This window comes from Zonotrichia leucophrys, chromosome 24, assembly GCF_028769735.1.
Source record: "Zonotrichia leucophrys gambelii isolate GWCS_2022_RI chromosome 24, RI_Zleu_2.0, whole genome shotgun sequence".
NCBI lineage: Eukaryota > Metazoa > Chordata > Aves > Passeriformes > Passerellidae > Zonotrichia > Zonotrichia leucophrys.
The window spans coordinates 1,621,369-1,763,927 of NC_088193.1; the positions used below are offsets into that span (position 1 = coordinate 1,621,369).

Sequence of the window (142,559 nt, forward strand, 5' to 3'; positions counted from 1 at the left end):
GCACAGGGACACTGCTGTGACACCGGGCACTGCCAGCCCTGTCCTGCACTGTGACACCGGGCACTGCCAGCCCTGTCCTGTACAGGGACACTGCTGTGCCACCGGGCACTGCCAGCCCTGTCCTGCACGGTGACACTGCTGTGACACCGGGCACTGCCAGCCCTGTCCTGCACGGTGACACCGGGCACTGCCAGCCCTGTCCTGCACAGTGACACCGCTGTGACACCGGGCACTGCCAGCCCCTGTCCTTCCTGGGCACTGCCAGCTCTGTCCTGCACGGTGACACCGCTGTGACACTGGCACAAGTGCCCTGAGGTGATTTTTTATTTTGACACTTTATCTGGTTTTACCTCAGGGCTCAGGGCAGGAGGTTGGGCACTGTTGGCACCTGCTCTGCACTCAGTGCCCTCACTGTGCCCCCTGAGCCTGGCAGGGCTGCTCCTCATCTGACTGATCCCAGGGCTGGCAGCGCCCTGGGGAGCAGAAGGGAGCTGAAAATAGCTGGGCAGTGCCCTGCTCTTGGCCTGGCAGGGGACAAAAATCAGCCTGATATCCGTGCTGCAGTCCCAGGGGATGTGGCCTGAGGGGGCATTCCTGTCCTGGGCATTGTTGCCCCAGGAATTCCTACCCTGAGCATTCCCACCCTGGCATTCATGCTCTGGGCATTCCTGCCCCTGGCAATTCTGCCCCTGGCATTCCTACCCTCACCATTCCTGCTCTGGGCATTGCTGCCCCAGGAATTCCTGCCCTGGAATTGCTGCCCCTGGCATTCCTGCCCCTGGCATTCCTACCCTGGCATTGCTGCCCCAGAGTGGGGTGGGCACAGCCACAGGGAGAGGGGAAATTCACATCTCCCAGGATTTTGGAGCCTCCCCTCCTCTCTGTTGGGAGAGCAGCAGCCAGGCATGCCAGGCACCCCCAAATTTAGGCTCTGACACAGCATTCTGTGTGCCTGGCTGGCCCTGATGACACAAGGGTGGCAAGTGCCACCTGCTGAGCCCCGGGGCAGCAGCTGCCAGCAGCTCACACACGATCCCTGTCCCCATCACGGGGACATTGCTCAGTGGCTGCCAAAGGGGCCCATGCAGCCCCTCCCTGCCTGCCCAGCCAGGAATCTGGGGGCTGAGCAGAGCCTCTCCCTTGGGTATTTTGGGTTCAGCCCCCCAAAAAGGGCTGGGTGTGAAGGATGCCCCATAACCAAAGGGCTGAGCTGGCACAGGCTGTGCTGGGCATTAATTTGTGCCCCTTTAATTGGGCTCATTCCAGCTGCAGCTCCGGAGGTGCTCAGGGACCTTCCAAGGGCTCATCACTCCTCCTCACCTTTGTGTCCTGGAGGTCACCTCACTCTGGGCTCGGGTGAGGCACAGGGGTGGCCACAGCCCCTCCATGTCCCCACTGGTGCCACTTCCACAGGTGGGTGCCACTGCCCACCCGTCCTGCTGCACAGCAGCAACACCAATCCAAGGCAAACAAGAGAAGAGCAGAGGCAGATTTATTCCTCTCTCCTCCTGGTTGCTGCAGGCACTTTGACAGAGCAACACCCACCGTGCACAGGCAGGAATCTCAGAATCCAGGCACTGGGATCCCCTTTTCTCCCTCCCCAGTGCCCTTCTGGGCTGGAGCTCAGTCCATTGAGTCACAGCCTCACAGCTAAGGGCAGGAGTGACCCTGGGGTGAGAGCAGAGCTCTGCACGCTCACCTGACCTAGAAAACAACTTACATCACACTCACACTCACACTCACACCTCAGCCCCACTCTTTTTCCAGTTCCGAGTCCCTTTTGTTCCCAGCCATCAGTGTGGCTGCCAAACACCGATGGTGACAAACAGGGCTCTGGCACAGCAGATTCCCCATCCCTATCCCCCCCACCTTCCCAGATCTGCAGCCTTTAGGACTTGTCCTTCTCCTTCCCTTCCTCAGCCCGTTCCTCCTTCCCCAGGGGCTGCTCCTGCCGGGTTATCTCCACCTCGTTGACCCTGGCCTTCACCTCCCTGCCCGTGCGGGGAGCCACGATGCTCAGGATGCCATCGTGGGACAGGCTGGCCCTGACCAGCAGCGGGTCCACGTCCAGGGGCAGGATGTAGGTCCTGGTGAACTCCCTGGTGACGAAGCCGTGGCGGTCGGCCCTCTGCGGGTGCTGCCCCGCCACCTCCAGCAGGTTGTCCACGGTGCGGACGCTCAGCTCGTCGGGCAGGAACTGGCAGACGTCCAGGAACACCTGGAACTTGTGCTGGTTCAGGCACACCTCCGAGGTGCCCCTCTCCAGCTGCTTGTTGATGCGGGGCCGGATGTAGTAGCCGTGGTACAGGGCAGGGGCCAAAATCTCCGATGGGGAAACACCTGCAGAGGAGAGCCCGCGAGGAGTGTGGGGCTGGAGCACAGTGGGACCTGGGGGACACCTTGGCTTCGTCCCATCCCCAAGCAGGGGTGGAGTCTGCTGCAGTTCCCACCTTTGTGCCCCTAAAACCCACCCAGAGCCGCGTCCCTGCCAGCTGCTGCGTGCCACGCGCTGCCCAGGCTGGGGCTGGCATCCAGCTTCTCATGTTGGGTGCGCTGGGAGGGCCTGCTGGGTGCTCTGGGAGCTCAGCAGAGCAGAGCCCACGGCCAGGGATGGGCATGGAAAGTGCTGATGGTGAAGGACTAAAGGCCTTTTGTGCGCCATTGTCCACAGGGCTTTCCTTGGAGCTTTTTGCCTTTTCACGCTGTTGTGCCGGTGCTGAATGGTTCTGCTGCTGCCCACATTCCTTCCCCCTGGCCAGCACTGCCCAGCTTTGTGCTGAACGCCCCAGCTCAGCTTTTCTCCACATCCCCCTGGCTGGAAAAGCTTCCCCCCCCTCCCCTGGGCGCTTTAGCTCCATGTTTTCACAGCATGTGCACGAATGCCAGAGCATGGCTGGCATCAGGGAGGGAGGGACGGGCAGCACTGGGCATGGATGGGGAAGTGGACATGAAGAGACAGACCCTGGCTATTCCCTGGTCATTCCCTGTTTTTTCCCCTGTTTTTGCCCTGTTTTTTCCCTGGCTATTCCCTGGTTATTCCCTCACTATTCCCTGGTTTTTCCCCGGATATTTTCTATCTATTCCCTAAATATTCCCTGCTTTTCCCCTGTTTTTTCCCTGGCTATTCCCTGGTTTTTCCTTGTCCATTCCCTGTTTTCCCCTGGTTATTCCCTGGCTATCCCCTGGTCATTCCCTGGATATTCCCTAGTTATTCCCTGCTTTTTCCCTGGTTATTCCCTGTTTTTTCCCTGGCTATTCCCTGGCTATTTCCAGATTTTCCCCTGGCTATTTCCAGGTTTTTCCCTGTTTTTCCCTGGCTATTCCCTGTTTTTTTCCCTGGCTGTTCCCCCTTGATCTGATCCAGATTCCTCCTCTCAAAATCCCTCAGCTCCAGCTTTCCCCCTCTGGAGCCAAAGGGAACCCCCCAGCCCTGCAGCAGCAGAGGGGAGAAGGGTGCAAAGAGGGAAGGGGGGATCCCACTCCCTTCCTTACCTTCTCCAAAGTTCTGGTCGTAGATCTTGCTGGGGTTGGCAAATTCATACTCAGAGCTCATGGGGTAGGCGTGGGGCACGGTGCGGGCGGCCATGGCGTGTCCAGGACAGATACCTTCCTTTTTTCTTCCTTTTTCCTTCCTTTTTCCTTCCTTTTTCCTTATTTTTTCCTTCCTTTTCCCTTCCTTTTCCTTCTTTTTTCCTTCCTTTTTCCTTCCTTCTTTCCTTCCTTCTTTCCTTCCTTCTTTCCTTTTTTCCCTCCTGCCTCCCCAGCCCTCGCTGCCTCTCCGAGCGAGGGCTGCAGGCTGCAAGGCTCCAGCTGGGTGGATTCCAAAGGGAGGAGGGAGGGAGTGAGTGAGTGATAAAAAAGATGGACCAAAATAGCCCCACACAGGCCCCAGGACGCCGGGCCAGGGCAGCTTCTCGCTGCATTCCAGCAGGGAGGGCAGGGGACACCTTGGGGACCCTCTGAGGGTCCCTCCTGGAGCAGGGGGTGGGTGGGCAGCCCAGATTCAGGGGCAGGACAGACCCCAGGTGCTGCTGCTCCAAAGCAAGGGCTCGTTGGGGCAGCTCAGGGTGTCCCTGACCTGGAATTGGTGGCCCTGAGGGTGGCTGAGACACACGGAGTGGTTTGTAAGGTGCTGCTCCCCAAAAAATTCCATCAGATCCAAAAGGAATCTGCTTATCTCTGGCAGCCACATGGTTGGACAGCACTCATTGGGAGAATGATGGGCTTTGCTAGTACCAGCCACAGCTGCAGAGCAGGAGGAATGAGCTCTTCATCTTCTGGAGGTCCTCCTGGCTCCTCAGGGATGAGGCTTTGAGGGAGAGGGGAGCCACAAAGTGTGGAAGCAAACGTGGGCCAAAGGCAGCGATTCTTTCCAAAAGCTGGATGAGATTGTTCAGCTCATGTGATGAAGCCACTGCCCACACCCAGTGCCCACTGTGAGCTTGGGGCTCAAACCCCTCCTGTTCCCTGCATGAGGAGCCTGATTGTCCCCGGAGCTGAGCTCAAACCTCCCGTTCCTTCAGCGGGAAGGGCTGCAGGAGGGCAGCAGGGTCCCACTGCTGTCCCCTCCCCATCCTGAGCCCTGCTGGCTGCCCAGCCTTCCCTTGGCCAGGCTTTGGCACAATCCACGGAGAAATGCTGGTGCCAGCCCTCAGCAGCTAAGCCAGGCCCTGAACCTGCCTAAGCCCAGCTTTGCTGGGCAGGGCTGGTGGGCTGCTGGTGCTGAGCTCTGCACAGCCGGAAAGCAGAGATTTCCTTCAGCCCTGCAGTGTGGGAGAGCAGGTGCAGGGCTGCTGATGTAATGGGGACTTGGAGAGGGTATTTATGGCCTGGGCTGCTGCACAGAGCAAATCCTGCTCCTATTCTTGCAGGCAAGCCGAGAGGAAGAGGCTCAGAGCCTTTGGCAAAGGGCTGGCAGAGCTGGCAGCACCTCTGAGCCAGAAATTGTGTTTAAATTGCGAGCTCTCACAGGCAGAGAAGCTCTTGCCCTTCAACAGTTGCTGGGCTGAGCCCATTCCTGAGATTTGGGTTCATGGGTGAGGCAGGAATTAAAGCAAGTGTGTGAATTATTGGGGGGAGTGCTGCAGGAAGGCAGGTGAGTGCAGGGGCAGGGGTGTTCTGCAGCACCCTGAGGCCCAGCCCATGCCCAGGTTCTGTCTGGGGTCACAGCCTGGGGCTCTTCCCTCCAGAACAAAGTGGGAAAAAGTCCAAGCAGAAGACCAGAGGTGTTGGTGGAGAGATCCATCCTTTATTCACACCACACCCTGCAACAGCCGCTACAACCAACCCCAACACCCTGTAATAAAGGAATGGGTTAGACGCCCACCCCTCCAGAACAAAACACAACCCTAAAAATAAAACAAATCCTATCACAAATTCCTACTCGGCCTCTCTCCGAGATCTATGGCCTGAAAAACCATTGTTACAAAATTTAACTCCAGGAATGCCTCACTCTGCAGCCGCAGTGCCAGGAGCCCGGCAGAGCCCTCCTGGCACCTTCCCTCGCCCTGGCTTTGGGGCTCCCTTTGCTGCTGAGCCCTGCTGGGGGATGCTGAGCTCCTGGGAACAAACAAGGGCCCCTTGTGCTGCTCCTGCCATCCAAAGATAGGAGCTGCATTGATCCCGCTGGCATCCCGGGCAGCTGGACCAGGGGCCAAGCCTGCCCAGCGCTGTGGATAAACAGCACGTGGGCAGCAGGGCGGGCACGGCCACTCCAGCTCCTTGCTGCCCCATTGGGCTCCTCTTCCTCCCGTCCCCTGCCCCCTCCTCCTCCTCCTCCTCAGCAGCGCGCTCAAATCCCTCAGCCAGCGGCTGGGCACCGCCGAAGGGCCCAGCCCAGGAGTGGGACAATAAAATCCCTGACACCACTGTTCAAGAGGCCTCGGGGGGGTGGAAGGCCAGGCCAGCTGCACGCCTATAAAGCTGTCCCCGCTCCCAGCACGGCAGCACAGTTGTTTGCCAGGCTCCTCCAGCGCTCTCCAATGGATATCACCATCCACAACCCCCTGATCCGCAGACCTTTCTTCTCCTGGTTGGCACCCAGCCGCATCTTTGACCAGATTTTCGGGGAGCACCTGCCCGAGTCGGAGCTGCTCCCCGTTTCCCCCAGCTTCAGCCCCTTCCTGATGAGATCCCCCATCCTTCGGATGCCCAGTTGGCTAGAGACAGGACTCTCCGAGGTAATCTTTGCTTCTTGGGGCTCCTTTTGGGCTCTGCTGCGGGCCCAGGAGAGCTGGGAGCGTGCAAGATGCTCCCAGGTGGGGTTTATTAGGAAAAAGGCTGGGGGGAAAGGTGCTGTGTCTGCGTTGTTTGGGATGGAGCAAGTGTGGCCATAGTGATGGGGACAGAGCTCAGCGGGCATGGCAGGTCACCCTAGGAGCAGGCAGAGGAAAGGAGGAAGCCCAATTTCCCTAATTTCTCTATTTTCCCTAATTTCCCTAATGTCTCTAATTTCCCTAATTTCTCTGATTTCCCTAATTTCTCTAATTTTATCTGATTTCCCAGTCTGCTGCACCAAACTTTCAATCCCACTCCCACCTGAGAAGTGAAGAGCACAGGGGCAGTGGGGTCCTCATGCCAAGCACTGCTGAGGGAAAAGGGGCCTATTTCAAACAACCACTGCCCAGAAAAACAGAGTTTTAATAAAATCCAGGACCAGAGGATCATGAAGCAGCCGCCTCCTCCCTCCAGGGGCTGAGCCAAGAGGCTTTTGCCTGTCCTGCAAGTCAACTCTGTTATTCACAAGGAGCTTGAGGAGCTATTCCAAGCAGAAGGAGTGAAAGTATTATTTTAATCCTTGCATAATGCCCCTCTTGATATTTAGTGCCCTGGGTCTGGCTGCCCAGTGGAGCAGCCATAATAAAGAGTTCAGCTTTAAATCCAGAGTCAGTTTTAACCAACTCAGGTGGAGAATCTCAGGTCCTGCAGGGATGGGCGTTAGCACAAGGCCAGCAAGGGACAGAGCCACTCAGATCAGACCCCAAAATAAAGGTCTGTGTGTGTGTGGAGACCAGCCTGAGTCTTGGCCTGCTGCACTGTTTTTTAAGCTGAAACCCTCAGCTGCTCTTTTCTGAAGTAATTTCCTTGTGTTTTCTCTTTTCTGAAGTCACCTTCTGCTTTCACTCTTTTCTGAAATCACCTCCTGCTTTTTGCAGATGCGACTGGATAAGGACAAATTCTATGTGAACCTGGATGTGAAGCATTTCTCCCCTGAGGAGCTGAAGGTGAAGGTGCTCGGGGACATGATCGAGATCCACGGCAAGCACGAGGAGCGCCAGGTACCCCCAGCTTTGATCCACCCCCGAGGGAACCCCCTCACCCTGGGGACTGCAGAACAACCCCCTGCTCATCTCAAATATTTGTCATTATTTTAAATCAAGATACTCCACGCAATCCTCCCAGGTACCCCCAGCTTTAATCCACCCCTGAGGGAACCCCTCACCCTGGGGACTGCAGAACAACTCCCTGCTCATCTCAAATATTTGTCATTATTTTAAATCAAGACGCTCCAAGCAATCCCCTCCAAGCTGATCCCAGACAGGGCAGCAAGAGGGTGGAGGTTTATTGCTGATGTTGCATGAGCTGTGAACTGAGCTGGAAAATCATCTGTGAAATGGGCATTTTTGGGCTTCCCCTCTTTCTGGGGAGAGGCCAGGAATGCAGGGAGGTATCCAATGAGCTAAAAAGTAACTAACAATCTAAAATTGATAACTATCTAAAATTAACTAACAATCTAAAATTAACTAACAAGCTAAAAATTAAGTAACAATTAAGCCACCTAAAAAAATCAGAGCATTGCCCTCTCCTAGGCCCAGCTATCAGTTTCTAACCCTTAAAACTTGTGTTCTGCTGTCATTCCTCCCTCTCCCTGCTGGCTCTGGGTACCTGTATAGTGACTAAGGAGGGGAAAATGATGAGGACTCCATCTTATCAGAAGGCTAATAAATTACATTATTATACTGTATTATATTACACTATATTACTATACTAGTAATCATATAATAATTACTACTATATTATAGTAATTATATATAATTACATAATACAATATAATTACATAATATAATACAATATAATACAATACAATATAACATAACATAACATAATTACTATACATTATATATTATATATTATATATTATATTATATTTATATATATTATTATATATTATATATTATATATTATATATTATATATTATATATTATATATTATATATTATATATTGTCGCTATAGGACACGAAAGAACACAAGCTCACTACTGTTCTCAAGGTGAAGGAAAAAAAGGGAAGTTTATTTTCTGACTCCAATATTTATAGTTTTACAAGAGTGACAGCGGATTGGAGGGTGACAGTGCCACCTCTCCAATGACACCGGTGAAACCAACAGTCCACCAGCTCTCTCCTCCTCCATGAAGGAATGCAGAACAATGAGTTATTTACAGAAAGCGTGTGAGAAAGTTCACTGCAAGAATGTCAACATCAGAAGGCTTAGAAAATCTTAAAAAACCAGGGTGACAATATATTATATAATAATATAATATATAATATAGTATATTACGCTATATTGTATTACACTGTATTACTATATTACATTACACTATATTAGTATATTACATTACAGTATATTAATGGCTCAGCAATTCTTTTCTTCTATATGAAGACTTGCTTTCCTTTCTGTATCAAGACTTGCTTTCCTTTCTATATCAAGACTCGCTTCCATCCCTATATCCAAACTCGCTTCCATCCCTATTCCTCCTTCAGATTCCCCATCCAAATATCTTCCTGCCCAGCCCCACACGTGTGTGACCCTTGTCCCAACTCCCATCCCTCCCGCACAGGACGAGCACGGGTTCATCGCGCGCGAGTTCAGCAGGAAGTACCGCATCCCGGACGACGTGGACCCGCTGACCATCACGTCCTCGCTGTCCCTGGACGGGGTGCTGACCGTGAGTGCTCCCCGCCGGCAGAGCGACGTCCCCGAGCGCAGCATCCCCATCACCCGCGAGGACAAGCCCGCCATCGCGGGCGCCCAGAGGAAGTGAGGCCTGCTCTGCTGCTGTCCCCAAAGCCACCCCTGCAGGGACATGCTCTTATTTATGCTGAGTAAGTTTACTAACGAATAAAACCATGGAGAAGCAGCTCGCATTGGTTTGTTTCGGGGTTTGGGTGGAGAAAGGTGGATAAAGGGTGCAGGGCGACATCGTTTTTTGGGTGGCAGGCTGTGGTGGTGTTTGAGGGTGCCAGGACGAGGGAAGAGATGAGAATCTTGACTCCCATGCTTCAGAAGGCTGATTTATTATTTTATGATATATATTATATTAAAAGAAAAAAAACTATAGATATATATACAAAATAGATATATATACAAATAGATATATATACAAATAGATAAATAGATATATATAGATATATATACAAAAATAGATATATATACAAAACATACAAAATAAATATATATACTAAATATACTATATAAATATATAGTATATTTAGTATATATATTTATCGTACATATACTACATAAATATATAGTTATTATATATTTATATATTATATATTTAGTGTATATATTTATTTATATAGCATACTAAATATACTATATAAATATATATACTAAATATATATATATACACTATATCTATATCTACTATATAGATATACTAAAACTATACTAAAAGAATAAAAGAAAGGATTTAATCAGAAGGCTTGAAAGGAATAGAAAGGAATGATAATAAAATCTTGTGACTGACCAGAGTCCAAGACAGCCAGACTGTGATTGGCCATTAATTAGAAACAACCACATGAGACCAATCACAGATGCACCAGCACTGTTGCATTCCACAGTAGAAAATAACCATTGTTTACATTTGGTTTCTGAGGAGAAGAAACCTAGCAAAAGGATTTTTCAGAAAATATGTCCGTGCCCAGGACAGATGATCTGGTTCTCAGAAGCGCTTTGCTCATCACCCTTGTGCTCTCTCTCCCTGCAACACTGCCAGAGGATTTCAGAGTGTTTCACAAGCAACAGGAGAGTTTCTCCCGTGCAGATTAAACTGGTCAAACAGCTCCACGCCAACTGAAACCCATCTGAAGAGTGGGGGTTTGATAACAGCTGTATCTCAAATCTCTCCAATGATTCATGCCATGGAGAAACATCCAGGGGCTGCAGCCAGCTCAGAGCAGCTCAGGTGAAAAGTGCAGGGCTGTAGTAAACACACATCTACCCAGAAAACATCTTTTTCTGATGATGCAAATCACCTCCCTTTGAAACTCTGCTGTCAGTGCCCTTCAAACACTGATGTCTACAGCAATAATCTGATTTATGCCAGCATTGCTGAGTGATACAAACCACTACTAAAGTCCTTTTCAGGCATCTTCATCTGCCTAGCACCTCTCTTCAAAGGGGTAGAAAGGGATGTCTGGATGGCTGGAAGTGAATTTCTAAAATCCCTCTTCAAAAAGGACAGATCTGAAGCACAGATCATCAGACTCAGTCATGGCCTGGCCTATTTTCTGTGTTCCTTGCACCTGCTGAGACCAAAGTTCTGTCAGCAGGATCACAGCTCCCCTCAGCTGGGCAGGGAGGACATCCTGTAGGTGAGAAAAAGCAAATGAGCACTCTGTGCTGCAGGGTCACTGTCAAACACCCCAAATCCCCCCTCATTTCCAAGGCCTTTCCCATTAGCTGGTTTTAATTAGCTCTCAGCTCAGGTGTTAATTGGGCTTGCCTGGCCAGGCACAACCTCTGCACACAAGAACAAACCCCAGACACACACGGAGGTTACAAAGAGCACAGGTTAAAAAGCAGGAACATTTCCCACACGGCTTTCATGTGTGGCAGCGCTTGGTGCTGAAGGAAATCACAGCACCTCTGGTTCCTGGGGATTTCTGCTGCTTTTTCTGCTTCCTTCTGGGTCCTTCTCCACCTGCAGCCCCAGAGCGCAGCAGCACTGGGCAGTGGGCTGCACAAAAGAGGTTCCAGCTGGAAATCAAGGAGGTTTTTGTTCAAATCCTAAAAGAATCAACATTGAAAGGAAGCAAATGTAAAACAGCAAGAATTTAGAGAAAGTGCAACTGAGGGAAGTGGGTTTTACAGCACAGGGGTTTTGTCAGGCTCAAATCAGCACCAGAAATGGGAATTCTGAGTGAAAGCTCTCTGGGGATAAACTGGATGAGGTCAGCCAGACAAGAATACTTGAAATGCAGAACCACTCCCTGAGTGACCTGAAATTCCTGTTCTGGGGTGGCACAGGAGCACAGCCCAGCACGGGGAGAGGGACACAAAACACCTCTGCCATCTCCAGGCACAGACACCATCCAGGAGCTCCTCACAGCCAGCAGATTGTCCCAGTTCTGCACAAGTGAAATTCCCTCTCTGATGTTTCCCTGTAATCTGGAGCAGGTTGTTTCCAAAGCAGTGAGGGCGCTGAAAAGGAAAATTCACATTTAGCATGGCTAAATACAAGTTTAAAGGGTTTTTTTTATAATTATTGGCATGGGAAGGTTGTGTGGTAACTATTTTCTCAGTACCCAACACCTCTCCAGGCCACAGCACATCATTTAAAATATTTAAAATGATTCTCTCAAGGCCACAGGGAGCCAGCACAGAGCTCACAAACTGCGGCAGTGGGTCTGGGTGCATTTCAAACCTCCCTCTGTCATTATCCGTGTGAAACACTGTCCCTGCCCTGTGGGGCAGCTGAGGGCACACAAACGGAGCAGGTGACACCCAGGCCTGGCTGTTGCAGATATTCTAGACCATCATTTCCTTCCTTCTCAAAGGCACCATATGTGAGGCAGGGTAATTAATTTACCTTGTGTCACCCTGTTGAGGAATTAGGGACCTTCTTATTACGCCTTGATTATGTCTGCAATTATCTGACACCTGATGATGCTTCCAGCACCTTTCCATGGCTCCTCTTCACTTTTTCTGTCTCTGCTTCTCCCCTTTGGGAATTCGAGCAGCGCAAAGATTGTCAGAGAATAAAAATTACAGGTACAGGTAAAAGTCAGTTCAGAGGAGGCTTTGAACTGATCTTTACCTGTACCTGTAATTTTTGGTAGAAAATTTGATTATAGGGCTGGAACTCCTCTGTTATGAGGAAAGGCTGAGAGAATTGGGATTGCTGAGCCAGGAAAGGAGAAGATTTCAGGGTGAATTAATTGTGGCCTTGCAGTACCTGATGGGAGCCCGCAGGAAAGGTGGAGAGAGGCTATTCCCAAAGGGCTGGAGTGACAGAGCAAGGGGGGATGCTCCAACCCGACAGAGAGCAGGGTTACATTGGATATTAACAAGAAATTCTACGCTGTGAGGGTGCTGAGGCTCGGACACACGCTGCCCAGAGAAATGCTGGGAGTGTTTGAGGAGCAACCTGCAAGAGGTGTCCCAGTATACACTCAGCTTTAAAGCCCCTTGGAACCCGAACCATTCCGTGACCCTGCGAGTCTACGATTCAGATTCATCCCGTTTTCCGGTGTTTAGAACAACTCCCATTTCCTGTTGCTCGGCGGCGGGCGGGGAGCGCTCCCCGATCGATCCCGGTGCCGCTCCCGGTGCCGCTCCCGGTGCCGCTCCCGGTGCCGCCTCCTTCACGGGGACCCTGCGCCCCAGCGGCTGCCGAGGGATGCCCGCGGGGCCGGGACGGCTCCGGCAGCGCCCGCCGAGCGGCCGCACGTCATGAGCGAGCGCCGGCGCCTGCGGGGCTGCGAGCGCCGCTGCCGGCCGGGCCATGGGGCCGCGGCCCCGCCGCCTGCTGCTGCTCGGGGAGGGAAACTTCTCCTTCGCCGCGGCGCTGAGCGGGGCCCCGGGCACGCACGTGGTGGCCACTTGCTACGAGAGCGAGGAGGAGGCGGCCGGGAGAGGGGGAGCGGCGCGGAGCATCCGCCGGCTGCGGGACAGCGGTGGGTGCGCGCCGGGGGCGGCTGGGGTGGGCGTGGGGATGCTGCTGGGAGCCCTGCTGGCACCCTGATGGTATCGCTGCCACCCCCCTGGCATTGCTGCCACCCTGGCGTCACCCAGAGTGGCATTGCTATCACTCTGGTGTCACCCTCCTGGCATTGCTGCCACCCTGGTGTCACCCTCCTGGCATCTCTGTCACCGTGGTGCCACCCAGAATGGCATCCCTGGGCCTGGTGTCACCCTCCTGCCACCCTGGTGTCACCTTCCTGGCATCGCTGCCACCCTGGTGCAACCCTCATGGCATCCCTGTCACCCTGCTGGCATCGCTGCCACCCTGGTGCCACCCAGAATGGCATCGCTGCCACCCCCCTGGCATCGCTGCCACCCTGGTGCCACCCAGAATGGCATCGCTGCCACCCTGGTGTCACCCTCCTGCCACCCTGGTGTCACCTTCCTGGCATCGCTGCCACCCTGGTGTCACCCCCCTGGCATCCCTGTCACCCTGCTGGCATCGCTGCCACCGTGGTGCCACCCAGAATGGCATCCCTGTCCCTGGTGCCACCCAGAATGGCATCGCTGCCACCGTGGTGCCACCCAGAATGGCATCCCTGTCCCTGGTGTCACCCTCCTGGCACCGCTGCCACCCTGGTGCCACCCAGAGTGGCATGACTCTCACTCCGGTGCCACCCTCCTGGCATCGCTGTCTCCCTGGTGTCACCCTCCTGGCATCGCTGTCCCCCGCTGCTCTGTCCCTTGGGAGCCCCCTGCCCCTCCAGGCGTCTCAGGGGAGGGACTGGAATAGCCCAGAAATGCTTTAAAATCTGATCAGGATGAAACAGTGCTGCCACTTCTGTTTTCAACTGTTACCAGAAGTTTCTGCTGCCTTAAAAGAGAGCAAAGAAAGCCCCAGAGGGCTCCCTGGCGTGCCCAGTTCTCCAGGCAGCTCTCACCCACTTCCAAACGCCCTGGAGGATTTGCATTCCCACCTTCCTTTACAGTTTTCCTCCCTGATAGCCAGCCGAGCGTTGTTCTGCTGTCGCAGGAGCCGAGGTTGTGTTTTCCGTGGACTGCACCAAGCTGAAGGAGCACTTTGTCCCGGGAAAACGGGAATTTGACCGTATTTATTTCAACTTCCCCCACTGTGGGAGAAAGGCTGGGGTGGTGAAGAACAGGCAGCTCCTCGCTGGCTTTTTCCAAAGGTGAGTAAACCCTAATTAATGCCGTGCTAATTACCGGCCGTGGCAGAGCTTTCCAGCTGTGCTCCAGGTGGTTTTGGGGCGCTGGGGGATTTGGGGATGCGCTAACAGGATTTTTTGGGGCTGTGCTAACAGGATTTTTTGGGGCTGGGCTAACAGGATTTTTTGGGGTTATGCTAACAGGATTTTTTGGGGCTGTGCTAACAGGATTTTTTGGAGCTGGGCTAACAGGATTTTTTGGGGTTATGCTAACAGGACTTTTTGGGGTTATGCTAACAGGATTTTTTGGGGCTGTGCTAACAGGATTTTTTGGGGATGCGCTAACAGGATTTTTTGGGGCTGGGCTAACAGGATTTTTTGGGGTTGTGCTAACAACTTTTTTGAGTTGTGCTAACAGGATTTTTTGGGGCTATGCTTAGAGGATTTTTTGGGGTTGTGCTAACAGAACTTTTTGGAGTTGTGCTAACAGGATTTTTTGGGTAAGTGCTGACTGGATTTTTGGGCTGTTCTGACAGGATTTTTTGGGGCTGCACTAACAGGATTTTTTGGGGCTGTGCTAACAGGATTTTTTGGGGATGCGCTAACTGGATTTTTTGGGGATGCGCTAACAGGATTTTTTGGGGCGGTGCTGACAGGATTTTTTGGGACTGTGCTGACAGGATTTTTTGGAGCTGGGCTAACAGGATTTTTTGGGGTTATACTAACAGGATTTTTTGGGGATGCGCTAACAGGATTTTTTGGGGCTGTGCTGACAGGATTTTTGGGGCCATGCTAACAGGATTTTCTGCTCTGGCTTCCCTTCCAGCTGTGCAGAGGTGCTGGCCCAGGAGGGAGAGGTCCACGTGGCCCTTTGCAATGGCCAGGGAGGGACTCCTGCGGATCAGCCCAGGAGGGAGTGGCACAACAGCTGGCAAATCGTGGCTGTGGCTGCAGGAGCTGGCTTTATCCTGAGCCACGTTCATCCCTTTAAAGCAGAGACTATTGAGGGATACAAATGCACAGGTTACAGGTAACCATCACAAACTGGAATTCTGATGTTTGTGCTCTTAAAATGCCCCAGTGCTAGAATATTCTTTTAGTGTCTTGTTGGCTGGAGAGGAACTCCTTTTAATTTTCCTTTTAATTTTCCTTTTGATTTTTTCCATTTAATTTTCCTTTTATTATTTTCCATTTAATTTTCCTTTTCATTCCCCTTTAATTTTCCTTTTTATATTTTCCTTGTAATTTTCCTTTTAATTTATTTTCCTTTTAATTTTCCTTGAAATTTTCCTTTTGATTTTCCCCAAAATAGCTGCAGTTCTTGTTCATCTCTAAGCAGAATAACCAAGATTAAAAGGCAAGCTTCCTGCCAAAGCACCCTCTAAAAATAAGACTATCTGAGGATTTTAAAGGTCAAAAGCATCCGTTTCAGAACAAATATCAATCTCAGCCTAAAGACAGGAGGGCTGGGGGTTGGTGCTGGCAGAGACCTCTGCTCCTCTCTACTTAAATATTATACACATTAAATATCAGAAATTAGCAGTGACTTTGCTCTGGTTTTGTGTATTTTCAGGAGTCAGGATAAATCCTTCTGTGTAGAGGGTGCTTTGAACCACATTTTCACACGGAGCTCAGCACCCCAGTGTTTCACACCCATGAGCTGCCACACACAACTGGGGAGCCAGAAAGTTTCTTTTCAAGTGCCACAAGTCCTCGTGGATAAAATTAACAGGTGAGTTTTATAATTGGTTTCTCTTTGGCAGTAGGAATGTGGGGATGGCCAGCAGTGGGGTCAGATAAATGGATATGGTGACTGGGAAATCCTTTTATTTGCCAGAAAATTGCAGTGAATTCTCGATTGTAACACCCGTGTCCTGAAAATGTGCAACACCTTTGGCGAAAGACTTGGCTTGGTGGTTGCTGGCTTAAGAATGTTTTGGGTGAATTGTTGCACTCAAATTATGGCCACAGGAAGGAAATCACAGATGGTGTCTGTAATTTGCACTTTTGTTTTTCACAGGGGTTTCCTCGAGGTGAATTCAAGTCATCCAGTAAGGACAATAAAGGAGAAGCTCAGTGCAGGGCTCGGCCAAGCTTTTCCTCTGCAGGACATCAGCTCCTGCCTTCCCCTGCTCCAGCAAGGTCACCTTGGTGGCATTTGCCACTCCAACATCTTCTGCATCACCCTGAGCCCCGGGGAGGCTCCAGGCACTGAGAAAACATCTCAGGGACTGGCAGATGCAGTTCTGTGTTCCCATTTTGGCCAGGACACAGATGGGAATGGGCAGGAGGGATGCCCAGCTCCCGAGCAGTTTTACCTTAGGCCTTCCCTCCTGCCTCATGCCCAGGCAATGATAAAAAATGGAGCCTTTTCCCCAGGGACACTTCAGGTTCTTTCTGGGCCCGTTTTTAGGAAATGTCGGATCACTCCCCACTCCATGCCTGCTTTCCATGAGATGCTGGTTGTGCTTGCAGTGAGCAGGGGCACAGAGGACAGCTGTGTGCAGATGTTGGTGGAGAACATTAAAACCACCACGAATTCCCTTCACCAGGGCACTTCTGGTGTCAAACCCAGCATCAGCCTGCAGGAACCAAGTTTTGGAACTGAGCTCAGTGACTTTGCTGCTTTTGAAAGGCAGCTTGGTGAAGTTCAGCATTTCCTCTGTGTGGGGACAGAGCCAGAGCCCCCAGGCTCCTGTGTGGGCGTTATCAGGGCAGCTCCTGCTGAATTAAAAAGCCAGGAGCTGGTTGTTGTCTCAGCCTCGCTGAACCTGGACCTCCTGGCCATGCAGCTGTGTGGAATATCCGACTGGAGAATGCTCTGGACGTGGGACAGGCGCTTCCTCAGGCAGTTCCCTGAGGGAGAGTTGAGGCTTTTCAGGAGTTTTTCCCTCTACCCACCTTCCTACGTGCACGATGTCAGCTTCTGGCTTCCTGGCGGGCAGGACTTTGATGAAGTGGCTTTCCACACCCTTGCCAGGAGGGTGTCAGGTGAAATGGTGGTTTCCATCCAGCTGAGGGACAGTTTCCAGCAGCCAGGGACGGGACGGAGGAGCCTCTGCTACAGGGTGACTTTCCAGGCCTGTGACAGGGCCTTGGGCAGCCGGGAGGCAGCGGAGATGCAGCTGCACCTTCGGGAGGAAATCCAGCAGCACCTGGGTGTGACCCTGAGGTAGAACATTGCAGGGGCTCCTGTGGCCCTTTCTGAGCTGGAAAATGTCACCTGCCCGTCGTTGGACCCGAGGCTGTGTTACTGCAATGCCCGTCACGAGGGCGGGGTGGACTTTGAGCGCCTGCCCACGTTTCCATGTGGGAGCTCCTGTTAATGGAGCTCCTGTTCTGTGTGTGTGTGATGAAACCTCGTTTTATAAAGTGGAGCTTTTCTTTCCTGGGCTCCTGTGAGAGTGGATTTGATCTCTTTTCTAATGCAAATTCCTGCTGGTGCCCCCCCTGAGCCTGCCCAGCCCAGCCTGAGGCCGTTCCCTCTCCTCCTGTCCCTGTTCCTGGAAGCAGATCCCAAATCCCCCTGGCTGTCCCCTCCTGCCAGGTGTTGTGCAGAGCCACAAGGGCCCCCCTGAGCCTCCTTTGTTCCAGTCTGAGCCCTTTTCCAGCTCCTTCAGCTGCTCCAGACCCTTCCCAGCTCCGTTCCCTGCCCTGGACACGCTCCAACCCCTCCATATCCCTGCCGTGCTGCTCTTTCCCCATCTCCTGATCACAGCGGGTACCAAATAAAGAACATTCTCCATCAGTGCGTTCCCCATTCCCTCACTTTTCCTGCCCAAAACGGCAGGCAGGGCAGGGCGGGGATGGACCCTGCCTCGGACCTGGGAGTGATGGACACAGATGGGTGATGGACCTGGGTTTGCGGGGCAGCGCTCTGTCGCGGTCCCTGTCCGTCTGTCGGTCCCGGTCCCTCTGTCAGTCCCTCTGTCGGTCCCTGTCCGTCTGTCGGTCCCTGTGTCGCTCCCGGTCCCTGTCCGTCTGTCGGTCCCGGTCCCTCTGTCAGTCCCTCTGTCGGTCCCTGTCCGTCTCTCGGTCCCGGTCCCTCTGTCGGTCCCTGTCCGTCTGTCGGTCCCGGTCCCTCTGTCAGTCCCTCTGTCGCTCCCTGTCCGTCTCTCGGTGCCGGTGTCGCTCGCGGTCCCCGTGGCGCTCCCGCCGCCCGCCGGGAGCGCGCTGCCCACACCCGTGATGGCGGCGGCGGCTTCGGCCGCGCTGCCGCAGCTGCTCGGGCCGGGCCGCGGCGGGCGGCGGGCGCTGCCTGCCCGTACCCGGCATGGCCGCCAAGGGGGCCCGGCAGCGGCCGCGGGCGGGCGGCGGGGACGCGGCGGGGCGGCGGCCCGAGCCCGGGGGCAGCGAGGAGGCGCGGAACGAGTGGGTGCTGCCGGGGACCGAGCGGGGCTACCGGGGATGCTGAGGGTACCGGGGCTGCTGAGGGTACCGGGGCCACGGAGGCTGCTGAGGCCGCCGGGGCTGCTGAGGCTGCGGGGCTGCCGGGGATGCTGAGACCACCGGGACCACCGAGGCTGCCGGGGCTACCGGGACCACCGAGGCTGCTGAGGCCGCCGGGGATGCTGAGGCTACCGGGGCTGCCGGTGCCGGGGTTTACACGGGCGGTCCGTGCTGTGGGGACGGTGCCGGAGCATCCCCGGCCCGGCTGCCTTGGGGGTGTTGAGGGGCTGCTGCTGCTTCCTTGTGAGGGCACCGGCATCCCCATCCTGCCCTAATGCCACCCTCAGCCCTTTGCTCGCTGTCACCTCGTGAGCCGTGATCTTGTAGCTGAGTTTTCCTGCTGCATATTTGTAATTTTTTTTTTTTTTTTACCTGCCCCGCTTTTGGATTAGATCATCCGGGAGCAAAGCAGGGCACGTCTGGGCCCCTGAAGGATCAACAGCTTTCAAGTGTCTGATCTCGGCCAGGTTCTGTGCAGCTCTGCTGAGCAACATCTCGGATTGTGATGAGACCTTTAACTACTGGGAGCCGGTGAGTCCCTTCCTGCCCTTGGGATTGGCAATTTGCAAATACCCCTTCATTTAGAACCTTGTGCTCTCTTGTTTCAGTTTCCAGTTAGCTTGTGCAAATGCAGATTTATTTATATAACCTTGTGCTGATCCCTCTGTTTCAATGAGAAATATTTTGCTCTGGAAACTCTGCTTTGTGGAAAACTCTCTGCTTTGTGTGCTGCAAGTTAATTTATTTATTTGATCTCTGTTGTAGACACACTACCTCATTTATGGGAAGGGGTTTCAGACCTGGGAGTACTCTCCTGCCTACGCCATCCGCTCCTATGCTTACCTGTGGCTCCACGCCTTGCCAGCCTGGTTCCACGCCAGGGTCCTGCAAACCAACAAGGTAAATTTGGTGTGTGGAAGCTGCTTTTGAGAGGAAGAAATGTACATTTAGTGTGGGAAACAGCCGGCCTGTTTGGTGTTGAAATTGACTTCATTGTTAAAAACCATGGTTGAAATTCACTTCATTTTTATAAAACATGGTTGAAATTCACTTCATGTTTGTAAAACTGGTTTGTTGACAAACATTGGCCTCCCTGGAAGGATTTCCAAGGGTTTGTGGGTTTCCCCTGATGTTTTACAAGCCCATTTTCTGTCCTGTGCCTCATTCAGACTCTGTCTGTGTCTGCCAGGTTCTCATCTTCTATTTCCTGCGATGCTTCCTGGCCTTCCTGAGCTGTGTTTGTGAACTCTACTTCTACAAGTGAGTGTCAGAGTGTCTGCAGGGGGTGTGTGGGAGCAGTGTGAGTGCCAGGGACAGCTCCTGCCACAGGAAATAGGCTTTGAGGCTCGTGTGTGGATGAGAAAATACAAGTTTTCATAATAACTCACTGAGATGCTGGTCAGAACGTCACAATTAGGACAAAATTGCACTCCCAGATCTCCCACCCACACTTCTACTCCAGCATTTTGTTGGCTCCGCTTGTTTCCTCACTGCTGGCAGCAGCAGGGTGGGAGTGTTGCAGACTGAGGAGAGTCTGGGGCTGTGTGTGCTTATCCCAGTGAATTTGACTGGAACACACTGATTGCTGCTGTCTGGAATCTCACTGCCAGTGCTGTTTACAGCCACTAAAATCAGTAGCCCTAACATGCAATTATCTTGTTTAAACTGCATTTTTATTTTTACCGGCTGCCTCTTGATTCCTGATTTTTAATCCACTGCCTTGCATGAGTTTTTTTGTTTGTCAGAAGCCACAGTTCATCTCCTTAAACCAGAGCACTGACACGTATTTTCTCATCCACATTCTGGTTTAAGGAGATGAACTGTGGCTTTTTTTGCGTGGTGGGGTTTTGTGAGGGGTGAGGGGATGGATGGGAGTGTGCAGCAGTGCAGCCACCACTCCTGAGATTTGCACAAGCACAGCTGGGAGAATCCAGGCCCCACCCAGAGTTTTGTACTGGTGAAACTCAGGGTCTGAAATCCCAGGGGAGGCAGCAGCTGAGTGTTGGGAGTGCCCCAGCTCAGAGCTCTCAGGCTGCTCCGTGGGTTGTTTGTGGTTCTGCATGCCTTGGTGCTGCTGATTTGGCCCCGGGGCTGTTTTGTGGTACCTGTTTCTCTGCTGCTTCCCCAGGGCTGTGTGCAAGAAGTTTGGGCTGCACGTGAGCAGGCTGATGTTGGCCTTCCTGGTGCTCAGCACGGGCATGTTCTGTGCTTCTGCAGGTGAGTTGGCTTGGCACTGGCACTGACAAAGGTTCAGAGAGAAGAAAATCACATCTCCGGGTGCTCTTTGTTGTATTCCCATGACAGAAAAAGCGTTGATTCCATTTTTGTTCTCTGTGTTACAATTCCCAGGCCTGTTTCTGTTGCTGCCTCCTGTTTTTCAGTATTGCAGTGCCTTTACACAGGCTCCTGGCCTGCCTGCCCTTGCTCTAAGGAAGGAGCTGGCACTTTGGCACTTTGTGTGCTGTCCCCTCATGTCCGGTTTTCGGCTGTTTGAAGGGCCTGGAAGGGCCCGGAGTGTCCTTGGGGCAGCCCACGAATCAAAGGACGAGAAGAGGCTTCAGTTCTTCTTTCGGTCTTTATGTTTATTAATTGTTTATCTAAAAGATTTTCTTTCGGCCCGACAGAGCTCTGCCAGCAGTCAGCCATGAGCACACTGACCCGCCCTCCGGACAGTCACCTATCTTTATACCCAATGTTACGTGTACAATATTTATCATTTTTCCCCAATCCTTTTTATTTTTATTGTCCGGTGCACTTTCAGTAATGACCAATCCAAAAGTGCCACCATCACCACAGAAGATGGAGGAGAAGAAGAAGAAGGACAGGACACGCCCCAATTCCTCCATCTTACTTCTCTAAACCCCCCTGTACAGAAATCCTAAACCCTGTGTTCACTCTCTAATTAACTAATCCCTTCACCATTCACCCCGGTGAAACCCTCCTGTCCTCATACAGGTGTCGTCTCCTGTGTAGGATCAAAGTCCAGCCACCAGACACTTCTGGAACATTCCAGGACTCCCGAGCCCCCCAAGGGTGCTCTCGGTGGCACCTCAGTCCTGAGCTGCTGAGATCCCACACCCTCAGGCTGGCTGTACCTGTTCTCCCAGCCACTGCAAGACTTGCAGCAGTGTTGTGTGAAGTGTGGGGGGCCTGTGCTGACCTTCCACCCCGTTGTGTTGCAGCTTTCCTGCCCAGCAGTTTCTGCATGTACACCACGGTGGTGGCCATGACGGGCTGGTACATGGACAGGACCTCGGTGGCAGTGCTGGGGGTGGCTGCTGGAGCCCTGCTGGGCTGGCCCTTCAGCGCAGCTCTGGGGTAAGGAGCACTTGCTGCCCTTTCTCAGCTGCTCTGCACCTGCCTGGGCAGAGCCAGCAGGCACTGAGCTGCCAGCTTAGCCCTGGATCGTTGCTACAGCCTTCCTGGCTTTTGGACAGCTCAGGTTGGGCAGATTTCCTGGCATTAATTTGGGTGAATCCTGAGGTGGATGATGAATCTGGAGTAAGAGCAGAGTGGTGGTTCTGTCTCTTGCTTGGAAGGGGCAGCAGAAGCTGCAGTGGGGCTCTCAAAGCCCCCAGCTGACAGCTGGTCTCTCTTCCAGGCTTCCTATTGCCTTTGACTTGTTGATCCTGAAGAAGAGGTGGAAAAGTTTCCTGAACTGGTGTGTGGTGTCCTTGATCCTGTTTTTGGTGAGTGCCTGCCCCTGTGACCGTGTTCACAGGGGTCTGAGGATGAGGGAAGAGACGAGGATCTGACTCCATGTTTCAGAAGGCTGATTTATTATTTTATGATATATATTACATTAAAACGATACTAAAAGAATAAAAGAAAGGATTTCATCAGAGGGCTGGCTAAGAATAGAAAAAGAAAGAATGATAACAAAAGCTTGTGACTGACTGAGACTGTGATTGGCCATTAATTAGAAACAACCCCATGAGACCAATCCCAGATGCACCTGCATTGCACAGCAGCAGATAACCATTGTTTGCATTCTGTTCCTGAGGCTTCTCAGCTTCTCAGGAGAAAAAAATCCTAAGGAAAGGATTTTTCATAAAAGATGTGTGTGACATACCACAACACAGAGGGAATGGATGGCAACACAAGGAATGAGTTCCTTTAGGAAAATCTGCTGGAGCTGCTGCACTTTAACCAAAATCTGCTTTCCCCCAGGTGCCCTTGGTGGTGGTGGACAGCTATTACTATGGCAAGCTGGTGGTGGCACCTCTCAACATCGTTTTGTACAATGTCTTCACCCCCCACGGGCCTGATCTCTACGGTGAGTTTGGGATAACGAGCCGGGGAGGCAGCCCGAGCTTTTCTGGCTGCCCTGGCCCTTATCTGCCCGTGCTTTTTGTGCCCTCCAGCCAAAGCAGCTGCCAGCTTCTGTTCCTGCCGGCTCCGAGGGCTGCAGCTGCAGCTTCTGGACACGGGATGTCTCTGTCGAGCTGGCAATGCGCTGCCGGTTCCTCCGGGCTGGGACTTGTGCTGCTTTTGTTCACTTTCCACTCCCGTGGAGCTGCCAGGAGGTGTCTCACTGCCTGGGCACAAGTGGCCCGGGTGTGTTTGGCAGCTTGGATCCGTTCCTGCCTGCTGCTCCTCGCAGTCAGGCTGCAGAACTTGGAGAAAGTGAGGAATGGTGCAGAATCCAGACTTCTTTCTGTCCAAATCCTGCACTTCCAGAGCTGGAAATTGATTTCTAGCAGGGCTTCAGGAGGGCTGGCAGAGCCCAGGGGATGCCTGCAGCATCTCTGTGCAGAATCCATACTGCTTTCTGTCCAGTCTTAAAGCTGGAAATTGATTTCTAGCAGGGCTTTAGAAGGGCTGGCAGAGCCCAGGGGATGCCTGCAGCATCTCTGTGCTCTGTGCAGAATCCATACTCCTTTCTGTCCAAATCCTGCACTTCCAGAGCTGGAAATTGATTTCTAGCAGGGCTTCAGGAGGGCTGGCAGAGCCCAGGGGATGCCTGCAGGATCTCTGTGCTCTGTGTGAGGCCAGAGGAGCTGTTGAGGAGGGCTCAGCCCTGGGAGCAGCAGCATCAGGGCTTTCTCTGGCAGCTGGCACTGCTGGTTGTTTTGAGGGGCTGTTCTGGGTGGTGCTGATTTGTCACTTGTGCCTGGCACAGCAGGGCAGCAGCTGCTCTGCCAGGGCTCTTGGCCTCTGCAGGAAGGCTCTGAAGTGTGGGGCTGGGAGTTTTGTGTAAGTGAGCTCCAGGCTCTGTCTCTGATAGGTTTTGGCAGGGCCTTGTGCCTGACCTTTTCCACGCTGGTGCATGAGTTGTTTGCAGAAGCCTCCAGGGACCCATCTGTCCTGCAGAGTTTTATTCACAGTGACATTCACACAACATCCTCGGGCTAGTAAAGGAGCCTGCCTGGAATTGCTCTTTAATGCAGTGTGGCCAGGACAACGCTGTGTGTTTAGAGAGCTTCAAAACACTGGGGAAAAATAACACAGCCAGGGGAGATGAAAGGCTGGCCAATCCCTCTTGGCTCTGCAAGCTGGGATTTCCCAACGTTCACATGATGGGGGCAGAGTCACCAGCCCAGACCATCTCCAGTGTAAGCCCTGCACTGTTTTTGAGACAAGGTTCAATTAATTTTTTTTCCCTCTGTCTTTAGCAATATGCTCCCTCTGTATAAATATTGTCTGTGCAATTAATATTTCCCTGGGGTGATTTGGTTTCTACAGCCAAGGGAAAACAGCTGCCAAGAGTATATCCCTGTTTCTGAGGCTTTGGGGTGTTTTTGTGTACTTAATTTGTGACCAGAGTTTTGTCCCACTTTGGGAGGCTTTATTCAGCTTGGGTGGAAGGTGCTGGAGCTGCTCATGTCCCTCCTTTCTCTGTGGAGCCCTGCTTCTTGAGCAGAGTGAGAATAAATGAATATATTGCAGGGAGCAGACTGTTCATTGTAGCAGCACTGAATCAGAGCGAGGGCTGTGACTCATGACCGAATTATTGCAGCTTAGTTTCTGCTTGCCAGCTGCAGTTCCTGCACTCAGGCTTCAGCCCAGGGTGGGGCTCCTTGTCCCAAACCTCCCTGCTCTGGCCTGAGCTGCCCCCACCATTCCTGTGCTCAGGGTGCAGCGTGGGTAAATTTGATTCACTCCTGAGTTCTGGAGTTGCTCCTGGGGCCGTTCCCAGGCCTCAGAGTTCAAAGCATTTTCTCTCTGGGGTCTGACAGAGCTTCCAGCTGCTTTTCCCCATGGAACCACCGTGCCAGGAGCTGCCTGGGTGCTCCTTTCCCACTGCTTTCCCCAGTCTGTGTCCTGGACCCCACAGCTGCCCAGCATCCTTGCAGGAAGATTCTCCAGCTCCTCTCCTGCTCTGCAAGCACATTCCCATTGCTGGAGAGTTCTCAGTGCCCCTCCCTGCTGCAGAGGTGATGTTCTGGGCCAGGACTTCTTGCCTGCAGTGGGGTTGCTCCTTTTTGAGGCCGCAGTTCACCTTGAGCCGTGTGGATAAGAGGAATAAAATCCCTTTTGCCCTGGGAGGCTTTGAGCCTGAGTGCCTCTGAATGGCTGCGTCACCAGTGAGCCAGCCTGGTGCTCTCTGCCTGCTGTGCACTGTTCTCTTCTCTTTTTTCCTCCCTTTTTATTTTTTTTTTTTAGCCTCTCACAGAGAAGAAAATCCCTCATTGGAGAAGCAGGGGAGGCTCCAGTGCTTGTTTTTTTCTGGGCAATTCAGTCACACTGCAAAAAAATGTGAGCGAGCAGCTATTTTTTGGTGAAAGCTGTGCCTCAGAGCAGCTGCTGTGTTTATTAGCAGCGTTATCTGGGCTGTGTTTGGGCTGGCGAGGAGTTGTGTTTCATGAGGTGTCCTTCACTCCTGACCCCCAAGGCTGCCAAATCTGAAACCAGAGCAGGGAGAGGTGAATTCAGTGTGAATTCCCTTTGCTTCCCATCTCAGCCACAGAGGTGACAGGATGGTCCCTGGGCTGACCCTTCAAAGATTCAGACCTTGTCGGATCTCAGGATCTCAGTCCTGAGGTGCTGAGCCACCGAGACCACCTTGGGGGGCTCGGGAGTCCTGGGATGTTCCAGAAGTGTCTGGTGGCTGGACTTTGATCCTACACAGGAGACGACACCTTTATGAAGATAAGAGGGCTTCACCGGGGTGAATGGTGAAGGGATTGGTTAATTAGAGGGTGAGACACAGGGTTTAGGATTTCTGTACAGGGGGGTTTAGAGAAGTAAGATGGAGGAATTGGGGTGTGTCCTGTCCTTCTTCTTCTTCTTCTTCTCCTCCATCTTCTGTGGTGATGGTGGCACTTTGGGATTGGTCATTACTGAAAGTGCACCGAGTTATAAGAATAAATGGTATTGGGGAAAAATGATAAATATTGTACACGTAACAATGGGTATAAAGATAGGTGACTGCCCCGGAGGGCAGCACAGTGTGCTCATGGCTGGCTGCTGAGCAGATCTCTGTTCGGCTGAAAGAAAATCTTTTAGATAAACAATTAATAAACATAAAGACCAAAAGAAGAACTGAAGCCTCTTCTCGTCCTTTGATACGCGGGCTGCCCCAAGGCCACTCCGGGCCTTTCCAGGCCCCTCAAACAGCCGAGATAAACCGGACAAGACCTTATTTCTATAATTGCTGTTGATAACTCAGGCTTTCCTGTACCAACCCAAGCTGCTTGGCCAGGCAGTGACTCCAGTGCCGTGTTTGTGACGCCCCCAGTGCAGCTTCTCCGCTTTTTTGAGCTGCAGGAGCCGCAGAGCCCTCGGGTTTTCCTTGCTGCTGTTGGGTTGTCTGATTAATTTCAACACGGACCCGATGTAAGTGGCTGTGATTGCAGGAAATTGCTGTGGCATGTGACACATGTCACAACAGTGCCGTGATTAAAGCCCCCGCGTGTCATTTACTGGCTGATTGAGCTAATCACACTGAGAGAGTGGGAAATGTGTGGAGAGGAACTGGCATTCCTCATTGTTAAGGGCTTTAAGCATCCTGAATTAAGAGTCTAAATAAATGACAGTTGGACTGGAGTTTCTTTCAGTTTACATCCTGCAGAGCTTGCAGCCAGCTCCCGAGTGTGGAGGCAGAGCTGCCTGGCTCCTCTTGCTGTCAGAACAGGCTGAATTTGGGACATTTAAATAGTGCTGAGTGAAAGGAGGGACCAAAACCAGCCTTTAGTGCCAGAGGTTTTGTTGGGGTGAAGTGAGAATAAAAACTCCTTCCCTTCTTAATCCTTCTTGGTACCTTTCTGTTGCTGCCAACCCAGAATGAGCATCCTCACTCCAGAATTAGATGGCATTGTGTGGTTTTGTGTGACTCCTCTGCAGTTAGAAAGAGAGAATGAATTTGGGGTCAAATTTCCCAATTTTAGAAGTTTCCACTTCTGCTTTCCTGCTGAATGGAGGGGTGAGCTCTGTGTCACAGAGTTCTGCTGGCTCTGGGGTTCATGGGCAGCAGGTGTAATACTGACTATTTTTCACCCTCAGATTAAAGGTAAGGAGAAAAATTAATTTCTGAGCAGGAAGGCAATGAAGTTTCTTGTGCAGGTGTGAGTGTGAGATACTCTGGTGGGCTGTGTCAGGCAGAGAAGGGCCAAAGCTGCTGCTCCATCCATTCATACTTGAGTTTCAAACCTCTTTTTTTTCCTTTTTTCTCCCCCTTTAGGTACAGAACCCTGGTACTTCTATTTCATCAATGGCTTTCTGAATTTCAATGTGGTTTTTGTGCTGGCCCTGCTGGTGCTGCCTCTGACCTGTCTGATGGAGTGTCTGCTGCAGAAATTCCGTGGTGAGTGCAGGGTTTGCCTGCCAAAGAGCAGCTTTTCCTTACTGGAAGTGAAACTGGGAGCAGGGAGAGCCTTTGGAGCACCAGGAAAGTTCCTGCAGCTCATTAGGGTTCAGGATTGTTCCTTGCCTCCGCCTCAAGAGGAAAAATGTGTTAAAAAAAGCGAGCCTGACAAGGTTCCTGAGCTTCACTGTGACATTTAATCCATCAGGAATGGCCCAGTCAGTAATCCTGAAGGGGGGAGAAGCTGAACCTGGTGTTGTTCCCATCTTGTCTGCAGCTGGAAATGAGTAGAAACCTTTTGGGGTTGAAGCTGGGCTGCTCTGGGCACTGTGGGTTTTTCAGCTGCCAGGACTGAGCCCTGCTCTGGGCAGTGTCCCCGTGGGTGTGGATAGATGAGAGTTTAAAAAAACAAACAAAAAGAGGAACCAGAATATTCCCTACTTCACACTGGGCTTTTTCTTGAATAAAATGACATCAGTTTGACCACATGACACTTGTGAGTGACTCCAGAGGGGAAGTGTAAATTCCTTTCTGCTGTTTTCCTGAGGAAAATTCATCAAGGCTCAGCAGCAGCCTCCAGATTCATCAGTCCAGTCTGTGCTGTGCTCTCTCTGTTTTTTATACTGACTACAACAAACAGTAACACAATCCTCGATGAAAATGTATGTTCAGGGGTGTTTGCCCATGTCTGTTCCTTGGCTGCGAGTGACAAACTCGCAGAAAGCAGTAAAAGCTCAGTAGGAGCTCCTGTAAATGCAAGATTTCCTGCTGTTCACTTGGTGTTCTTGTGCTGAGCAGCAGGAGCGACTCTGCCAAGCGCTTTGTTCTTATTGTCTGTGAAATGCCGCTGGCTTAATTGCTTAACTCTGCTGTTGGGAGTAGCAAGGGGTAGGAGAGGGACTGAAAATTGTCAGGCAGCGCAGAGCCCTCCTCAGTGTGACTGAAATTCAGGGTAATTGTTGTTATTTTTGAGTCAGTTATTTCCTCTGTTAAGCAGGAGGCGCCTGGGAGAGCTCTGCCGGTGCTGTTTTTGTAATGAGGCAATGAAGGGTGGGCAAACCTCAGGCTCCAAACAACCATTTGGGAGGGAAGGGCAGCTCCTGAGGAGGCCATTTCTGATCTTGGTGTGCTCGATGCCCAGCAGGAAACCCAGCACTCCTGTGTGCCTCCTCACACCTGGCAGTTCCCGATGGCTCTTGGGTCTCCTTGGATCCACCAACTCTTATTTTCTGCTTCTGCTCTTCCTAAGGCTGTTGGAATTGTCAATATTGTTGGAATCTGCAAAAGTCCTCTGAGGAAAACGCCCTGCTGGCTGTTGGGGTGTGTTACCTGGGTTTTAGGAACAGTGGTGCTCAGGACAGGGCCTTTTTGGGTCTCCAGAGTGGGCTTTGGGTCCATTAACTCTTATTTTCTGCTTTTGCTCTTCCTAAGGCTGTTGGAATTGTCAATATTGTTGGAATCTGCAAAAATCCTCTGAGGAAAACGCCCTGCTGGCTGTTGGGGTGTGTTACCTGGGTTTTAGAAACAGTGGTGCTCAGAGCAGGGCGTGTTTGGGTCTCCAGAGTGGGCTTTGGGTGTGGGAGGGGATTGTGCAAGAGAAGGAATTCCTGCATTTCTCCTTTGCTGAGGTTTTGTTTCTTGCAGTTCAGAACCTGGGCCGTCCCTACTGGCTGACCCTGGCTCCCATGTACATCTGGATCCTGATTTTCTTCAGCCAGCCCCACAAAGAAGAGAGATTTCTGTTCCCCATCTACCCCCTCATCTGTCTCTCTGGTGCTGTGGCGCTCTCTGCTCTTCAGGTAAATTCCAGTGGTGCTCAATAAACAGCTGAGAATATTTCCCAGCTGTTATTTCATCATGGCTTTGAGCTGTTCTCCAGTCCCAAATGGGAATTCTGGAGTTGTGGTGCTGTAGTGCCAACAGCACCCAAAATCCAAGGGATTCCTGAGGGTTCAGTGTCCTGCTGATGGACCTGTGGCTCCTTGGCTGCTCAGCTCTGAGGGCAGGAATGTGGGTGTGTAGGAAATGTCTCAGAAGGAATCCCTCCCTCACTGGGCTGAAAAAAAGCAAAAGGATTTCATTTAAATGTTGGGAATTGCACTGAACGTTTGGAAGAGCCAAAAACTGGATGTTTAGTAAACATCACTTGAAACACTTCACAGAGCAAAGCAGTAATAGAGACTGATATAAACCTTCCCAAAGCTCAGAATTATTCATCTCCTGCTGTTGGAAAGGCTCAGGAATGCAGCCAGGAGCCTGTTCCAGCTCTGTCCTGCAATTCCTGCCCACCCTCAGTCCCTCACCCCCTGCTCAGGTGCTGTTCCCACTCTGGATCTCCATCACTCCCAGATGAGTTCCAGTCCTTGCCTCCACACAGGATCCAGCTTGGAATGTCACCAATTTTCTGGCTCTGACTGAGAATTCCTCCGTGCTCTCAGAACATCACAGAGCAATGTTCATTTATTTTTATTGTAACTTGAGGAAACTTTCCCCCCTGTACGTTTCTTGCATATTTTGCCACTGTTTGATGACATTTTGCCCAGTCTGGAGCATCCAGCTGAGGATCTGGAGCTGATTGCCCACCAGCAGGACAAGCTTGTCACTCTCCCCCTCCAAACTATGTGGATGTTATGAGAAAAATGCAAACAGGACAGGAGAAACAGAAAGCAGCTGAGGGCAGGGAGTGAATAACCAACCACTCCTGCAGAGCAGCAGGGAGGGACCAAGGCAGGGACTGGATGGATTTCCACCTGGCTGTCCCAGAAAGGCTTTTTAATTGAAAAAACCAACCTAAAGGACTTTTCTTTTATCAATTTTTCTTTTTATCGATTTTTCTTTTATCAATTTTCTTTTATCAATTTTTCTTTTATCAGTTTTTCTTTTATCAGTTTTTCTTTTATGAGTTTCAGAGAGTGACCTGTGTTCAAAGCTGGACGCAGAATGTGCTCTGTGGTGTTTTGTTCACTTCAAAGCTGTGGTTTGTGCAGGCAGGGTAAACAAGCAGAGGTCACTCTGGAAATCTGGGTCATGGAGCTTGTGTTAGGCAGGAGTTCAGTCCAGCATGGAAAATCAGGTGAGTGTGCAGGGAAATGCTGGAAGGGACTCTTGCCCCTGGTTCATCTGGGAGCAACCAAACTGGAACCCTTGAGAGATCACTTTAGGCCCTTCCTTTCCTAGGAAGCATAAAAACACTGAAATACCCCAAATTATCACTTAAATATGACCAAACCCTATGAGTTTCTGTGCATTTTGATGGCTCTGAATTTAAAAATCTGGTGGGGGACACACTGTTGTAAGAGCTTAATGAAAAATGTGAATTTTGCTGGATGGATCAGAGTTGGAGTAACTTCGTATTGTCTCTCTCTCTTTTTTTTTTTAATCTCTTCCCTGAGAAATGTTACCACTTCATCTTCCAGCGCTACCGCCTGGAGCACTACACAGTGTCCTCCAACTGGCTGGCCCTGGGGACTGTCCTCCTCTTTGGCCTTTTGTCACTCTCACGCTCTGTCGCCTTATTCAAAGGTTGGTATTTCACATTTCCCCTCTGCCCTCCTGGCTCTTGGGCTCAGGGCTGCAGAAGTTGTGCTGTAGAAAAGGGAGTTGGCAGTAAAGTTTCGTGGGAGAGTGAGCTGAGATCCCTCAAGGAAGAGTTTGAAGGCAGGGTGAGACACAGGATTCCCAGCAGGAAGGGGGAGCTTTCATAGTGTGGTCTCCTGCTGGATTCCCCCACAAAGGTTTTGCTTGAAAACCTTCAAATTATGTGACCTGTGTCCTGCAGGTAACACAATTTGTTGAGAAGTTTGTCCTTGAGAAGTTTGGATGTTGTTGCTGCAGGGGAAGGAATAAATTCTGCTGGTCACCATTAATTAATTATTAATTATACATTCATTTATATATATATGTATGAATGGGTCACCAGAATTACATCACTTAAAAATCCTCTTCACCTTCCACCAGTAAACTCCACTGATCTAAAACCTGACTGGTTTTAAAGCAGATAGTTGAGATTTCTGATAATCCCACTTGGAAAAGCATTTTCCTGTGTAAAAGGTGAATTAGGTGCATGAGTCCTTCATGGAGATGGAATCAAAGCCTTCCCACCTCATCAGTATTTTTTTGGGGTTTTGGTGGCCATTGGCAGGCAGGGAAATGTGAATAAAATTGGTAAGAGGGGAAGCTTTGAATGCAGCCACTTCTTAGCATAAAGCAGTTCATTTATTCACTGAGTTACCAGTTCAAAAAATTATACATGAAACAACTTTTGTAGGCTTCAATTAAATACCCCTCTATGCTTAATGATGGTTTTCTGCCTCCCACAGGCTACCACGGGCCCCTGGACCTGTACCCTGAATTCCACAGGATTGCCACTGACCCCAGCATCCACACGGTGCCCGAGGGGAGGCCGGTCCATGTCTGTGTGGGGAAGGAGTGGCACAGGTTCCCCAGCAGCTTCCTGCTGCCAGACAAGTGAGTGCTGCCCTGGCACAGGGGCAATTAGGGCAGGTGGGTATCGAGGGGCACGCTCGTGGGTGCGGGGAGCCCTCAGGAACTTGGATCTCTGGTGTCATCAACACCGTTAAAGTACCCAGGTAAAGGATTCTGAAGGTTTTTCATCAGAAAAACTGGCCACAAGTTCCTGGGAGTCTCTGGTGTGCCTGGGGATGGTGTCCTTGGTTTTGGGGCTCAGAAGTACCCAAATAAAGGATTTTGAAGGTTTTTGATCAGCACATTGGCCACAAGTTCCTGGGAATCACCTGGGGATGGAGTCCTTGGGTCTGGTGCTCAGAAGTACCCAGATAAAGGATTCTGAAGGGTTCTGATGAGCACATTGGCCACAAGTTCCTGGGAATCCTTGGTGTTACTGGGGATGGTGTCCTTGGTTCTGGTTTTGGTGCTCAGAAGTACCCAGATAAAGGATTCTGAAGGGTTCTGATGAGCACATTGGCCACAAGTTCCTGGGAATCCTTGGTGTTACTGGGGATGGTGTCCTTGGTTCTGGTTTTGGTGCTCAGAAGTACCCAACTAAAGGATTCTGAAGGTTTTTCATGAGCACGTTGGCCACAAGTTCCTGGGAATCCTTGGTGTTACTGGGGATGGTGTCCTTGGTTCTGGTTTTGGTGCTCAGAAGTACCCAACTAAAGGATTCTGAAGGTTTTTCATCATCATGTTGGCCACAAGTTCTTGGGAATCCTTGGTGTTCCTGGGGCTGGTGTCCTTGCTTCTGGTTTTGGTCCTCAAAAGTACTCAGCTAAAGGATTCTGAAGGGTTCTGATGAGCACACTGGCCACAAGTTCATGGGAATCCTTGGTGTTCCTGGGGCTGGTGTCCTTGGTTCTGGTTTTGGTGCTCAACAGTACCCAAATAAAGGATTCTGAAGGGTTCTGATGAGCACATTGGCCACAAGTTCCTGGGGATCACCTGGGGATGGTGTCCTTGGGTCTGGTGCTCAACAGTACCCAACTAAAGGATTCTGAAGGTTTTTCATCATCATGTTGGCCACAAGTTCTTGGGAATCCTTGGTGTTCCTGGGGCTGGTGTCCTTGCTTCTGGTTTTGGTGCTCAGAAGTACCCAACTAAAGGATTCTGAAGGTTTTTCATCAGCACACTGGCCACAAGTTCCTGGGGGTCACCTGGGGATGGTGTCCTTGGTTTTGGGACTCAAAAGTACCCAAATAAAGGATTCTGAAGGTTTTTGATCACGTTGGCCACAAGTTCTTGGGAATCCTTGGTGTTCCTGGGGCTGGTGTCCTTGGTTCTGGTTTTGGTGCTCAAAAGTACCCAACTAAAGGATTCTGAAGGGTTCTCATGAGCACATTGGCCACAAGTTCCTGGGGATCACCTGGGGCTGGAGTCCTTGGTTCTGGTTCTGGGGCTCTCACACAATGCTCTCCCCGCTCTCCGCAGCTGGCAGCTCCAGTTCATCCTGTCGGAATTCCGGGGCCAGCTGCCCAAACCCTTTGCCAAGGGGCCCTTGGCCACCAGGATCATTCCTGCAGACATGAACGACCAGAACAAGGAGGAGCCCTCTCGATATGTAAGGATTTGTTCCTGCTTCCTTTCCCTTACCTCGCTGGATAATTTAAATTATTGCAGTGCCTCACAGTGGATCTCCCCATTTCTGCTGGATAATTTAAATTCTTGCCATCCCTCTCCCCATTTCTGTTTCCTGGGGAGTTCCAAAGCAAAACTGGTCCCTCTGCAGCACTTGGAAGTCTCCCCATTCTTGTGAGTGGCTTCTGTTTGCCTTTCATCTGCCAGTTTGAAGACATAATGATCATAGAAGAAGCAGCAGAAGTAAGAATTCCTAATTATTGCAGTTTTGGGTTTAGTGTAGTGTGTTAATGTGATCACAGGAATGAGTAATTTGAAGTCCCCCACAGAAAATATTTGTCACTGAGCAGGAATTGAAAATTTCCTCTTTTATTTCTTTTTAAATATAAAACAATTCATCATATTTTCAACTGAGGAGGAGGAACTTAATTTGGAACTTAATTGAATTAGTGGGAATCTGCTAAGATAATGTGTATTGGAATTACTGATTTATTTCCTGGTTGAACTAAACAAAACCCAGATAGGAATGTCTCAAAATTATTGCTGAACTGACAGGTTCAATCTTGGCAGTCTTGTGGGTTAAAATTCTTATTTTGAGGCTGATTATGCAGTTACTGGAAATGGGAAGGAGGCGTGTTCCCACCTGAGAGGAGCTGTCTGCTGCAGTGCATTTAATTTATGAAATCTTTAGCTGGGGCTTATTTTTAGCACAGACAGCTGGCTGCTCCAGCCTGTGACTAATAGAGCAAAACACATTTTTGTTTCATGCTTGCTCCTTAATGTCACCCTACAACTTTGTTCTTTCTCATGCAAGCTCAAGGGCCTGGGACTTGAGAAATCAGAAATTAAACAGGGGCTTAAAACTCTTACTTTTGACCTGCTAATTACACCAAAAGATCAAGATCTTTTCCTATATTTAGTGAGTATGAGCATGTTCAGATTTTTTTTTTAAAAAGTAGAAGAATAATTAGCAAGACCTGGGACAGGACTGTGAGAGGAGATAAATCTCAATAGCACGAGGCTGTTGGTCATTTAAAGGGGAGAAAACAAATTATTCAGGAGGATTACGTGAGCCATGGATAAAGGCATTAACGGCTGTGATCTCCCTGTTTCAGGTGTGAGTATCTGTTACTGCTCTGCTTGGAAATGGAAGAGGGAACCTCAGTGTTCCTGTTGCTATGAGACACTGGGGGAAGAGCGATTTGATCTTGCTTTGCAATCTCTCTTTCCTTAATCACATCGAGCTGCACTTACCTTGCACTTGCCCAGCTGGGGAGGTGCATTTGTCTCTGAAAGTGCCAAGAAACAGATAAGGAATATTATTTCTTCCCAAGATACATCCAAGCAGGACCAGCAGATTGGGCTGAAAGCTGCTAACAGCTGCTGCCTTCAGTGAAAAGGGTTTCTGAGCATTTTCTCTTCACTTCCAGCACCCTCCAGCCCCCGTGGCAGCAGCAGATGTGCCCTCAGCCCCAGCTCTGGGTGTTCCCACTGCTGTCAGCCAGGATGGGATCCAGCTCAGCTCTCCTCACTTGGCAGAGCAGTGGTATCAAATAAAGAAAGAGTGGGAGGAGGAAAAGGAAAGGGGAGCAGAAGAGGAGAGGATGTAATTTAGAAATCCCTCGCAGCTTTGTTCAGCAGAACTCGTTCCTTTCTTTCATTTCAAGGTCTGGGCGTCACCCAGCTCTTGTGTAAATCCCCAAATCGATGCAGAGGTGCTGCAGAGCAGGAGGAATATCATCCTTGGCTTCACTGCAATGTGAAAATACAGGAGAAATGTGGCTTGCACCTGGCATTTGGAGTCAGGGCAGCATTTAGGATGAGACAAGTGAGGTCCTTGAGGCAGCAACTTGTCTTTCTCTGAATGATTCTACATCACTTCCAGAAAAACCTGGTTAGTGGTTTGGGAGTCCTTGTGCTAATGAGCCAGAGCCTCTCCCAGGGCCTGGAATGTTCCTCTCACACCGAGCACAAAGTGAATTCAGCATCCTCAGCTGATTTCCTGTGGTGTAATTTCATTTGCCACTGTGCTGTGATGCCACAGAGCCATCTGCTATCCACCTAATTAAATTGTTTCCAGCCTAAATTGTTACATCAAGCCCCAAAGGTGCTTCGGAAAAGGGATCTCAAGCATGGCCAAGGAAGTTGGCAGTAAAATTTTGTGGGAGAGTGAGCTGAGATCCCTCAAGGAAGAGTTTTAGGGGGTAAGGCAGGGTGAGACACAGGATTCCCAGCAGGAAGGGGGAGCTTTCATAGTGTGGTCTCCTGCTGGATTCCCCCACAAAGGTTTTGCTTGAAAACCTTCAAATTATGTGACCTGTGTCGTGCAGGTAACACAATTTATTGAGAAGTTTGTCCTTGAGAAGTTTGGATGTTGTTGCTGCAAGGGAAGGAATAAGTTCTGCTGGTCACCATTAATTAATTATTAATTACACATTCATCCATATATATGTATGAGTGGGTCACCAGAATTGCATCACTTTAAAATCCTCTTTATCTTTCACCAGTAAACTCCACTGATCTAAAAATTGACTGGTATTAAAGCAGATAGTTGAGATTTCTGATAATCCCACTTGGAAAAGCATTTTCCTGTGTACAACTTGAATTGGGTGCATGAGATGGAGACGGAATCAAAGCCTTCCCACCTCATCCGTATTTTTGTGGTCTCCTGCTGGATTGCCCCCCAAAATGAGCTGTGTTACCTGTGCCCTGCACATTCCCCTGCTGCTGGGAGTGCAGCCCCTTCTGATTGCTGTGAGTGAGCCCAGAACCAACAGGGAATAGAGGCAGCTCTGTGTGTCCCTGCAGATGGACATCTCCAAATGCCACTACCTGGTGGACCTGGACACGGCAGCAGAGAGCCCCAGGGAGCCCAGGTACTCCTCCCACAGAGACGAGTGGGTCACCATTGCCTACAAGCCATTCCTGGATGCTTCCAGGTAGGATTTGCACTTTGGAGAGGGAGGGGTGGGGGCACTCTGGGATTTCTGGTTGCACAAGTGGGCAGGGAGGGGAGATCCATGGGCAAATGCCAGCTTGAAATGCAATTCCCAGCAAAATGGGGCCTTTGTCCAACTCCTGCTTGCAAAATTCATGGCCTAAGTTGCTTTAGAGGGTGAAACTCTGTGAGGAGGGTGGTGAGGAGTATTTTTATAAAGAAATAAACAGTTTCTTTATAAAGCTTCCCGCTGAAGCAATGTTTTTGGGGTTGCTTTCCAAAGAAATGAGGTGGATGTCACCTCCTCCTAGGACACTTTTCACTCTGTTCTGTCCCAGCTAAATTCAAAACAGGCATAAATCATCAGAGGGGATGAGCTCTGAGGAATGTTCTGGAAGCTGGCAGGGAGAGGAGCAGTCAGCAGGGCCACACCTTGATTAGGCAGCAGGAAATCCATGGGGGAGATCCCTGCTGGAGCCTGTTGTGCACGGAGCACCTTGCTGCAGTGTCTGTGAGAGGCAAGGCTGGGATTTGCTCTCCTCCAGGCTCTCAGGCAGCGGGATCAGCGCTGTCCAGCTGGGAATGATGCTCCCACATTCCTGCAAACACAGGAATGCGCTTGTATCAGCTGTGCAAGGATGTGATTTAGCCCCTCAGAGCTCCTGAAGGTGTCACCCCAGGACAGAGACTGGAAAAGCCTCTGTGAAAAACCAACCCAGAGTTCAGCGCCCTCCTGTTTTCCATGAGAGACCCGATTGCTTCCTGCAGGGAAGAGCAGGGCCGGGATGGGGGTGTTTGAGCAGCTCCCAGGAGGGCTCTGACACAAACAGCTTTCCTTGGCAAGGTCTGCATTTTCCAGGAGAGCCTGCTGCTGCACTGGGGCAAGAGGGAGGTGGCCAATGACTTTTATTAATGAGGCAATGGAGGCATCAAAGGCTCTCCTTGTGCAGAGGATTTGCCCTTAAATGTGCATTTCTGCTTTAAAGCCACGTTTGTGTGTTCTCACAGCTGCTTTATCTCGCCTGCTCCATCTCCGGAGCTGAGTTGAGGTTTCAGGTTTGCAGCTCTGTGGTCGCAGAGCAAGGGGCAAAAAAAACAAACCCCAAAGCCATCAGGCACCTCCCCAGCTCAGCCCAAAGTGCAGCTCTTGTGTGAAAATCAATGAAATCAGTGAAATCAGTGACCCCAGCGGCTCGGTTCAGTCCTGCTGCACTGGAGGCTCTGGGGCTCGCTGCGAGTCTCCCATTGACGTCAGCGAGTGCAAATGTAAATCTCAGCTGGCTCTGATAAATGGTGCTGCTAATTGAATTAGAGAGCACTCCAAGCCACCAGCTAATTATGCTCCTCAGGAAGCTGCTTTGCCAAGGTCCATTTAATTCTATATTGGCTGAATGCTCCGAATCTGGCACAGAAAAGGGGAAATATATCACAGCTCCCCTCTGAGGAGCACATATTTTCCAGCTCTTTAGGGCTGAGCTGTCTGCTTGCTCCACACACTTGGGTTTTCCATCAAAAAAAACTAAAATTCTCAGTGCAAAACTAATGATTGGGTCACCTTGCTGGAGCATAGCATTCCCCTGCTTTGATAAGAGGCTGTCTTGTTCCCTTTAATGGTGTTTTTCCTCGAGTTGTTTCCCGTAGTTTTGTTTTTAAAGTAGCTGAATAACTTCTGAAATGCGTGTGTTGGTACAAAACTTCACCTGCAGAGGAAGTGCAAACATTAAAGGGCTTGCAGAGAGCTTTGATCATGAGCTTCTTGTGGCTGGGAGGCACTGGGACCTGCCCAGGTGGCACTGGGACATTCCCAGGTGGCATTGAGACCTGTCCCTGTGACTGGGAGCTGCCCAGGTGGCACTGGGACCTGCCCAGGTGGCTCTGGGACCTGCCCAGGTGGCACTGGGACCTGCCCAGGTGGCATTGGGACCTGTCCCTGTGACTGGGACCTGCCCAGGTGGCACTGGGACCTGCCCAGGTGGCACTGGGACATTCCCAGGTGGCATTGGGACCTGTCCCTGTGACTGGGACCTGCCCAGGTGGCACTGGGACCTGCCCAGGTGGCATTGAGACCTGTCCCTGTGACTGGGACCTGTCCCTGTGACTGGGACCTGCCCAGGTGGCACTGGGACCTGCCCAGGTGGCACTGGGACCTGCCCAGGTGGCACTGGGACCTGTCCCTGTGACTGGGACCTGCCCAGGTGGCACTGGGACATTCCCAGGTGGCATTGGGACCTGTCCCTGTGACTGGGACCTGCCCAGGTGGCATTGGGACCTGCCCAGGTGGCATTGAGACCTGTCCCTGTGACTGGGACCTGCTCCTGTGGCACTGGGACCGCCCAGGTGGCACTGGGACCTGCCCAGGTGGCATTGAGACCTGTCCCTGTGACTGGGACCTGTCCCTGTGACTGGGACCTGCTCAGGTGGCTCTGGGATTTGTCCTGGTGTCTCCGTGGCAGAGTTCAGCCTCCTCCTGCCATTCCCTGCTCTGCTCTCACCAAACTCAGGTTACAAAATGCACTTTTGGGGGGGATCTCTCACCACTGCAGTTTTAGGAGGGATCTCTCTCTCACCACTGCAGGTGTCCAAGTGCTGCCAGTCCATGTTAGTCTGGCATTTTGGGAACATCTGCAACATCTTCACTTGGGATTTCCTTCCACCCCACAGCAGCTTCCTCCGGCACTGCTGGAGCAGTTTTTGGGTTGTTTCTCCTGAAATTCAGGCAGACACAGGCTCAGCTCCAAGGCTCAGTGTGCTTCCAGCTCTGGGAGCTGCCCAGTCGTGCAGCAGTGCCTTTTTCAGAGCCCAAAATCCCTGGGAAAGCATCCCCTGCTCAGCCCTGCTGCTGGGAGCCGAGTGCTGATCCAGGCTCCATCTCTGGGGGACAAATTTAGCAGCAAATGCAAATAGCACATTAAATATATTCCCTGTCATCTGTCAGCCAGCCCCTTGCATGTGCCATCTGCTGTCTGGGGTGCTGAGCTGCCACAGGGAGGTGACAGGAGGTGAAGGTCCCGTGTGTGTGAGCTGGGAGGGTGCAGGAGCTGCTGGTGCCAGCTGAGCCCAGGCAGCCCCTGGGGACACGCAGCTCCCAGGGGCACTTCCTGCCTTTGTTCTGCTGCTGCGTTTCTGAAAGATCTCCAGTGCAGGCAAACAAAACACAATTCGTCTTTCTGCTGGGAAAAAAAAACCCGCCAGGATTGGGTGTGCAGAGCAGCAGAGCTGGGGCGAAGGGAGCAGCAGGGCTGTGCCATCCCTGAGCTCTCAGCAATCCCAATCTGAGCGCTGCTGCTGCTGCTGCTGCTTTTCCAGGATTTCTGTGGCACTTGTGGCCGGCAAGGGTTGATGTTTTCCCATCCAGGTGATCTCAAAGACACAAAAAGAGAAGCTGTGGTGCTGAGGGAGCAAAGCTCTGCCTGGTTTCAGTGAGTGGCTCAGGTTTTTGAAGCTCACAAAGCTCAGAGCTGCTGCTGAAGGAGGTTTTATTTGTCCACTTCACACTGAAACCCGGACTGTACCATTAATGAGAGAATACATCCATTCACAACGCCCTCAGCCAGCACTGCTCCAGCAATTAGCAACCCAATCAAAGGTGCTAATTTCACCCAGACATCATTAAACCCTCCGTGCTCCACTGGTCCCGTGTTTGGAAGGCTGTGAAATGCCAGCTCCCAGCCCTGGCAGGGCATGGCTCAGCGTGGCTTTGAGAGCTGCCCAGCCCTCTGTAATTCAATATTTCCACAGAAGATCGGCTTAAACCCGTGCCAGCCAGCTCTGGTGGCACCCGGAGGAGAGGGTTGGGCACTGAGGGATGATTTCTTTTCCCTTTTCCCTTTTCCCTCCGCTCCCGCAGGTCCTCGCGGCTGCTGCGCGCGTTCTACGTGCCGCTGCTGTCGGAGCAGCACACGCGCTACGCCAACTACAGCATCCTGAAAGCCCGCAGGAGGCAGCCCAGGAGGAGACTGGGGGGCTAGCACGCCCCTGGCCCGGCCAAAATCCCACCCCGAGCATCGGCTGGCACTCCTGGACAGATTCCCCGAGCGGCTCCGGCAGCCTCGGCTCCTCTGCTCTGCCTCCCTGGGAAATCCTGCACCGCCTGTGGACGGGGTGTCCCTGCTGCTCCCCGGGTCCCCTCTCACGGCAGAGAGGGGAAACATGCACAATGAAATGGAAAATAAAATGGGTTATGCCTGATGCTCCCCAAACCCCCCTTACACGAGAGAAGAGAAAAATGGAAAATAAAATGGGGTGTCCCTGCTGCTCCCCGTGTCCCCTCTCACAGCACAGAAGAGAAACATGGACAATGAAATGGAAAATAAAATGGGTTATGCCTGATGCTCCCCAAACCCCCCTTACACGAGAGAAGAGAAAAATGGAAAATAAAATGGGGTGTCCCTGCTGCTCCCCAGGTCCCCTCTCACAGCAGAGAAGAGAAAAATGGACAATGAAATGGAAAATAAAATGGGGTATCCCTGCTGCTCCCCATGTCCCCTCTCATGGCAGAGAAGACAAAAATGGAAAATTAAATGGAAAATAAAATGGGTTATGCCTGATGCTCCCCGTGTCCCCTCTCACAGCACAGAAGAGAAAAATGGAAAATAAGATGGGTTATCCCTGCTGCTCCTGGTGTTCCCTCTTACACTAGAGAAGAATGGAAAATAAGATGGGGTATCCCTGCTGCTCCCCATGTCCCCTCTCACAGCAGAGAAGACAAAAATGGAAAATGAAATGGAAAAGGAGATGGGTTATGCCTGATGCTCCCCAAACCCCCCTTACACGAGAAAAGAGAAAAATGGAAAATAAAATGGATTATCCCTGCTGCTCCCTGTGTCCCCTCTTATACCAGAGAAGAGAAAAATGGAAAATAAGATGGGGTATCCCTGCTGCTGCCTGTGTTCCCTCTTACACCTGAGAAGAATGGAAAATAAAATGGAAAATAAGATGGGGTATCCATGCTGCTCCCCATATTCCCTCTTACAAGAGAAAAGAGAAAAATGGAAAATAAAATGGGTTATCCCTGCTGCTCCCCCTGTTCTCTCTTACACCAGAGAAGAGAAACATGGAAAATAAAATGGAAAATGAGATGGGTTATGCCTGATGCTCCACAAACCCCCCTTACATGAGAGAAGAGAAAAATGGAAAATAAAATGGAAAATAAGATGGGGTATCCATGCTGCTCCCCGTGTTCCCTCTTACACCAGAAAAAAGATAAATGGAAAATAAAATAGCCCTCTTATACCAGAGAAGAGAAAAATGGAAAATAAAATGGAAAAGGAGATGGGTTATGCCTGATGCTCCCCAAACCCCCCCTTACATGAGAGAAGAGAAAAATGGAAAACAAAACAGGGTGGCACCTTGAGGTTCTGCTCCAGGCTGCAAATGAGGGAGAATCCAGCCCAAATTCTCTCTGTGTCTCCCCCACCTGCTGTCTTTCACCCAGGGAATTTTTGTTTCAGGTGACAAAGTTCAGGAATTTTCCTTTTCCAAGGGGAAAGGAGGAAGAACACCTGACTGACAGGGAACTGGAATGCACTGAATGTCCAGGAGTGAACATGGTGCACCACAGAGGCACAGCCAGAGCTGCTCTGTCCAGGAGACATTTCCAGGGATAAACCTCTGCTTTTGGGAAGAAAAAACCAAACTGGGACAATTATGTGTTTAATGGGATCAATGTTTGTGTTATCTGTGAAGCCAAGTGTGTGTTTGCTATTTATAATGATTTTTTCAAGATCCTTTGACTTCTAGACTTCAGCATCTTAAAAATTCTGGAATCATCCAGAGAGGAGAAGGATGAATCTTTTTTTTTTTAAATTTTTTTTGCAGTTCTGTTTCCCAGAATAGCCAGGATGTGTTACGTGGGTCCAACATGCCTCAGAGCAGCGCTGTGCTTGTTAAATTTCCATTTTTAAATGTGCAGCATCACCAGCTGGATGGAGGGAGCTGTTTTCACTCGCAGCCCTGGAATTCTGTGGGGGTGGGATGGGATTGGGGTGGGATTGGGATGGGATTGATTTGATGGGATGGGATTGATTGGGATGGGATGGGATTGATGGAGTGGGATTGGGATGGGATGGATGGGATGGGATGGGATTGATTGGGATGGGATGGGATTGATGGAGTGGGATGAATGGGATGGGATGGATGGGATGGGATGGGATGGGATTGATAGATGGGATTGATGGGATGGGGTTGATGGGATGGATGGGATGGGATGGATGGGATGGGATGGGATGGAATTGAATTGATGTGATGGGATGGGATTGATGGGTTTGGGTGGGATGAGATGGGATGGAATGGGATGGGATGGGATTGGGATGGGATAGGATTGATGGAATGGAATGGGATGAGATTGGGATTGGGATGGGGTTGATTTGATGGGATGAGATGGGATGGGATTGGGATTGGGATTGGGATGGGATTGGGATTGGGATTGGGATGGGATGGGATTGATGGAGTGGGATGGATGGGATGGGATGGATGGGATGGGATGGGATGGAATTGAATTGATGGGATGGGATGGGATTGATGGGTTTGGGTGGGATGAGATGGAATGGAATGGGTTGAGATTGGGATTGGGATGGGATTGATTTGATGGGATGGGATGGGATTGGGATGGGATAGGATAGGATAGGATTGGGATGGGGTTGATTTGATGGGATGGGATTGGGACGGAGCAAAGGGGAGATTCTGCACCTCCTCCCTGCTGCGGCTGTGGTTGGGTTGCTCTGAGCAGGGGGATTGGGGAGCAGATTTGGATGTTTGGGATCCCAAAAAAGGAAAGCTGTGGGGATGCCTGTGCTGGCTCGGGTGTGGGTGCAGCTCTCAGCAGGGTGGGAGGGCTGTGGTCCAACCTGATCCTGCTCCAGGAGGAGCTGGATGAGCAGCAAGGCTGGGCTGAATCACAGCGTCAGCCTCAGGAACAGGAGGAGCTTCTGAATCCCATTAATGGTTTTTAATGCTGGTGCTACAACCTGGATGGAGCCTGGATGGTCACACCGTGGTTTCCTGCTCTGCTGGGGCTCCCTGTGCTCCCCTCTGCCTCCAGGGCTGTGGAGAATTCCCATTTCCCTGCCATGGGAATGCCCTGGGTGTTTTCAGCTCCTCTCTGGGATCAATCACCCAGCACCACCTTCCAGAAATATTTGCTGAGGGATTTCCTCGTGTTCTTGTGGCTGGGGAGGGCTCCTCCTGTGTGCCACCAGAAAGGAGCATGAGCTGCCTTTTCCTCCTTTACCAGTCAATATTTACTGTGCCAGGCAAGCTGTCAAAGTGCTGCTGCTGCTGCTGCTGCTGCTCTCTCGGTGTCGGTGTTTGCTCCTCCTGCCTCGCTGGAGCCCTGCCCCAGAGCCTCCCACTCTCCTGTTCATGGCACGGGGGAGTTGCTAAAGACAGGGCTGGGGGAGCCTTCCAGGACCTGCCAGGTCCTGATTGCCCCCTCTGCTCTGATGGGGGCAGCGAGGGGCCGAGCTCTGGGGCTCCTTTTGTGGGGTTCAGAGCAGGACATCCCCTCCCAGGGGCTGCTTTGTGACTCAGGCTTTGGGCAATTCCTGCTGGGCCGGAGCTGCTGGGTTTTCAGGGGGGTTTGTGTGTTTTCTGTGGTTTTCTGTTTTTGGGGTGGTTTTGTGGTGGATTTTTTCTGGGTGTTTTCGTGGGTTTTTTGTGGTGTTTTTAGGTGTATTTGTGGTGCTTTTGTGGTGTTTTCAGGGTGTTTTCGTGGTGGTTTTGGGGTGTTTTTGTGATGTTTTTTGTGGTGTTTTCTGGGTGGTTTTTTTTTGTGTTTTTGTGGTGTTTTTGTGGTGTTTTTTGGAGTGTTTTTGTGGTGTTTTGGTGGTGTTTTTTGGGGCGTTTTTGTGGTGTTTTTGGAGTGTTTTTGTGATGTCTTTGTGGTGTTTTGGTGGTGTTTTTTGTGGTGTTTTTGGAGTGTTTTTGGGGTGTCTTTGTGGTGTTTTGGTGGTGTTTTTTGTGGTGTTTTTGTGGTGTTTTTGTGATGTTTTTTGACCTTGCTGCATCCAGAGCTCGGCAGGGGAAATCGAGCTCCATTTTCCTTTTCCAGCAGCACCTGTGAGAGTTCTGTGCCCAAACCCAAGGGGAAGGGTTAAAACCCCTCAGAACCTGAATTACCCGGAATTTGGGATGGCCCAGACAGATGTGCTGCCGTGGCAACACATCTGCTCCAGCCCATCTGCCTCAGAAAGGGCTGGAGTTTGGGCAGGGGAAGGCACGGGATCATTTATTGAACCCCGAGGTGAAATCTTGACCACAGGATCATCTGTTCAACCCCAAGGTGAAATCCTGCTCCCACAAAAATCCACGAGGGAAGGTGACAAGGAGTGTTTCCAGCAGTTTTTTACAAACTTTGCCAGAGCCCTGTCCAAAAGGATTTTTGGTTTGTGCACCCCTTGTGTGCAGCACTACCTGGAGCTTTGTCACTGCAAGTCCTTCGTCTCTTTATTTTCAATTAGTGAAACACTTTATTTCCCCATTTCTGCAATTCCTGTGATCGCCATGGATGTTTTTCCAGAGAGGAATTGACATTTTCTGCCCTGCCTTTCCTCTCAGCGTTGCCTTTGTTGTCTCTGACGAGAGCCCTGAAGATCCTCCCTGGCAGAGACCTTGCCTGGCACGGTGCTGGATTTGTTAAAGTTGTTTGGCTGCAGCAGGAAACTTTTCTCCTCCTCTGCAGAGAAGGCAGCCTGCTCCTAATTGCTTTCTGCAGCTTGGCCAAGTGAAATCCATCCCTGTGCCCTCGGAGATGAAGCCAAAAAATAAATATCCCCAATGGGAAGGAAGAGCATTGCCCTGATACCCCTCAAACCTCCCCTGGCACAGCTCCAGATGTGGATTTCTCCCCAATATCCAACCTAAACTTCTCTTTCAGTTAGAAAGGTCCTCATCATGATGTTCAATGGCACTTCTAATTGGTTTTGGTTTTTTCTCCAAAAGAATTAATTGTAAACTGCCTAAAAATGAGAGGGGAAGGCAACCTCAGCTCCTGCATTCACTGAGGGATGAGGGAAACCTTTCCAGACCCAGAGACCTCCTGAAGAGGCTAAAAAGGAGAAAATAAAATAAAATAAAATAAAATAAAATAAAATAAAATAAAATAAAATAAAATAAAATAAAATGGAACCCCACACATTTGAGCTGATAAGCAAAAGGAGCTCCCCTCTGAAATCAAGGTTTAAAAACCCTCACAGGGAAGGATTTCTCCCCAATATCCAACCTAAACTTCTGCTCTCTCAGTTAGAAAGGTCCTCATCATGATGCTCAATGGCACTTCTAATTGTTTTTGGTTTTTTTCTCCAAAAGAATTAATTGTAAACTGCCTAAAAATAAGCAGGGAAAATAAGGGGAAAGCAACTTCAGCTCCTGCATTGTTCACTGGGGAATGGGGGAAAACTTTCCAGACCCAGAGACCTCCTGAAGAGGCTAAAAAGGAGAAAATAAAATAAAATAAAATAAAATAAAATAAAATAAATAAATAAAATGGAACCCCACACATTTGAGCTGATAAGCAAAAGGAGCTCCCCTCTGAAATCAAGGTTTAAAAACCCTCACAGGGAAGGATTTCTCCCCAATATCCAACCTAAACTGCTCCTCAGTGCCCCTCTCAGTGGCTGGTTTGTAATTCAGGCTTTGGGCAATTCCTGCTGGATTTTCAGGGGTTTTTGTGTGGTTTTGGGGTGTATTTGTGGTGGTTTCATGGTGTTTTTTTGTGGTGGTTTTTGTGGTGTTTTTTGTGGTGTTTTTCGTGGTGTTTTTGTGGTGTTTTTGTGGTGGATTTTTTCTGGGTGTTTTCGTGGGTTTTTTGTGGTGTTTTTAGGTGTATTTGTGGTGCTTTTGTGGTGTTTTTGTGGTGGTTTTGTGGTGTTTTCAGGGTGTTTTCGTGGTGGTTTTGGGGTGTTTTTTGGAGTGTTTTTGTGGTGTTTTGGTGGTGTTTTTTAGGGCGTTTTTGTGGTGTTTTTTGGAGTGTTTTTGGGGTGTCTTTGTGGTGTTTTGGTGGTGTTTTTTGGAGTGTTTTTGTGGTGTTTTTTGGAGTGTTTTGGTGGTGCTTTGGTAGTGTTTTTTGTGGTGTTTTTGTGGTATTTTTTGACCTTGCTGCATCCAGAGCTGGTGCATCCCCTGGCAGGTGAAATCAGGCACCTTTTTCCTTTTCCAGCAGCCCCTGTGAGAGTTCTGTGACCGAAGCCGAGGGGAGGGGGAAGGGTTAAACCCTTCAGAACCGGAATTCCCTGGAATTTGGGATGGCCCAGACAGATGTGCTGCCATGGCAACGCCTCCAAGGCAACGCTGCAGGGATGGGGATGGGGATGGGGATGGGGAACCTCAGCCCTGCCCTGCCCTGCCGGCAGCCCCTCATTAGTGGCAATAATTAATTATCCAGCAGGGCTAACGAGGCTGGGCTGGTAATTTGCTGCTTTATTGGTGATGTTCTCCCGATTTGGCTGGCAGAAAAGGGCGGTTAAAGCCACTTTTTCTGCGGGTTTTGTGCTTCTATTTCAGCCCATCCAGGGCTGGGAATCCTGGGGAAAGGGAACAGAGAGCAGCACACCCAGTTTGATGGGGAAACTGGGAATTGGTGCCTGGGGGATGCTGGGCTCATTTTCCAGCATCCAGGAATTATCTGAGGGGAGAACTGTACCTTTATAGGTGTTAAGAGTTCCTCACCTGCCTTTTCTTGGTGTTCTGCTTTGCTGAAGGCCAGGACTCAGCTCCTGCAGGCTCCTTTTGCCATGAAAAAGGAGATTTCTGGTGAAGTTGAAGCTCCTGATTCACCAAACCAGGATCTTCTCTGGGAGCAGCACGCCCAGTTTGATGGGGAAGCTGGGAATTGGTGCCTGAGGGATGCTGGGCTCATTTTCCAGCTCCAGGAGTTTTCTGAGAGGAGAACTGCACCTTTATAGATGTTTAAGAGTTCCTCACCTGCCTTTTCTTGGTGTTCTGCTTTGCTGAAGGACAGCACCCAGTTCCTGCAAGCTCCTTTGCCATGAAAAAGGAGATTTTTGGTGAAGAAGCTCCTGATTCCCCAAACCAAGAGCTTCTCCAAGTGACCTAGATGTGAATTGTTAATTTACAGAACAGCCTGCTCTGGAATAGGGGAAGGAACAGGAAAATGATGTTTTTCCCCCTTCTGAGAGGTTTTGCTCTGTGCAATGTGTGTGACAAGGCAGCCCCACACGGATCCTTATCAAATCCCTGTGGCCTTTATTTGCTGATAAACCACCCCAGCAGGGGCTGTTCCATAAAACCACATTTTGGCATTTTTCTGGCAGGGAATCACCACCTTTAGGGAGCTTTTTTGAGCAGAGGGATCTCTCCTGAAAGCCCCACATTGAAAGTGTGACAGCCCTGGGGAAATGGAGCTTTCCTGGGAGGGATGCTGGATTGGAAACCCTGGGAAAACGGGCAGAGCGAGCTTCAAAAATGAGATAAAAGGAGGATAAAACCTGCTGAGCCTTGTGCCCACATTGCTGAGCGTGCTGCCATGGGGTGTGTGCTCCTTTTGGGGTTTCCTGTGCTTGGGGCGTCCCTGCTGGTGTCCCCATGGTCACCCTGGGCTCAGGGTGGGTTTGGATGCTCCTTTGGGGCTCTCAGGCTTCAGTTTCTCAGTGTTTGCCCCCCACCCTTTATTTATTTCACCCCCAGGGTTAACTCTTGTCCTTTGTAAGATTTCTGACAGCAGGCACAGATTTTCTGTGGTTATTCGATTATCAGCACTGGATGGAATTCTCTGCTGCTGGAGCTGCAGGTATGATTTTTCATCAGGGGCCATCTCTATTAAATCAGAGGATGCTCCTTCCTTGGTTTCAGTTTCCACTCAATCTTGTGGTTTCACACTCAAATTAACCTCAAATTTCTTGGTTTGCCTGCATGTCCGGGCTTTTCCACAATTCAGTTTTTGTTCTGCTGATCTTTAACCACTGAGAATCAGGATAACCTGTCCAAAATCAGACGAATTTAGGTTTAGCCCACACATTGCCCATTCCTTTAGCCTTGCAAACCCCAGGCAGTGGCACTGAGTTATTCTCTGTATATTCTCATTATATATATTCTCATATATATAATGATAGTTATATAATAATATATAATAATTATAGTTATTCTCATATATATATATGTATTCTCCCTGCTCTGTAGGAGCAGGCAACAGAATCCTCAAAGCACTGGGGGCAGAAACATTTCCCTTATTGCTCCACTCATTTCCCAATTCTTATCCCTTTGAGGGTTTGCCTCAAATTCCCTATGGGAGTCACCCAATTAAAAGTTTCTTTTCATCACATTTCAGATGAGCTCTCTGCCCTCCAGTGCAACATTCCCATCAGAAAATCACCTGAATCAGCAAAACCCTCTGCTCTTTCCCCACCGTGACCTGCTTGGCCACGTTCCCATCAGGGGCAGGGTTGCAGAATTTCTGCCTCATTTTTCCACTCCTGCACTTTGTCCAGCAGTGGAGGGAGAAAGGGAGGAGAGGAGAATTAATTCCTGCTGTAATCTTACAGTCAGTCTGAGATATTCCTCAATTTCAGGATTTCCCAAGCCTGCTCAGCAGCAGAGCTGAGTACATTGAATTCAGGCACAATTTTAAGGCTCCTCCTGGATTTTCCAAACCCATTCAGCAGCAGGGCCATGTACACTGAATTCAGGCACAATTTTAAGGCTCTTTTTGGATTTCCCAAGCCTGCTCAGCAGCAGAGCTGTGTACATTGAATTCAGACATGATTTTAAGGCTTTCCTTGGATTTTCCAGACCAGCCAAACAGCAGAGCTGTGTACATTGAGCAGCAGAAGCAGCCTTAAAATTGTGCCTGAATTCAGTGAATTCAGACACATGAAGCTCTTTGGATTCCAGGCTGCTCAGCAGCAGAGCTGCTGCAGAATCGGGCACATTAGCTCGTTGATTCCCAACCAGTCAGCACAGAGCTGTGTACATTGAGTAGCAGATGCAGCCTTAAAATTTATACCTGAATTCAGACACAATTTTAAGGCTCTTTTTGGATTTCCCAAGCCTGCTCAGCAGCAGAGCTGCATGCACTGAGTTCAGTCCCAGCAATGTCACCAGTGATGACAAAAAAAGAGCTGCTGAGGATCTTTCCACTGGTTTTTGATCTTATTTTAATTAATTTTGAATGAACCTTCATTTTAATTAATTTTGAATGAGTTAATGAAAAGTGCCAACCCTGTGGCACTTTTGGTTGTCCAGTCTTTCCAAATTCATATTTGGCAAAAAGTCAGTGGTGCCAACAACCCCGAGTGTGTCAGAACCACGGGGAGCAAAGCTCATCTGGAAAATCCAGTGTTTGCAGCAGACATCCATTGTTTTGGTGCCTCAGAGAGAAAATAACTTGACCCTAATGAAGACAAGAGTGGCAGGCGCTGCTTTAGCTCACTAGAAATTTAAAAAATGAAATGCACATATTCTTTATTTTGTATTAATACACTGTAACTGCTTTACAGAGTCCAGCAGATCAGTTGCATGTAAATACTACAGATGAACTTGCCAAACTGGAGCTCACAAAACTAGTGCATTTATCCCAAAGCAGAGACTAAACCCTCTAAATCCTTAAAAAAATACATTAAAGAACATACCACACACACACATATTGCACTTTTCTCCGTATGAAATTTGTACCCCATATACATCACACCAAAGTCTCTTCAAAGGAGGCTGTAGTACAAGATAATAAAGCTAATAATTACTCTAACAGTAGTGTACACAGTTCTCTAATGTTAGAACAGAAGAGATTGGAACAAAAAAGCCACTTCAAAGGAGTGGGAAGCCGTGCCCAATGGATCCTCTCTGTATGAGAAGGCTTCAGAAGCCTTTTAGTCCTAATTGGCTTAAAGGAAATTACATGAAATGTTAAATACGCTTTTGGCTGAGGGGAAGGAGTCAGTCTAAAAACTACATTAAAAAATACTGCAGCTCCCCCTGCCCAGCCCTGCAGAGCTCCAAGGAGCTCCCACTGCTTGGCACATCCTGGTAAATGAATTGCAGAGCTCCAGAACGGAATTATTTTTATCTTGTGAGTGCTGAAAGGTGCGGGCTCCCGGAGCTGGATGGGGAAGGAAGTGGATGTTGATGTTGTTGTGGCAGTGCCCCAGCCCCTGGGGCAGCGCTGGGAGCAGCTCTCCCTGCCCAGGGGCCGATCCCACCCTGACTGCACAAGGGGAAGGGGCAGGGCAGGGCCAGGCCTCTGTTTGCTCCTTGCTCCTGCAGATTCTGTCAGGCTCCTTCCCTGCAGGTGCCACTGGGTCTGTGTCACTCAGATTTCCTTCTGAAGGGAAGGAAACAAACCCTTCTCTCTTTAAAGCAGCTTTCTGGCCATCTTTATCTCTGCACTCCTTTGTGCTGCCTTGAGGATCCCTGTGCTGGCAGAGGTGGAAGCTGAGCACTCTTGGACTGGGCCAATGTCAGAGAAGGTTCCAGAGTTGTCTCTACCTGCCCACACAGGGACCAGGCCCCTTCTGTCACCCTTAAACCCTCTTCCCTTCACACACTGCCTAAACCCCTCCTATTCCGTGTTTTAATGGGATCTTATTGCTGTAAACGCTGATTTTCACCTCCCTCTGCCCTGGGGATTTGCAGCACCAAAGGCCAAACCTTCCAGCAAACTCTGGTGTGCTCAGCACAGTTCCTCTCTCGCTCTCTTTGTGCTTTGATGAAGCTGCAATTGTGCTTGGTGTTTGCTCAGGAAAGGGCTGGCCTGGCCCACACCACCTCCTCAGGGCCAGAGCCAAGGCCCAAAGTGGAATCTCAGCTTCCTGCAGCTCCCTGAGCCTCCCCCTGCTGGGACCTGGATTCCATGAGTGGAAAGTTGTGGAGACACAGCTGCAGGTGGAGCTGGAGCATCCCTTGAAATGGCTGACACATCCAGAGGCTGATGCTGAAATATTGCTGTGATACTTTCAGTGACCTATATACACGAGCCACTCAAGCACTGAGGAAGTCACACCTGCCCCACACGGTGGGACGTGTGCTCTGAAGGGACTTTGGCCACAGCCGGGATATAAATGGGGTATTGTCTACTTTCTTCAGAAAAAAGCATATAGGCTGATAAAGAACTGAAAAAGGCACAGCACTATCACTTCACAGGGGTGGTTTTTTTTACTTTTTATAAGCTCATTGTTTGTTTGTTTTTTTTTTATCCTTAAAGTTCTAAAACCCTAAATAACTGTCCAAATATACAAAGCTCAAGAAACCACCAGCAACACATACTGCAAATTCAAAACACAGTTTTGTTTGCTTGTTTGTTTTTAAAATGCAACCCAGGGACAGGTGGATCCTTTCCAGCGAGCAGAATTCCTCCTGAATGAGGGGGTGATTTTAAAAGCCACCCAGGTGGATTTTATTTTTTTTTTTTAATGCCATTTCCTGCAGGTCTTGCTCTCTTTCATGGCTCTCTTACCTTCTGTCTCTGCTGGATCCTCCACAATTCCAATGCCCACCCAGAGGTCTCTCCACACAGTCCCAGGCTCCTTGTGACAAAGTCAGGCCCAGATTCCTTCAGCAGACAGTGGAGAGCTCCTTGGCAGGTTTGGGAAATCCTGTCTGGGTGCCAGCAGCAGGAAGGGGAGGCTGCCTGAGACGCTCAGGGCTGCCCACAGAGGAATTCCAGAGCAGGAGCTCAACCCAAGGGCAGCTTCCCCTGGATTCCACCTCGTGCTCCTGTTCTCCGGAGCATTTCAGCTGCCATCAGCGCAGACCCGAATCTACCCTGAATTTCAGTGAAAAACTATTGCTTTTATTGCCAAGAAGTACGAGAAGCGTGCACTCACTCTCCTCTCTGAGTGGATGGTGGATGGATGCTGCCAAACTCCCCGGATGTTTTCAGAAGGGGCTTTTTCCTTCCTCTGAAATTCTCCTTTTTTGCCTCCTTCCGCACAGACTTGGTGGGATGAAGCTGCTGTTGAACTCCCTGTTCTCCAGCCCCAGCCACTGGGGCCAAACACCTCCTGCTTTTTTATTTTCCTTCCAGCCAGGTGGATTTTCAGTTCCCCTGTCAATCTGAGAGTCGAAAAACTTCGACGTGGGTGGGGTAGGAACAGGGTGAAAAAAAAAAACAAAAAAAAAAAACAAAAACAACCAAAAACCAACCAAAAAATTCACATGCTTCTCCTTTTGTCCTTCCAGCGTGCCCTGGCTGCTAATTGACCAGGACATACCCACCGTGCTGGGGATCCACAGCCTCCATCATCTCACAATCAAAGAGTCCGGGCAGCTCTGGCAGGGAGTCGTAGCTGGGCTGGGGCTCTGCAGAGCTGCTCTGGCTCTCGGGCGCTGCCCCGGGGCTCTGGGGGGCGGAGGGGACGGCGGGCAGCTCACAAGTCTGGTAGGGGAACGGGAGGGGCTGTGCCGGCTGTGCCTGCCCCGGCGGGGACAGGCGCGACGGGCCGGGCTCCAGCTGCACCTTGGGGAACGGCCTGAGGAAGGGCTCGAAGGGCAGCTGGCCCGAGGAGGGCTCCAGCACGGGGCTCAGGGGCTGCTGCAGGCTGAACTGGGCTGGCTGCTGCTGCTGGGGCTGCTGCTGGGGCGGCTGCTGGGGCTGCAGCTCCTCCGGGCACGGCAGGGGCAGCGCGCTGGCCCGGGGGTACGAGCTCTCTGCTATCTGCATCTGGTTAAAGTAGGCCTGCAGCTGGGACTGCTTCTGCAGGAACAGCCTCTTCTGGTGCAGCCTGCAGCGGGACAGAAAAAATGGTTATTCTGGCCATTTGGGCCACAAACACAGCCCAAATCCCCGGGCAACCCTGCTCACTGACTGCTGCAGCACAGCAAAGCTGTCACCTGCCAGTGTTATCAAACATCTCCTCTGATAGCTCTATCACACATCTCCTCTGATAACTCCATCAATTTTTTAAGCTAACCCCCTGCATTGTTTAATTCACTTTGTTAAGAACGAGATGCATTTTTTGTGCTTGTATTTCAAAGCCTGAAGATCACGCAGAGAAATTTGTAAACATATGTTCTTGCTTGTAGAAGAAGTTTTGAAGTGAAACTTTCCTTTTTCAGATTATTTCTTAATGGACAAAGAGAGTTCCAGTTCTTTTGTTACTCTTGAGAGTAATTTTTGTGCCTAATTTGGGGGATTCTCACCTGTGCTCCTGCTGTATTTTAAAGCCTGCTGTTCGCTGCTCTGGGGAATCTGGGAGCTGAAGATCAGGCAGGGAAATTTGTAAACATATGGCAGAACTTGTTCTTGCTTTTAAAAGAAGTTTTGAAGTGAAACTTTGCTTTTTTTAGATTATTTCTTAATGGAGAAAGAGAGCTCCAGTTCTTTTGTTACTCTTGAGAGTAATTTTTGTGCAGAATTTGGGGGATTCTCACCTGTGCTCCTGGAGCTGCTGCTCCAGACTCCGGGGCAGCTCCTTGCAGTAGAGCTGGCAGGTGTTGGGAGCTTTGGAGAGCAGAGTGGGCTTCTGCAGGGAAAGCAGAGCTGCTTTAAATGGCTGTTGATTTCATGAATGAGTCCAGAAACATTTCCTACCCCTCTAACTGCCCAGCTGTCCACAGAGCCACTCTCTAAACCCATTGGCTTCTAACCCTTAGGCAATATTTTTGCAGGACAGATTATGCCATAAAAATCCATGGGAAGCTTCTTCCCAAGTGGAAGAAGCTGCAAGCTGGAAAACTGGGGAAAAAACCCCAGTTTTTATGAACTAAAGGTATATCAAAATGGGTTTGAAATAAAGGGGGTGTGGAAGAGGAAGGCCCAGGGGGTTAAGAAGTGGCTCCTTGGGTGCTGATGCAGAACCCTAAAAACTCCTCTGTGGGCCCCTTCTGCCAAGCTGCAGGGTCTGCTCTGACCCTTGGGCCTGTCTGCAAGCAGAGGGTGTTGTTCCATCAAAAGGGGATCACCTTCAGCAGCCACACCATTGTTTTCCAGTTGTTCAGTAACTGAGGGGTCCCAAAGCTTGCTTTCATTTCAATCTCACTTATAGCTTCTATATTCTCCAAATCTTTTGCCAGACAATCATATTGATAAGGCTTTCCTGTTTCATCTCCCCAACTGGGCAGAGCAGGTCGGGGCAGAGGAGGGTGGGGCAGGGCAGGGCAGGGCAGGGTGGCATCCACAGGGCAGGGTGGCATTCCCAGGGCAGGGTGGCATTCACAGGGCAGGGTGGCATTCCCAGGGCAGGGTGGCATCCACAGGGCAGGGTGGCATCCACAGGGCAGGGTGGCATCCACAGGGCAGGGTGGCATTCCCAGGGCAGTGTGGCATTCCCAGGGCAGGGTGGCATTCACAGGGCAGGGTGGCATTCCCAGGGCAGGGTGGCATCCACAGGGAGGGCAGTGTGGCATTCCCAGGGCAGGGTGGCATTCCCAGGGCAGGGTGGCATTCCCAGGACAGCACAGGGGTACCTGCAGCCGGTGTTTCAGGTACTGGGTCTCCAGGCTCTGCCTCCTTGACAGCACTGGGGGCTGTGCACCACTGGGGAAAGCAGCTGGAGCCTCCTGCTGCTGCTGCTGCTGCTGCTGCTGCTGGGAGCCTTCCTCCTGCAGGGGGAAGAGGAGCAAGCTGCATGGCCAGAAAAGGCTCCCTTAAGCCTGGCTTTGAGGGTTTTCCCTGCCAGAGGTTCTGTTGTGTTCCTGTTCCACTGAAAACGAGTCCCCATTCAACAACTCAACATTCACTCTGCACATCAGTCTGTGTGTAACTGCAATCTGCTCCCTGCAGTTGGGCCTCCACCAAGAAAAGGTGTCACTGGCCTTTCCTAAATCCCAAACACCCCTCAGACTGAAAGCAGTGATGCTGGGTTTGGGAAGCTGGCAGAGCCCCTCACTGACACCACAAGGGTGGGTAAGGGCTGCAAATTCTGCAGTCTGGGGAAGGCAGAAAGGAGAAAGGGACATTGAATCTGTCCATCAGCTCCTCCCAGATCTCCACACCACCTCATCCTCTGCTGATCTGTCCCACAGCACTGAGATGGAGCCCGAGCTCTGCTTTAATTACCTGTGCAGGGCTGTTAATGAGGTCCTGCAGCTGGGTGGCAGCTGATGTCAGGGAAGGCTCCTCCTCTGATCCCATCTGCTCGTACAGCAGCTGCACTTTGTTCAGCTCCAGGATTCCTTTGGTGCGTGCCAGGTTCTGGAGGTGCTGCCTAAATGCTACAATTCCTGTGGAGGAAAAGGGAAAGAGAAAAGGGAAAAGGGAAAAGGGAAAAGGGAAAAGGGAAAAGGGAAAAGGAAAAGGGACAAGGGAAGGGAAGGGAAGGGAAGGGAAGGGAAGGGAAGGGAAGGGAAGGGAAGGGAAGGGAAGGGAAGGGAAGGGAAGGAAGGGAAGGGAAGGGAAAGGGAAGGGAAGGGAAGGGAAGGAAGGGAAGGGAGGGAGGGAAGGGAGAGGGAAGGAGAGGAGGGAGAGGAGAGGAGAAGAGAAGAGAAGAGAGAGAGAAGAGGAGAGAGAAGAGAGAAGAGAAGAGAAGAGAAGAGAAGAGAAAGAGAAGAGAAGAGAAGAGAAGAGAAGAGAAGAGAAGAGAAGAGAAGAGAAGAGAAGAGAAGAGAAGAGAAGAGAAGAGAAGAGAAGAGAAGAGAAGAGAAGAGAAGAGAAGAGAAGAGAAGAGAGCAAAAACCCCTTGTCAGAACAATCTGATTTTCTGGTCAGCCCAGGAGATGAGCTGAGTGACAACCAAGCCACAGCTGAGCACGGAGGGCACTTCCTGCTGTGCCTGGGTGTCAGTGCCATTAAACCAGATTGTTACCCAGCTGCCTGGTGCTGCACAGAGCAGGTACCTTGCGTGAGCGAGGTGTCGGAGGCGCGGCGGCCCTCGCGGAAGCTGACCGGGGAGCGGTTGTGAGCCTCTCGTTTGTGGCAGCTCAGGGCCTGCATGGCTGGGTTGGCAGGCCGCAGCCCCAGGAACGGCGAGGTCACCGCTGCGGGCTGCTGGCTGCTCAGCACCATCTCCTTCAGCGAAGGGGTCTCGCCCAGGAATTTGAGGTCCCTCTGCACCGAGCCCATGTCGTACTCCGAGTCGATGCTGCCCAGGGAGGAGTTCTCATCCAAGGAATAGACTTTCCCTGGCACAAAAAAACCCAAAATCCAGGATAAGAGTGAGAATCAGCACCACTGACTCCAGCTACTCCTGCCAACAGTGGCTATCTTAGAGTGAACAGCCAAAGAAATCAATTTGGACAAAGGAATTGTCAAGTGAAACTTGCAGTACAATAATGGGGATTTGCTGCTGGGTTTTTGCAGTGTTTTGCAGCAGCCAGACACCCTGCAGATCTTCACTGGAAAGGGTTCAGGGCTTTTTAAATCCTGACAAAACTGCAGCCCGAAAGGCATGGTCACCTCACTGGTGCTGGAGTCCAGAGGGTTTTATTTCCCCACTGCTCTCTGCCAGCTCACCTTTAGGGATGAATGATTTGGGGACATTCAGTTGAGAAAGCAGCCAATCTTGCCACATTTCCCAGCAAATTTTGGGGTATTTTGTGGTTTTTTTTTCCTTTGTCTTTTCTAGTAAATAGAAACTGTCTTGTAGTCATCACTCATAACCCCTCACCGCAGAGGATGAGCTTTGAGCTGAGCTGTACCTGTGCCTGGCACCATCACCAGCTGGTTGGTGACCTCAGCCAGGGTGTGCCTCCTCTTGCCCCCTCGAGCCGCCTGCAGGGCAGCGAAGGCCTGGGCTGGGTCCTCCTCTGCCTCTCCTTCGGCCTCGATTCCTTCATCAATGGAGGTTTCCATCATGCTGGAGGGCAGGGACTGGCACCCCTTCCTCATCACCACGGGGGGCACGGGGTCCAGCAGGCAGCCATTCACCTGGGGGCACGGGGACAGCTTTGTTTGGGCACAGCTCTGTTTGTGCCCAGCTCTGTTTGTGCCCAGCTCTGTTTGTGCCCAGCTCTGTTTGAGCCCAGCTCTGTTTGTGCCCAGTTTTGTGCCCACCTTTCCTTGTGCCCAGCTCTGTTTTGTGCTCACCTTTCTTTGTGCCCAGCTTTGTTTGTGCCCACCTTTGTGCCCACCCTTCTTTGTGCCCACCTTTCTTTGTGCCCATCTCTGTGCCCACCTTTCTTTGTGCCCACTTTTGTTTTGTGCCCACTTTTGTTTTGTGCCCACCTTTCTTTGTGCCCATCTCTGTGCCCACCTTTCTTTGTGCCCACTTTTGTTTTGTGCCCAGCTTTGTTTCCTGCCCAAAGCATCACCCCCACAAGCAGCAACTCCCTGGCCTGAAGGAATTGGGATCTTTAACTCTTAAGTAAGATTTGCCATGTACAATTCTTCATTTCCTATCTACATTCCCTTAACACTCAATTCCCTAAAATGAAATATTCTTATTCCCACAGTTCTGTGCTCTCCAGGACTGGGTTTTTTTGTTTTTTTTTTTTTTTTTTTTTTTTTAATTATTAAAAACTTTGCCAGCTTAGCCACAAGTACAAAATATTTCTGGAATGTGCAATACTGCTGCTCCCCCCTTCCTATACCTACTGTGCTCATTTATCAGGCTCAGATAAACACCAGGAAAAAAACCCCAGCCTTGCATTTCATCCTTGCAGGGCTGTGCTCAGGAATAACTCCATAAATGCACCTTTTCCCAGCACAACTCCACTTGATTTATGTTGTTCCCCTGCAAACACAGGCTGCCTGGAGAAGCTGTGGAATCTCCCTGCTTGGATTTACCCAGCCTGATAAAGCCCTGAGCAGCCTCCCTCAGCTTTGACTCAGCTTTAGAGGCACCTCCCCAGCCTAAACTGCTCCTGGGGTTTTAATTCTGGTTTTATTCTCCAAGCCAGTTTGCCATGCACCTTAACTAATTCTTTGCCATATGAAATTATATGGGTTTTAAGGAAAAATATAATTCTATATATTAAATTATATTATTTATTATTTATTTTCAATATGCTAAATTATTATTTATATATTTAAAATATTTCATTAACATTCCATTTATTATATTACTATTATATATATATAATATATTAAAATATATATACACATGTACTATATATATACACTTATATTATATTATATTATATTATATTATATTATATTATATTATATTATATTATATTATATTATATTATATTATATTATATTATATTATCTTTAAAATTAATTAATTAGTTTATTTATAAATATTCCCATGTCCTGCAGCTTTCGGAGCCTCTGTCCTGTAATTACTGCTGCACAAATAGGATCACACTGGGTCAAATATGGATGGAAAATCCATGTTTTATCCAATCCTTTACCACAAAATCTGGCACTGCTGCAGCTGATTTTATGTAAAGCCATTTTTTGGGGAGCCATTCCTGAATTTTCCTCCAAGTTCTTGGGTCTTTTGAAAAGGAGTGTTTGGAAAAAGAGCTTTCACTGCATGGACAGCAACCCTTAACAAATGGTCTTGAGGCAGAACTATATGGCAGGAAAATACCAAGAAACAGCTATAAGTAATTTAAACAGCAGGAAAATGATGATTCCTGCACGGGAGAACTCTGGCTCTGCTCAGTTTTGACTGAATGGATTTTACCTCTAAATTTCATTTTTTTGAACACCTTCCTTCCCATTTGGGACTTCCCCACTGAAATGCCTGGCACTGATGTGGCAGAAAGGAGGAGCAGAACCCATCCCACGTTGGCTCCCTGCAGATTTTCCAGGGATCAGAGCCTGGAAATCTTTAGTGCTCAAGTCCTACAAAAATTAAGAATATTCCCAAGTGAGCCCTGACACCTCACTGCTGTCACCAGCTGCTGACCTACCCTGGCCAAAGTGCAGCTATAAAGCCAAATAAAGCTGGAAATGTTAATTTTGAAGAGCCTTTGAACTGGTTTGTGCTTTCCAGCTGCCACAGACCACACAAGGAGCCCGAGCTGAGAACCAGGGCCACACTCCTGGTGCTGGGAACAAACCAGGGAGCAATAAACCCTTCAAACTGGCAGGCAGGAAATCAAACCCCAGCTGGCACCAGGCAAGAGAAATACGCTGAAATTCAAGTTATAACGTGGTGCAACACCAGAGAAAACAACAGAGGTTTTATGAGAGTCACATAGTTCATAAATGTAATTATTTTAAGCTATTTCCCCTCTCTAATTGCTGGAGCTCCTTTTGGACACTTCAGCTGCATCCAGGACTCCTTTGTGTAAGAAGGAATCTTCAGAGCTCTTGAAAATACATTTTAGAAGAACAAGGGAAGGAAATCCACTTTTTTTTTTGTTTTTTCCCCCTTTCCAAAAGCAGTGTGGTGAGAATGGAATGAGAGCAAAGAACAGGAGGCAGAAGAATGATGAAAAAAGACACAGCCCTGGGGAGTCACAGGGAAGGAGAATTTGGAATACCTACAGCTCTTGATGCTTAAATACTTAAATTTCAGGAAGCACTGCTGTGCTTTTACAAGAAAACAATATTTTTTAGCTGGAATGATTTCTGGAAAAAAAAAAATAAACAAATAATAGGGTGATTTCAAGCTGTACCTTTGGTGTCTCAACCCTTTCCTCTTCCATGAAAGCTGCCTCTCCCTGGCAGCTGGAGGGAGGGAAGGAAAAGGTTTCTGCTCCTGAGGCTGAGGGGAGCCCTGGAGACTGCAGCAGCCTTGGGTTTGGGGAATGCAGGTTCACCGAGGGCACCACGGCCTGGGCCTGCAAAACACAACTGAAAAACTCAAAACTGGAACAGTCTGAGGTGGGGAGCCACGTCCAGAGTCACGGGTGGAACAATGTGCAGCCCAGTGCCAAAGCAGAAGTGCAAGATTTATTTCTTGGTTCAGGATGAAGCACATTCTTAGCCTTTAAAGCTGTTAAAAAAACAACATTACCACCCCCAAACCAGCCAGGCCAACCCCAAAAGGAATTAAGCTCAGTACTTGTTGAAGCTGACTTATTCCCAGCACCACAGACAGAGTTTGGGGCTTTCTGGTGCTCTAAAATTCCTTTATTATATTGAGTTCAAACCCCCTGACTGCTACCAGGAGGCTCAGGAATGGTTTCAATGACTTTTTTTGGGAAATTTCCTAAAGATTAGGAGAACAGGGATATTTTCCCCTGGTTTTGAGCCTTTATTTCCTGGAGTGCAGTATCCACAGCACTGCCCAAAGGAAACAATCACCCTCAGCCAGGAGCTGTGGTGCCACCATGTGTGAAAACAAATTATCCTTGGGACAACTGGGAGGCTGTAACTGAAGAAAAAAGTGGGAATGTGGCTCTAAAATGCAGGAATTCAGTACAAGAGCTGTTTTATTCCTGCTTTTAATACATCTTAAAACTGATCATTAATACATCTTAGAACTGATCATTTTCTCTGTGATCCCGTGACTTTCTATCACGAGAACCAAGCTTAAACCTGGGTTTAATCTTTGCCACGCTGTTCCTGGACCTGTGTTTTCATAACTGAAGCTGAGCTTCACCTCAGCAGAACCCAAACATCCCAAAGGGAATTTTGCTGCCTGTTCCAGGTCAGCCTTCCCAAGGCATCACCAGGAGAAGAGCAATGAGATCCTCGCTAAAGCCAAACCCAATATTTGCATTTTAGGCTTCGGGATGAAACTACGCCAAGCAGTGAGGGATTCTAGGTAGGAAGGGATGGATTTTGGAGGGGAATGAGGCAGAGGAAGCCAGGGGTGAGGAGGGAGCTGACCTTGGCTGTGGTTTGCTCAGTGATGGTGCTGGGCCGGCATTTTAAGCTTCAGGATGAAACCTCACCAAGCAGCAATATTTAAAATGCAATATTTGCATTTTAGGCTTCAGGATGAAACTACAGCAAACAGTGAGGGATTCTAGATGGGAATTCTAGATGGGAAGGGAGAGATTTTGGAGGGGAATGAGGCAGAGCGGCCCACGGGTGAGGAGGGAGCTGATCTAGGCCATGGCCTGCTCAGCGATGGCGCCGGGCTGACATTTAAAGCATTTTAAGCTCCAGGATGAAACCCCACCAAGCAGAAAGGGATTCTAGGTAGGAAAGGAGGGATTTTGGAGGGGAAAGAAGCAGAGGAGCCCAGGATTGAGAGCCAGAGGAGCCCAGGGTTGAGGAGGGAGCTGATCTAGGCCATGGTCTGCTCAGCGATGGCGTCGGGCCGCCATTTAAAGCATTTTAAGCTCCAGGATGAAAACCCCACCAAGCAGCAAGGGATTGCAGGTGGAAAGGGAGGGATTTTGGAGGGGAATGAGGCAGAGCAGCCCCAGGGTGAGGAGGGAGGAGCTGACCTTGGCCACGGTCTGCTCGGCGATGGTGCTGGGCCGGCGCTGGCGCGCGTCCACGCGCTGCTCCACGGGGAAGCTGCTCCGGTGCGACTTCAGCCTCTCCACCAGCAGGTAATAGATGGCAGCAAAGTGGTTGTAGCTCTTGTTCTGCAGGGACTGCAAAAAAATAAATAATAAAGCACAGTGTAGGAATGTGCCCCCCTGTTGATGGAGCGCCTGAAATATTCTTTGTCCGCTAAAAAGGCAAAAAGCCCGGGAGTTTCTCTCCTGAAGACACCTCATGGGACCTTTGGGGCTTCACCTCACATCTGAGGCTGAGGACAGGTGTGTACCCCCATTTGAGGTGTTTCATCCCTACTTCAGTGTGCTTTATCTCATTTGAGGTCTTTTACCCCCATTTCAGTATGTTTCACCCCTCATTTTCCCAGCGGTGTTTCACCCATCATTATCAGAGGTTACCCATTTCGTGTTTTACCCATTCATGTGCTGTACCCAATTTCAGTGTGTCTCACCATTTGAGACCCCCATGTTTTACCCCAGTTTCAGTGTGCTGTACCCCAATTTCAGTGTGTCTCACCTCCATTTGAGGTTTTACCCCCATTTGAGGTGTTTTACCCCCATTTCAGTGTCACCCTGGCTTTTAAAGATTTTCTAAGCCTTCTGATGTTGACATTCTTGCAGTGAACTTTCTCACACACTTTCTGTAAATAACTCATTGTTTTTCATTCCTTTCTGGAGGAGGAGAGAGTTGATGGACTGTTGGTTTGTGCAGTGTCATTGCAGAGGTGTCACTGTCACCTTCCAATCCGCTGTCACTTTTGTAAAACTCTAAATATTGGAGTCAGAGAATAAAACTTCCCTTTTTTCCTTCACCTTGAGAGCGGTGGTGTGCTTGTGTTCTTTCGTGTCCTTCAGCGACATTTCAGTGTGTTTCACCCCCATTTCAGTGTTTCACCCCCATTTCAGTGGGTTTCACCCCCATTTCAGCATGTTTCACCCCCATTTCAGCCTTTTTTACCCCCATCTGAGTTTTACCTCCACAGTTTTCTGCTGGTCGATGCCCAGGCTGTGCATCAGCCTCAGCACCTGCTCGTTGTACTCGCCCAGGGAGGGCTGGTTCTCCTCTCCTGCCGGGTACAGGATTGGCCTCTGGGCAGGAACCTCCACCAGCATCCACTTGTGCTCCTTGATCTGGGCGATGCTCAAACGTTTGGAGGGGTCCAGGACCAACATTCTCCTGATCAGGTGCTCACATTCTGTTGGAAAGGGGAAAAAAAAAAAAAAATTTTAAACTTAGTGGCCTACCACCCAAGAGATGCATCACTGCTGCTAAAAACCTCTCAATACAACACTAAAAATCACATTAAAGTGGAGAAAAAGCCAAATTCTTCATGGCCAGCAGCGCCATTCCCCCTGCCCACCTTGTGGTTACCCCAGAATTTATTCAAATCACACCAAAATGAGAAAAACCAGTCCACTGTTACCTTCTGACATGAAATAAGGGATCCTGAACCTCCCCTCCAGCACCCTCTGCCTCAGGATGGGCAGGGTGGGTCCATCGAAGGGCAGGGCTCCACACACCAGCACATAGAGCACCACCCCCATGCTCTGTGGGGAAAAAAAGGGAATTTTCTGCTCAGTTCCAAGCTCCCAGCAGTGTCTCTGAGGGTGCAACTTCAGCTGAGAATTTGGGATATTTTCATTATAATTTATTTTATTATTCATTCATTATTTTTGTTTATTATTATTATATTTCATTATGTATTATTTATATTATTTAATATCATGGCAATATTTAGTACCTATTTATTATTATATTATTTATATATTCATTACTAATACTATTATTAAATTCATTATTATTAATATTATTATATTACATTATGTATTATTTATGGTATTTAATATGATGGCATATTTAGTATCTATTTATTATTATATTGTCTATATATTCATAACTAATATTATCATATATTTATTTATTATTTATTATATTATTTGTAGGTTTATTATTTTCATTATTATATATTTATTATGTTATTTATATGTTTATTAGTATTATTATATTTTTATTTATTTATTATTTATTTAATTTACTTTTAATCTCAGCCTTGCCCAAACAAATCCACCCTCAGACAGCAGCCCCTCAAAGTGAAAAACTGTAATATTTTCCATTTCAAGCCTGTGAAGAGGAGTTTCTATGAACAGTGACTTTAGGGATTGTTCAATGTGAGCAAAAGGGGAAATTCTGGGCAAGAGCTCTGCTGCAATTGCTTATTCCTGGAAGGATCCAATGAATTGGCAGTGCCAGTGGGAATGTTCTTCCAAAAACGTCCCAGTGAGAGAACCACAGCAGCCTGACACAGCACTGGCTCTGTCGAGGGGCAAAACGCAGGTGCTGACCTCAAAACTTTGTAAAAACGCTGAGATTTTGCAATTAAACGCTGAGATTTTGCAATTAAATATAGATTTTTTTTTAAAGAAAACCCTGAACTGGGGATTACTGCAAGCTGAGCACCTTCACAGAATCCTTAACACAGATGTGAAGGTGATTTTATTTTAAATACCAACATCGTTTCAGGTTAAGAAAAATCAAATACTCCAGAACTGCAGCTTAAGAAAAATCTAATAATCCAGATCTGCAGCTTCAGAAAAATCAAATACTCCAGAACTGCAGGTAAGAAAAATCTATATAATCCAGATCTGCAGCTTCAGAAAACTTGAATATTCCAAATCTGCAGGTTAAGAAAAATCAAATACTCCAGATCTGCAGCTTAAGAAAAATCAAGGATTGCAGATCTGCAGCTTTGGAAAAAATCAAATATTCCAGATCTACAGGTAAGAAAAATCAAATATTCCAGAGCTGCAGGTAAAAAAAAAATCAAATACTCCAGATCTGCAGGTAAGAAAAATCAAATATTCCAGAGCTGCAGATTAAGAAAAATCAAGGATTGCAGATCTGCAGCTTTGGAAAAATCAAATATTCCAGAGCTGCAGCTTAAGAAAAATCAAATACTCCAGATCTGCAGCTTCTGAACAATCAAATATGGGTTGCAGCTTGCCGGAGGGGGACTGGAATGCACTAAAATTGAGGATGATGGTACCCAGATGTCCAGCTGGGGTCCCTCGTACTGCTGCCCTTCGAAGACCTCTGGGGCTGCGTACGGGGGGCTCCCACACCACGTGGTCAGAGGCTCCCCGCTCTTGTAGAAATTCCCAAAGCCAAAATCTGTGGGAAAAAAAAAAAAAAAAAAAAGAAGGGAAAAGGAAAAGTCACTCCAAGCTTCCATTGCAGCACAAAGAATAATTCCAGGCACACCCCACTGTGATTCCTTCTGTGGGGACAATCCCAATCCCACACTGGGATGCTGAATGTTCTCTGTTTCTGCTGGTTTTGTGTTGTGGAATTATTGAAATGCTGCAAAACCTTCACAACCTGTAGGAGTTTTGAGCACATTTGTAAACAACCATTGTTGAAATTCAACAAACTGACAGTCCCAGCAGATAAATGAGATTATTGACTTGCCAAGAGATAATGTGAGATTTCCTGGGCTTTCCTGAGGTGCTTTCTAGCCTGGAATACAAAACAAATTTTGGCAAGCTGTGGAGCTGGGAGGAAGGAGCTGTGCCAAGAGCAACAGGATGGGAAAGCACGGGGACTTTAGCTGGGAAGGACAGACAGACTCTAGCTGCTACTGGGGCTGTCTGCAGCCCACAAATAAAACATGCCTTTAAATGTTGCTTTTTATGGTTTTGTGCAGGATCTGTTGTGCTCTGATATTAATCAGAATTTTTATAATTCAGGGGTGAGAAGCAAAAGGAGCTCAGAGACAGAGGCTGGTGCTTCTCCCCTCGAGCTGGTGCTGCTGTGACAGGGGTGACAAACAGGGTGACATCAGGCTGGGGATGCTGCTCTGAGGTGACAAACGGGACTCTGGGAGGTGACAAACAGGATTCAGGCCGTTGGTGCAGCTCTGAGTGCTCCCAGAGATGCTCTGAGGTGACAAACAGGACACTGGGAGGTGACAAACAGGGTGACATCAGGCTGTTGGTGCAGCTCTGAATGCTCTGAGGTGACAAACTCAGGCTGTGGATGGAGCTCTAAATGTTCCCAGGGATGCTCTGAGGTGACAATCAGGGATGCTCTGAGGTGACAAACAGGGCACTGAAAGGTGACAAACAGGGCTCAGGATCATGGATACAGCTCTGAATGCTCCTGGGAGGTGACAAACAGGGTGACATCAGGCTGTGGACGGAGCTCTGAATGTTCCCAGGGATGCTCTGAGGTGACAATCAGGGATGCTGGGAGGTGACAAACAGGGCTCAGGATCATGGATGCAGCTCTGAATGCTCCTGTGAGGTGACAAACAGGGCTCAGGCTGTTGGTTCAGCTCTGAACGCTCCTGGGAGGTGACAAACAGGGTGACATCAGGCTGTTGATCCAGCTCTCAATGCTCCCAGGCCGCTGGAATGCTGACCAGCAGATCGCAGAGCTGATAAACGCTGTGGTTATCACAGGCCCTGCTGAACCATCCCATTCACCCTGTTTGTGCTGTCTGCGCTGCTCAGAGGAGCCAGAAAACCACGGGAGATCCCTCAGAAGCAGAGAAACAGGGAGAGATTTAACAAAAAATCAGAAAAAGCCACCTTGGAGGTGGTTTGGGGCAGCAGGGCAGAGCTGGGGCTGCTCACACAGAGCTCTGGGGGACAGGACTGGGGGCTGCTTTCCCAGCAGCCCCTAATGGATCTCTACCTGCAAGACCACTCAAAAACGAAGCATTTCGGGGACAGTTTTGGTGTTTGGAGCTGGGATTGAGCACCTTGCAGTGCCCTAAACCCCTGGTACGTGCAGACCGGACTGTCCCAGCCCTGCAGTGAACCAGGGTCAGCACCCCCGATAGCCTGCAGGGCGAACCCTGGCACCTGGGCACCACCAAAGGCCGCTGCCAGGCAGGCTCTGAAGGTCAGGGTGTCACTCAGATCCCAGGGTGTCACACAGGGCCCTGACGGGCAGCGACGGTGACGCCACCGCGGCCCAGGGACGTCACCGGGCCCGGCGGCCAAGGCCGGCTCAGATTGCAAAGCCCGGCAGGAGCCAGGGCTGGAACAGCACCAGGGCTGGAACAGCACAGCACAGCCCTGCTGCCCTCCCTCCTCATCCTCCCGCAGCTCTGCAAAGCCTTCAGCTGCCACAGCACAGGGGGGACAACAGAACCCAGCCCAAATCCCCCCATCTCGCTGGGTAATCCCCAGCATGGCTCCCCTCTTCCCTATTTTAGCTATTTCCCTTCTTTCCCCTTTTCCTCCCTTTTCCCTTTCTTCCCCTCTTCCCTTTTTTCCCCTTTCCCCTTTTCCCCCTCTTCCTTTTCCCCCTTTTCTTCACCTTTCCCCTTTTTTCCCCTTTTCACCTTCCCCTTTTTTCCCTCTTTTCCCCTTTTCCCTTTTTTCACCTCTACCCCTTTCCCCCTTTTCCCCTCTCCCCTTTTTTCATCTTTCTCCCCTTTTCCCCTTTATTCCCCTTTTCCCCTATTCCCTTTTCCCCCTCTCCTCTTTTTTACCTCTTTCCCCTTTCTTCCTCTTCCCCTTTTCCTTTTTCCCCCGTTTTCCCCCTTTTTCTCCATTTCCCCTCTTTCCCCTTTCCCATTTTTCCCCCTTTTCCCCTATCACAGCCAGACTGCTGCTGTGATTTTTTTTTTATCATTATTCCCCTTTTCTCCCCACAGGATTGCCTCGGCCACGGTGACAATGCCTCAGAAGCACGGAGCCATTCCTGCTCTCCCCAGGAGCATTTTGCCACCCCGTGTAGGTGTCCTTAAATCTGATTTCTGCCCTCACTTATCTCGGATTTGTCAGGTTTTCAACATCCTCGTAGTGCAGATAAACATCAGGTTCTTATCTCAGAGCTGCAGCTCTCCCTCGGGTGCCACCCTCATAAATCTTCCTATCAGATTCACAAGTACAAGAACATTTATTTGTAAGCACAGCTAAAGAAAGCGTGACCTGCTTGGGAGCACAAGGATTTCAAATCCTAAAAAAAGTGACATTCTCTGCCTGTCCAGATTGGGATTTAAAGCCACCTCTTTGGAGAAATCGCCAAAAAGAAACATGAAGAAATCCAATGTAAGAGAAGCCTCAGGTTTATATAATTATTATCATTAGATGATGAATTTTGTGACACATAATGGTTTTATTTCTGGTCACCAAAGAGAAACATGAAGAAATCTGAGCAGCAAAAAGCCAATGTAAGAGAAGCCTCAGGTTTATGCTATTATTATCATTAGATGATGAATTTTGTGACACATAAAGGTTTTATTTCTGGTCACCAAAGAGAAACACGAAGAAATCTGAGCAGCAAAACGCCAATGTAAAAGAATCCCCAGGTTTATGTCATTAATATTTTTTAAGAGGATGAATTTTATGACACATAATGGTTTTAACTCTGGTCACCAAAGAGAAACATGAAGAAATCTGAGCAGCAAAAAGAACAGAGCCAACGCAAGAGAAGTCCCAGGTTTATGTTATTAATATTTTTAGATGATGAATTTTGTGACACGGAAAGGTTTTATTTCCGGACCTCAGGAGCAAGGACACAGCCTGGAGGTGCTGCTGGCCCCTCAGAGCAGGAGAAGGGCAGAACTTGCAGTGCTGAACTGGCTGGAGAGCAGCTCTTGGCTGGCTCTGTGCGACAGCACAGACGACTGAGCTTCATTGGAAAATCCAGGAATTGCTACCAGGAGGAGCAGCCACAGCCAGAGGGAATTCCTGAGCCTGCAGTGCTCTCCTGTGCACCTGGACCGCGATTTCCCCACTCTGCCTCAGCCCTGCACTTCTAAAGCTCCAATTCCTTCCCTTTTCATGACCAATGGACCACCAGAATCCTTCAGGTCTGAATTTCAGCAGCACAAAGCACTGCCAGACACCTCCTGAGTGGCACTGGGCTTCTTCATGTGATACAGGAATTAAACCAGTGCTCTGTATGTCACCAACTGGCTCTCAGCTTTAAAAAACCCAACTCTGCTCTGCTGTTGGACAAAATAATTCCCTGGGTGGGGGAGATCAGCATTATTTGTTAGGGGACACAACTTCTTGTGCTCACCCCTTTTGTCTCCATTATTCTCCCCACACAAATGGCTGGGAAACAATTTGTAAGCACTCCAGCATGGATAACATCCATGAAAACCCTTTCAAAGAAAAAAAAAAAATCAGGATTTAGTCAGGATCCTGGATGCTTGCTCCATGGGGCTTCCTCAATTTTTAATTACTGCACTGTCAGTTGAGTTGCCCCATTTTTTGGAGTGGCCAGGATTCAGTTCAAAAATCATCAGTCTCTCATTCTCCCCCTTCCACCTTGTTCCTCTTTTGCCATTGCTGCTCTGTCACAGCCATTCTGGATCCAAAGTGGTCATTTTTAACCCCAAAAATGTCTCGCTCCAGAGGAAACATCACTGATATTCGAGGGAAAAAATGTGCCAGCCCTCAAAAAAAACCAAAATGAAACAAACATATGCCAGCCACAGAATTCTAAAAGGACTGAAATTGGGCTCATTACCAGAGGACTGAGATTATATAATGGAGTGATCTCCTTAACATTTCCCTGAATCTGCACGTTAAAATAAAAAAAAAACCAAACAACAAAAAGCCCAAAAAAAGGCCATCATTTGCAGCATTGTGTTCAGTTGAATAAACTCTGTGTTTGTGCAATCTGCAAATATTGGCTCTGCACAGTTGCGGTATTTGGTTTCTCAATCTCATTACCCCCTTCAGAATAATCCTCAATTTCGAAGGTATCATTTTTTCGAGCGCACATCACGCCAATGGAATCTGTTTTCCCCTTAAAAATGGGAAAACCAGCCCGAGATTCCAGCCCCATGTGCAACGTGAGGAACGGCAGAGGAACTGCAGCTCCTGCCGAGCCTCTCCCTGGTGCCTCCAGAAGCCTCCCAGAAGGAGCTCCAGAGCTATAATTAATCCATTCTCCTAAAACCAGGAGCAGAACTCAATCTGCCTTGCCTTGCAGAGAGCCACAGGGAGCTTTTGTCGGAGGAGAAATGTGAGCCTGGCAGATAATGGGCACAGAGGTGCTGATAAAGGCAAGGTATGAGCGGGCAAACCTGACCCACTTCAGGGGCTGAGTGCTGAGCAGCCTCTCCTGACGTCAATGCACATTTCCCTGTCCAGCAGCAGCTCCAGCCTCCTTCAAAATAACAGTCCCTGCCTACCTGGGCTGCTGCAAGCTGCAGGGCGTCACAATTCCCTGCAGCACCTCAATCTGGGGCTGGAAACAAAAACGGGAGCTGGGTCCCCGTTCCGAGCTGGGTTTGGGTTTCACGGGTGGATTTCTGGCTGGTGGAGCTCAGAGAGAGCTGAAATGCCTCAGATGATGCCCTCAAAAAGCAGCAAAACCAAAGGACATGGCAATAATGCAGCTGCTGAACTTTGGGAATAACCAGGCAGAATTGCCCTGCCAGTGCTGAGCACAAATTCCACATTAAACCTGGCAGGGAATTTCTCCCCTGCCAATGGACCTTCCTCCTTCTAATGGACATTTTAGCTCAGTTTTGCTACTTCCACTGAAATTTGAGGGCTTTAATCCCAACTACCTCATATCTTTCACAAAATAAACCTATCAAAGCTCTCACCTCAAATTCTTTACTCGTCCCCTGCCTGTTGTCCAGTTAGAGAGAAAAGATCCTTAAAATTCTGCTTGTCCCTGTCCTTGTAGAGCAATATTAACCCAAAACTGGATTTCAGTCCAGCCTCAGGCATCAGAGGTGGCAAAACCCACAGGTTTTGGGACATTTTTGAATGTCAGTTTATTCTCCTGGTGGCTGAAACACAGAGGTGACTTTGTGCATGTTTCAGTTTGACTAAAAACTGTCATATTCTTGAGGAGCAAAAAGCTTCAATAAAAGCCTTGGAAGCAGCAGAAAGAACCAAGAGAGGTGACTTTGTGCATGTCTGAGTGTTTGATAAAAATGTTGCATTCTTGAGGAGCAAAAAGCTTCAATAAAAGCCTTGGAAGCAGCAGAACAAACCAAGAGGCCCACTGGAAGCTAAGAAGAGCTTTATCAAAATAATTCATCAGTTTTTGCGCTGTTTTTTTCAATTCCTACACGACCTGAAACCAGAGGAAAACCTCAGCTATCAGAGCTGGGATCCTGGCTGCCCTCTGCCCTTCCCCAGCCTGATAAATGAGCCATGAGCACGATGAACAACTGGAAGAGGCTGTTCCAGGGATGAGCACAGACCAGATAACCCCAAAAACCCCAGATAAACCCAGGGCAGCTCGTCATCCCTCTCCTCTGCACTGAAAAACCCAACCACTGACTCGGCACAAATCACTGCAAAGCTCCCAGCAGCCTGAACTTTCCTCCAGCTCCTTCAGCAGCCAGGCTGGACATGGAGAGCTCTTATCAACCTGATAAGGACTGAGATCCACGGAGGAACCAGTCCATGGGCTCATTTACAGCCCACCTGTAATTAACTCCGTGCAGGACAGAGCTGGTGGAATCTCCTCATCCCATTTCCAGTATAGTTCTAATGCATCGTTTTCTTTTAATATAATATAAATCATAAAATAATAAATCAGCCCCTCTGAATCATGGAGGCAAGAATCTCATCTCTTCCCATTTTGGGGTTGCCTGCAAATTCCACAAGGCAGGAGCTCAGTCCAGCATGGAAAATCAGGTGAGCGTGCAGGGAAATTCTGAAATTGCCCCTGGCTCACCTGGGAGCAACCAAGGTGGAGCTCCTGAGAGAGAACTTCAGGTCCAGAGCCTTTCCTATGGAAAAGAGCTGAAATTGCCCCAAATTATCACTGAAATGTGAATTCCCAGTGCCAGAACAGCTCCTGGCTGTCCTGAGATGATCTCCCAAGGGATTTGCATCCCTGCAGCGCTCAGGACATCCAGGGCAGGAAAGGCTTGGGATGCAGGAGCTGAGAGGAAAACAAGGAGAGGTCAATCTGGAAATCTGAATTCTTGTGTTAGGCAGGAATTCAGCCCTGGAATTCAGCAGGAAAAGAGCTGAAATACCCCAAATTATCACTTAAATATGAAATTGCCCGTGCCAGAACAGCTCCTGGCTCTCCTGAGATGCTCTGGGGGTAATTTTTACATCCCTGCAGTGCTCAGGACATCCAGGGCAGGAAAAGCTCAGGATGCAGGAGCTGAGAGGAAAACAAGCAGAAATCTGAATTCCTGTGGTAGGCAGGTGACTGGCAGCCCTCAGACTGAATACAGCCTCCCAAAGCAAGAAATTCTCTATTTTACCCATCTCCAGCCTCTCTGGGCTAAAGGCAGCATGGAAGGATCCGTGGAATTGTAATGAAAATGATTTCTATTGCTAGCAACATCTGCTGTGTCTAAATTTATAATTAAAGTGAAATCATGCATGCAAAAAGGAACAAAAAAATCAATAAGCTCCCATTTTGAGTTGTTTTTTTTTTCTTAATGTCGAAAGAAGTTATTTGATTAACTCTGTTTTAACCTGAACATCTGGCAGCTTTAAAGACACCCACAAAAAAATGTCCATACCTATTATAATGTCTATATACATTATAATGTCTATATATATTATAATGTCTCAATATATTATATATATAATTAATACATATTTATATATATATTATATATAATGTCTATAACTATTATAATGGCTAGATACATTATAATGTCTACATATATATATGTAGACATATGTTATATATATTATTAATATATATAACAATATATACTACTAATATATATAAGGCCTATAACTATTATAATGTCTCTATATTACATATAATTAATATATATAATATTAATAATGTATATAATGTCTACAACTATTATAATGCCTAGATACATTATAATGTCTATATATATTACAATGCCTATATATGTTATATATTATTAATATATATAACAATATATACTACTAATATATATAATACCTATAACTATTATAATGTCTCTATATAATAATGTATATATTATATATATTATTAATATAGAAAATATATAGACATTATATATATTATATATAATGTCTATATAGTTATAGACATTATATATAATATATATATAATGTCTATAGCTATTATAATGTCCAGATACATTATAATGTCTATATATATTACAATGTCTATATATTATATATAATTAATATATATAATAATGTATATTAATTATATATATATAATGTATATAACTATTATAAAATGTTTATAATGAAGTAATTTTTCTTTGTTTTTTTTTTGTTTTTCTGGAAGTTAATATTGGAAATTTGGATGGACTTTGACACCCACCATGGCGAAAAATTCACGTGGAAAACCACGACGGAATCTCAGGCAGCACCAAAGGGGGATTTTATAAAAAAATGCTATCAAAATCAAGTGGAATACCTGCTATTTTGATGTTCATGTTGTTGTCCAGCAGGAGGTTCTCAGCTTTGAGGTCCCTGTGCACGATTTTCCTGCCGTGGCAATATTCCACTGCCGACAGGATCTGCCAGAACTTGCGCCGCGCCTCGGCCTCGCTCAGGCGCCCGTGGCTGGCCAGGTAATCTGGGAAATGCAAATAAATCACCCCAAATTAACCAAATCTGCATTAATCAGCCCGGACAGCAGGCAGCAACGCTCATTTTTAATGGTTTCACCCCAAAAAATTAGCACAAGGAAAATCAAAGTTTTCCAGGCTCTTCATCTCACAGCCGACCCGCCGAAAAAATGGAAAAAATAAGGAAAATTTTTCTTTCCTTTTATATTTAATATTTACACTTGCATAATATTTTCCTAATATTTCATATTTTTAAGATTATTTTGTTGGTAATCTGGGAAATAAAAGCAGCAGAACTCTGATAAATCAGGTTTAAATCAGGCTGGGCAGCAAGTAACAATCGTGAAACTCAGTGATTTCTCCCCAATAAAATCAGCTTCCAGCTTGTTGTTCTCCCAGCCAAATCTCTGAAAAAATGGAAAAAATAAGGAAATTTTTTCTATTCTTTTACAGCTACCTGGTCAATATTTTTATCATATTTCCATATATTTTCATTTGCATAATAGTTCATATTTTTCATAATATTTTAATATTCCTTCTTCTATGGCTACCTGCTCAGTATTTTTTTACTTATAATATTTTTTTTACTTATAATATTTTTACAATATTTTCACAATAGCACTCATGGAAATCTGAGAAATAAAAGCAGCAGAAAACAAGCAAATCAGGTTTAAATGGATTTAGGCAACGAGCTTGAAACTCAATCATTTCTTCCCAATAATCAGCACCAAGGAACTTCAAACCAACTTTCAGTTTGTTGTTCTGCCACTCAACCCTTCAAAAAAATGGACAAAAATAGGAAATTTTTCTCTGCTCCTTCTTTTACGGCCACCTGGTCAGTATTTGCACAACCTGGGAACTCAAACCATCATAAATCAAACAATTCAGGTTTAAATGGACTGGGCAGCAAGCAACAACAGTGAAATTTAATTTTTTTTCCAAATAATTAGCACAAGGGAACTCAAACCAGTTTCCAGCTTGCTGCTCTCCCACTCAAACCTCAAAAAAAAATGGCAAAAAAGAGGAAACTCTTTTCTGCTCCTCCTTCTGCAGCTACCTGGTCAATATTTCCACACCACAATTCAAGGGGAATACTTGGAATAATTTACTTCACCATCCTGAACACTTCAAGCTTTAATTCCTCTCAGGTTTCACATCACACCTCACCCTCTGAAGCCTCAGCAGAGGCTGTGTGATGGATAAATGTATTTTATTTTTAATTTCTGGGAATAAAAGCAGCACCCCAAAGGTGCCCATGCTGACCTCTCTCTCCTCTCCGCTGCGTCACAGGCACAGAGAACATTTTGTTTTCATATTTGATTACATTGTAAAAACCGATGGCAGCCCTGAAACCAAAACCTCCATTTATCCTCAGGAACAACAACAAGGGGAGCAGCAGCAGCTGGCTGAGGGAGCAGCTTTAAAAACCCCTGTTTTGGGGGGAAAATCAGAGAATCAGGGGCTGGGATGGGCTCAGAACACCCCACAAAGAATGCTGACAATGGCCAAGGAGCAGCCAGAGCAGAGATTTTATAGGGATTAATTTTATTGGGATTAATTTTATAGTGATTAATTTTATCTTCTGCAGCACTTGTGCAACATCAGATCCCAGCAGCAGCACCTTGCCCAGCACAGCTCCAAACCTGCCTTGGTTGGCCTGTGATTTATAGGATTTTTAATTCAAATATTATTTAGGGGGCTGTGTTAGCCTGTGTTTTATAGGACTTAATTCATGTATCATTTAGGGAGCTTTGTTAGCTTGTGTTTTATAGGAGTTTTAATTCAAATATCATTTAAGGGGCTGTGTTAAGCTGTATTTTATAGGACTTAATTCACTTATCATTTAGGGACCTTTGTTAGCCTGTGTTTTAGGAAACTTTTAATTCAAATATCATTTAGGGGACTGTGTTAGCCTGTGTTTTATGGGATTTTTAATTAAAATGCCATTTATGGGTCTTTGTTAGCCTGTGTTTTATAGGATTTTAAATTCAGATATCATTTAGGGGCTTTGTAACTCTGGCAATGTTTTCATTTCCACTCTTCTCTGTGGTCAGAGCTGGTCTGTGGGAGCTGCAGCTCACACACTCTCAGCTGGTTTCACTTGGCAAAGCACAAGAACAAACAAAAGCCTGGCAGTAAGGGGAGATCATAATATTTGCAAGCTAAATATCACTCAGGCACAGAGTGACTGACAAATCATATGACAGCAAGGTGAAGTCAGATATCAAAGGCACAAACTCAATTAGCCCCGAGCTGTTAATCCAGCATTTGTTGGCAATGCAGCACGAGTTCATGGCAGGAGCGTCAGGGTAGGATGGTGGCGATGGAGGGAGATGAGATTTTTGAAGCCAGGGCTTGGAATTTGGGGTTTATTGCAAAGGGCCCTGCTGGGAGCTGCCAGGCACAGCTCAGAGCAGGCCCCAAAGAGGGAGAGAGAGATAAAGAGAGTGGGAAAGAGGATGAGAGTGAGATTCCTGTTACAATACAATACATCTTCTTCTAGTCGTGGAATTTGGGGTTCATTGCAAAGGGCCTGGGTGGGTGCAGGGCCCTGCTGGGAGCTGCCAGGCAGGGTTTATTCCCATTATGATACAATAAATCTTCTTCTGGTTGTGGAATTTGGGGTTCATTGCAAAGGGCCAAGTGCAGGGCCCTGCTGGGAGCTGCCAGCCACAGCTCAGAGCAGGCCTGAGAGAGGGTGAGAGAGATAAAGAGAGTGGTAAAGAGGATGAGAGAGTGAGGTTCCCGTTACAATACAATAAATCTTCCGGTTGTGGAATTTGGGGTTTATTGCAAAGGGTGCAGGGACCTTTTGAAACTTGGGGTTCATTGCAAAGGGCCTGGGTGCAGGTTCCTGCTGGGAGCTGCCAGGCCCAGCTCAGAGCAGGCCTGAGAGAAGAGAGGGGGAGAGAGGGTGAGAGGGTAAGAGAGTAGAAGGGGTGAGAGCATAAAAAGGTAAAGAGAGAGCGACATTCCCATTCCAAGTCAATAAATCTTCTTCTGTGTTGAATATTCAGATTCTCACTAACCAATCCTATAGCATTTCCATACAGCCTATAAGAATCATTACATCACCATCCTGTGTTACATTTTAAACCCTAAAAACTCCTCTTTGGGCCCCTTCTGCCAAGCTGTAGGGTCTGCTCTGACCCTTGGGCCTGTCTGCAAGCAGAGGGTGTTGTTCCATCAAAAGGGGATCACCTTCAGCAGCCACACCATTGTTTTCCAGTGCTTTAGTAAATAAAATATCTCAAAGCTTGCTTTCATTCAAATCTCGCTCATAGTTTCCATATTCTCAAAATCTTTCGCCAGGCAATCCTATTGATCAGGCTTTCCTGTTTCCTCTTCCCCATCATTCGTGCAGCCAAGCTGGCCTTGGCTTTTCTGGCCCTGCCAGGATTTATTGAGAGATCCCAAACCCAGAGCAAATCCCTGGTTCTGGGATCAGCCCCGTCCCTGCTGCAGCTCCTGGGGTTGTGCATTAACCAGAGGGCAAACAGGGATGGGGGCACGGTGCCAGCCCTGGGCACAGCAGCCACTGCCCAGGGACCTGCTGGGGACACCAGGGACCTGCTATAATATCTATAATTATATATATTTATATTGTATAATAATGACAACGTAAAATGTAATAAATTTAAATGTTTCTGATTTTTATTCTTAATAAAAAGAATTTTAATTGCAGTATAATTATTTTATTTATATATTTTTATTTATAATACTATCATAATTATATTGTATTTCTTTATTGTATATACATAATTAATATAATGTATAGTATATAATATATTATAATATAATGTATATTATGTATATACTATAGTAATAATAGTATAATATATAGTATACTATAGTAATAATATTATAATATATATAATATATATTACATATATTATATAATATAGTATATAATATATATTATAGTATATATAATGTATATGATGAATACAATATATATGTGTATAATGTATATTATATAATACATATTGTATATATACAATCTATATGTATTATATAATACACATTGAATAGATAAAATCATGTACATTATACATACAATGTGTATATATGTATACAATTTCATACAATTTTAAATTATATTATAATAAAATAGAAGCCAGAAGTGATTTTAGATTCGCAGCCAAAGCAGCAGGATTTTTGTCCCAAGACAAATCCCAGCAAAAGGACAAGAGGCAGTGGAGACCAACTGAAACAGAGGAAATAGAATTTAAAACTAAAAGGGTTTTAACTCTGCAGGTGCACAGAAATACGAAATCTAAGAACAGGCCCATATTGACACAGACACCAGGAGTGCACTGAAAAGCTGAACATGGGAATATTCTCCTGCTTACCAAAAATCTCCCCATTTTTGGCAAATTCTGTCACGAGGTACAGCATGCTTTTGGTCTCCATCACCTGTGGATGCAGAAATCGCACGTGAGGGATCGTGGGAAAAGCAAAAAAAGCCAAAAAACCACCCAAAAGAATCTTTATTTTTATGGTTCTCTCCTAAAGCTGCGAAAGTTCTGCCTCACGCCTGGAATTTCACAATCTTCCCATGTGCGCAAACAAAATAATCAAAAGATTCACTGAGAATTAAAAATCCTCCACTTCAAAAAGTCATTTCAGATTTCAGGACAATTTCAAGGTATTTTGGGTTTATTTCAACAACCTCAGAGAAACATTTCAGCAAGAGCTTTGTGAATTTGATTTTGCATTTTATTCATGAATGGGCCTGAAAGTCCCAAGAGACTGCTCACAAATAAAAGCACACCAGGGAGACAACTTGAATTTTAAAAATAAACTCATTTATCCAATGCATTTTTAGCCAGTCACTGAAGGAGTGAGCACCACCCAAGCATCACCATAAAATTAATTTAAAGCTGAACTGGTCTTAAGTGGGATCTTCATTTTTGTTTAGCAGAACTAAGAGAGGGGAAAAAAGTGGGAAAAAGGGGGAAAGAAAGGAAAAAAAGGGGAAAAGCCCCTCTGAGCCCACCTGGTAGAGTTTTATGATGTGTGGGTGGTCGAGCATCTTCATGATCTGCACCTCCCTGTAGATCTTCTCCAGGTTCACAGCATCCAGCTGAGATTTGTCGATGATTTTTATTGCCACCTGCAGACCAAGAGCAAAAATGAGGTTTAAAAACTCCCCCGAGGTGAGTTCACCCTCGTTGGGAAGGGAAAATGCAGCCCCAGGTCACTGGAATGCAAATCCCAGGCTGGAAAATAGAGCAGGGCAGCACTGGAAGGGTCTGGGGTCCCTCCAAGGGGCTGCAGGGATATCACCCACAGCAGCATGTGAAAAAAAGCAGGTTTTCAGTGAGAAAAAACTGATTTTCTTTGAGAAAAAGCAGATTTTTCATGAAAAAACTGCAGATTTTCCATGGAATGGAAGGCACAGAACAGGTGAGAGAAGCCAGTGCTCCGGGTGCTCTTAAATCAACAATTTGCAGTGATTTAAATCTTCTTGGTGGTGCCCATTTCTGGAGCCAAGGTGACAAATCCGAGTCCCACAAAATGATATTTTAGGAGAAAAACTTGGCTCCACACAAACAATCCAGTGGGGATCTCCACAAAAAACCAAGTGGATCCATGCACAGTTGCATGTGTGATATGTTTAATTAATTGAAATGCTGTTATAGAAGGGGATCTGCAGTTCATCCCTTCAGAGGAAAAACTCTGCTGATGAATTTATCAGTCAAACCCTGCAAACACATCTCAGCTAATTCACAAAACTCATCCTGGCCCTGCTGACCTTGTTTTAACCAATAAATGCAAAGGGAAGATAACTCTGGATGCTGAAGGGATTAAAAAGCTGCAGCAGAAGAAATTTAAAGTTGAAACCAAGAAGAAAGGGAAAATTCAGCCCCTGCACATGCAAAGGGTAAAAATGCTAAAGATGCTGAATATAGAAATGGTGTTTATTCAGCCTGAATGTCACTGTGCTAACGCTGGAGCAAACAATGAGAGTCCCACTAATGCTTCCAATTATGACAGAATTTCACAAACTACTGAACAGGGGAGAGACAGAAATCCATGGGTGAGCCTCATTATCTGCTGACACTGACTGTGGGCCCACCTGAGCTCACAATTAACTATTTACTGACCTCAGCTCACTCTGATTTTCCTTCTTTAAAATCCATTTTCTCTCCCCAATTCCCAGAGAAATGTACGACTCCAAGTGTGCAAGACATTTGTCCATAAAATAGATATAGCTGCTAACATGGATATATCTGCTGACACTGATTGTGGGCCCACCTGAGCTCACAATTAACTATTTGTTAACATCAACTCACTGTGATTTTCCGTCTTTAAAATCCCTTTTCTTTCCTGAACTTCCAGGAAAATGTAAAACTGTAAGTGTGCATGACATTTGTCCATAAAATGGCTATACCTGTTAACACTGATTGTGGGCCCACCTGAGCTCAAAATTAACTGTTTATTGACTTCAGCTCACTCTGAATTTCCTTCTTTAAAAATCCCTTTTCTTTCTTCAACTCCCAGGAAAATGTAAAACTTCAAGTGTGCATGAAATTTACCCATAAAATGGATATACCTGCTAACACTGACTGTGGGCCCACCTGAGCTCACAATTAACTATTTACTGACCTCAGCTCACTCTGAATTTCCTTCTTTAAAATCCCTTTTCTTTCCTCAACTCCCAGGGAAATGTACAACTCCAAGTGTGCATGAAATTTACCCATAAAATGGATATACCTGCTAACATGGATATACCTGCTAACACTGATTGTGGGCCCACTTGACTTCACAATTAACTATTTGTTAACATCAACTCACTCTGATTTTCCTTCTTTAAAATCCCTTTTCTTTCCCCAACTCCCAGGGAAATGTACAACTCCATGTGTGCAGGAAATTTGTCCCTAAAATGGATATACCTGCTACCACTGCTAACATGGATATATCTGCTAACATTAATTATGGGCCCATGTGAGTTCACAATTAACTATTTATTGACTTCAGCTCATTCTGAATTTCCTTCTTTAAAAGTCTCTTTTCTTTCCCCAACTCCCAAGGAAATGTACAACTCCAAGTGTGCAGGAAATTCATCCATAAAATGGATAAACCACAGCAGAGCAGCAGCTCCTCCACTCAAATGCAGATCAAACACCTCAGCTCATTCTGCATTTTCATCTTGCCAGGACCAGGACCAGATTTTACAGAAGAACCACTTGAAAGTACTGAAAATCCAGCGAAGCCTTCCCGGGGATGTGGGGAGGAGCAGGGAACTCAGCAGCTCCTTCTGGAGCTCGGCTGTCTCTGGATGACAGGAAAAGGGATGTAATTCTTAGAGGTGGGGAAGCTCCTTCAAGGCACAGAGCAGTTTCCTACGTGAGAAGTGTGTTTTGTTCCTAAACACGCAGCTTGCCAACAATTACTGGCAACAGTCTGAAACAAACAACAAAAAAAAAATCCCAAATTTCAAGATATAATGTCAAGATATAATGTCATTAAATATCCTTCACCTGACAAGGAAAACCAAAAGGGAATCCCTGATCTCCCCCTGCCACCAGGTTTTGCTGCTTAAGGAGTTAAATTCCAAGATATCTTTGCAGTTTGAATGGTTCCTTCTCATTTAAAAAGCCAAGGAACTGCACTTATTTCTTATTTCCTTCCCCCTTCCACTGAGGGCCCAGGGAATGGGAGTTTGCTCAATCCTCCCCTGACATCTGGGAATTGCAGCTGCCAAGGAGTGAGGATGAAATGCTTGTCAAGGGAAGATGAAAGTTGTTCTGCTCCTCAGCTACTCCAACCGTCACTTTCCATTGTTTTGTTTTATACATTTAATTCTTGAAAGGAAAAACAAAGGCAAAAAGCAAACACTCGAACAAAAACAAAAAAAAAAAACCCACCAAAACCACAACACAACCTCCTGCTACAAATTCACATTCAAACAGCGCTTCGTCCCTGCAGGTTACAGAAATTCAGATTTGTTAACCCAAGGCATTCTTAAAAGAGATAAAAAGCATTAAAATTAACCAACACAACTTGTGCAGCCTGGAAAAACTCCACATTCTGTTGTGTGGCACAGGGAGCTGCTGTCTCTGCTGGAGTTGTTCACTCTGCAAACACCTGAGCCCACCTGCGCTGGTGCCACAGACCAAACCTGCAGGCTCATCTTCCGGATTTTACCAGAGAAAACCACAAATTCCCTGGAAGTGCAGCCGGGTGAAGGCACACGTGGGAGCACAGCGAGAGCGGGGTTTGGTTTTCCCCTGGGGAGCAGCGAGCAGAGCTCCTCTGCAGGGGATTAATCCTGGGGAAGGGGTAAATTAGGGATTTAGGGCTGGGTTCCCAAACTCCCTGCGTTTTCCAAGCAGCACCTTCACTGCTCCAAACTTTTCCCCCATTCCCTGCATCCCAAACCTTTTCCAATTTACCTACATTCCAAACTTCCCTATATTCCAAACCTTTTCCCTATTCCCTACATCCCAAACCTTTTCCAATTTACCTACATTCCAAACTTCCCTATATTCCAAACCTTTTCCCTATTCCCTACACTCCAAACCTTTTCCCTTTTTCCTACCTTCCAAACTTTTTCCCTCTTCCCTACATTCCAAACTTCCCTACCTTCCAAACCTTTTCCCTATTCCCTACATCCCAAATTCCCTACATTCCAAAGCTTTTCCCTTTTTCCTACATCCCAAACCTTTTCCAACTCCCCTACATTCCAAACTTCCACACACTCCAAACCATTTCCCTATTCCCTACACTTCAAACCTTTTCCAACTCCCCTACATTCCAAACCTTTTCCCAATTACCTACACTCCAAACCTTTTCCCTACATTCCAAATCTTGTCTCTATTCCCTACATTCCAAACTTCCCTACATTCCAAACCTTTTCCTTACTCCCTACACTCCAACCCTTTTCCCAATTCCTAACATTCCAAATCTTTTCCCTATTCCCTACACTCCAACCCTTTTCCAGGTTCCTAACATTCCAAATCTTTTCTCTATTCCCTACATTCCAAACCTTTTCCCAATTCCCTACATTCCAAATCTTTTCCCTATTCCCTACATCCCAAACCTTTTCCCAATTCCCTACATTCCAAACCTTTTCCAACTTCCCTACATTCCAAACCTTCTCCAAACCTTTTCCTTATTCCCTATGTTCCAAACCTTTTCCCTATTCCCTACATCCCAAATCTTTTCCCTATTCCCTACATTCCAAACTTCCCTACACTCCAAACCTTCTCCAAACCTTTTCCCTATTCCCTACATTCCAAACCTTTTCCCTGTTCCCTATGTTCAAACCTTTTCCCTATTCCCTGCATCCCAAACCTTTTCCTTATTCCCTATGTTCCAAACTTTTTCCCTTTTCCCTACATCCCAAACCTTTTCCCAATTCCATCCCCATCCCCATTTCACCAGAATCAAATCCCCCCAACCTCCCCATGACGATTCCCGTTCCCTGCAGGACGATCTCCGCTCATTTCCACGCCTCGTTAGCAGGAGCTGCCCTGGGATCACAGGATTTCTGGGCAGCAGGATCAAGGATGGAGCGTGGCAGCAAAAAGCCACGTGGGCTGCACTCAAACGGCACCAAACACCCAAACAAGGCAGGCAAAGGTCGGGGTCAGCCTCCCAAAGGGTCAGGCAGCACCTCTAGTCCTAATTTCTATAATTAATTTATTTATTTCTAATATCTTTATCATTTAATATCTTTATTAATCCCCCTCCAGGTGGACTGGCAGCAAAAAAGGGTCAGGCAGCACCTCTATTCCTACAATCTTTCTTTATTTTATTTATTCCTGATATCTTAATCATCTGTTTATTAATTCCTTCTCTGGGTGGACTGCCAGTAAAAAGGGTCAGGCAGCACTTCTATTCCTGCAATCTTTCTTTATTTTATTTATTCCTGATATCTTTATCACCTAATATCTTTATAAATCCCCCCTGGGTGAGCTGGCAGTAAAAAGGTTCTATTCCTAGCATGTTTCTTTATTTTATATATTCCTGGTATCTTTATCACTTAAAATCTTTATTAATCCCCCTCCAGGTGGACTGGCAGCAAAAAAGGGTCAGGCAGCACCTCTATTCCTACAATCTTTCTTTATTTTATTTATTTATGATATCTTTATCACCTAATATCTTTATTAATCCCCCCCCTGGGTGAGCTGGCAGCAAAAAGGGTCTATTCCTAATATCTTGCATTATTTATTCCTGATATCTTAATCATCTGTTTCTTAATTCCTTCTCTGGGTGGACTGCCAGTAAAAAGGGTCAGGCAGCACCCCTATTCCTACAATCTTTCTTTATTTTATTTATTCCTGATATCTTTATCACCTAATATCTTTATTAGTCCCCACTGGGTGAATTTGCAGTAAAAATGTTCTATTCCTAGCATCTTTTATTAATTTATTTATTCCTGATATCTTTATCATTTAATATCTTTATTAACACCCCTCTGGATGGACTGGCAGTAAAAAAGGTCAGGCACCTCTATTCCTACATATCTTTAATTTATACATTCCTAATATCTTTATCACCTAATATGTTTATTAATCCCCTCTCTGGGTGGACTGGCAATAAAAAGGGTCAGGCAGCACCTCTATGCCTACATATCTTTATTTAATTTATTTATTCCTGGCATCTTTATCACCTAATATCTTTATTAGTCACACACCTGGGTGGACTGGCAGTCAAAAGGGTCAGGCAGCACCTCTATTCCTAATATCTTTAATTAACCGATTTATTCATTATATCTTTATCACTCAATATCTTTATTAATCCCACGTTTCCCAACTTTCACACTTCTGCATGGTTGTTTAGAACTTGCCTTCATTCAAGTTCTGATTTCTGATTTTGTTTGCACACACCCCGTGCTGTTCTCCTGCTTCGTGTTTGCTTCCATTTAATTTCCACCTCTGCTCACAATTTATGGCAACGATTTTATTTTCTCACCTGCAGTCTTTCCATAGAAAGGGGGGATTGTACACAATCCATAAGTGCTGCTTTCAAGGTAATAAGAGCCCATCTTTTTTAATTTGATGGCTATAGGCTAGGCAGAGTTGTGTTAAAAAATAAAAGCGAAGATTTTAAAGGTCGAAGTCATATAAAACACAATTTCAAAGTGCCAGTGCTAGAAAATCCCAACAACAAACAGGTGGTGAATCTAAAGGGTTCAAATCAAGAGATTCAGGAGAAACTTCGACAAGGAGTCCTTTTAAAACAGGATTTTTGAGCAAACCTCAGCACCAGCACAGCCCTTCCAGACCTAAAAACTGAATATTCTTCCACTGGAACTTAAGCAACAGTTTATATGAACCTTGAAATATGCAGACCCCTCAGGCTGGAGCCATTACCGAGCAGGATTTCCACTCTGGGCGCTCAGGGACCCAACAATCAGGTGAGCTGGAATTGCTTCTTCCAAAGAGTATTTGGCTGGAATTAATTTCCTCTGACATCACCAGAAGTGATCTTAACAGGGTTCCCCTTCCTCAAAGATTGTGTAAATACTTCCAGCAACCAAGTCAGCAATTCAGTTCCAGAAAAACACTCTTGCATCCCTCACTGCAGAAGTCAGAGCTGACTCAAAAAAATCAAAGATCTTGACTAAAAAATCCTCCAGCACACAGGCAAATTTGCTGTAAAAATCCCAGGAAGAGAAAAAGGCTGCAGGCTGGACAGAAAAACTGGTGAAAATAAATTCAGGATACCAGAATTCAGCAGTTCCTTAGGACACAGATGAAAGAACCATCCAGGAATTGGGGAGCTTTTCAAGCTCTGTGTTTTCTGTTGTTATTTCCAACAATGCTAAACAAACAGGCTTTCTAAAACGACAATGAAAACGAAGATTGAAGTTTTCCTCTCCACCACAAAGCCTGCCAAAGAAACGAGGGCTGAGGAGCAACGACAAGCGAGGATCTTCAAGTGGAGCATTTGCAATTCTGGCACATGGCCCCAAACTTGGAAAGGCAGCGCTGGCACCGCTCGAGGAGCAAGGGAGGGCTCAGAAGGAGCCGAGTTGATGATGAACTTGAGAAATGAGGCGAGAGGAGAACTTTGTTTCAGCCCCTGCGATGCGGAGCTCATCAATCACAGCCAGGGCACCGCCGCGCTCAGCGGAGCTCCAGATCTCAGGAATGCTGCCATTCCTCAAGGGATGATTTTCCCGCAGTGATGGATACCTGCAGCCCCTCTGAATTACTGCGGGTCTGTTTCACTTCCAGGCCGTGCTTGGGACGGGGTTTCAATGACTTTGGTCAAGTACAGAGCAGCAGGAACCTCTTCAGTCAACAATGAAAGCGACCAGAAGAGAGCCTTGCAAAAAGCTCACCTCTAGGTGTAGCAACTAAAACTACCTAAAACAGAAGAGGAAGCTGATCCTCCAGAGCCATTACTCTCATCAAATACCTCTTTTTTTTTTTTCTTTCCTTTTTTTTTTTTTTAAAGTGAACACGACTCCATTTTCACCCAGGCAGACTGACAATCATTTCTGTTTTAGGTAAAGCACCAGGTATTAACAATAATCACCGGGTAATACACGGGGGCGGTGAAACAAAGGGGCTAAAAATGGTTGGATTTGGTGAAGTTGGAGGATGCCGTGCTGGAGAATTCAGCGCGCACACACACACACACACACACACCAAGTTCCTCTGCTGAAACAGATAACCCAGCATTGCCCGGGTCAGGAAACCCCAAAACACCCAGGGCACCACGGCAGGCACAGCACAAGCTCTGACCCTTTGCAGGCAGCAGAAAGTGCGGCTGGAGCAGCAGCGGAGCATCCTCGGGGTGCCACCCCGGGGCGATGCCACCACCCTGGGGCGATGCCACCATCCCAGGGGTGGCACCGTCGGGGTGACATCCCGGAGGGGAGCACGGTGACATCCCGCGGGTGACATCCTCGGGCATCCCCCCGCGGCCTCGCACGCCTTCTCCTGCCCTCGCCCGGAGGATGCGGGCGGGAGAACCCCCCCAGGCCGGCGGCCGGGGCTCCGCGTCCCCGCGGGAGGTGCCGGAAGGGACAAAAGCGGCGGCCCCGGCCCCGGCCCCGGCGGCCCCGGCGGCCCCGGCCCCGCGCAGCCCCCGCGGCCCCGCCGCGCCCCCCGCGCCGTGCCCACCTCGCTGCGGGTGATGCGGTGCCGCGCCAGCTTCACCACCGCGAAGTTGCCCTTGCCCAGCGTGCCCTCGATGTCGTAGAAGCCGACGCGGACGGGCCCGAGCCCGCGGGGCAGCAGCGCCGGGGGCCGCCGGGGCTCGGCCATCACCATGCTGGGCTCGGGGGGCGGCGGCGGCGGCGGCTCCGGCTGCGGCTCCGCGCGGCGCCCCCGGGGCCGCGCCGCCCCCTCCGCCACCGAGCGGGCACCGAGCGACCGAGCGGCGTCACCGCGCGCGTCACCGCGGGCGGGGCCTCGCCATGGCAACCGCGCTGGCACGGCCCGCCCCGGCACGGCGCGGCACCGGGACCCCGGGGACAGGGACTCCGGCACCGGGACACCGGGACATGGCAGGGGACAGGGACTCCGGCACCGGGACACCGGGACACCGGGACACCGGGACAGGGCAGGGGACAGGGACAGGGACTCCGGCACACCAGGACACCGGGGACAGGGACAGTGACACCGGGACACCCGGGACACCGGAACACCGGGGACAGGGACTCCGGCACCGGGACACCGGGACATGGCAGGGGACAGGGACTGGGACTCCGGCACCGGGACACCGGGACATGGCAGGGGACAGGGACAGGGACTCCGGCACACCAGGACACCGGGGACAGGGACAGGGACAGTGACACCGGGACACCCGGGACACCGGGACACCGGAACACCGGGGACAGGGACTCCGGCACCGGGACACCGGGACATGGCACGGGGACAGGGACAGGGACAGTGACATTGGGACACCCGGGACACTCGGGGCACCGGAACACTCGGGACACCCGGGACACCGGGACAGTGACACCGGCACCAGGACACCGGGACACCCGGGGACACCGGGACACCCGGCGACACCGGGACACCCGGGACACCGGGACAGTGACACCGGCACCAGGACACCGGGACACCCGGGGACACCGGGGACCGGGACAAGGACAGGGACAGTGACACCGGCACCAGGACATCGCGCGGGGACGATGCCAGTGCCGCCAGTCCCGGCGGTGGCAGTCGCGCTGTGTCCCCGCTCTGGCATCTCCCGGTTCCGCGCCCTCGCAGAGGGACGGTCCCTGGGGCAGGGGGCACCGCAGCGCGGCCGGGTGCCTCGGGTGTCTCCAGCCACCCTCCATGGGATGTTCTCACCCGTTTTGGGGTGGAACTTGGGCGTTTGTTAAATTTCTGGCCGTTGTTCCTCATCCTGTCACACCGATCAGAGCCTATCCCCGTCCTGTGACACCCTCTGGGGGTGTTTGTACCCTGGTGACATCCTCAGCCTCCTGTGAGCCAAACACACCCAGCTCGTTTTTGGATGAAGAGGAACAACCTCAGGCTCTCTGCAGCTTCCTGAGGAGGGGATGAGGAGAAGGAGGTGCTGAGCCCTTCTCCCAGCCTCAGGACACTTGGGGATGGCTCAAAGCTGTGTCAGGAGAGGTCCAGAATGGAGGTTATGGAGCATTTCTGTACCAAGCGAGTGCTCAAAGCTTCCCAGGGAGCTGCTCAGTGGCCCAAGCCTGGCAGTGTCCAAGGGGTGTTTGAATAAAGCCCTTAAATGACTTTTGTGATGCCCTGAGGCGGCCTGGCAGATGCACAGGGGGATTTTTGCAGGTCCTTTCTCAGGGAATTATTCTTCTGTTTTTATTTCCTGCACACTTGGAAAGGCAGATTCGGAAGCTCTGTTGGTCCCTTTGGCCTGAAATGGTCTGAGGACCATCAGAGCTGAGAATGTGTGAAGAAATTTAAGGCCCTTTCTGCTGGATTTGCTTTTCAGTGCTGAATTTGCTTTTCAGTGCTGAGTCCACTCATTCTGCTTTAGAATGTGAGTGTGCATTTAAAGGATGCGCTTACTAAGTGTGCATTTAAAAGATGCACTTACATTTTCAAATTCCCTGTTTGCCTCAGCAATCTTTGCTCTCTGAGCTCACGCCTGTCCCTCCCTCTCCCCTGCTCCGTCCCAGGCTGGAGGACTGGTGCTTTCCTGACATTTGGGAACCAGGAATCACCCCTGGAATCTTTCAGTTCCCCTGACTAAACCAGGCCCATCCCAAAGCTGATGGCACAGCACGTGCCCGTTGAATCAGCCACAGAGCTTTATGAACACCCAGAGTGGACACAAAAAAAAAAAAAAAAAAAGAAAAAGAAAAAAGAGGAAAAGAGTGGAAGAATGCAAGGAACAAAGTTGTGTCATTCTTTCCCTTTTTAGGCAGGTTTTACACGTAAAGCTGCCTCATCCTCGTGAAAAGTTACTTTTGCTGAGTGTCAAGCAGCGATGACTGTTCTGCAGAGGGAACTGAAGGTCTCTGTGCAGAAATTAATGCTTGTCCTTCACTGCTGATGAGATCCCTGCAAGGAGTGACATTTGGGGATGACGCTGCTGCCTCGGGCTGCCATGGAGAAGCCGGGAGCTGCTGCTGCTCCATTTATCCCCTGCACAAGTTCTGGCAGTGAGTAACTGATGGCTGGGGTTAGTCAGACATCCACCCTTTCAGTGATTGATGGCTACGTGAGAGAGCCTTCCAGAATCCTCTTTGAATAGCAAATGGTGTCATCCCCAGCTGCCACTTGCCAAATTTCACTCCTCTTTCACCTTTTCTTCACATCCAAACTCGGCGTGTCAAAAGTTGCTTTTTTCCCTACAGATTGTTACCTAATACTCCTCAGTCACGTCACCCTAAATGAAGTTTTTTAGCCTGCAAACATTTATTTGCTTCCTGCCCGCTTTCAAGCCTCATCCTGGTGAGGGTGAATGATTGATGATTAAGCCAGATTTGAATGATTAAACCAGATTAATGAAAATGAACGACTGAGCCAGATTTTGGTGCTCGGAAGGGAAAACTTCTGCAGGAACCTCACCACAAAGCTGGAAAGTTCAGGGCTTAAAAACGCCAGGAGAGGAACTGCACCCATAAAAATCATCCTCTGCAGAGCAGATTTCAGCGGTCGCTGATGATTTTTGCTCTGCTCCAAGGAAAGGGATTCAAACCCCTCCCAAACGGGGCTGAGCGGATTTTCCAGGACATCAACGTGGAGCGCACATGCCCTCGTGTGGTCGCTGCTCCCGCGCATCCTCCCGCAGCTGGGATGCCCCAAAGGAGGGGTCAAACTTATACAATTTATAAAAATTTATGAAATTTCCTCGCCTTGATAACGCCCAGCACGTTCAGATCACTGCCGAGCCCAACGGCAGGCTCAAGAGGTCGGATCCCACATTTGGCTTTGCACAGCTGAACTCCAGCATCTGACAAGTTCTCCCCCTCATTTTCCTCTTTTTCAGTGCCTAAAAGCTGGCAAAAAGAAAAAATTAAGGAGGCCAGGAACACAGGATTAAAAGTGGACAGACTTCTTCTTGATTTGCATTAATTACTGCATTAGAAACTCCAGATACTGTGAGTGCCAGCCCTGACCACTCTCCTATATCAGGATTTTGATTTTCAGGAGAAAAATGCTGTTTTCAAAGCAATGAGAAGATTATTTATTTTTTAAAGGGATTTCTCCTTTCAGGGCTTTATTTGCCCCATGTCCTGGTGGAGGAACTGCTGTGACACTGCAGCACCTGGGGCATTTAGGAAGTGAGAAGCAGCTGTGACAACTGAAACATTTCAGTGTTTGCAGCAGTCGGCAGCAGCTCAGAGACCTGAAAACTTCTTCCTGCCTATTTTGGCAGAAGAGATTCATGGCTATGCCTGCACTCGGTTCTGTTGTTGTTTCAGCCACATTTAAAACAACTTTTTGCCAAACCTTTGTTTCCTACCAGCTTATGATTTTTTTTTTTTCATTTTCCTATTTATTTACGTGCAATGGAGAACAGCAAAGTTTTAGGCAAGCAAAACACATTTTAGGTGCTTCATAGTTTTGTTCTGAAGCAATGTTGCTCTCCTAGAGCCAGAAAATCACCTGCAGAACAAAAGGTGTGAAATATTTGTGTTCCTGCCTGGCACTCTTTGGTTGCTCAGTCATTCCCCTTTCATTTCTTGGTTTCTGTCCCTTCCAGCAGAACGAGGGAGGGAATTGGAGGAGTAAAAATGAGCAAACTCATGGGTTGAGATAAAGAAATTTAATGGGCACAGTGAAAGTCACACACACAGGCAAAGCAAACCAAGGGGTTCCTTCCCCACCTGCCGTGTTCAGCATCTCCAGGAAAGCTCCATCACACACCACAGGGAACTTTTAGCACCTTTGAGGAGGAGGTCTGTAAATAAATAAGGATTTTGGATTGTCCTTCAGTTTCAAGGCATATCTTTGGTACAAAAAGGAATGGGAGGGTATTAACGTGTCATTCCTTGGTGCAAAGCAAAATCTGTACATTCCTTTCAGTCCGGATCTTTAAAAACCCCTATTCTTGCAGAAAATAGAAGAATAAGGGCACAATGCAAAACCAGGACAAACACCACACACAGCATTGTCACCCTGATTTTTTAAGTTTTTCTGAGCCTTCTGATGTTTACATTCTTGTAGCAAACTTTCTCACACACTTTCTGTAAATAACTGATTGTTTGCATTCTTTTATGGAGCAGGAGGAATTTGACGGGCTCTTGGTTTGTCCAGTGTCATTGGAGAGCTGGCACTGTCACCCTCCAATATCCACTGTCACTTTTGGAAATCTATAAATGTTGGGAGTCAGAAATTAAACTTCTTTTTTACCTTGGAGAGTTGCATGTCCACTTTGTTGTCACAGACATATTTTATGAAAAATCCTTTTGCTGGGATCTTTTCTCCTGAGAGGCCTCAGAAACAAAATGTAGACATTGATTATCTGCTGCTGTGGAATGCAACAGGTGAATCGGTGATTGGTCTCATGTGGTTGTTTCTAATTAATGACCAATCACAGTCTGGCTGTCTCAGACTCTCTGATCAGTCACAAGATTTTATTATTATTATTTTCTATTTCTTTCGAGCCTTCCGATGAAATCCTTTCTTCTATTCTTTTAGTATAGTTTTAGTATATAATTTTCTTTTAATATAATATATATCATAAAATAATAAATCAGCCTTCTGAGACGTGGAGTCAAGATTCTCATCTCTTCCCTCGTCCTGGGGACCCTCACAACACCACACATCCTGTTATTGAACAAGTGCATAGAGAGGGCAAGAAAAGTCACGTTGACACCCAAAATCCAAACTCCAGTGGGTTTTTTAGGTCCATTTCCTCAATATCCATAAATCTCATTGTCCACCCAGGTGGACTCCTTGCTCCTGCCCACGCGCTCCCCGCAGAGCTCGTAGATGTCGTTGGTGACAAAGCCGCTCTCCGTGCTGGCCAGTGTCACCCAGCCCCTGCTGGAGGGCTCCTGGGGGTCCCTGCAGGGGCTCTGCAGCCCCTCGTGGGCACGGAAGGAGGAATTCTTTGTGCCAGGCCTGGCCCCAGCCAGGTCAGCTTCGCTTTGCTTGTGGAGCACCCTGGAGATGTCCAGCCTGGGGCTGTCCCTGCCGGGCTGGGGCAGCCAGGCCCGGTCACCCTTGGGGGACACATCCAGCAGCTCCTGTCTCCTGCGGAGGGAAAAAACATAAAATAGCACAGAGGAAAACACAAACTAACAGCAGAACTGTGACAGTGATTTGGTGATGGGTTTTGAGCCAAGCTGGGCCCAGGATGTTCCTTATTCCAGCCTGCTCTCCTGGAAAATCCCAGGACCTGCTGAGGGCCACATCCAGCAGCTCCTGTCTCCTGGGGAGGGCAAAAGGGAAAAAACATGAAATAGCACAGAGGAAAACACAAAGCACAGCCCTAACAGTGATTTGGTGATGGGTCTTGAGCAAAGCTGGGCCCAGGACATTCCTTATTCCAGGCTGCTCTCCTGGAAAATCCCAGGACCTGCTGAGGGCCACATCCAGCAGCTCCTGTCTCCTGGGGAGGGAAAAAACATAAAATAGCACAGAGGAAAACACAAAGCAGAGCTCTGACTGTGATATGGGGATGGGCTTTGAGCAAAGATGGGCTCAGGATATTCTTGATTCCATACCAGGCTGCTCTCCTGAGAAATCCCAGGACCTGCTGAGGGCCACATCCAGCAGCTCCTGTCTCCTGCGGAGGGAAAAAGGGAAAAACCATGAAATAGCACAGAGGAAAGCACAAACTAACAGCAGAACTGTGACAGTGCTTTTGAGCAAAGCTGGGTTCAGGACATTCCTTATTTCCAGGCTGCTCTCCTGGAAAATCCCAGGGCAGGATCTGCTGAGGGCCACATCCAGCAGCTCCTGTCTCCTGAGGAGGGCAGGGCAAGAAGGAAAACACATAAAACAGAGAGGAAAACATAAACCAACAGCAGAAGCCTGACAGTGATTTGGTGATGGGCTTTGAGCAAAGCTGGGCCCAGGATGTTCCTTATTCCAGGCTGCATTCCTGGAAAATGTTCCTTGCTAAACATTCTCTGCTCCAAGTTGTTATCCTTTTGTTTCCATTGCTGCATTTTTTTTGCTGTTCTGAAATTCAAATCTTTAATAAGAAAAGTAGAAGGGTTAACACATCAAAATCATAATCTGTTTTTTTTTTCCCTGCCTGCTATATCTGTGAATGCAAGAAAAGAATATAATGTGATTTACTTAGAATTTTACTTCCAGTTAACTCAGCCTGGAGCATCAACGCCACTTTTTCAGCATTTTTTTGGCTGCAAACGCTCCTGTGCAGAGCCGTTTCCAGGATGGTGAAATTAGCTGTGAACAGGACAAGGTGTCACTGCTAATTCAGAACAAACACAAAAATTCCCCTCACCTCTTCATGAAGAGCCAAAAGCAGGAGATGCCTGTGATGGCCAGCAGGAGAAGCAGCACAGGAACGCTGGAAATCAGGATGAAGGCAAGGCCCTGAATGGGTTCTGGGGGCAAAAATGAAGCAGGGTCATGAGAAGAAATTGCAAGTTTTTCCTGGTTAATCACAGCTGTGCAAACAAAACATTCACAAGAAATATAATAATAAAATTCACAATAATAATATAATATTCATTATATAACATTCACAATAAATATAATAATTAATTCACAATGACTAAATAATAACAGTGGCTTTTTCACACCCAAAATACTTGGCATAGCTTTGGATTTTGAACATTTTTACCCTCAGAGCAACCTCCTTATTCTGTCCTGGAAAATATTAAGGGAAGTTTTTTTTCCAGAGATTATTTTCTATATTCAGTCTTCCACATTTTGAGCCAAACACTTGAAATGAGGTTTTGAGAGCAGAACTTACCTTTGGCTCTCCCAGCTGTTCCATTGGCACCTTTCCTCCAGCGTTCCTCTGGGAATTTTGGCTTCCAGGGCTCTGTTGCCACAGCTGGAAAGAAGCAGCTTCATTAATCCTGCAGAATTAATTTTTTTTAATAATAAAAAAGGCTGGCTGAGAGGAGATTGAAGAGGCTGGGGGCTGCAAAGATGTGTGAGGTGCACTGGGATTCTTGTGCTTCAATCCCTGCAGCATCACCAGCAATGGGATTTTCCCTGCAGGATGAGGCATGGAACAGCAAGCCAGCAGTGGAAATAATTTTTAAAAATAATAAAATAATAAAATAATAATTAATTAAAACAATTATTTTAATTATTAAAATATTTTAATAATTTTAGAAAAATTCCCATACAAATCTGTCCAACTCACCTCTTCGGGAATTGTCTATTGGAGCTCTTGTTGGCTTCTCTGGAGGAAAAGAGAAATGCAGAATTTCCCCATGAGTGAAATGCACAATTTCCAACCTGAGCACAGTTCTTCTGTGTTCTCCCCCTCTCTGAGACCTCAAACCCCTCATGGAAACCCCCAGGGAATTTATGCAAACCACAGGCAGCCACAGACACTGGGATGTTTTCCTCATTTGTTGCATAAATTAAAAACTGAGGGAGGATTTCCTGTCCCTGTTAGGTTGGCCCTGATATGCACACACACACACGCTCAGTATCTAAGAAGAAAAAGTTTTTATTCTGTGTGTTCTCCAGCTCTCCTACTCTTAAATGATCTTAAATCATTAACTACACCAGAATAACTCATTATATTCATTGCTGCAAGGCAATTAGCGTCAATATAATCCGTAAGTTTTACAGAAAATTCTGTAAGTTCACAGCATTTCTGTAAAACAGAAATTTCGTACATTCTGCAAAACAGAAATTCCATTTTGCAGGATTTATGTATAACTTAGAGAAATTTCTGTAAGTTTTACAGAAATTTAATAAGGCATGTATACACATCCACTTATGCACGTAGTCCAGCTTACAAAAATTTTCATGTATTATTTGTAATCTGTTCCCAGCCTTGTCTCCTTCCTTGCTATGGACACACTGGAAAACCATCAATTATTACTCAATTATCAATTGTTATTTAATCATCAATGATTATTTATCCTATTAATTCAGCTTTTCTTGCGGACCAGCCCTCAATCCCCTCTACAATTTCCCTATCACCGCTCTCCTCACTGCCCCTCCTGCAGCCCCCAGGGCCTCCTCACCCAGGGCGTATTTGCAGATGAAGTTGTTCCTCATGGTGCACCTGTCGTCGTTCCACTGGAACATGTAGGGACCCCCCAGGCCAGGAGGGGCAGAGGGTTGGTGGTAGAGCACCACGCACACCTCGCCCCCACACGATGGCTCGTCCACGTACCAGTTCCTGGGGAAAAACACACAAAAACTGTCCAAGGAAGGGGACCAGGACACCCTATGGTTCATCCCAGGTTCCTCAGGCCCGGTCCCTCAGGTCCTTCAGGCCCAGTTTATTGAAGAAAGTATCAAACACTTATCCAGCAAATAATAAGCTTATGAATATTCTGTAAGCCAAGCAATCTATTGGTTAAACTATACCATGAACTCTTCCTCATTCCGTAGGGGTTACATCTCTCTTTTCTCATGTCTCTTTCACTATTTGTTATTATACTACAGCTAGGCCCAAGGACACTGCTATCTATGCAGGTGCAGGACTTGGAATTAGCCACAGCTTTGTAATTTTCCATTCTCTAGCAGCTAAATTCCCAACAAAAAACCACCTCAGGGCCAGCTGCCAGCAGCTTGGAGGGGGAAAAAAGCAGAGTTGGAGGGGTTATGGCACACCCTGCAGCTCCGCTGGGGAAATGGGAGGGATGAAATGCAGTTGTTTGTCCTTTGAATTCAGATTTTTCGAACTCCGCAAGCAAGTTTGACAGATATCAGTGAGCAAAGGGTTGAGCCCCTCATGATTTCCCTCCCCTCTGAAAGAAATTTCCCTCCACTGAAAATGAAAAATGGGAGTTATGAAATGCAGTTATTTGTTCTTTGAATTCAGATTTTTCAAACTCCGCAAGACAGGTGTTGGACAAATATCAGTGAGCAAAGGGTTGAGTTCCTCATGATTTCCCTCCCCTCTGAAAGAAATTTTCCTCCACTGAAAATGGAAAATGGGAGGGATGAAATGCAGTTATTTGTTCTTTGAATTCAGAAATTCAGATTTTTCAAACTCTGCAAGCAAGTTCGACAAATATAGTGATCAAATGGCTGAGCTCCTCACGATTTGCCTCCCCTCTGAAAGAAATTTCCCTCCACTGAAAATGAAAAATGGCAATTATGAAATGCAGTTATTTGTCCTTTGAATTCAGATTTTTCAAACTCTGCAAGCAAGTTTGACAGATATCAGAGAGCAAAGGGCTGAGCTCCTCACGATTTCCCTTCCCTCCTTCCTGTCCCAGTCAGCATTACCAAAAGGTCTCAGCTAGTGCAATTAACAGATTTTTAGAATTATCTTAAAACAAATTTATTTCTTAAATGTAGTGGCAATGAGCATGGGCACCATGGAGTAAACCAGAAACAAGGATTCAGTTCTGGTCCCTGGGTACCTCTTTAACAATGTGGGTTTAGAATTCACCGTTTTCTCATAGACAAAATAATTTCTTGAACAATAAAATAGCTCAAAATGAGCTGCAATTGTGCAGAGAAAGCCCACTTTCCCCTGAGTTCACTGAGCCTTGTAGAAGAGCTCAATTTTAACACTTAATTTTAAACCTGTGCCAAAATCATCATTTGTGCTCTCTCAGTCTCAGTGCCTGGGATTTTGGCACCTATTTAATGAAGAAAACTAAAAATCTGAAGCAGAACTTGCCTTCCTCTGTCAGAAATGCACCACCACAGCCTTGCAGATAATTTCTTTTTTTTTGTTTTCTAAGAATAAACCTCAGCACCAGCCACCTGTGCTGCTTTTCCAGGCAGTGCACAGGAGGGAGGATTTTACAGTGCGCTGTAAAATCACTGTTGGTAAGGAGATATTTTATGCAGCTCAGGAAACACCTCTAAAAGTGCCCTGATTTTGCCAATTGTTCAATCCCCACTGATTCTGGAACCAGCAATGTCCTGCCTGCCAAAAATTATGGATAAGACATAAATAATTCCAGATATCCTGAGGTTCTCAGCATGGGAGAACACCCATTTTAAATGTGTTTTTCCAGCCATTCCAATGCTTTATTCCTCCCTCACTTCCTTCCTCCCCTGGTGTTTTCCTTGGCTCTGTCATTCAGCAGAAAGAAAAATGTCTCACCAATGGAAGGCAGCAAAGCTGTGCCTGTTTCTTAGCAGCAGATTCAGCTTCCCATTATCCACCCCCAATATCTGAGCCACAGGAGAGACTTTAAGATATCAAATAATGCCAAAACCTGATTTTATTTGTTCCTTTCTGAGTCAATGAAATGCTTTACGGGCTGCTCCCAGAGCAAAAAAGGTCAAAATTTCAAGGTGGTTTTTTCATGTCTGATATAAGGATGCAAATTGGTGTCAGTGTTGCTGCTTTTATAATTTCATTATAACAAATCCTGTGGTTCCTTAAGACAAGGAGGCAGAAATCCAAAAAGTGCTGTGAAAATTTTAGTTTTCCATGGCTGCAATAAATCCTGCAGCTCTAATATTTCGCTGTCTCACAGGAAAAAATATCATTCCCTCAGGAAGGGAATCACATTTTTCATTATTCAGGACATCAGGTATAAACTTTATGGGATCTGTAGTGCAGGAATCTTCAGCAGAGGAATAAAATTTTTCATTTTTCAGGACAGCAGCTATAAATTTCATGTAGGAATCTTCATGTCATTTGTAGCTGCCTAATCAGAGATTTTAAGGCCACACCACTTGTTGTTTCCCCTCCTTTTAGCCCCCCAAAAATTATCATTTTAGCCTAAAGCAGCCACTCCCATGGAGCACCACCAGGAGGGTGATGGGATGGGTGCAGAAGTGCCACATTCACATTCCCTGAAAAATCCCTTTGCCCAGGATTTTTCTCCTGGGAAGCTCAGAAGCCTGAGAGAAAAATGAAAACAATAATTATCTGATTTGCTTCTCCTGTGTTGTGCTGCTTTGGAATGGGCTTGGAGATTGTTTCATTGGTTTCATGTGAATTGTTTTGAACAATTCACATGGAATTGAACAATTGAACAATCCATATCAAATTAATGGCCAATTGGAGCTAAGTTGTGTCAGACTCTGAGAAGAGAGTCGTGAGTTTTTCGTTATTATCTTTTAAGCCTTCTGTCTGTATCCTTTCTGTATTCTTTAGTATAGTTTAGTTTAGCATTCTTTAATATAATATAGATCATAAAATAATAAATTAGCATTCTGAGAACATGGAGGCAGAGTCATCATTTCTCCCAACAATGGGGATCTCAGAAAATACAACACAGACGGAGCACAAGTGACAGCTGGGACATCCCTGCCTGGATTTTTTGGACAAAATCCTGGATTCCTGTGCCAGCCCCAGGTACCCACCGGAATTTGGACGAGCTCCCGTCTGACCAGGAGTAGAAGCGGTGACACTCAGTGCTGTTGTCCCCCTCCTCCTTCCTCCTCCTGAGCCCGATCCAGAAGTCTCCATCCGAGGCCAGGAGGCTCCTGATCAAGGATTCGATCAATCTCTGCTCCGCCGGGCTCTCGATGCTGACCAGGTGTCCCCCGTCAGCCCTGCAGGCCAGGTGAGCCTCCTCGTAGCTGCTCCTGCGGGAGGCATCGTGGAAATAAACGATTTTGTAGCAGGGTTTCTGCGTCCCACGCCTGCACACCGTCTGCCCTGCAGGGAGGGAGAGAAAGCTGTCACAGGAACGGCACTAAACAGCACCAAAATTAAAACAAAACATCATTTTGGGTGAGTTTTGGGCTGTTTATATGGAAAAAACACAACACAGGTAAAAGGCTTTTGTGTTATTGGGCTGGCAAATGGCATCTCCAAGTTTTTATTGTTGTATTTCAAAGTTTAGGTCCTTTCATGTCCTGCTCTTCTCGTGATTTTTCTGGGATTTGCAGATGCTGGGAGTTCCTCCCAAAGAAACGCTGCCAGAGCAAGCTGGCACATGCGGCCTCTTAAAAAGCAAAGCTCCCTTGCAAGGATTCCAAGACACTTTTAAATTTTTTAAATTTTTTAAGAAGTTAATTAAAAATTATTAATTAATTATTTTTAAGAAGTTAAATGGTCAAAATCAGAGAATTCCTTATCCAAGCAGAGACAGCAAGAATTTATCTTTTATGCTATACGTATCTATATGCAATAATATATATCTATATGTAATATAAAATAATATAGATATGCAATACAGATATACTATATCTAGATGCAATATATAGATATACAATATAGATAAAATATATATATATCTATATGCAATATAGATAAATATATATTATATCTATATGCAATATAGATATAATATATAAATATAATATAGATATGCAATATAGATATATAGATACGCAATATATATATCTGTGCTATATAGATATATCTTTATGCAATATAGCTATTACATAGATATAATATATATTATCTAGATGATAGAATACTAGCAATATAGATATTATCTTATGCAATATAGATATGAATATATATTAATATGCAATATAGATATGCAATATAGATATCAATATAATATAAATATATAGCATATAATATTCTATTATAATACTAGCATAAGATAATATTTATCTATATGCAATATAGGTATAATATAAATATGCAATATAGGTGTAATATATCTATATGCAATATTTCAATGGATATTGCAGTGCCACAGAATCCCAGAATGTTTGGGGTTGGAAAGGACTTTAAAACCCCCTCATGGGGACACCTCCCACCATCCCAGGCTGGCCTTGGGCACTCCCAGCATGGGACATCCCTCTGGTCAGGCAGGGCCTCACCACCCTCGCAGGGCAGAATTTCTGATTTACATCCAGCCTCAAACTCTTTCATTTCCAGTATCTGTGCTGGGGATCGCCATTTGAATTCCCACATCCCAATTTCCAGCTCTGCAATGTTTCTGCCTGCCCAGGGAGTAAACAATGTCTGTTTTCAGGCTGTCACAAGCCAAGGATTGTCTCATGCAGGAGCAGCAGAGCTTATTTTGGTTCCGAGGGAAGATCAAAGTGAAAAGACACATCATCCAAAATGATGCACTCGGGTGGTTTTTTCAGCAGAGCAGTCCCAATATTTAGACTGTGGAAACAAACAGTTTTGTTTTGCTCAGTAAATATTTCTTTGCAGGCACAATCTGCTAACCTACATGTTTTTACAGAAGGAAAACATTCAGCAACACTTGTGGTGTGCTTGGAACAAATGGATAATACAAGGACAGGTCGCTACAAACCCTGCCATGGGATCACTGCTGGCTTTGCTTTATCCTTTTATGCTGGTCACTGGAGGAGTGGGAGTTTAAACACCTTTCCTACTGGAATTTTTCAGCAGTTAAATGGCCAGAAATTGAGTTTGCTGACATTTTGCACAGGGATTACAACAGAAGCAGGATTTTTACTATGACAGCGCTATTAAAAAATACATTTCTGGCACAGCCTGTGTTTCTCTTGGCAATTTGACACTCTGAGAAAAAGGCAAAGCCCCTTACCTCTTCTGAGGGAAATGTCCACTGCTGCTGGGAGAGGCAAAAGGAAAACACAGACAGCAGAGCGTCATTAAAAACCTGCAACTCTCTAGAAACCCTCGCAAAAACTGCACTCAGCTCTTCCCTGGTACACAAACACATTCTTTCCTCATTAAAAAAATAGAGGAAGAAAGTCTGTGCCTTATCAGCCAATTGCCGTTGCTCTCAGCAGAGGAAATTCGCTGGAGCTGATTCCTGGCTGGATTTCAGCGCTCGCTTTGGGAGCCGGAATGCGCAGCTCCGAGCCAGCCTGAAAGGATTCCTTGTGCTCCTTCCTCTCCTCCTGACTCGGGGTCTGACTCCAGCCAGCTGCCCGGGGCAGGGCGGGGAAAAGCAGCCGGAAAAGTTGGGAAAGATCCCCAGAACGACCGAACCCAACCTCTCCCTGCATCACCGCGAGGCGACAGCATCCCTGCCCGTGTCGCGACAGCGCATCGCGACCCTCCCAGCCACAGAGGCGGGGGTGGCGGGGTCTTGTTGGGTTAGAGAGGGTCCCCACACGATGTCACAGCGATCCCCAGCCCCTCTTACCGCTGAGCAGCCGCGCTCCGGCCGCGCATCCCAGCGCGGCCGCGCACAGCGCCGCAGCCGCCAGCATCGCTCCGCGGGACGGGACAGCGACAGCGACAGCGACAGCTCCTCCTTCCTTCCCTGCCTTCCTTCCTTCTTTCTCTGCCTCCTTCCCTCCTCTTCCTCCTCCCGGGCTCAGCCCCGGCCCCGCGGAGCCGCCGCTGTCCCGGCGCCGAGCGCGCTCCCCGAGCCCCGCATGGCTCTGCCCGCGTCCCCCCGGTCCCGCTTTATGTCCCCATGGAACCCCCGCCCACCGGGAGCCACCCACGGGCGGGCCCGGCCCCGCGCTGGCCAGTTCGGATCGTTTATTTATTTATTTATTTAGTCATTTATTTATTTATTTATTTTTGGAAAGGTTTTTCCTTCGCTTTCCCAGCCGTGCGTTTGCTGCAGGGAAGCGGGATGAGCTTTATGGTTTCCTGTCGATCCAGCCAACCACTGACCTATTTTATCCATCCCTGATTTTTTTTTTTTTTTTTTTTTTAGATTTAGAAAAATTTTCTAAATCTAACTATTTGGATTTTTTCTGTTTGGTTGGTTGTTTTTTTGGAAAGGTTTTTCCTTCGCTTTCCCAGCCGTGCGTTTGCTGTGGGGAAGCAGGATGAGCTTTATGGTTTCCTGTCAATCCAGCCAAACACTGACCTATTGTATCCATCCCAATCCCAGTTTTGTAAATCTAACTATCGGGAGATTTTTTTTGTTTGTTTGTTTGTTTTGGAAAGGTTTTTCCTTCTCTTTCCCAGATGTGCATTTGCTGTGGGATGAGCTTTATGGTTTCCTGTTGCTCCAGACAAACACTGATTTCTTTAATCCATCCAAATCCCAGTTTTCTAAATCTAACTATTTTCTAAAGCTAACTATTCTAAATCTAACAACAGAATTATTCTATATTCTATATTCCATTCTATATTCTGTATTCTTGAATCTAACTATTCTAAATATTCTGAGTAGGAAGGGATCACCACAAGGATCACTTCAAGTGCAAAATCCTGGGATTGGCTCCAAAATTTCAGCGTTTTTAGCCCATCAATCTGATCAGTTTATAAAACCAGAAATTGCCATTAATCTCTGAACACATGTAAAGGGAAGTTTGCTTTTCCAGACATGGTTTGCTCACCACTTTACTTCATCTGTCATGTCCACCAAAATGCCCAAAATACCAAAATAAAATAGGAAAAGCTCTGGAATGCACAAACCAATGATAAATATGAAAAAATGCAAGAGATGCTGACGTTTCCCCAGGTGGTGGAAAAGCAGCAGAGTGAATCTGTTCAGGCAGAGAAAAACCAGGATTGATGCTTTAAAATAGGAGATTGATGGTTTTGTAGAAGATTTAAAACTTTGAGCTGCTCTTGGGAGGTCAGGGGGAGAAGCTGATTCTGAATTTGGAATTTTAAGGAGAAGAAAACCCTTAAAATGCCATGAAAACAGCTCATTCCAGGCTGGAATTCCCTCAGGAATTCCAGAGGGAAGTGTTGGAAAGCTGCTGGTTTTGAGGGTGTGTCACCCTGGGAAACAGGAGCAGGCTCTGGTGTTTCCTGGCTTTTCCAGAAAAATAAAAATACTTCCACAACCACTCTGTTCCCTGCCTTTCTGAACCCCAGCCAGAATTAAAGCAAAATTAAAAAATGGTGAAGCTTCCTTGTGAAAAATGGTGGAGCTCCCATTTTCTTCTCTTGGCCTCTATTGAGAAATAAATGGGAAATATATAGAAAATAAAGGAGAAAAATATAGGAAAAGCAGGCTTTTAAAATATACAGCAGCAGGCTTTCAATTTCTAAATCTTGTAAAAATATGTATTAGTACAGGATAAAACAGAGTAGTTATTGTAGTAGTAAAAATAAAGGTAATGATGATGATAATAAAAATAATGATAGTAATAATAATAATAATAATAATAATAATAGTACAGGACATCTTTTTCCCCTAAATAGAATCTGAGTATTCAGACCAAGGGAAATAAAAACCAGAATTTGGGCCGAGCAGACAGACTTAGTTCAGCATTTTAATAAACTTTGAGAAGAGGAAATGCTTAATAGGAACCAACTGAAAAGCTTAAATAAGGAGGAAGGAAAAAAAAGAGGCTTTTATGTCCAAAATGAAGACGTCAGTCCTGAAAGTACCTTTTGAAATCTTGTTTTCCAGCTTATTTCTCCAATCTCTGCGCTTATCAGCTTTAATATCTCAGTGCTACTCTGTGCAACTGAGGAATTAAATTGTGTTAATTCAGATATTTGGTTCTTAACCTTCAGCTCATTTGTCTCTGCTTTGTATCCTGGGAATTACAGCAGGAGGAAGGAAAAGCCTTAATAGAATCCAGACCTCTTACTTCTGGATTTTATTCTCCTGATAAACATCCGGCCAGGCCAGGCCAAACCATTATAAATCAGTGAATCTATATTTCACTGCTGATAATAATAAAAATCCCCAAATGGAATTCTGGCTTTATTGCTCAAATCCAGTTTCTGAGAGCTTTTTAGGGAGCGGAGCAGCCAGTTTGGTAATTTGGTTATAAACTGAGTGTTTGTGTTTCAGTGAGGAAAAGCTTGGAGACAGCAATGGAAAAAATAAAAAATAAAAAAAATAGAAAAAATAACAATGGCCAGGCTGTCAAGATTCCTTTCACATTAAACTGAGGAATTTAGACTCACTGCCTAATTTCTTGTGGTTTTGATATAGAAAATTTTCCTTTAAACTTTTTTTATCTCACTTAAACTTCATTTACCTCCTGTGCCTGGCCTGGAATTTCAGAGTTCCCCTCTGAAATCCTCTTTGCTTAAGGAAGTTTTTGATGAATCCACATTCTCTTCCCAGATTTATACAATTTCAGGGTTTGCTCCTTTGGATTTGTTCACATCTGAGTCAAATCTGAAATCTGGACTTGAACACTAAGCAATATCCTGAAAAAACCTAAGAATAACCTGAACATTATTCTTATTATATCCGCTGCATTAATTTGACTTTTCTTAGACTTATGGGATGCTTTTAGGGTGTCCTATATTTGTGTAAAACCATTTACTGCTTTAAATGAATTTTTATGGCTGCCCAAAGCTGCAAATCCTGGCTTTCATCCCTGCTTGGAAAACCCCTCCAAACCCATCAAGTCCAACCTTCCAAGGAGTTAAGAAAAAAAAAAAAAAATAAAAAGAAAGGGAAACCTCAGTGAACTGTTGCTGGCTGCAGGCAGAATTCAGAGCAGCCTAATGGCTGGTGATGGATGAGATTCCTTTTGGGATTATTGATGGGGAAAGGGGGATTGCTGACTCTCGGGAAAGGTTTGCAGAGCTCAGCACCTCCTGCAGATTGCTCGGCCTGGCCTGGCTCCCAAACCCAGCTCTGCACTGAAAATGGGCAGTGCTGAGCTAAAATTAGGGATAAAAGAAATCATAGTTGCAGAGTCAGGCTGAAAATGCGATTTCTGTGCTTAATGGTTTGCCTGAGATTGCTTTATTTGTGTTCTCTTGATGGTGAGACACATTAATTAACCAGGTCAGTAATTGGGGCTCCAGCAGAAGTTTCCACCTTTTTTCAGGCCATTTCTACTCCAGTCAACTTCCAGTTCCCAAACCCAGCTTTTCACTAAAAATGGGGAGTGCTTTACTAAAATTAGGAATAAAAAAAAGGAGAACTGCAGAGGCAGGCTGAAAATCTGAGTTTGCTTTATTTATATGGTGAGACACACTAATTAACCAGGTCAGTAATTGGGGCTCCAGCAGAAGTTTCCATCTTCTTTCAGGCCATTTCCACTCCAGCCCAGTTTCTCCAAGGATAGGGAAGAGCTGCCACCACAGGCTTTAATTTCCTTTATTCCACCAGAATAAATGGAGGGAGATGTGAGAACAGAGGCCTTGCTGAGCCCAGTCAGAATGGGAGTCAAAACCTGCAAATCTGGCGGAGAAAAAACCCAAAAATCCATTTTATCCTCATGTTCTTTAATGGAAATGAGGTGGATCCCTGGGAAAATTATCTTGACAGGCAGGTCATGTTTTATTTCACTGCCTGGCTGTTGGTGCTGCTCTCTGGTGTGCTCAGCCTGATCCCTGCTCCCCAATTCCCGTTCCCAGCATTCCAGACCTGTTCACCTGGCTGTGTGGCTAGTGATTGTTGCTTTGGGCAATCAGCTAACCACACTGCCTGGCAGCCAGGCTGAGTGAGGGCAGAGCCTGTCCCTGCTCCTGTCCCTTCTTCCAGCTCTGATGAGCTCTCAGAGGTCTAGAACACCTAAATATGGATATAGCACAATATAACCAATATACCACACCTCACAATATAACACACCTATATATGGATACAGCACAATATAACCAATATAACACAGCTAACAATATAACACACCTATATATAGATACAGCACAATATAACCAATATAACACACCTCACAATATAACACACCTATATATGGATACAGCACAATATAACCAATAAAACACAGCTAACAATATAACACACCTATACATAGATACAGCATAATATAAACAATATAACACACTTCACAATATAACACACTTATATAGATATAGCATAATATAAACAATATAACACACTTCACAATATAACACACTTATATAGATATATAATAACACACTTATATATAGATATAGCACAATATAACCAATATAACACACCTCACAATATAACACACCTATATATAGATACAGCACAATATAACCAATATAACACACCTAACAATATAACACACATATAGATATATAAGATACACTTATATATAGATATATAAGATATATAATAACACACTTATATATAGATATAACACAATATAACCAACATAACACAGCTAAAAATATAACACACCTATACATAGATAAAACACACCTAACAATATAACACACCTGTATACAGATATAACACAATGTAACCAATATAACACAATATAACCAATATAACACAGCTAACAATATAACACACCTATATATAGATATAAAACAATATAAACAATATAACACACCTATATATAGATCTAACACAATGTAACCAATATAACACACCTATATACAGATATAACACACCTATATATAGATATAACACAATATAACACAGCTAACAATATAACACATATATAGATATAAAACTGGAGTGAACACAAAGACCATTTCAAGAGTGCAAAGGCAAAGCAATTAAACACTAAAATACAAATGATTATGCAGCACCACGCTGCATTTGAGTATAATCATTGCTCAGAACTCCCTTCACTTGCTTTGCTTAATAAAATATGAAAAAAAAAAAAGGAAAATTATTAATATCTGGTAGAGAAGCTGAAGGATGCAACCTAAAAAAGTCATGGTCCAGTCTGTGTGTGTTAAAAATGAAGTATACAATAAATTAAGAATTTAAAACCAAACAGGATTCCTGGTCCAGGAAAATTCCTGAGGATTTTAGCACCAACTTCAAGAACTCCAAGATTTCACTTCCCATTACCAACATGCAGCACACACTGACATGGGCAGGTAAAACTCTGGGAACAAAGCTGCAGATAAATCCCATTATTGATGATTCTGCCGTAGGCAATTGGGAGTTTGCAGGCCGAGACTGGAGCAGGGAATGCTGTGCCTTGTTTTGGTGGCAGTGAAGTTAGTGATTGTGGGTGATGGAGACAATCAGCTAACTACACTGCCTGCAAACCAAGCACTGCTCCTGGAGTCGTGGAATTCAAACCTGGAATGAAAGAAAAAACTTCCAATAATTATATTCATAGTCTCCATCTCCTCAAATGCTCTTAAAATAATACAGAATTGGAAATAATGGAAAATATTGGTAATATCACCCTTATTCTGCTAAATTCCAAGTATTTATATTTATAGTTATAGTTATATCTATATATACTTATATTTATATTGGAGATATGTTTCCATTACATGTAAATGCACATATTTACATATATATCCAATATAAATTACAGGTAAATATATATTAGATATATATTTCTATTAGATGTAAACATACATCTAACATACATATTTAGATATATATATATAAACATACTATAAATATGCTATAAATAGATATTTATATTTGTAGCTGTATTTATAATTCTATTCATATTCATATTCATGTATAGTTTAAATATATTTATGTATGATATTTATATCTATATTTAGTATTTAGATTCCTCTCTGTTCCCTTCCCCAGGAGCCTTTTCCTGGCAGAATTCCTCTGGGGATGTTCCCATCTTTTCCCTGGGTTGTTCCCATCTTTTCTCCTGGGTTGTTCCCATCCTTTTCCCTGGGGATGATCCCAGCTTTTCCCCGAGGATGTTCCAATCTTCTCCCCTGGGATATTCCCATCTTTTCCCTGGGTTGTTCCCACCTCTTCTCCAGGGATATTCCCATCTTTTCACCTAGGGGTGCTTCCATCTTCTCCCCTGGGATGTTCCCACCTTTTCCCTGGGGATGTTCCCACCTCTTCTCCTGGGTTGCCCCCATCTTTTCCCTGAGGATATTCCCACCTTTTCTCCTGGAATGTTCCCATCTTCTCCCCTGGGATGTTCTCACCTTTTCCCTGGGGATGTTCCCACCTTTTCTTCTGGAATATTCCCATCTTTTCTCCTGAGATGTTCCCACCTTTTCCCTGGGGATGTTCCCACCTTTTCTCCTGGAATGTTCCCATCCTTTCCCCTGGGGCTCCTGGCTCCGAGTGTCCCCAGGCCAGCCCTGCCTGGGAGCTTTGTGTACTCCTGTCACCATGGCCACCCCTCCAGAGGGACATGGGGACAGCTCAGGTGGCCCCAGCCGTGGGAGCTCTGTTGCAGGAGAGGTTTCCATGGGCAAAGCCAACATGGGGAACACACCCAGAGTTTGGAATTTCCACCCAAACGGTCCCAGGGGAGGGTGAGCCCTGGTGGCAGCCCCAGCTGGTGGCTCTATGGCTCCAGCCTGGTGTAATTCCCATCAGGAATCCCCAGAAGAGCTCAGAAGGGTGAGGGTCCTGTGCTGTGCCACCTCCTGCACCTCTCTCTTGGTTTTTGGGGTCTGCCCAGCCATTGGATCTCTTGGATCTGTCCAGCTCTGAAAATCATGGCACACACACAGAGGAAGCAAACCCAGAAAATTTAAACACTTATGGCAGCAGCTCCTAGACCCCATAAAATAAACCCAGGGAGCTTTGCACTCTTTCCTTTGTTGTTTAATTTTAGGACATCCTGGGTTGACACCACTGGGGTTTTCAGGTTTATTTTATTACTTAAATCACTAAATCTTAAATCAAACTTTAGCAATATGGAGTACTCAAACCCTTACAATTTTTGTGGTGACGATCAGCATCAGCTTCTGGTTCACTCCAGTCCACAATAATTCTTTTTACAGAGACTGCATGGCTTAAGTACAGGAGTACAAATTTGTAACCTCCAGGTAGGAGGTTTCTTCTGCCTCTGATTTAATCCATGGAATTGGTGCTTCTGGATGTGCTCAGGACAGTGACCAAACAAATGCAAGATTGTCACCAAGGATGCTTTTCTCTATAGAAATCACTCAGCCTTCTTGATTTTATATCAATATCTACAAACTGCAGCTGCTTACCTGGAGGAGCTGCCTGCCTTCCATCACCCACAAAAATCAAACGCCGTGCAGAGGGGAGATTGCACTTGGCTTCTCTATTCCCATTTTATTCCTTTAAAGCAGGAAAACTGCAAAAAATGTCCTGGAGGGTGGCTCCAGCCGGGGTGTGCTTGGGGGAGCTGTGTTTGCTCAGGGTTTGGGCTGCAGTTACTACAGAAACTGTGCCTGGGTCCGGCCCTGCCCGCCTCAAGCCTGGGCTTGCCTCTGACCCAGGGACAGCTCATTTAATCTGGCTGAGAATGCTCCTGCCCGGCTGGGGGCCCATTTCAGCCCCACTCAAGCCTTTGGACACATTTTCCTGCTTCCAGCAGCTCTGGATCCGTCCCATGGATATCCAGGCGCTGGTTTTTAGCGGTTTGGCTTTTTCTCCTTGCTCTAATAAGAATTAAAACAGCGTCATGTTCCAAAAGGCACAAACATCCCCTCATTTATCTCCTGCCTCCTCTCAGCCAGAACACTGGGCTGTCCATGCTGGGTTTTGCTAAATCTGCTGGGATGAGAGGAATTCCTGCTTGGATGCAGCTGGGGATGAGAGGGAGCAGAGTGTGTTGGCTGCTCTTTTGTGGCTGTGCCAGCTCTGGTTCAGGAATTCCTGGGGCTGAAATGGGGCAGGGTGAGGAGGGATGAGGAAATTCTGCACTCCCCACCATGGCTGCTGCTGCTTTAGCTTGGGTAGCTCAAGAATAAAAGGAAATCAAAGGTGAGAGGAAGAGGTTGTGGCTTTTATTAGGTTACAATCTGATATTGAGGGAAAGTGATGTGAAATCAAAGAAATCTGATTTAATGTCCAGACTTTGCCAGAAAGACAAAGTCATCCCTAGAGGAATCCCAATCTGTGAGTCTGGGATTGTCTAGGAAACCCAGAGTGGATTAAATGTACTGAGAAAAAACTTAAAAATTAAAATTATGTGCATCACCCATCATTTTAAAGTGGCAAATCTTGCTCTTTGACATTTCCCTGGACACAATTTTGTCAGCTCAGAGAAGGAGCTGATGCAGGAATGAAGCCAAGGAGATTTGGGAATACCTCTGGAACAGGCTGGGAATTAATCCAGCTCACACCTGCAGCTCCTGCACACCTGAAGGCTCTTACAACCCTCAGCTCCCCATGATTCCTGCTCCATAAAATCCTGACCCAGCCCTGCCAGGGAAAGAGGGAGGGAAGCTTTGGCTGTTGGGGTTGCTCCTGTGTGGCTGAGCCAGGGCCCTGGGGGCTTTTATCTGGATTTTTTTGGTGCCTCTTTAAGCTGTTTGTGAAGTTTATCTCAAGTTTTTACTGTTTCTGCTGTGAAAAGGTGATATTTTTGGTGTTTTTTTACATAAAAAGCTATTTGTAAGGTCTGCTGCTTTTAATATACATGACAAATAAGAGCTTTTATATCTGAAACTCTTTTTTCTCTATTCTCTCTTAATTTGCTTAGTGCAGGTATCTTCTAGTAATGGATTAGAGTGGTTTTAATATCCCAAACTAAATTTAGTCTTCTGTTTGGCAGTCAGGTTTATCCATGCCCTTTCTATCCTGGCTTGTGTGGATTTTGCACCAGTTTTGAACTGATTTTGCATCAGTTTTTCTCTGCGGTGAAAAAGTGATATTTTTGGTCTTTTTTACATTAAAAGCTCTCTTTAGTAAAGCCTACTGCATGTAATATATGTGACAAATAAGAACTATTATCTTTGAAACTCTTTTTTAATATTTTCTCTTCACTTGCTTAGTGCAGCTACCTTCTAGTAATGCATCAGAGCGATTTTAATATCCCAAGCTAAATTTAAAATGCTGTTTGGCAGTCAGGCTTTTCTCTCCTGGCTTGTGTGGATTGTGCAGCATCAGTTTTTGGAAGCTGATTGTGCTTTAATGTTATTAAATCTCTGCTGTGCTGTTCCATCCCTGCTCCAGCTGAAGATGAAAGATGAAATTGCTGCCACGGTTTTCTTCATCACCAAGCTGGTGAAGAGGGAGGACAGGCTGAGCAAGCACAAAATGGAGAAGTTTGCAGCCAAGCTGACCACGCTGCTGTTTGAGAAGTACAAAGATCACTGGTACCTGGACAACCCCTCCCGAGGCCAGGCCTTCAGGTGAGAGGGGCCCAGGTTGGCATCCAAGAGGCCTCAAAGTGAAATAAATAATGCAGAGGGAGCCACCAGGATACCCCTTAAGCTGGAAAGAAAAACTATTAATTGGTGAAAATTACTTTGGTTTTATTTAACCTGTAAATGTGTGATTAGAGGTGGAAAACTGAGATGGAAATCTTTTTTTTTTTTTTTTTACCTGTAAACGTGGGATTAGAGAGTTGAGGTGAAATTTCTTTTTACCTGTAAGCATGTGATTAGGAAACTGAGGTGGAAATATTTTTTATCTGTGAATGTGGGATTAGAGGTGGAAAACTGAGGTGGAAATCTTTTTTTTTTACCTGTAAACGTGGGATTAGAGAATTGAGGTGGAATTTTTTTTACCTAGATATACATAGATATATTTATACATAGATATATACCTACATATACTTTTTACCTAGATATACCTACATATATAAATGTAAATGTGTGTTTAGGAAACTGAGGCAGAAATATTTTTTACCTGTGAGTATGTGATTAGAGGCGGAAAAGTGATGTGGAAATATTTGCTTTTAACCTGTAAATGTGGGATTAGAGAACTGAGGTGGAAATGGTTTCTTTTACCTCTAGATGTGGGATTAGAGAGCTGAGACACTTGTGTTAAGATTTCCACCTCAAGCAGCCTCTGACTCCCAGGATGCAGAATTCAGGTGGTCTTACAGAGAATTTTGGGATGGTTTTGTTTTAAACACTCAAAGCATGACTTGGATCATCAGCTACTGATGAGAACTAAAATCAAAGTTGTGTTTGAGCTGATAAATCAACTTGTGAGGCTGAGCTTCTGTTTGGGGCTCTGCGTGAGAGGCTGCATCGACAGGTTAAAAGTGCTGGGACAATTTATGGAGCTTTTGGGCGCGCTCTGCGCGATGGGACCCTGCAGGGCTGCAGTGCCAGTGACACCTGCGCTGTCCCCAGGTGCATCAGGATCAACAGGCAGCGGGCTCGGGAGCCGCTGCTGGAGCAGGCGTGCGCGCAGAGCGACGTGGCCTTCGAGCTGCTGGGGCTGCCCGAGGAGATGACGCTGTGGGTGGATCCCTTCCAGGTGTGCTGCAGGTGAGCGCCGGGGCGTGCAGTGCTGCTGGGTTTGTGGGGAATGATGGGTCTGAGTCAATGTTCTCAGAACATTTGGTATTTTATAATACTGTGTTATACTCTACTATAGTATACTATATTAAATTGATTTATGGTACACTATACTTTACTACATATAGTATACAGTATACTATCTATAGTATACTATAATATAGTGTAGTGCACAGCATGTAGCATGCCATACTGTAATATACACAGTATACTGCATACTATCTATAGTACACTATAATACAGTGTAGTGCGCAGCATGTAGCATGCCATACTGTGATTTATACGCAGTATACTGCATACTATCTATAGTACACTATAATACAGTGTAGTGCACAGCATGTAGCATGCCATACTGTGATTTATACGCAGTATACTGCATACTATCTATAGTACACTCTAATACAGTGTAGTGCACAGCATGTAGCATGCCATACTGTAATTTATACGCACTATACTGCATACTATCTATAGTACACTCTAATACAGTGTAGTGCACAGCATGTAGCATGCCATACTGTAATTTATACGCACTATACTGCATACTATCTATAGTACACTATAATACAGTGTAGTGCACAGCATGTAGCATGCCATACTGTAATTTATACGCACTATACTGCATACTATCTATAGTACACTATAATACAGTGTAGTGCACAGCATGTAGCATGCCATACTGTAATTTATACGCACTATACGGCATACTATCTATAGTACACTATAATACAGTGTAGTGCACAGCATGTAGCATGCCATACTGTAATTTATACGCACTATACTGCATACTATCTATAGTACACTCTAATACAGTGTCGTGCACAGCATGTAGCATGCCATACTGTAATTTATACGCACTATACTGCATACTATCTATAGTACACTATAATACAGTGTCGTGCACAGCATGTAGCATGCCATACTGTAATTTATACGCACTATACTGCATACTATCTATAGTACACTCTAATACAGTGTCGTGCACAGCATGTAGCATGCCATACTGTAATTTATACGCACTATACTGCATACTATCGATAGTACACTCTAATACAGTGTCGTGCACAGCATGTAGCATGCCATACTGTAATTTATACGCACTATACTGCATACTATCTATAGTACACTCTAATACAGTGTAGTGCACAGCATGTAGCATGCCATACTGTGATTTATACGCAGTATACTGCATACTATCTATAGTACACTCTAATACAGTGTAGTGCGCAGCATGTAGCATGCCATACTGTGATTTATACGCAGTATACTGCATACTATCTATAGTACACTCTAATACAGTGTAGTGCGCAGCATGTAGCATGCCATACTGTGATTTATACGCAGTATACTGCATACTATTATAGTACACTCTAATACAGTGTAGTGCACAGCATGTAGCATGCCATACTGTGATTTATACGCAGTATACTGCATACTATCTATAGTACACTCTAATACAGTGTAGTGCGCAGCATGTAGCATGCCATACTGTGATTTATACGCAGTATACTGCATACTATCTATAGTACACTCTAATACAGTGTAGTGCGCAGCATGTAGCATGCCATACTGTGATTTATACGCAGTATACTGCATACTATCTATAGTACACTATAATACAGTGTAGTGCGCAGCATGTAGCATGCCATACTGTGATTTATACGCAGTATACTGCATACTATCTATAGTACACTCTAATACAGTGTAGTGCGCAGCATGTAGCATGCCATACTGTGATTTATACGCAGTATACTGCATACTATCTATAGTACACTCTAATACAGTGTAGTGCAGCATAGCATGCCATACTGTGATTTATACGCAGTATACTGCATACTATCTATAGTACACTCTAATACAGTGTAGTGCAGCTAGCATGCCATACTGTGATTTATACGCAGTATACTGCATACTATCTATAGTACACTTAATACAGTGTAGTGCGCAGCATGCATACTGTGATTTATACGCAGTATACTGCATACTATCTATAGTACACTCTAATACAGTGTAGTGCGCAGCATGCCATACTGTGATTTATACGCAGTATACTGCATACTATCTATAGTACACTCTAATACAGTGTAGTGCGCCAGTGCATGCCATACTGTGATTTATACGCAGTATACTGCATACTATCTATAGTACACTCTAATACAGTGTAGTGCGCATTAGCATGCCATACTGTGATTTATACGCAGTATACTGCATACTATCTATAGTACACTCTAATACAGTGTAGTGCGCAGCATGCCATACTGTGATTTATACGCAGTATACTGCATACTATCTATAGTACACTCTAATACAGTGTAGTGCACAGCATGTAGCATGCCATACTGTAATTTATACGCACTATACTGCATACTATCTATAGTACACTCTAATACAGTGTTAGTGCCAGCATGTAGCATGCCATACTGTGATTTATACGCACTATACTGCATACTATACTATAGTACACTTATATACAGTGTCAGTGCCAGCATGTAGCATGCCATACTGTAATTTATACGCACTATACTGCATACTATCTATAGTACACTCTAATACAGTGTCGTGCACAGCATGTAGCATGCCATACTGTAATTTATACGCACTATACTGCATACTATCTATAGTACACTCTAATACAGTGTCGTGCACAGCATGTAGCATGCCATACTGTAATTTATACACAGTATACTGCATACTATCTATAGTAACTAAACGTTACAGCATGTACTGCATACGTATTATTAGTCATACTGAATTATAGATACTTATGCACTATGCTTAGTGCAAGCATGTATGCCATACTGTAATTTATACGCAGTATACTGCATACTATCTATAGTACACTATAATATAGTGTAGTGCACAGCATGTAGCATGCCATACTGTAATTTATACGCAGTATACTGCATACTATCTATAGTACACTATAATACAGTGTAGTGCACAGCATGTAGCATGCCATACTGTAATTTATACGCAGTATACTGCATACTATCTATAGTACACTATAATACAGTGTAGTGCACAGCATGTAGCATGCCATACTGTAATTTATACGCAGTATACTGCATACTATCTATAGTGCACTATAATATAGTGTAGTGCACAGCATGTAGCATGCCATACTTATATATATTAGTATACTGCATACTATCTATAGGTTACACTATAATTAAGTGTAGTGCACAGCATGTAGCATGCCATACTGTAAATAATACTCAGTATACTGCATACTCTCTATAGTACACTATAATATAGTGTAGTGCACAGCATGTAGCATGCCATACTGTAATATACACAGTATACTGCATACTATCTATAGTACACTATAATACAGTGTAGTGCACAGCATGTAGCATGCCATACTGTAATATACACAGTATACTGGATACTATCTATAGTACACTATAATACAGTGTAGTGCACAGCATGTAGCATGCCATACTGTAATATACACAGTATACTGGATACTATCTATAGTACACTATAATACAGTGTAGTGCACAGCATGTAGCATGCCATACTGTAATTTATACACAGTATACTGCATACTATCTATAGTACACTGTAATACAGTGTAGTGCACAGCATGTAGCATGCCATACTGTAATATACACAGTATACTGGATACTATCTATAGTACACTGTAATATAGTGTAGTGCACAGCATGTAGCATGCCATACTGTAATATACACAGTATACTGGATACTATCTATAGTACACTTAATATAGTGTAGTGCACAGCTATGTAGCATGCATACTGTATCATACAGTATCTGATACTATCTACTGTACATACAGTATACTGCATACTATCTATAGTACACTATAATACAGTGTAGTGGACAGCATGTAGCATGCCATACTGTGATTTATACGCAGTATACTGCATACTATCTATAGTACATACAGTATACTGCATACTATCTATAGTACACTATAATACAGTGTAGTGCACAGCATGTAGCATGCCATACTGTGATTTATACGCAGTATACTGCATACTATCTATAGTACACTACAGTATACTGCATACTATCTATAGTACACTATAATACAGTGTAGTGCACAGCATGTAGCATGCCATACTGTGATTTATACGCAGTATACTGCATACTATCTATAGTACACTACAGTATACTGCATACTATCTATAGTACACTATAATACAGTGTATGCACACATGTACATGCCATACTGTGATTTATACGCAGTATACTGCATACTATATAGTACATACAGTATACTGCATACTATCTATAGTACACTATAATACAGTGAGTGCACAGCATGTAGCATGCCATACTGTAATTTATACGCAGTATACTGCATACTATCTATTAGTACACTATTAATATATAGTGTAGTGCACAGCATGTAGCATGCCATACTGTAATTTATACGCAGTATACTGCATACTATCTATAGTACACTATAATACAGTGTAGTGCACAGCATGTAGCATGCCATACTGTAATTTATACACAGTATACTGCATACTATCTATAGTACACTCTAATATAGTGTCGTGCACAGCATGTAGCATGCCATACTGTAATTTATACGCAGTATACTGCATACTATCTATAGTACACTACAGTATACTGCATACTATCTATAGTACACTATAATATAGTGTAGTGCACAGCATGTAGCATGCCATACTGTAATTTATACGCAGTATACTGCATACTATCTATAGGGTACTATAATATAGTGTAGTGCACAGCATGTAGCATGCCATACTGTAATTTATACACAGTATACTGCATACTATCTATAGTACACTATAATATAGTGTAGTGCACAGCATGTAGCATGCCATACTGTAATATATCTAGTATACTGCATACTCTCTATAGTACACTATAATATAGTGTAGTGCACAGCATGTAGCATGCCATACTGTAATATATCTAGTATACTGCATACTCTCTATAGTACACTATAATACAGTGTAGTGCACAGCATGTAGCATGCCATACTGTAATATATCTAGTATACTGATACTCTTATAGTACACTATAATACAGTGTAGTGCACAGCATGTAGCATGCCATACTGTAATTTATACGCAGTATACTGCATACTATCTATAGTACACTATAATATAGTGTAGTGCACAGCATGTAGCATGCCATACTGTAATATATCTAGTATACTGCATACTATCTATAGTGTACTATAATATAGTGTAGTGCGCAGCGTGTAGCATGCCATACTGTAATATATCTAGTATACTGCATACTATCTATAGTGTACTATAATATAGTGTAGTGCGCAGCGTGTAGCATGCCTATGTATACACAGTATACTGGATACTATCTATAGTACACTATAATACAGTGTAGTGCACAGCATGTAGCATGCCATACTCTAATATACACAGTATACTGGATACTATCTATAGTACACTATAATACAGTGTAGTGCACAGCATGTAGCATGCCATACTCTAATATACACAGTATACTGGATACTATCTATAGTACACTATAATACAGTGTAGTGCGCAGCATGTAGCATGCCATACTGTAATATACACAGTATACTGCATACTATCTATAGTACACTATAATACAGTGTAGTGCGCAGCATGTAGCATGCCATACTGTAATATACACAGTATACTGCATACTATCTATAGTACACTACAGTATACTGCATACTATCTATAGTACACTATAATACAGTGTAGTGCACAGCATGTAGCATGCCATACTGTAATTTATACGCAGTATACTGCATACTATCTATAGTACACTACAGTATACTGCATACTATCTATAGTACACTATAATACAGTGTAGTGCACAGCATGTAGCATGCCATACTGTAATTTATTATACTGCAACTTAGTATACGTATGGATACTATCTATAGTACACTATAATACAGTGTAGTGCACAGCATGTAGCATGCCATACTGTAATTTATACACAGTATACTGCATACTATCTATAGTACAGTGCAGTATACTGCATACTATCTATAGTACACTATAATACAGTGTAGTGCACAGCATGTAGCATGCCATACTGTAATTTATACGCTACTACTAGTCTATACGTCGTGCCATTAGCTGATCTGTTATAGATTACATAACTATAGTACACTAATACAGTGTCGTGCACAGCATGTAGCATGACATACTGTAATTTATACGCACTATACTGCATACTATCTATAGTACACTACAGTATACTGCATACTATCTATAGTACACTATAATACAGTGTAGTGCACAGCATGTAGCATGCCATACTGTAATTTATACACAGTATACTGCATACTATCTATAGTACACTATAATACAGTGTAGTGCACAGCATGTAGCATGCCATACTGTAATTTAATATAGTATATAATAAATTACATAATATATAAATATATATAAATGTGCTATATATAAATGTGCTGTATAACTATAGCACATTTACTACCTAGTTATAATAATATAAATATAAAAATACATAGATTATGTAATATATAGTATACTATATTAAGTTGTATACTAAATATGTCTTATATATTTAATTATTATACACATATGTACATATGTGTACATGATATGTACATATGTGTACATGATATGTACATATGTGTACATGATATGTATTTAATGTCTATTGCATATGTTGTATGTATTATATAATATTTATTCTATATAATATATAAATATCTATTATATATGTCTAGTGTATAAAAAGATAGATAAACACAGGTTATATAATAAATACTAAACTATGCTAGAGAATACAGAATGCTAAAAAGGTAATCATGAAAACTCCTGACTCTCTCCAGTCCTGACACAGCCTGGCACTGATTGGCCATTGAGTTAAAACAACTCACAGTAAAAACCAATGAAACAATCTTCAAACGCATTCCAAAGCAGCAAAACACAGGAGAAGCAATCAGATAATTGTTTTTGCTCTGAGGCTTCTCAGCCTCCCAGGAGGAAAATCCTGGCCCAGGGATTTTTCAGCAATGCCCGTGTCAGTGCCCGCTCACTGAGTGAGCCCTTGCAGGTACGGCGAGAGGAGCCGGCCCTTCACCGTGGCACACTTTGGTGGGGAGGAGAACCCCGAGCTGCCCCAGCAGATCAGCCTGGCCGTGGGCAGGGCAGCCCTGGGCTATCACTCCAGCAGCTCCTCGGACGAGGAGAGCTTCAGCAGGGAGCCCAGAGCCATCCCCACCGTCAGCAACCCCAACAGCATCTACCAGGTGAGCTGGGGCTCTGCGGGAGCTCCTCACCCTCAAATCCCTCCTGAGGGGCTCTGGCAGGCGGGGTCAGCTCTTCTCCCAGGGACAGGATGGGAGCAAGCAGCCCTGAGCTGCTCCAGGGATGGTTCAGGTGCGATTTCATCCCTGGAAGGTGGGGTCAGCTCTTCTCCCAGGGACAGGATGGGAGCAAGCAGCCCTGAGCTGCCCCAGGGAAGGTTCAGGTGTGATTTGATCCCTGGAAGGATTTTCCAGCCCTGGCAGGTGGGGTTGGCTCTTCTCCCAGGGACAGGATGGGAGCAAGCAGCCCTGAGCTGCCCCAGGGAAGTTCAGGTGTGATTTCATCCCTGGAAAGGTTTTCCAGCCCTGGCAGGTGGCGTCACTGTCCCGTAAAAGTTGGTTTTAAGTGTCGCACTTGCCCATGCTTTGTGAAACCAAGTTTAGGAGTTGTGGCCCTATTTCTTTCTAATTAATTCTCATTATACCACTCCACGTGTATTAAGTATTTGAAGAATGGAGTTGTTCCACAGGGTGGTGACCAGTCCTGATGGAGTCACCTCCCTAGAGGAGTTTAAAAGTTGTGGCACTTGGGGACAGGGCTTAGGGCACAGCTGGGCTTGTCCTTGTCCTTGGAAAGCTTTCCCAGCCTCAGTGGTGCTGTGGGTGGGATGAGCCGTGCATGAACTGTTTGAAGAACTGAATTGTTCCATGGTGACCAGCCCTGATGGAGTCACCGGAGGGGGTTTGGGCACAGCTGGGTTTGTCCTTGGAATGGTTTCCCAGCCTCATCGATGTTCTGGGGTGGGAGGAGGCAGAAGGATGCCCCAGCTTCCTCAGGAAGGAGCAGGGTGGGATTGGGGTGTCCTGGCTGCTGTTTCCTTCCCCAGCACGCTTTAACCTTGCTTTTCCCCATTTTTGCTGCCCAGTTTGGCGACTTCTGCCCGGCTCCCTGGTGGCAGTACCTGCACAGGAAGCCCCACCTGGCCGAGGGCTCCCACCCTGGCCAGCACAGGGGCTACAGGAGCTACAGACCCACGGCGGCCTTCGCTGGCCCTCGGGTGGACAGGTACCACTGGATCAACACCAAGAGGTAGAGCCAGGGCTCCTCGGCGCCTTTGGAGCCCGGATTTTGTGAGGGGGTGAAGGCTGGCACTGCAAAACCTCATAAAAACCAGCACTTCCTGTCTGATCCCCGGCTCTGACTCTGTATTTGGGAATATTTTTGGGGGATTTTTTTTGGTTTTTTTTCCGGGATTTTAAATGTTTTTAATTGATGTTAACACAAGATTGAAGATGTAATGCGAGACTCTGCTTGTGAGTTAAAAAGGAAATGCATAAATCAATAAATCTGCTGATGTTTTTTTATCAAAGCCAGCTGCTGGTGGTGCCTTGAAGGGTGTTCAGGAGCTTTTTTGGTGGAAACACCAGCTGGTGAAGGAGGACAAAAACACCCCCAAGCTGCTTTGAAAAACACTTTGCTTCCTCCTGGCAGAGGTGTCAGGAGCCAAGACCTAAATATCGCCAGCAGAAGTGTCTGCGGTATTAAATAACTCACAAAAATATTTAAATTTTGCTGTCCCCCCATGAGTTTTGTATTGTTGGGGGGAAAAAAAAGACTTTTGAGTGACTTTGCTCTTCCCTCACTTGTTTTTTATCTACACTGGAGGCTGAGCTGATATTGGGAGATATTGAATATTTCATGTTTTGGGGTTTGGCTCTGGAATTTGGGTTCCCCAGGTTGAAGAGTGGGAATGGCCTGGACAGGGCATTCCTGGGTGGCACCACAGAGCTGAGTAAGGCGACTTCAGAAGTTGCTTCAATGGTGGAAAATATTAATTTGTCGCACTTTAAGTATAATTAAACAGCTATAATTAACCCAAGTAACCATATCTGCAGTTTGTGCTGTGTCATAAAATCAGAAAACTGCAGCCCTCAGCTGCAGGGGCCTCAGAACACCTCGTGGAGTGATGCATTGGTTGAAAGAATAATTTATTTCACACCAGGAATTGAGTGGTTCTATTTTCTGCTCCTGTTCCTGGAAACTCTGAGCCGGGGCTTTTGCAGCAATATTTCTTCTCCGCACTTGGATGCGGCCAGAAATGTCATTTCCTGCAGCCAAAATCCTGTCACTTCAATCCCTGCACTGCTCTGCCTCCTGATTTAGTGAGCCTTTGGGATGGAGGGGAGAAACACACTGGAGTTACAGCAGAAATGGAGATTTCCTTTGGGTTGGACACACTGGAGTTACAGCAGAAATGGAGATTTCCTTTGGGTTGGACACATTGGAGTTAAGGCAGAAATGGAGATTTCCTTTGGGTTGGACACATTGGAATTAAAGCAGAAATGGAGATTTCCTTTGGGTTGGACACATTGGAATTAAAGCAGAAATGGAGATTTCCTTTGGGTTGGACACATTGGAATTAAAGCAAAAATGGAGATTTCCTTTGGGTTGCACACATTGGAATTAAAGCAGGAACAGAGATTTTTTTTTTGGGTTGGACACACTGGAGTTAAGGCAGAAATAGAGATTTCCTTTGGGTTGGACACACTGGAATTAAAGCAGGAATGGAGATTTTGTTTGGGTTGGACACACTGGAGTTAAGGCAGAAATGGAGATTTCCTTTGGGTTGCAGTGTTGGGAAGGATGAAAGTTTGACAAGAAAGTCTCACAGATTTTTGTGCTTGGCAGATTTTTGAATGTAGAATGTGCAGAAGGAATAGAAATAAAAGCAAGTTTTGATATAGAAGAAAAGAATTGCTGAGCAATCTCACTGGATAACCAAGGAGGCAAAGGGTGTGTTAGTTAGAACGGTTTTTATTGCTTAGAGCAAAGGATAAACCCCAAACAAGAAAATGTTTTTTTACCAAGCACAAAGATAGCACAGACAAACAAGGCAGCAAATGTGGCAAGCAGAAAAAAGAATTTTCTACTGCAAAAAAACTGAAAAACAACTTTTAGCTTAAACTGTAATGCACTGACTTTTAGTGATTGGAGAACAGCAACATGAAAATGGTAATTATAGCAGTTATGGTAGGCTAGAGATAAAAGTTAAGGTAGAGATTGGTTCTGCTGTATGAAGATGCTCAGCAAAGAAAAGTATAGAATGCACTGTGACCAAAAGAAAAGGATATAATGCATTTGCAACCAAAAGAAAAGTATAAATGCTTTCTTATAGATTTTTATTATTTTATATAGATTTTAATATTTATTTTATATAGATTTTAATATTTATTTTATATAGATTTTAATATTTATTTTATATAGATTTTAATATTTATTTTATATAGATTTCTATATTATTTTATATAGATTTCTATATTATTTTATGTGGGTTTTTAACCTAAACTCAGGGTCTCCAGGCCTGCCTGCAGCTGGAGCTGACAGCTGTGGGCACAGCTCTGTCACCCTGGACTGCTGTGACACCTTGGATACAATAAATGCATTTTGGGGTAAACTGCATTTTATGGTAAACTGCATTTTGGGGTAAACTGCATTTTATAATAAACTGCATTTTATGGTAAACTGCATTTTATAATAAACTGCATTTTGGGGTAAACTGCATTTTGGGGTAAACTGCATTTTATGATAAACTGCATTTTATAATAAACTGCATTTTGGGGTAAACTGCATTTTGGGGTAAACTGCATTTTGGGATAAACTGCATTTTGGGGTAAACTGCATTTTATAATAAACTGCATTTTATAATAAACTGCATTTTGGGGTAAACTGCATTTTATGATAAACTGCATTTTATAATAAACTGCATTTTGGGGTAAACTGCATTTTGGGGTAAACTGCATTTTGGGATAAACTGCATTTTGGGGTAAACTGCATTTTGGGATAAACTGCATTTTATGATAAACTGCATTTTATAATAAACTGCATTTATAATAGACTGCATTTTATAATAGACTGCATTTTATGATAGACTGCATTTTATAATAGACTGCATTTTATGATAGACTGCATTTTATGATAGACTGCATTTTATGATAGACTGCATTTTATGAAGACTGCATTTTGATAGACTGCATTTTATAATAGACTGCATTTTATGATAGACTGCATTTTATAATAGACTGCATTTTATGATAGACTGCATTTTATAATAAACTGCATTTTATAATAAACTGCATTTTGAGGAGCTTGCTGGAGCCCCCATCCCTCCTTGCAGCTCTCCCAGGGCGTTTGGATCCTCACCCCTTCCTGCCCTGGGCTATTTCCTCTTCCAAGGCACTGATTTGTTCCACCAAGCTCTCCTTCTCCAGGCCGGTGATTTCCAGGTAATAGGAGAGCAAATCTTCGTTGCCTTTGCTGTTCAGGAACTGCTCCTCATCCTCTGCGATCTGCAGCAGCTCCTGGGTCAGCGCATCCACTTTATCCTCCAGCTCCCAAGGGGACAAGGAACTGAAAATTTCCTCTCCAGGGCTAAAAAAAAAACCAGAAAAATTTAAATGGTGAGAGAAGAAATGGCAGTTTGTGTTAAAATTTAATTTTTGCAGGATGAAAGGCAAATTTCATTGGACAAGGTAGGGAAATAATGAGATTAAATAGTAAATAATGGGGAATTCTGCTCACCGTGCCTCCCGTGCGAGGCTGTGCCTTCCACTGCTCAGGGGGTGAAGGAAATTCTGGTTTTTCTTCATCAGCCACTTCTGGTGTGATTCTGCTGCAAAACAGGAGAATTTTAGATTAATTGATTTAATTAGATTCATTAATTATTGCCAAAAAATTCCTTTTTTTTTTTTTTTTGGTCCAAGAAAAAACAGTAGAATTTTAGATTAATTCATTTAATTAGATTCATTAATTATTGCCAAAAAATTCCTTTTTTTTGGTCCAAGAAGTAACACTGCAATATGAGTCGATAAAACACTTTTATTTTATTGAGCGTATATTATATATTTTCTTTATTTGTTTGCGCATTTCTCATTTTTATTTTAATCTTTTTCAATGATTCCCTGTTGACGCACTGTGAATGATCCCAAAGAGAATGAAGGAAATGTCTAAAACTTTAATTTTCTTAGAGAATCTAATCATAATCCAAGTGTGGAAAAATGGCATTTAGCGCTGGTGAGCAGCCCTAAAATTTTACTTTTCTTAGAGAATCTAATCATAATCCATGTGTGGAAAAATGGCATTTACAGCTGGTGAGCAGGCGTAAAATTTTAATTTTCTTAGAGAATCTAATAATAAAGGAGATATGGAAACCCAGAAATGTTCTTTTATTAAACAATCCCTCTCTCATTTTGTTTTTTGTAAATATTTCTGGCACAGGGAATTGTGTGGGCAAGGTGAGAGGGTGGTGGGAAAAGAAAGAAAAGCCAGAATTTTATGGAAATATTTCAGTTTTTATTTCTCATCCCATCCCAAACTGGGGTGAATTTCCCCCAATTTCATTTGCTCATTAAGCCCAAGGAGCTCCTCAACAAAACGGGGCCAAAATCTGATTTGTAGGAAATTCTTGTGGGTTTGAAACTGAAATAATAAAGGAATCAAATAAAGGGGAATGGCAACGCTTTTCTCTTTGTCTCACCTGGGCTCTCCGGTGATAAATTGAATTTTCTGCTTTGCTGCAGCAGCTGGAGCACGGACCGGAGCAGCGGGATCAGCTCTGGGGGGATGGATTCCCACGGATCCTTTGGGATTTTGGTGATGCCGCAAAATTGGGGGGTCCCAAATCCCCGGGGGGACCCCAAGGGAGGCACCTGGAGCAGCACAGGGGAGCTCTGAGTTATGATCTTTTATGACTTTTTACATTTATAAAAAAAAAAAAAAAATTTTTAATAATATTATAAATTTATAGTATTTAAATTATAATACTATAAATTTTTATAGTATTTAAATTTATTAAAAGATTATAATCTTTTAAATGATAAAATTTATATTATAAATTTATAGTATTTACATTTATTAAAAGATTATCATCTTTTAAATGAAAAAATTTATATTATAGATTTATAGTATTTACATTTATTAAAAGATGATATCTTTTAAATGATAAAATTTATATTATAAATTTATAGTATTTACATTTATTAAAAGATTATCGTCTTTTAAATGATAAAATTTATATTATAAATTTATAGTATTTACATTTATTAAAAGATGATTATATCTTTTAAATGATAAAATTTATATTATAAATTTAGTGTTTACATTTATTAAAAGGTGATATCTTTTAAATGATAAAATTTATATTATAAATTTATAGTATTTACGTTTATTAAAAGTTTATATCTTTTAAATGATAAAACTTATAATATAAATGTATAGTATTTACATTTATTAAAAGATGATATCTTTTAAATGATAAAATTTATATTATAAATTTATAGCGTTTACGTTTATTAAAAGATGATATCTTTTAAACGATAAAATTTATATTAAAATTTATTAGTATTTACATTTATTAAAGATGATATCTTTTAAACGATAAAATTTATATTATAAATTTATAGTATTTACGTTTATTAAAGATGATTATATCTTTTAAATGATAAAATTTATATTTTAAATTTATGCATTTACATTTATTAAAATTTATATTATAAATTATTAGTATTTACATTTATTAAAAGATGTAAATATATTACATCTTTACATATTATTATAATGTAAATTTATAATTTACATTATAAATTTATAGTATTTACACTTATTAAAAGATTTATATCCTTTAAATGATAAAATTTATATTATAAATTTATAGTATTTACGTTTATTAAAGATGATGAATCTTTTAAATGATAAAATTTATGTTATACATTTATATTATAAATTTAGTGTTTACATTTATTAAAAGGTGATATCTTTTAAATGATAAAATTTATAAATTTATAGTATTTACGTTTATTAAAAGATGATATCTTTTAAATGATAAAATTTATATTATAAATTTATAGTGTTTACATTTATTAAAAGGTTATATCTTTTAAATGATAAAATTTATATTATAAATTTATAGTATTGACATTTATTAAAAGATGATTATATCTTTTAAATGATAAAATTTATATTATAAATTTATAGTATTTACATTTATTAAAAGATGATTATATCTTTTAAATGATAAAATTTATATTCTAAATTTATAGTGTTTACATTTATTAAAATATTATCATCTTTTAAATGATAAAATTTATATTGTAAATTTATAGTATTTACATTTATTAAAAGATTGTATCTTTTAAATGATAAAATTCCATTTGTTATTCCATGTAAAAATTCGCCATTCCATGTATAAATTCAGTTTGCTATTCCATATATTAATTTCAATTCACCTTGCCATGCATAAATTAAATTAAATTCACCATTCCATATGTAAATTCAAGTTGTTATTCCATGTATAAATTCAGGGCTTTTTGTTATTTCATGTATAAATTGAATTCACCATTCCATGTGTAAATTCAGTTTGTTATTCCATGTGTAAATTCAATTTACTGTTCCAGGTATAAATTCCATTTGTAATTCCATGTGTAAATTCAACTTGTAATTCCATGTATAAATTAATTTTTTTTGGTTATTTCATGTATAAATTGAATTCACCATTCCGTGTGTAAATTCAATTTTTTTGTTATTTCATGTATAAATTGAATTCACCATTCCATGTGTAAACTCGACTTGTTATTCCGTGTATAAATTCAATTTATTCCGTGTATAAATTAAATGTTATTCCATGTCAAATTTATTTCATTTATTTCATTTATACCTGCTCTTTGGCCTCTGTGCTCTCCTCCTCCTCCTCTTCCTCCCCCTTTTTTGGGGGGCTCAGAGCCTTCACCCAAAGTTTTTTCATCAAGGAGATTTCATTCATTACCCTGTGATACACAACTCTTACCTAAAGTACAAAAAATAAAAATAAAATGAATAAAAATTAATAAATAAAATCAATAAAAATCTCATTTTTGGAGTAAAGGACGGTTTGAAGGTGGTGAAATTTCCATTTTTGTACTAAACCCCAAACCGGGGACAACACATGGATGGCAGCTTGGGGAATGATGATTTTTCCACGTTATTATTTAATTATTAATTATTATTAATTTCTTTATTATTTATTTCTAAATGCTCACTGTGATCCGGCTCCCTCTGTTGTCTTTAAAACCTCACCTGGATTTCCCATGGGTGGACTTTGAATGAATGAGCAAAATGAATATATTTCCAATAAAATTTAAATACAATTTAAAAATAATAATTACTATAAAATTTAAATTAAAAAAAATTTAAATAACCTGCTCATCCCATGATTAATTCATCTCTCCTCAGCTTAACCTGCAGCTCTTCAGTGCAGAAAATCCAATTTATTTTTTTTTTTGTTTTACAGACAAAAAGTTGAAGTCACTTTTCAAAAATTCAGTTCAGTACCAAGAGAAAAAAATTCAAGAAAAATCAAATTATTTTATATTAAAACTCCTCTTCCCACTTGTAGAAAACATTCCATAAAAGGAGGACAGATTAAATAAGGATTCTACACAGAAATAGATTTAAAAATTACTCAATTTTAGGCTTTTCTACATGAAAAAAAATGAATTCATTATGAATAAATTGAATTTTTTGAATTTTTACCTCCTCTTGGAAGTGGCCCAGGGTGGTGGTGACAGCCTGGGATTGTTTGAGGAGCAGCTCAAAGAAAATTTTGGTGTTAAAATCCTCCAGGTCCATTTGCTCCTCCCTGCTGGCGAAACAGGCTGGGAATAGGAATTTAATTAATTAATTTCATTAATTGAATTAATTTTTCAGGTTTTATGGGGTTTTTTGGGGTTTTAGGATTTTTGGGGGGATTTTTTTGGGAGGATTTTAGGGATTTTTTAGGGGAGGTTTTAGGGGGTTTTTTGGGGGTATTTTAAAGAGATTTTTGGGGTTTTTTTAGGGGATTTTTGGGGGGGTTTTAGGGATTTTTGGGGCTTTTAGGTTTTTTATGGTTTTTAAAAGGGATTTTTTGGGGTTTTTAGAGGATTTTTGGGAGATTTAGGTTTTTTTTAGGGGGATTTTAGGGATTTTTTGGGGTTTTTAAAGGGATTTTTAGGGGATTTTTTAGGCATTTTGTGGGTTTTTATAGGGATTTTTGGGGGAGGTATTAGGGGTTTTTTGGGGGGGTTTAGGGATTTTTATGGGGGGGTTTTAAAGGGATTTTTTGGGGGATTTTAGGGTTTTTTTAGGGGGGATTTAGGGGGGTTATTTTGGGTGGGGGTTTTAGGGATTTTTGGGGGTTTTTAAAGGGATTTTTTGGGTTTTTTTTTAGGGGATTTTGGGGGGGGTTTTAGGGGTTTTTTGGGGGGGGTTTTAGGGATTTTTTGGGGATTTTTAGGGATTTTTTGGGGTTTTTAAAGGGATTTTTTGGGGGATTTTAGGATTTTTTTTGGGGGTTTTTAGGGGATTTTTTGGGGGTTTTTAAAGAGATTTTTTGGGGTTTTTTAGGGGATTTTTTGGGGGGATTTTAGGGATTTTTTGGGGGGATTTTAAAGGGATTTTTGGGATTTTAAAGGGGATTTTTGGGATTTTAAAGGGAATTTTTGGGGTTTTTTAGGGATTTTTGGGGTTTTAAGGATTTTTGGGGTTTTGAGGGAGTTTTTGGGTTTTTAAAGGGGATTTTTTGGGGGGATTTTAGGGATTTTTTGGGGTTTTTTAAAGGGATTTTTGGGGGCTTTTTAGGGATTTTTTTGGGGGTATTTTAAAGAGATTTTGGGAGGTTTTTTTAGGGGATTTTTTGGCGTTTTTTTAAGGGGATTTTTTGGGGGTTTTTAGGGATTTTTTTTGGGTTTTTAAAGGGATTTTTTTGGGGATTCTAAGGATTTTTTGGGGTTTTTTTTAGGATTTTTGGGGGGTTTTTAGGGATTTTTTTTTTTGGTTTTTTAAAGGGATTTTTAGGAGATTTTTTAGGCATTTTGTGGGTTTTTATAGGGATTTTTGGGGGGTTTTGGATTTTTATGGGGGGTTTTTAAAGGATTTTGGGGTTCTAGGATTTTTGGGTGTTTTAGGGGATTTTGGGTTTTTAGGGATTTTTTTTTGTTTTTTAGGGGTTTTTGCTGACCTGTCCCGGCCCGCTGCGGTTCCCCACACCGAGCGCGGCCGGAGCGGAGCGGGAGGACCCGGCCAGGCCGGAGCGGAGCTGCCGCCGGCGGAACGCGGGGCCGGGGAGAACCCGCGGGGCCCAGCCCGGGCCCCGGCACAGCCGCTGCAAAATCCGAATTTATTGCAATAAATTCACATTTAAATTAAAAAAAAATTAATAAATTAAAATTCGCGAAACTCACGAGAAAATTCGCCAAAAATTCAAAATACACGTCAAGAAAATTCCAAGTAAAAGTCAAAATATTCCGAATAAAAGCCACAAAAAGTCGCAGAATTCAAACTTAATTTCGCAAAGTTCAAACTAAAATTCGCAAAATCAAAATAAAGGTATTAAAAATATAATTAAAATTTAATCTAGCTTATAACATATAACATATAACACATAACATATAACATATATAAGATATAACATATATAACATATAATGTATAACGTATAACGTATACGCTATATATCTAACATATAACATATAACACATAAAATATAAAATATAAAATATAAAATATAAAATATAAAATATAAAATATAAAATATAAAATATAAAATATAAAATTCAAACTAAAAGTCACAAAAATTCAATTATTTATTATTATAAAAAATATTTTAAAAAATGAAATAAAAGGCACAAAAATTCAAACTAAAAGGCCCAAAGATTCAATTATTTATTTATTATCATCTAAAAAATAAAAATATTAAAACTAAAAGTCACCAAAATTCAATTATTTATTTATTATATAAAATATAAAATTCAAACTAAAAGTCACAAAAATTCAATTATTTATTTATTACCATATAAAATAGAAAAATAAAAATATTGAAATAAAAGTCAGAAAAATTCAAAATCAAAGGCCCAAAGATTCAATTATTTATTTATTATATAAAATATAAAAGTATTAAAATGAAAGTCACAAAAGTTCAAATTATTTATTTACTATTATAAAAATATTAACATAAAAATATTAAAATGAAAGTCACAAAAATGCAAAATAAAATTCACAAAAATTTGAACTAAAAGTCACCAACATTCGAATTAAAATTAACAAAAATTCAAAATGTAAGGCACAAAAATTCCAAATAAAATTGACAAAAATTCAAAGTAAAAGGCACAAAAAATTCAAAATAAAATTCACAATAATTCAAAGTAAACGGCACCAAAAATTCAAAATAAAATTGACAAAAATTCCAAATGAAATTGACAAAAATTCAAAAATAGGTCACAAAAATATTAAAACAATAGTCACAAAAATGCAAAATAAAATTCACAAAAATTCGAAGTAAAAGGCACAAAAAATTCAAAATAAAATTGACAAAAATTCAATAATAAGTCCCAAAATTTTTAAAACAGTCACAAATTTCAAAATAAAATTCACAAAATTCGAAGTAAAAGGCACCAAAATTCAAATAAAAGTCACCAAAATGCAAATAAAATTGACAAAAATTCCAAATGAAATTGACAAAAATTCAAAAATAGGTCACAAAAATATTAAAACAATAGTCACAAAAATGCAAAATAAAATTCACAAAAATTCGAAGTAAAATTCACAAAAATTCAAAATAAAATTCACGGTAATTCAAAGTAAAAGGCGCAAAAAATTCAAAATAAAATTGACAAAAATTCAATAATACGTCCCAAAAATATTAAAATAAAAGTCACAAGTTTCAAAATAAAATTCACAAAAATTCAAAGTAAAATTCACAAAAAATTCAAAATAAAATTCACATTAATTCAAAGTAAACGGCACCAAAAATTCAAAATAAAATTGACAAAAATTCAAAAATAGGTCACAAAAATATGAAAATAATAGTCACAAAAATGCAAAATAAAATTCACAAAAATTCAAAGTAAAAGGCACCAAAAATTCAAAATAAAATTCACAAAAATTCAAAATAAAATTGACAAAAATTCAAAGTAAAAGGCACAAAAATTCAAAATAAAATTCAGAAAAATTCAAAATAAAATTCAGAAAAATTCAAATGAACTTGACAAAATTCAAAAATAGGTCACAAAAATATGAAAATAATAGTCACAAAAATTCAAAATAAAATTGACAAAAATTCAATAATACGTCCCAAAAATATTAAAATAAAAGTCACAAGTTTCAAAATAAAATTCACAAAAATTCAAAATAAAAGGCGCAAAAAATTCAAAATAAAACTGACAAAAATGCAAAATGAAATTCACAAAAATTTAAAATAAAATTGCCAAAAATTCAAAAATTGGTCCCAAAAATATTAAAATTAAGTCACAAAAATTCAAAATAAAATTGACAAAAATTCCAAATGAAATTGACAAAAATTCAAAAATAGGTCACAAAAATATTAAAATGAAAGTCACAAAAATTCAAAATAAAATTCACAAAAATTCAAAGTAAAAGGCACAAAAAATGCAAAATTAAATTGACAAAAATTCAAAATAAAATTCAGAAAAATTCAAAAATAAGTCACAAAAATTTAAATAAAAGTCACAAAAAATTCAAAATAAAATTGACAAAAATTCAAAGTAAAAGGCACAAAAAATGCAAAATTAAATTGACAAAAATTCAAAATAAAATTCAGAAAAATTCAAAATAAAATGCAGAAAAATTCAAAAATAGGTCCCAAAACATTGAAATAAAAGTCACAAAAATTCAGAATAAAATTGACAAAATTCAAAGTGAAAGGCACCAAAAATTCAAAATAAAATGCAGAAAAATTCAAAATAAAATTGACAAAACCTCCAAATAAAATTGCCAACAATCCCCCAAGACATGCCGATGCACCATTGATAAATTGGCTGAATGAATCGCAATTCCCGCTACTCACGGCCAGCGCCAGGGCGCCCCCCAGCGGCAGCAGCAGCGCCGCCCCCGCCGCTCCCAGCGCCGCCCGCTCCGGGCGCAGCCGCAGCCGCCGGGCCCGGGCGATGCCCGCGGGCACCGCGAACCGGGGGCGGCCGGGCAGGAACGGCCCCTCCTGCGGGCACCGAGCGCCGGCGGGCAGCGCCCGCACCACCTGCGAGACACAAAATTGGATTTATTGTTATTATTTCAATTCATGTTTGCACTTGCGCTGTCAAACTTGCAGGTATTTACTCATTTCTCCCATTTATTTCATGCTCGCTGCTGCTTTTGCAGCTTCTAAACTCTCATCTGGAGCATGAAGTTCATTTCCAAGAGGCAAATTATAAATAAAAAATTAAGATTTTCTGGGTACCAAGCCAGAAATCCAGTTAGGATTTGTGTCCCCCCCACTGGCGTCTTATATTTAGAATTATTTAAATTCATTTTTGCGCTTGCACTGTACAATTTGCAGGAATTTACTCATTTCTCCCATTTATTTCATGCTCACTGCTGCTTTTGCAGCTTCTAAACTCTCATCTGGAGCACAAAATGCTTTTCCAAGAGGCAAATTATAAATAAAAAAATTAAGATTTTCTGAGTAAAAAGCCAGAAATGCAGTTAAGGTTTTGTGTCCCCCCACTGGCATCGCCCTCAGGTACTGCATGGCAACACAAAATTATATTTATAATTATTTCAATTCATGTTTGCGTTTGCGCTGTCCAATTTGCAGGTATTTATTCATTTCTCCCATTTATTTCATTCTCACTGCTGCTTTTGCAGCTTCTAAACTCTCATCTGGAGCACAACATTCTTCTACAAAAGGGAAATTATAAATAAAAAATTTAGATTTTCTGGGTACAAAGCCAGAAATCCAGTCAGGGTCTTGTGTCCCCTCACTGAAGTACTGCACAACAGCACAAGTTCATATTTATAATTTTTTCAATTCATTTTTGCACTTACGCTGTCAAATCTGCAGGAATTATTTATTTCTCCCATTTATTTCATGCTTGCTGCTGTTTATTTAGAATTATAAATAAAAAAAATAAGATTTTTCTGGGTACAAAGCCAGAAATCCAGTTAGGGTTTTGTGGCGTCACCCTCAGGTACTGCACGACATCACAATTTCATATTTGTAATTATTTCAATTTGTAATTATTCTCAATATCATCTGCTTGTAATAATTTAATTTTTTGCTTTGACGCCGTCAGATTTGCAGGAATTTCTTAATTTCTCCCATTTATTTCTATAAAAAAAGACGATATCAAAAGACGTCCACTGTTATTTTTGCAGCTTCCAATCTTTCACCTGGACCACAAAATGCTTTCTAATTTCGTAGATAACTTTATAAATTACAATGATAATTTATAATTTGGGGGGAATTCTAAATAAAAATCAGGATTTTCAGGGTGCCCACCATTCTCTTGTGCCTGTTGCTGCTCAGCTGGAGCACGTAGGTGCCGGGGGCCCGGAACTGGAAAAGGAAAAGGAGGAATTTCTGGGAATTTCGGGGAATTTCTCCGATTTCCTCCCTCAGCATCCGGAAATCTCCCCAGTCGAATTCTGCATTTGTGTTGAACAGGTTGTCTCTAGGAGGGAAAAGACAAAAATTAAATCCTGTTATTTGTATTATTTTAATGAAATAAATCTGATAAATGGGCGGGGATTTATAAATTCAGAGTTGTTATTGCATGTGTGAATGTATAAATTCAATTCACCATTCCGTGTGTAAATTCAATTTGTTATTCCATGTACAAATTTATTCCATGTATAAATTCAATTCACCATTCCATGTATAAATTCCATTTGTTATTCCATGTATAAATTCAATTTATGATTCCATGTGTAAATTCAATTTTTTATTCCACGTACAAATTCCATTTATTGTTCCATGTAAAAATCCAATTTATGATTCCATGTGTAAATTCAATTTTTTATTCCATGTACAAATTCCATTTATTGTTCCATGTATAAATCCAATTTATGATTCCATGTGTAAATTCAATTTTTTATTCCATGTACAAATTCCATTTATTGTTCCATGTACAAATTCAATTTATGATTCCATGTGTAAATTCAATTTTTTATTCCACGTACAAATTCCATTTATTGTTCCATGTACAAATCCAATTTATGATTCCATGTGTAAATTCAATTTTTTATTCCATGTATAAATTCAATTTATGATTCCATGTGTAAATTCAATTTTTTATTCCACGTACAAATTCCATTTATTGTTCCATGTATAAATTCACGGCTGATATGAAATGAGTTGAGAAGTTTTATGGTTTTGGCCGTACTTACACATCATAAAAGAGGAAATTGCTCTGGGGTGATGAGGGATAAATAAGTGTGAATTTCTTAATGAGGAATAAATAAATAAATGTGAATTTCTTAATGATTTAAATACTGCTTCCTACCCTCTGTAAAAATACACAGAATTATGTTTAAAAAGGAGAATTTTCCTGTTCCTTGTTGTGTTTCCTTTCAGTTCTGTGCTGGAAAATGTGCAGGATTTCTGGGGGCTGGTGTGGATTTTTGTGCAGAATTTTATGTTCTGGCTGTACTCACACATCATAAAGGAAAATGTGCAGGATTTCTGGGAATTGTGTGAATTTTTGTGCAGAATTTTATGGTCTGGCTGTACTCACACATGATAAAGGAAAACGTGCAGGATTTCTGGTGGCTGGTGCAGAATTGGGTGGATTTTTGTGCAGAATTTGATGTTCTGGCTGTACTCACACATCATAAAGGAAAAGGTCCAATATTTCTGGTGGCTGGTGTGAAATTCCTGTATTTTCTGGCTGTACTCACACATAAAGGAAAATGTGCAGGATTTCTGGGAATTGTGTGAATTTTTGTGCAGAATTTTATGGTTTGGCTGTACTCACACATCACAAAGGAAAATGTGCAGGATTTCTGGGAATTGTGTGGATTTTTGTGCAGAATTTGATGTTCTGGCTGTACTCACACCTAAAGGAAAATGTGCAGGATTTCTGGTGTGGAATTGTGTGAATTTTTGTGCAGAATTTGATGTTGTGGCTGTACTCACACATAAAGGAAAATGTGCAGGATTTCTGGGGGCTGGTGTGGAATTCTGCATTTTTGTGCAGAATTTGATGTTTTGCCTGTACTCACACATCACAAAGGACAATGTGCAGGATTTCTGGTGTGGAATTGTGTGGATTTTTGTGCAGAATTGGATGTCCTGGCCGTACTCACACATCATAAAGGAAAAGGTCCAATATTTCTGGTGGCTGGAGTGGAATTGTGTAGATTTTAATGCAGAATTTATGCAGAATTTTATGCAGATTTTTTCTGGCCGTACTCACACATCATACTGGGGGAAGTGCTGCGGGGTGCAGAGGAAGAGCAGGGTGAGGGCGCTGCCGATGCAGCCGATGGGGTTCAGGATGCCCAGGAACGGGAATGTGGAATTCGGGGCGCTCCGGGTTTGCTCCCTGCACCCCTCGGGGCTGGGGGCACCTGGGGGAGCACAGAGCAGCGACAGGAACAGAAACCCCTTTTTCTATTCATTAATGAATAAAACTACATCGATTTAGAATTTAAATAAATAAATAAATAAATAAAATCGATTAATAAATACACAAAATTTAAAAACACCAAAATAAAAATATAAAACTCAAAAATATCTATTTCTAACTACTCGTAAATAAATAATATATGTATAAATAAAGGCATGACTATATGTATTCAAAACCCAATATCAATGTGTGAATTTAATTTTATATATAATAATATTTAGCTATATATACATAAAATGATATATAGTTATATGTATAAACATAGTTTTTTATATACATTTATATACTATATATAATTATATATACATAAAAATTATATATATAAATATAGTTCTATGTATTCATATACTATATATAATTATATATACATAAAAATTTTTATATAAATGTTATATATATATTATAAATATATATTAATATAAATATATATATATAAATATAGTTTTATATATATTCATATACTATATATAGTTATATATACAAAAAAATATATATAATTATAGTTTTATATATTCATATACTATATATAATTATATATACATAAAAATTATATATATATAAATATAGTTTTATATATATTCATATACTATATATAATTATATATACATGAAAATTACATATAGTTATATATCTATAACTTTAATATATATAACTATATATAGCAAACCTATATATGTAAATTTAATTTTACATATAATAATATTTAATTATATATATAAAAATTATATATATAGTTATATATAAATATAGTTTTATATATTAATATACTATATATAATTATATATACATAAAAATATATAATTATATTTATTATAAAATATTACATATATATTATATAATTATATATACATAAAATTACATATAGTTATATATATATAAATTTTAATATATAATAATAATTATACAAACCTATATATGTAAATTTAATTTTACATATAATAATATTTAATTATATATATAAAAATTATATATAGTTACATATAAATATAGTTTTATATATTCATACACTATATATAATTATATATACATGAAAATTACATATAGTTATATATATATAACTTTAATATATATAACTATATATATAGCAAACCTATATATGTAAATTTAATTTTACATATAATAATAATATTTAATTGTATATATAAAATTATATATGGTTATATATATAGTTTTTCATATATATTTATATACTATATAAATATAGTATATAAATATATATGAATATGAATATATAGTTATATATGTATATAACTATATACATATAATTATGTATACATAAAAATTACATATAGTTATATATCTATATATAAATATAGTTTTGTACACATAATATATAAAAAACTACATCTATAAAACCGTATATATATGTAAATTTAATTTTATATATAAAATATTTAATTATATATACATAAAAATTATATATGGTTTTATATATAAATATAGTTTTATATATATATTTATTCTATAAATATATTTATACTATAGATACTATATATAGTATATTATATATATAGTATATATATTATATACTATATATAATTATATATATAAAATACATATAGTTATATATATAGTTTATATATATATAAAACTATATACATAAAAAACCTATATATATGCAAATATAACTTTTTATATAATAAAAATATTTAATTTTATATACCTTATATTGCCTGCATAATATAAATATTTAAAAATATAAAAATAGAGACATTTCTAAATACCTTAAAATAAATAATAAAAAATATATGTATATAAGCCCCAGCAGGAGCTCGGGAGCAGCATGGGTGCATTGAATTCTGCTTTTTTTGCATTTTCTGAGGGAATTAGATGCTGTTAGATGCTGTTTTTAATTAATTGTTAACAATTAATTAAAATTAATTGTTAAATTAATTTTTATTAAACCCAAATTGCGGAGCTTTGCCGATCTCACCTGGGGCTGCTGCTGGGGGCGGATTCATTTCCTGAGCTGCCGAATCCTCATCCTGCACCAGGAGCTCGTGAATTAATTGAGGGTCAGGGTTATAAACCCCCAAAAATCCTTTCCCTGGAGAGGCACAAAAAAATAAAAATAATTTCTGTTTTTCCCCACGAATTTTGCTCTGAATTTTGCTTTTCCTTCCAGAACATCTGCTCAGCAAAGCCCCCAAGCTCTAAACCCAAACGGGAGCATTTTCAGCACATTCCTCTCATTCTAGGGCACTTTTGAAAATGTTTTGGCCTTTTAAAATTAAATTTTAATTATAATTGAATTGTTTTTTTTTAATTAAAACCTTTGGTTGAAATCAATGAACCTTCACAGGGGGAAATGAGATTTTTCTGATGCTGGGATTCAATTTTGTGTCTGTGCCATTTGTGCTTTTTGGCCTGGATCTGGAATTCTGAGGGAAATCTTTTTTTAACTCCTTTGAACTTTACTTGGCAAAATTCAAATCGGTAAAATATACACATTTAAAAAAGAATAAATTAATTAAAAATAATTCCATTAAAATCAGTAGAGGCAAAGGAGCTGAGAATGGATTCCAGCTCTGTTTATTGTAATTTAGGAAGGAAACACCTGAATATTTTTCCTACTGGAAATACACAACTTTCCTTTGGAAATACACAACTTTCCTTTAGAAATACACAACTTTCCTTTGGAAATACACAAATTTATATTTGAAATACACAAATTTCTTTTAGAAATACACAAATTTCCATTAGGAATACACAAATTTCAAATGAATATTCTGACACCGAGCAGGATAAATTTTGTGTGCAGTGCTAATTTACATTTTCTCAGGAATAAACCTGGAGATTTCTCATTATTTGTGTTTTGCACCCCACAAAAATGCTTTTTTGTGCGCAAACCCCATTAAACACCCCAATAATTAATTCCCCTCACCGCTCATCTCCACAATGTGTGCTGGGTGGGTTTGTTCTCCTGCAGCACAAAAATCTTCCAAAGAAAAATTTGGTCTTGGTAGAATTTTCCTCAAGTTTTCTAAGAAAACAACAGTCTGAAAGAAAAATAATTCAGATTTTTTTTTTTCTGTTTTTTCACGGTTAAACCAGAATTAAAAAGCACTTTATGTGTGAAATAGAAAAAAAATTTATGGATTTATTTTTGTTGTTGCATTCCAGGATTTTCTGAGCAGAAAAGGAAGGGGAGAGGGCAGATAGCCGTGGGGAGAAAGGAGTGAGGAGGCTGAAAGGATCAGAATTTTTTTGTCAACCATTGCTGCCTGCCGGCTTCACGCTGATGGGTGAATAGTGAGAAGCAATAACTCTCTGCAAAAGCAATAACTGGAGGCCAGCCCTGGGAATTGCAAAGGCTTGATTTTGAAATTTGCTTAGCCAGGACTTTTCATGCCTGGAATTTGGGCTTTCAGCCAAAAAAAAAAAATAAAAAAAATGAATATTTCCTAAAGCTGGAAAAGAAGCAAAACCTCCTCGGAAATCACAAATAACCCTGGAGCACCAGCCCTGGGAAGGGAGGAGAGCTTGGGAATTTTGCTTTTTTTGGGGTATTTTCTGCCTGGTTTGGGGATTTAACAAAAAAAAAAAAATTAAAAAAAAATAACAATATGTTTTGTGTTCCTAAAACTGGAAAAGAGGCAAAACCTCCTCAGAAAATACAAATAACCCTTGAGTACCACACTGGGGTGCCCTGGGAAGGGAGAGTTTGGGAATTTTGCTTTTTTTTGGGGTATTTTCTGCCTGGTTTTGGGGGATTTATAGAAATAAAAATTTTAAAAAAAAATCTTAATATCTTCTAGATTCCTAAAGCGAGAAAAGAGGGAAAACCTCCTCAGAAAATACAAATAACTCTTGAGTACCACACTGGGGTGCCCTGGGAAGGGAGAGCTTGGGAATTTTGCTTTTTTGGGGTATTTTCTGCCTGGTTTTGGGGGATTTAATAAAAACCAAATTAAAATTAAATTAAAATAAATTAAAATTAAAAATCCGAATACCTTTTGTGAGCAGTAGCGAGCCCACGCCCGCCGGGTCAGGCACTGCCCGTCCTGGCTGCGGGAGGCCGGGTCCCGGCACACGGGGTAGGATCTGCTGGCACAGGCGCTGCCATCCCTGCCCGCGCTCCGGAACCCGGGGGGACACGTGCACAGGGAGTCCCGGGGCTGGAAACGCAAACACGGCTTTGGGGGACCCGCGGTTGGTGCCACACATCACCCAGACCTGCCCAGGAGCATTGGTGTCACCATGAGAAATTCAGGATATTTGTAAATATGGTGTCCACACATCACCCCAGACCTGCCCAGGAGCATTGGTGCCACCATGAGAAATTCAGAATATTTATAGATATGGTGCCACACACTGCCCCAAACCTGCTGGGGAGCATTGGTGCCACCATGAGAAATTCAGGATATTTGTAAATATGGTGCCACACATCACCCCAAACCTGCTGGTGAACGGGGAGCATTGATGCCACCACGAGAAATTCAGAATATTTATAGATATGGTGCCACACACTGCCCCAAACCTGCTGGGGAGCATTGGTGCCACCATGAGAAAATCAGAATATTTGTAAATCTGGTGCCCACACGCCACCCCAAACCTGCCCAGGAGCATTGATGCCCCCATGAGAAATTCAGAATATTTGTAAATCTGGTGTCCACACATCACCCCAAACCTGCTGGTGAATGGGGAGCATTGGTGCCACCATGAGAAATTCAGGATATTTGTAAATATGGTGCCATACATCATCCCAAACCTGCCCAGGAATGGGGAGCATTGATGCCACCATGAGAAATTCAGGATATTTGTAAATATGGTACCACACACTGCCCCAAACCTGCTGGTGAACGGGGAGCATTGGTGCCACCATGAGAAATTCAGAATATTTGTAAATATGGTGCCACACGCCACCCCAAACCTGATGAGGAATGGGGAGCATTGGTGTCACCATGAGAAATTCAGAATATTTAGATATGGTACCACACACTGCCCCAAACCTGCCAGGGAACGGGGAGCATTGATGCCACCACAAGAAATTCAGGATATTTGTAAATATGGTGCCCACACATCACCCCAGACCTGCCCAGGAGCATTGGTGCCACCACGAGAAAATCAGAATATTTATAGATATGATACCACACACTGCCCCAAACCTGCTGGGGAGCATTGGTGCCACCACACAAAATTCAGAATATTTGTAAATATGGTGCCACACGCTGCCCCAAATCTGCCCAGGAGCATTGGTGCCACCATGAGAAAATCAGAATATTTGTAAATCTGGTGTCCACACATCACCCCAAACCTTCCGGGGAGCATTGGAGCCACCACGAGAAATTCAGAATATTTATAGATATGGTACCACACACTGCCCCAAACCTGCTGGTGAACAGGGAGCATTGGTGCCACCATGAGAAATTCAGAATATTTGTAAATATGGTGTCCGCACACTGCCCCAAACCTGCTGGGGAGCATTGGTGCCACCACGAGAAATTCAGAATATTGTAAATCTGGTGTCCCCACCTCTTTCCCTGTGGTTGGAAGTGAGATAAAGAGAGAAAGAAAAGGCGAGGATAAGCGAAAAGTGAATTTATGCTGGTGGATCAATGGGAATTTCTCCTGTATGTGACAGATGAATAATGTGATGGTTGACTCTCACAATTAAAAAGCAAATATTATATATTATATATATATCAGAGAAATTTTATAGACTTGCATAAAATGATGTTATCAATGATATAGATGCATTTATACAGAAGTTTTATAGACATGTGCATTCCTGGGTGTGCTTAACAAAGCCTGGATGTGGCACTGGGTGCTGGGGTTGGGTTGGACTCGATGGTCTTGAAGGGCTCTTCCAACCTGGTCATTGTGTGAATTCTGTGATTGTGTGGTTGTGTGACTCTGTGATTCTGTGACTCTGAGATTCTGAGATTCTGTGTCTCTGAGATTCTGTGATTCTGCGTTTTTGAGATTGTGAGATTCTGTGATTCTGAGATTTTGTGATTCTGAGATTCTGTGATTCTGCGTTTTTGAGATTGTGTGATTCTGCGTTTTTGAGATTGTGAGATTCTGTGATGCTGAGATTCTGAGATTTTGTGATTCTGAGATTCTGTGATTCTGCGTTTTTGAGATTGTGTGATTCTGTGATTCTGACATTCTGAGATTCTGTGATTCTGAGGTTCTGCGTCTCTGAGATTCTGTGATTCTGCGTTTTTGAAATGGTGAGATTCTGAGATTTTGTGATTCTGAGATTCTGTGATTCTGCGTTTTTGAGATTGTGTGATTCTGTGATTCTGACATTCTGAGATTCTGTGATTCTGAGATTTTGTGATTCTGAGGTTCTGCCTCTCTGAGATCCTGTGACTCTGTGATTCTCTGATTCTGTGACTCTGTGGCTGTGAATTTTATTACTTAGAGCTGCTGCCCCAGCTTCTCACACATACCCGGAGCGCCTGTCCTGGTCCCAGGCACTCACAGGTGCTCAGCCATACCTGGAACTTGTGATTCTGTGACTCTGAGATTCTGTGATTCTGAGATTCTGAGATTTTGTGATTCTGAGATTCTGCATCTCTGTGATTCTGTGACTCTGAGATTCTGTGATTCTGCGTTTTTGAGATTCTGAGATTTTGTGATTCTGAGATTCTGCATCTCTGTGATTCTGTGATTCTGTGTGTTTCTGTGTGATTCTGTCCTGGCCGAGGGCACTGACAGATGCTCACTCATACCTGGAACTTGTGATTCTGTGACACTGAGATCCTGTGATTCTGTGACTCTGTGTGATTCTGTCCTGGCCTGGGGCACACACAGAGCTGCTCACACACACCTGGTACACCTGTCCTGGCCCAGACCATACCTGATACACCTGTCCTGGCCCCAGGCACACGCAGGTGCTCTGTCCCTCTGCCGGCTGCACAGCCCCGGAGCCGCAGGGCAGGCAGGAGCTCTGTCCGGCTCTGGGGTTGAAGAATCCCTTGGGGCAGGGTTGGCAGGAGCTCTGTCCATCCCTGGGGCTGAAGAATCCCTTGGGGCAGGGTTGGCAGGAGCTCTGTCCGGCTCTGGGGTTGAAGAAGCCTTTGGGGCAGGGCTGGCAGGAGCTCTGTCCATCCCTGGGGCTGAAGAATCCCTCGGGGCAGGGTTGGCAGGAGCTCTGTCCATCCCTGGGGCTGAAGAAGCCCTTGGGGCAGGGTTGGCAGGAGCTCTGTCCATCCCTGGGGCTGAAGAAGCCTTTGGGGCAGGGTTGGCAGGAGCTCTGTCCATCCCTGGGGCTGAAGAACCCCTCGGGGCACGGTTGGCATCCCAGGGATGGCACCGCTGCCCCGGCCGAGCTGAAGGTCCCTGGTGGGCACGGCACTGGCACCGAGCTGTTCCCTCCGGGGCAGAAATACCCTGGGAACAGCAAAACATTCCTGTCAGTTTTACCCCTGCAAAGCAGCTGGAATGGATGAGGTTGCAGCTTAGATATTGAGGTGTGTTTTGGTTATAAATTAGTTAAATGCATCCTGCTGTAACCAAAATATTCCCTAGTTTGGATGTTTGAAGTATATCATTTACTGGTGAATAGATTTTGTATATATAATATGAATTCCATAATATATAATTATTAATTCTATAATATATAATATATAATATATAATATATAATATATAATATATAATATATAATATATAATATATAATGTATAATATATGTAAAATAGATAAAATATATTAATTGTATAATATATAATTAGATACTAGATATTAATTTTAC

The 142,559-nt window shown here is 44.5% G+C and overlaps 7 protein-coding genes across 10 annotated transcripts; 4 read left to right on the top strand and 3 right to left on the bottom strand.

Annotated features, from left to right (window-relative positions):
- Nucleotides 1–1,159: 1,159 nt before the first annotated feature.
- HSPB2 (heat shock protein family B (small) member 2) lies at nt 1,160–3,743 on the bottom strand. Its single transcript, XM_064732051.1, has 2 exons — nt 3,493–3,743; nt 1,160–2,340 (listed from the first exon to the last, which is right to left on the bottom strand). The coding sequence occupies exons 1-2, from the start codon at nt 3,584–3,586 to the stop codon at nt 1,889–1,891; spliced, it is 546 nt and encodes a 181-aa protein (XP_064588121.1). The 5' UTR covers nt 3,587–3,743; the 3' UTR covers nt 1,160–1,888.
- A 2,089-nt stretch (nt 3,744–5,832) lies between these two features.
- Nucleotides 5,833–9,138, top strand: CRYAB (crystallin alpha B). Its single transcript, XM_064732085.1, has 3 exons — nt 5,833–6,179; nt 7,155–7,277; nt 8,839–9,138. The coding sequence occupies exons 1-3, from the start codon at nt 5,982–5,984 to the stop codon at nt 9,040–9,042; spliced, it is 525 nt and encodes a 174-aa protein (XP_064588155.1). The 5' UTR covers nt 5,833–5,981; the 3' UTR covers nt 9,043–9,138.
- A 3,381-nt stretch (nt 9,139–12,519) lies between these two features.
- On the top strand, nt 12,520–17,468 carry FDXACB1 (ferredoxin-fold anticodon binding domain containing 1). Its single transcript, XM_064732087.1, has 5 exons — nt 12,520–12,901; nt 13,942–14,098; nt 14,901–15,104; nt 15,648–15,806; nt 16,095–17,468. The coding sequence occupies exons 1-5, from the start codon at nt 12,730–12,732 to the stop codon at nt 17,248–17,250; spliced, it is 1,848 nt and encodes a 615-aa protein (XP_064588157.1). The 5' UTR covers nt 12,520–12,729; the 3' UTR covers nt 17,251–17,468.
- A 794-nt stretch (nt 17,469–18,262) lies between these two features.
- Nucleotides 18,263–42,183, top strand: ALG9 (ALG9 alpha-1,2-mannosyltransferase). The gene is given in 16 exon segments (XM_064732042.1): nt 18,263–18,312; nt 18,314–18,445; nt 18,916–19,054; nt 19,289–19,423; nt 19,713–19,783; nt 20,652–20,740; nt 21,706–21,841; nt 22,125–22,212; nt 22,694–22,799; nt 27,147–27,269; nt 28,914–29,068; nt 30,662–30,791; nt 31,589–31,736; nt 33,174–33,303; nt 36,129–36,259; nt 40,106–42,183. Coding segments are annotated over 16 exon segments (1,884 nt in total). The 3' UTR covers nt 40,227–42,183.
- A 7,471-nt stretch (nt 42,184–49,654) lies between these two features.
- Nucleotides 49,655–86,241, bottom strand: SIK2 (salt inducible kinase 2). Its single transcript, XM_064731948.1, has 15 exons — nt 86,003–86,241; nt 77,914–78,030; nt 77,267–77,330; nt 72,761–72,922; nt 64,479–64,603; nt 62,859–62,982; nt 62,410–62,630; nt 61,378–61,530; nt 59,653–59,817; nt 56,779–57,007; nt 55,978–56,262; nt 55,202–55,365; nt 54,610–54,744; nt 53,575–53,666; nt 49,655–52,925 (listed from the first exon to the last, which is right to left on the bottom strand). The coding sequence occupies exons 1-15, from the start codon at nt 86,150–86,152 to the stop codon at nt 52,397–52,399; spliced, it is 2,715 nt and encodes a 904-aa protein (XP_064588018.1). The 5' UTR covers nt 86,153–86,241; the 3' UTR covers nt 49,655–52,396.
- A 3,841-nt stretch (nt 86,242–90,082) lies between these two features.
- Nucleotides 90,083–100,631, bottom strand: LAYN (layilin). Of its 4 annotated transcripts, none has more exons than XM_064732166.1 (8): nt 100,408–100,631; nt 99,841–99,864; nt 97,721–97,945; nt 94,459–94,616; nt 93,621–93,659; nt 93,219–93,302; nt 92,745–92,847; nt 90,083–91,522 (listed from the first exon to the last, which is right to left on the bottom strand). In XM_064732166.1, the coding sequence occupies exons 1-8, from the start codon at nt 100,434–100,436 to the stop codon at nt 91,183–91,185; spliced, it is 1,002 nt and encodes a 333-aa protein (XP_064588236.1). In that variant the 5' UTR covers nt 100,437–100,631; the 3' UTR covers nt 90,083–91,182. The 4 variants fall into 4 exon arrangements, with proteins under 4 accessions (XP_064588236.1, XP_064588234.1, XP_064588237.1 ...); XM_064732164.1 differs by having other exon boundaries at nt 97,721–98,018; XM_064732167.1 differs by lacking the exon at nt 99,841–99,864.
- An 8,542-nt stretch (nt 100,632–109,173) lies between these two features.
- On the top strand, nt 109,174–120,314 carry BTG4 (BTG anti-proliferation factor 4). Its single transcript, XM_064732032.1, has 5 exons — nt 109,174–109,312; nt 109,912–110,090; nt 111,042–111,179; nt 118,233–118,428; nt 119,352–120,314. Exons 2-5 carry the CDS (start codon nt 109,918–109,920, stop codon nt 119,517–119,519), a joined length of 675 nt encoding a protein of 224 aa, XP_064588102.1. The 5' UTR covers nt 109,174–109,312; nt 109,912–109,917; the 3' UTR covers nt 119,520–120,314.
- The last annotated feature ends 22,245 nt before the right edge of the window (nt 120,315–142,559 follow it).

Bases quoted from the DNA above. Each gene is read 5' to 3' on its own strand.
- HSPB2 (XM_064732051.1), bottom strand. From the start codon at position 3,586: ATGGCCGCCCGCACCGTGCCCCACGCCTACCCCATGAGCTCTGAGTAT. The intron at 2,341-3,492 runs GTAAGGAAGGGA...TCTCCTCTGCAG, and splicing joins CGACCAGAACTTTGGAGAAG to GTGTTTCCCCATCGGAGATT.
- CRYAB (XM_064732085.1), top strand. From the start codon at position 5,982: ATGGATATCACCATCCACAACCCCCTGATCCGCAGACCTTTCTTCTCC. The intron at 6,180-7,154 runs GTAATCTTTGCT...TGCTTTTTGCAG, and splicing joins TAGAGACAGGACTCTCCGAG to ATGCGACTGGATAAGGACAA. The intron at 7,278-8,838 runs GTACCCCCAGCT...CCTCCCGCACAG, and splicing joins GCAAGCACGAGGAGCGCCAG to GACGAGCACGGGTTCATCGC.
- FDXACB1 (XM_064732087.1), top strand. From the start codon at position 12,730: ATGGGGCCGCGGCCCCGCCGCCTGCTGCTGCTCGGGGAGGGAAACTTC. The intron at 15,105-15,647 runs GTAACCATCACA...GTGTATTTTCAG, and splicing joins TACAAATGCACAGGTTACAG to GAGTCAGGATAAATCCTTCT. The intron at 15,807-16,094 runs GTGAGTTTTATA...TGTTTTTCACAG, and splicing joins CTCGTGGATAAAATTAACAG to GGGTTTCCTCGAGGTGAATT.
- SIK2 (XM_064731948.1), bottom strand. From the start codon at position 86,152: ATGGTGATGGCCGAGCCCCGGCGGCCCCCGGCGCTGCTGCCCCGCGGG. The intron at 78,031-86,002 runs GTGGGCACGGCG...CTTGGTCTGCAG, and splicing joins ACCGCATCACCCGCAGCGAG to GTGGCAATAAAAATCATCGA. The intron at 52,926-53,574 runs GTGAGAATCCCC...GTCCCGCTGCAG, and splicing joins CAGCAGCTCCAGGAGCACAG to GCTGCACCAGAAGAGGCTGT.
- LAYN (XM_064732164.1), bottom strand. From the start codon at position 100,474: ATGCTGGCGGCTGCGGCGCTGTGCGCGGCCGCGCTGGGATGCGCGGCC. The intron at 98,019-99,840 runs GTAAGGGGCTTT...CCCTCCCTGCAG, and splicing joins GGACATTTCCCTCAGAAGAG to GGCAGACGGTGTGCAGGCGT. The intron at 92,848-93,218 runs GTAAGTTCTGCT...TTTTGCCCCCAG, and splicing joins AACAGCTGGGAGAGCCAAAG to AACCCATTCAGGGCCTTGCC.
- BTG4 (XM_064732032.1), top strand. From the start codon at position 109,918: ATGAAAGATGAAATTGCTGCCACGGTTTTCTTCATCACCAAGCTGGTG. The intron at 111,180-118,232 runs GTGAGCGCCGGG...GAGCCCTTGCAG, and splicing joins CCCTTCCAGGTGTGCTGCAG to GTACGGCGAGAGGAGCCGGC. The intron at 118,429-119,351 runs GTGAGCTGGGGC...TTTGCTGCCCAG, and splicing joins ACCCCAACAGCATCTACCAG to TTTGGCGACTTCTGCCCGGC.